This window comes from Osmerus eperlanus, chromosome 20 (assembly GCF_963692335.1).
Source record: "Osmerus eperlanus chromosome 20, fOsmEpe2.1, whole genome shotgun sequence".
NCBI classification, from domain to species: domain Eukaryota; kingdom Metazoa; phylum Chordata; class Actinopteri; order Osmeriformes; family Osmeridae; genus Osmerus; species Osmerus eperlanus.
This window is the reverse complement of record NC_085037.1, coordinates 933,634-1,047,223: the sequence shown is the minus strand read 5'-3', so window position 1 is coordinate 1,047,223 and position 113,590 is coordinate 933,634. Positions and strand designations below refer to the sequence as shown.

The window sequence follows — 113,590 nt, the reverse complement described above, 5'->3', positions numbered from 1 at the left end:
AACACAGGAATTCCATTATCCTGGATCTTTCAAAAAAGGGAATGGGTTATGAAAAAGAGAGAGCGAGAGAGCAAGCCCGAGAAAGCAAGAAACAGAGAGAAAGAGAGAAAGAGAGAAGGAAATAATGAAATACAGGGAGAGAGAGAGGTGAACAGTTGGTAGAGGCTTCAGTAAACACTTGAAGGTTTCTGTGAATCAATATTCTATTTGTTCTCCTACACTGCATGTAGGTAGCATTTGCACAACATTTGATGAAAACCGCCAAGCAATATTTACAGCATCGCAATACACTGATTAAATTAGGACCATGAGTTACAGGACATGTTCTGTACTGATGTTTAAAATAGTGTGTGTGTCTGTACTGATGTTTACATTGTTGTGTGTGTTGTAGCATCCTAGGACACACATGTAGAAACAAGGATACCTTACCTCTGCTGCAGTAGTTTCAATACTTATTATTATACCTATCAGGCCCAGCCTCAATGTTAGACACATGCATGCATACACCCTCACAAGTATGCACACACACTCACAAGCATGCACACACACACTTACACACACACACACGCCCATACTGTTCACACAGACACACACACACACACATTTCTGTACCGTTATCACAATTTTAGAGATCTCAAGCCTTCTCTCATCACCATCAGTCTGTCTAAATGACTCTCATCTCTCTCTCCAGCTCTGCTCTCACTCCCCCATTTGATCTCTCCCTCCTCCCTCTCTCCTCTCTCCACCACACAGCACTGCTTGTCATTCATTTCTGCTCACGCCATCCCTTCCTCTCTCCCTCCATCTCATTCATTCCTATTCTGCCTCTCATTCTCTCCTCTCTTTCTATCTCTCCTTCAACCCCTCCTGCTCCCCCTAATCTCTTACCTCCTTTCTCCTCCACCATCATATTTCTGTCTTTCCTTCTCTCTCATCCTCCCCCATACCTCCCCTCTCCCATATCTCTCTTTCTCCCTCCCTCCTTCTCTCACCCCCCATCCCTCTCTCCTTGATGTGTGAGCGATGCTTGTGTGACGGATGGTCTAATGGGAGAGGATGGAACATTAAAACCATCATTCACAGGAACGTAATGTTCCAAAGCTTTCACTGGAGCTAGCTCCAGATACTCCATACGTGTGTGTGTGTGTGTGTGCATGTGTGTTTTTGTGCATGTGTTTGTGTCTGTGTGTGTATGAAAAAGTAGGTATGTACAAGAGTGAATAGATTTTTGTATGAATGTGCACATGTGTGTATGTGTTTGTGTATGTAGGTGTGTGTGTGTGTCCAGTGTGTGTATGTAGGTATGTTTGTAAAAGTGTGTGAAGTTGATCTTAGTGTTATACTCAGGCCTAGCTGAGAGTCATAGTGGTTACAAATTAGAAGCAAAATATATAATTACAGGAAGGACCTTAATGCACCTATGGGTGTCCTGTGAATGTGCCTGCTTCAAACAGCCAGTGTAAAACCTACTATCCATCACCTCAGGCTGGTATATGGAAGGCCTCTCTCCAGAATATCCTGATTGATAAAACATGGAGGTATGAAAGCAGTTTTCCTGTACCATTTTCACACGCACAGACACACACGCACACACACACACACACACACACACACACACACACTGCTTCTCAACACCTGAAACCTGTGAAGACTTGTGAAAGGTAAGACACTAATGAGGACCAATCACATGATGGTGTCAAAACCAGATTTCAGGGGCCTCAGTACACACACACGTACACACAGGATACCCTCTGGCTGGTGAAAAAAGGATAACTACACCCAGGTGCTTCATCCAGGAAGAGGAAATTGACAACTGAGTGTTTGTGAGGTCAAAGGTCACCTTATACTTGACAGGAAACAACATTAAGAATGACATACATGTAGAATCACAAGCATGTGGAACTACAGATACCTACAGGGTTTGTGTGGACACACTGTAAGCAGAGACATACACACATACATGGTTTTATAAAATACCCTAAATGCACACTATAGAGCGGAAAAACACACAAGCCACCTAGATCTGGTGAACAGGCTTGCTGATGTGTCATTGATGTTTTGTAGGTGGTGAGGGTGGTTTTGTTGGGGTGGGGGGAGTGGGGATAATTTCCTGCCCTTACACACTCACACACACACACACAAAAAAAAAAATCGAATATGTGAGCTGGAAACAGCTGGTTCCAATATGTGGTCCAACCATAAAATACTTTGTATTCCCCAACCTTACAATGCAACACCAGAGGTGCCCCACCTCACACACACAGACACACACACACACAGACACACACACACACACTCACACAGCCCCCACATATGATTTACATTACACACATGTGCACAGTCACTGGAGACGGTATGACTGCAGGTAACAGGACTAGAAGGAGAGTGACCTGCACAGTGATTACATGACACAGACCTTCTGGGTACAGGGCTGGTACACCTTCATCATCACCCCATCATCACCAGGATATACGGGAAAGGGTTGTATTCTTTTTCCAAACTAGCTACCAGTGGTGTGAAATTGCCACTATTAGTCTCCTAAAGTGCTTATTGCACTGATTGTTTTTAAACATCTAAGAATGTTTGAATGGTGTATAATGCGAGGCAGCTTGCTGGGGGAACAACCTGTGACTGGTGCAGGGAGAGATCACACACCAGCACTGACATGAGTCCCACTCTGATAGGAGTGGTTGGTGGTCAGGATGGAGAGAAGACTGCCAGAGAGAGGGGGGAGAGAGAGAGAAAGTGAGAAAGAGAGATTGAAGGTGAGAGAGACAGCAAGAGAGGGAGAAAGAGAGGGTGATTGAAGGAGAGAGAGAGATGGAAGAAAGATTGAAGAGATGGAAATGACTGAATTAAGGGAGAGATTGAGGATCTGGATCTGTTTTGCTTAATGTCCCGGGTTTATGAGGGCTGTTAAATCGTCTTTTTACAATGCTTGGCTGATCCACACACACACGCTTACATGTATTAAATGATTTATGATGTAGTCCATGTGTGGGTCGCCATGGTGGCTCACTGGGTAGAGTGTGTATCAGATGAGCTGAGGCCTTCCTGCATCAGGCCAGGTCCCTCACCTGCATCAACACACTCTCTCACTCTCTCAGTCTTCACCTATATCAACACACTCTCACTCTCTCTCTCTCTCTCTCTCTCTCTCTCTCTCTCTCTCTCTCTCTCTCTCTCTCTCTCTCTCTCTCTCTCTCTCTCTCTCTCTCTCTCTCAGTCTTCACCTATATCAACACTCTCTCTCTCTCTCTCTCTCTCTCTCTCTCTCTCTCTCTCTCTCTCTCTCAGTCTTCACCTATATCAACACACTCTCTCACTCTCTCAGTCTCACTCTCATGGTTGTAGCCCACTGCTTCTCATCCAAGTTCATCAGGTCAAATTAATTGAACTAATCCCAGTTTTTTCCACTAAGCGGCTCTCGACAGTTGGTTGCTTGTCTTCAGGAACAGTCAGGTACAGAGAGACAGACAGGTGCTCTAACACAGACAGACACAGGCAGGTGCAGAGAGACAGGCAGGTGCTCTAACACAGACAGACACAGGCAGTCCTGTGCTTGGCACATCGCTCATCTGTCTCATTTGGCCCCGGCTGACAAGAAGGAGGATAACAAAGCAGCTGATGAACAGATCTTAAACAGATGCTGCCTCTGAACGCTCTCTGGAAGGCATGCCCCTGTTCAGAGTGTGGAGTGGGCGTTCAGGGAGGTCTGGGTTGTCGCTCGCTGCTCTCTCTCTCCTTTCTCACTCCAAGTCTCCTTGCCCCTCTTTCTCAATATTCTCTCATTCTCTCCTTCTTTCTCACTCTCAGTCCGTGTCCCTATCTCTCTCTGCTCTCTCTCTTTGTCTGCTCTCTCACTCTCTCATTCTCTCTCTTTATCTCTCTCCTTCTCACTCTCTTGCTCCCTGCTATCTCTCTCTGCTCTCTCTCTTTTTCTGCTCTCACTCTCTCATTCTCCCTCTTTATCTCTCTCCTTCTCACTCTCTTGCTCCCTGCTATCTCTCTCTGCTCTCTCCTGAATCCTGACAGGAGATTACTGTGAAGAGTGATGGACAATCAAAGTAGGTTTTAACTCCCTCCAGGCCACAAAGGTGTGGTGCCTGGGTGCATTCACAAGCACTTAACGTTTTCATGTTCACATGGCAACAGCACAAGACACTCTACGGTAGATAGATCCCCATATCCAGGCCAGGGAGAAGGGTGGCTGGGAGTCACTTTCAAATTCACCAGCTGGTCTCATTCTGGGCCTACTGGGAGTAAAGGGAAATACCTAACTCTGACTAACGTAAACAAACCACACACCTCTTGGGAAGCTTGTAACTACAGCCCAGTGAAAATGATGGAACTAATCCTAATTTAACAAAGCAGATGTATCTAGACTACAGCTCTGAGGTCAGTTATGCCCCAGCGAGATCTTTTCAGTTTTGAATTGCATTCAATTTCAAAAAAAATTCCCAAGCGATTAATGACATGATGCCATGAGCTATGACCTGAGTAGAACTATAAACATTTAATATGTGTTTAAGATGTCAATAAAGCACAACTCATGTATTATGCAATTCACTTTTGATGTGGGAAGAATTCAACAGGGTCATGTGGTTTTCTCTTCTGGCTCCTGGCGTCCCCCTCTGAAAAGTAGATGAAATGTAACAACGTTTCAGTGGGTCTTCTCCTCTGTGTGTGTCTGAGGTCTGTGAGACTTCCTCTTCTCACTCTTTTGATCAGTTCTGAACAGTTCCTGGTGGTGCAGTATCATCATGGGTTTGTTTTTCCTGTCTTCACTCATCTCCCAGTCCGCTGACAGAGTTTATGAGACACGACTGTCTCCAACAACCAACCGTACTCACACTGTGAGGGGGAGGCATGTAGAGAAAGAGTGTGTGCGTAAGAGTGTGTGCGTACGTGCATGCGTTAAAGAGATATACACTGTGAGAGTGGGAGAGAGAGAGAGAGAGAGAGAGAGAGAGAGAGAGAGAGAGAGAGAGAGAGAGAGAGAGAGAGAGAGAGAGAGAGAGAGAGAGAGAGAGAGAGAGAGAGAGAGAGAGAGAGAGAGAGAGAGAGCAGGGAAGGGAAGGGCAAAGTTTGGAGAAGAGAGAGAAGAGATAGAATGTTCATGACTGTAGAAAAAGAGTTTTACTTGAGGAAGTCTGGACTGAAATCAAATTCCTGTCAGCACCTCCAACAATGTGTACATTTGCTGCTGTTCTTTTATCAGCTCTTGAGTAACCACACTTGGATGACTGAGTTGTGTGTGTGTGTGTATGAAGTTGTGTGTGTGTATGAGGTTGTGTGTGTGTGTGGGAGGGTTAGGAAAGGTGGTGCTTTTAGATTCAAACCTGATATGTGTGACTATGAGCTGAATCAAGAAGTGAAATACAAACTACACAACTTCATACACACACAAAACTACAGCAAGTTATACAGTATATTTCATCATTTTCTATGGATAGTTAATCTATGAGTTTAGCTGTTGGTCTTGCCCATATGGTGATGCCATGCTAGGGCACACCTAGTTACTTGATGCATCTTATGTCAGTAAGTAGCTTACTAGAGTAACTTACTTAAGATTTTTTTTTATTCCACTGTGTGCTTCAACAGTTTTTTTTCCTCAAGATGAAAATTGCCTCAAAATAAATCAAATACTATAAAGTGTGAAAAATATGTGTAGCCTACATTTACTGTAATACAAGCCATGCGGGAGGGCGAGATTCTGAAACTTTCAACAGAATGTTACGTTGTCAGTGAGTTCCAAAAAACAATAATTATTCTACAAAGAGGACAACCCTTCCTCCTCCAACCACTATACAATGTTGTCATGTTCAATCCATCTAGAAGCAGCATCTGAATCGCAACATTTTTCTTAGTTTACAAACATAGAATTCTGTAATGGCAATTTTGCATTAAGAGTTTGGGGAAATATGAATATTGCTTTTCAACCAACTCAGTGTTATCAAGAGATGCGATATGGAACATGGCTTTTCTTGGAAAAGTGTAGACTATGGTCTTGGAAGTGATTCAGCAAATCACTCAGTCTGGAGAGTATCTCTAGGCCGTTTAATATCGAGACCCAATGTGAAAGTTGCCACAGTGTTGTTAGAACGTTGGCAAATGGGTTGAAAAGTGATTCAACAGTGTTTCTGGGGAGTCTGGGGAGAAAAATCACGTTTCATCATAACTTATTCACTACCTCCTAGAACAACGTTATCATCCCAGAGCATCATGCACGCAAATCAATTGTCTGTCTCTGTAATAAAAAAAACTAAGATTGGGTCCAGGTCTATTTCAGCGCGTTGTGAACGCGCTGTTCACAACGCACAGTGGATATCTCCCGTTGACGAAATAACCGGCGCGTCTACGTGTGTAATCAGTATAACCGTGTCTGACGTCTGAATAATTCCGTGCACAAGTGCCACCCAACCTCGGGGTCGACTCGACGGTTATTATTGAACGAGTTTCTGTGCTGCAGATCAGCGTCATTAGCACGCAGAATGAGGTGAACACACAAGGGGTTCAGAGAGAAGCGCCGGTAAGACGTGATCTGAACGGTGCCACGGTAGGCCTATTCGGTTGTCTCATCACGCAACGGGAAGATTTGGGTAAACCAGGAGATATAGAAGGAGAGACTAAATAGACATGAAAAGAGAGGTGGGGGGAAAAGAAAAGCAGAGAGACTGAGAAAGAGAAATACCTATAGAAAGTGAGTAAGACAGGAAGAAGAAAAAGAAAGAAAGAAAGAAATGGAGAAGAGCGAGGGACAGATGCCTCTACTGTAGATGGATAGAAAGACAAAAAAGAGAGAACGGTAATGAAGGAGTAGCAGGACTGGAGGCCGTGAATCCATGGTGGTGTTGGCAACTTGATCCTAAGTAGACCCAGAGGATTAGGTCTACATGCACTCCTCTCCTCCAGCAATAACAACTCCTGATGTATAGTTCTGCTTCACTGGGAACAACAAGGCCAAGGTCTCTTTGAGATTTAAGAGTTAAACTTATTAGCAAATAAACATAAAAACAAAATCTTAATCTGGATATGGTTAAACTTTTTTAAATTAGATTTCATTTATTAATTTAACATATTTTTACTTCCCCACATTGAAGTTCATAAAACAAATATGTACATCTGGTTTTAAATATTAAAGTCAAAGTTGAAGTAAAAGTCAGTATTATATTACAACAAAAAGGTTACAAACAAAGTGTAATATAAAATTTAAATTGTCCATCTATTGTGTGGATACGTTTTATTGTTCAGAAGGAGGATTTGTGGAGTTTGGGGAGTTGTCCTCCCTGCTGGGTTCATAATGGTTCAGTCCACACAAACATGTCTCTGACCAGACCAGCACTCTCCTACAGGTGGGGACCAAACCAATCCACAGGAGGGGGTTGTGACAGCAGACAGAGAGAGAGAGAGAGAGAGGGTGAGAGATAGAGGGAAAGAAAGCAAGAAAAACAGAGAGAGAACGAGAAAGTGAGGGGGAGAAATAACGAGCAGAGAATGTTCCCAGTTGTTTCTATTGTGGTGGTTGCAGTGTGCATATCTGTGGCTTCCTCTTCTAACCCCTCTGTTACGAAGGAGGGAGGGAGAGTTGGGACGGTGGAGGGATGTAGAACAGAGGGAGGGAGGCAGGGAGGGAGGGAGAACAGAGGGAGGGAGGGGGGAGGGAGAACAGAGGGAGCGAGGAAGGGAAAGGGGCTGTTGAGTGATTATGTGCTGAAGTAAGGAGGGGGTGTGTAGAGAGTCATACACTCTCCAGTAACTTTAAGAGCCCTGCCATTTCAGCCAACATCCCCAAACCAGCCACTCTTCTCCTCCTCCTCCTGTCCTCCTCCTGTTCTCCTCCTCCTCCACTCCTCCTCTCAGCTCTCCATCCAGGCAGAACGGACACCACAGCTGGAGTAAAAAGAGAGGGAGACGGAAAGAAACAACCAGAAGAAAAGAGGAGACCAGAGGCTAAATAAAGTACTTCTCAGCCTGTTTCCTGCAGCGAAGCTCTGCTGGGGGCAAACAGGAAGACATCCCGTCTCCCTGCAGCCGTCCAGCCCCGGCAACCGTCTGTCTGTCTTCCTTGCTCCCTGTCTTTCTGCCTGTCTGTCTGTCTTTCTGCCTGTCTGTCTTCCTCGCTCTCTGCCTGCCTGTCTGTCTTTCTGTCTGTCTTTCCTGACAGCACACAGCGGGGATGATGGAGCACTGTTGAGTTTTGGGGAAGACCGCTGGATGCATCTGCCACAGAAGAGATACAGGACTACACTGGAGGATACACAGCAGCCAGACAGAAGCCTGGTGTGTTTTTAACAAATCGAGAAAGAGAACGAGAAAGAGAGAGATAGAGAGAGAGAACAACTGAGTCAACAGAGACTAAGACAGTAGGTGCACACTCACCGGACACACCTTCCCCACCCCTCAACCCTCACCTCTCCCCCTCCTCCCCCCTGCCCGACATGGGCCTCCCCCTCGCCCTGTCCCTCACCTACCTGGTCTACCTGTCGGCTGTGGTGATTGGTTCAGAGCGGCGCCCACATCGTGTGCAGCACGGCCCCTGCAGCTACACCTTCCTGCTGCCCGAGGTCGACCACTGTTCGCCCCTCAAGGACTTCCGGGTCACCAACTCCCTCCAGAAGGACTCTCCCCCAGCCCCAGCCCCAGGCCCAGGCCAACCTGAGGGGGGTGGTGGCCAGCCACGGCCCTCCTGGCACCAGAGAAAGCTGGAGGTCCTGGAGAGCGCCACAGAGAATAACACACTGTGGCTGCAGAAGGTAAGGTACCTCAGGGGCTGGCTGGGGGAAGGGGAGGTGTGTATTTGTGTTTGTGTGTTTAGTGTCTTTGTGTATATGTTGGTGCGTGTGTTTGGTTTATGTGTTTGGTGTGTTTGTGTGTGTGTTGGCTAACAATAACTGGTATAGTCTTCTCAAGGGTCCTCTCTTCTCCTCTCTTCTCCTCTCCTCTCCTCGCCTGTCCTCTCTTCTCCTCTCTTCTCCTCTCTTCTCACTCTCCTTATTCTCTCTCTCTTTCTATCTCTCTCCATCCTATCCATTTTCAGTTTTTTTCTCCTTACCCCAACTCCTACCTTCACTCTCTCAATCTCTCCATCCTCTATCTCCCTCCCTCCTTTTCCTCTCTCTCTGATCCTCCTCTCCCTAGCTCTCTCCTCTCGCTATCTTTTCTCCTCCCTAGTCTCTCTCCCTCCTCTCTGTCTCACCCTCTCCTCCTCCAGCAGTCTGTATGATGTAGTGAAAGCCATCATCATACAGATGATGACTTGATAATGATGACACAGACTTCTTAGTAGAGTTGACAAGGCCTCATCAGTAACATTTCTTAGTGATCATTTATAATAAACTGGATACTCAGTGTTCTTTTGGCCTTCTGACAATGTGTGTGTGTGTGTGTGTATGTGTGTGATAGAAAGAGAGAGAGAGTCTCTATTTAAGACCGCTGGGTAGCCAGGAGTCCCTGTAGCATGAGAGGAAAGACAAGACGTTCAGCATATCAGCCAAATATGCATCAGACCATTAAACCAGTAGTCTTCCTCCGCCACACATACACACACACACACACACACACACACACACACACACACACAGACAGACAGACACGCAAACAAGCCTCAAAATACTGTTTCAGTTCATTTAAACAAAAACTGGTAATTGATAGCTTTCACAAGCACAAACTTGCCAATGAACCATCTATTTATATTTTTTAACACTTCTGAACAATTCTAGTTCACGGGTCATCTACCTAGTGTTATATCTGTTACTGTAATGAGGGTGTGTGTGTGTTCGATTGTGTGTATGTGTGTTTCTAAAATAGGGAATCGGAAGATAATCTTGGAAATAGTCTTGCTGTACAAATGCAGACACACACACCCAAGACTGCCCCCCCCCACACGCACACACCAACACACACACACCCCAGACACCCACCCACACACCCACGCACACTCACACACAATCCAGCATGTTACTACAGTGAGTTCTTAAATCAGGGCTGCAATATTCAGTTTTAAGAGTTCCAGATTATTTTAGTAGTGTTCCAAGAACACAGCATTGTGGGATTGTTCCATCCTCCCCCACACCCCCCATGTGGTGTGCTTTGCTCCCCCCAGCAGCTGTGTGTGTGTGTGTGTGTGTGTGTGTGTGTGTGTGTGGGTGTGTGTGTGTGTGTGTGCAGTCTCTGATGTGCTAAATGTTGGTAGAGTTAATTGTATCCTGCATTAGAGTCTGGAGATTAAGGAGATTTAAGTGGCCTGCTTTGTTCACATAATAATTAAGTTAATTTCATTAAGACAATATTTCTTTTAAACTAGCTAAATGCACTAAAAGCTTTTAACTCTCTCTTTCTGTCTTTGCTCAACTCTCTCTCTCTCTATCTCTCTTACACACACACACACACACACACACACACACACACACACACGCGCGCGCACACACACACACACACACACACACACACACACACACACACACACAGTTGCAAACTCCCATGTCTGTGTAACTCTTACAGATAGAGAACAATGATCCTATTGACTCAGCAAATGAAAACATCAAGTGGTGGATATCCTCTAAACTGATTTACACCTCTGCTATCCATTTATATTCCTGCTCAGACAGAATTCTTTGTGGGCCTAATGCTAGAGATTTACATACACACACACAAACACACACACAGAGACAGACACACACATAGGATCTACTAGCTGGCTGTGTTTCTGACAGCAGGGGAGGGAGTTTGTATTGACCTCAGGGACTGAACTACATCATGTACTGTGATGGAGACACGCTGGGCTGTGTTCTGATATCTGTGGAAGAGGAAGAGGGAGGGAGGAAGGAGAGCGAGATAAAGATAGAGAGGGAGAGAAAGATAGAGAAAGGGAGCGAAAGAGTGAGGGAGACAAAGAGACGGAGAATGAGAGAAAGATTGAGAGTGACAGAAAGATGAATAGAGGAAGAGAGGGATAGAAAGACAGATATATTCCTCCCTTTTGAGGTTTGAAGGCAGAGGGTAATCCACTACTAATCTCTTCTCCCAGCTCTGCTCATAATGTATTTCTTTCCTGTTCAGATGTCTCTATACATCACAGTAGCAAGGATATATTTAGGTTTACAGAGAGTGAGACACAAAAAAGTGAGAGACAGAGAGAAAAAGAACAAATTATAGAGCCAGAAATGACTCCAAAGTCAACAATTTTATGCTGATTTATCTTTACTTTTTCTTGTCTTAATACGGATTGATTGAAAACAGAAGGCGCTATTGTGGCCGGTGTCTATTGTGCTTATAATTACACTTCTCAGAATAATACAGTTTTATTGTGAAAACCAATAATCATAGCCTTGTTTGATTGAATACACTCACCCCTCATTGCTGTGGCTAGCCACCTATTAGCAGAATTATTCTGAAGAATATTCTCCTTTTAGACTAAATTTGTACATCTTCTCTTCAGAGACATAAATATGAATGTGTACCTTACAATACCCAGCCCTGATTTATCGCTAGGTTCCAAGCAGCTCCTGCTAGAGTGAATTCCATAACTCAGCAATGGAAACGTTTGAACAAAAACACCAGAGTGACGTGTGGATGAGTCTAGCATGTTCTGTTCTCACAAAGTAGCCACATCAATAAAGAAATCTGTTTATGGCCCTGAGACGGATGGGCCTCTATTTTTACTACTCCTATAAAGTACAACAAGTTTCGGATTGATTGAGGTATGTATGTGTGTGTTTTCTGGATTAGGAGTGTGTGTATATGCGTGTTATTGTATTGTGTGTGTGTCCATTGTGTCATGTTCCAAGCCACTCCAGTATAAAGCAATCAAGCGCAAAATGAAAGGTAATTAATGAACTCCAACTGCCACGTGCCCTTGCACCAGCAGGACACACGTGTGGAATGCTGTGCTTCCTTACTGTGTTATCAGGAGAGGGATGATGAATACAGTTAGATAGAGCAGGGATGAATTACAGTTCAGATGATATTTTGACAAGCCAACTGAACCTCCACAGGCAAAATGTGACTAACTCAGCAGGAGCTTAGTAGCTCCTCTGCAACAAGGACCAAGCAGGGATGACAAGGATGTGTATGTGGGGCTCCTGGGTGGGTTACGAATCCTGCTCATCTCAACGAGGTCATGTTCCATCCTGCAGTGTTGTGCAGTGTACAGTGTGTTGTGGGTTCGAGTTCCACACCCCACTGCTGGTTCCACGCCTACATTACTGTGTTTCCTCATGGGTTCGAGTCCCACACCCATAAGTCAATAGGCTAGTGTAAATGGAATGTATAGGTTTAGATAAGTTATTGAATGCAAATGTTAAAATAATGGTAATGGAATGTAAAGGTTTGGATAGAAGTCTAAATTCATAAATATAAATGGAATGAAATGGGTTTCCTGTGTCCCTTGTGAGCAGCTAGAGAACTACATCCAGGAAAACGTGCGTTCCAGGATGGAGGAGATGAAGAGGAACGCCGCCCACACCCAGACGGCGGCCATGTTGGAAATGGGAACCAACCTCTTGAGCCAATCAGCTGAGCAGACCCGCAAACTGACGGATGTGGAGACCCAGGTCAGCCAATAACAAGCAGCCAAGTGGAAAACAGTTTGGTCTTGTAACAGTATTAACATATTGTTACTGACCTCTAAGTAGCTAATGGTTAGGTAACGTTAGCAACTGTAGCTTAAGTGTAAGAAACAACTCTAAAAAGCTTACAGCTTGCTAATTATACATCAACTGATTCTAGTGTGGAAAGAAGAGTTAAAATTAACAACAAAGTGTTAATTTTAGTGGCTAACAATTGCTAAAATTATAGCAACTTCAATACTCAAACTGCCTACGAGGAAGTTATCATATGTTAGCAAGACTTTAAAGTCACAAGTTCAATTGAATCTGATGGGTTATGTATTTTGGGAAAAGGCCAGACACAAGTTAAGGTCAACAGTTTGTGACCGTCTCTTTGTAACAGGTGATATTTGGGCTGAGTAAACTCTGATTGACGTTCTAGGTCAAGCTAGGTGACTGACAACTAGCCAGTTCAAACACAAGTCCCCACAGTACCACAACACAGATGTGGCTGTAGATATGCCATGGCTGTTATTACAGATTGTTTTAATCCCTCACAATTCTCATTCTATGTAGCTTTAGCATCCTTCTCTCTCACTCTCCTTTTGTTAGCTGTCCCTGTAGTGATGCATGATGAGGCAACCAGAGCAAATATTTGTCTTTTAGCTGTTTATTTCAAAACACAGGTGGATTGACATGTCAGCCTTCTCTTTTCACTGTCGATAAAATCCAGCTCCCTATCCACCTGTTCAACTTTTCATCTATCTATCCCTCCTGTTTTTTCTCATTCCCTCCCTTCGTCCTCTTTCATCCATCCATCCATCCATCCATACATCCATACATACATACATCCATCTTCTCAACCTCCACCCTTCCCTGTTTTTTTTTCTCTCTATCCATCTCTTACCCCCTCCATTTATACCTCCCTCCCATAATATATTCATCTCTCTATCCCTCTCTTCCTTCTTCCATACCTCCATACCTCTCTCCACCCATCCCCCTCTTGTAGGTGTTGAACCAAACCAGCAGGCTGGAGATCCAGCTGTTGGAGAACTCTCTGTTCACCAGCCGCCTGGAGAACCACATCCTGCTGCAGACCCAGGAGATCTCACGACTCAACCACAAAAACAGGTAAACGTTTGTGTGTGTGTGTGTCTACATGTGTGTGTGTGTGTCTGCATAGGTGTGTGACTGTGTGTGTCTGCGTATGTGTGTGTATCTGCACAGTGTGTAGAGAGTATGTGAACTGTGTGTTTGGATGTATGTATTTTTGTGTTGTACTCTTGCACACTCTTTATTGGTGTGCAAATTCCTGTGTGTGTATGTACTTTACGTGTATATTCTCACCTGTGTGTCCTCGCCTGTGTGTGTGTACATTGTTGCCTGTGCTTGTGTGTGTGTATTCTCAGTTGTGTTTTTGTGTGTTCTTACTTGTGTGTGTGCGTTATATATTCGTGTGTGTCTACATTCTCAACTGTGTGTGTGTCTGTATTCTCACATGTGCATGTGTGTGTATACTTGCCTGTGTATGGGCGTGTGTTTGTGTGTGTAGAGAGTGCATATACTATGTCTGTCTATCTGCTTGTTTATCATCTTAGCCTCCTGAACAAGTTCTGGATAATTGACTTATCTGGCCCGGCCAACAGTTGCCCATCTGGGTCTGTTTGACCCTTCGCCCCCACCGTACATGCTTACACCAGGTTCATGATGCGTCAGTAGATGAAACAAGTCAATCTTGGCACTGGGTGGTGACAGTACAGATGCATTCAGGGAAGATCTGGACAAAGAGAAAGGAGAATACTTGCAAGAGAAAGAAGAAGAGAGGGAGAGGAGGGAAGAGGAAGGAAAAGAGAAAGAAGAGGAGGAATGAAGAAGAGGAATGAATCTCTGGTTGCTTTTCAGAGGGGCTACTGTTGTAGCCTCGGGGTCTGTGAGTGAGCTTTGATCCACCGCCCACTCAACAAGAAGAAAGAGTTCGTTTTTTCAACAAATGACATGCTAATCTGTGAGAAATGTTCTGGTAGTGTACTACTACTGGTAGTGTACTACCAGAACATGTGGACCTATCCCTTCCCCAGGCTGAGAGAGAGAGACAGAAGACAGAGATAAAGAGAGAGAGAAGGAGTAAGAGGGTGAGAGAGAAGGAGAGAGAGAGAGAGAGAGAGAGAGAGAGAGAGAGAGAGAGAGAGAGAGAGAGAGAGAGAGAGAGAGAGAGAGAGAGAGAGAGATGTCATGTTAAAAGTCTGTAACGTTCTAATGAGCAAAATGCTTTCCCAGCTTCAAGCGTCTTGAGAAAAAGTCACAGACATGCTTCACTCAGAATCTGAAAAAAACGTAAAAAACTCGATCCTCTTTAAACAATTGAAACCTTCCTGGATCATGACATCATCTCCCCCTCACCCTCGTCCAATCACAAGTCAGCACATGCCGTGCTTCACGGTGGATTGGCTCGCCAAGTGTTCTTACACAAAGACAATGTGAAATAAAAGTGCCATTGAGATCGATATTCACAGAGACAAGTGTCCTCGGAGGGTGCGAGCAGATATGTGTGTGTGTGTGTGTGTGTGTAGCGGTGAGAGATGGAGGGAACGTGTTGGAGAGCGGGGCGAGGGAGCGGAATGCTGGGAAGTAGCTTGTCCAATCAGGGCGGCTGGATTGTTTCAATAAATAATGGCCGCAGTGTCGTTAGTCACAGCTATAAAGATCAGGACGGGGATTTATGATGTTCATTTGCAGCTAGCAATAACATGCACACACACACAAACAGCCACACACGTGCAAAGACACAAACACACACACATACACGTGCACAAAAACACACACACACACACACAGACACACACACACACACACACACACACACACTGTATAAACCCAATCTCTCTTCGTCTCCATTCACAATGTAATTCTCTCTCTCACTCTCTCTCTCACACACACACACACAAGATGGTGGCTTGTCATATCCCTGCCTCTGGGTGGTGATTGAGAGGCCTGCTCTGCAAGTCCATCTGCAGACACTACTGCTGTACAGGTGTTTCTGTGGTGTTGAACCAATGAGACTCTCCCCTCCCTCCATCACTCAGCCTTCTTCTCCATCCAGGCTGGCTGCTCATTCTGTTGTGTGCCCTGTGCTGCAAAAAGGAAATGGATAAACAACAAGGTTTAATTTAGCCTTCATCTCCTCTCCTCTTTTCACTCCATCACTTCTCTTGTTTCCTTTACTGTGTCCTCTCCTCTCTTCTGTTCTCCTAATTATCTTTCCCTCCTCATTCCCACTCCTCTCCAATCCTCCCTCTTCTCCTCAATCCCCACTCCTCTAATTCTCTCTCTTCTCCTCAATCCCCACTCCTCTAATTCTCTCTCCTCCCCTCAATCCCCACTCCTCTAATTCTCTCTCCTTCCCTCAATCCCCACTCCTCTAATTCTCTCTCCTCCCCTAAATCCCCACTCCTCTCCAATTCTCTTTACTCTCCACTCCTCTCTCCTCTCTCCACCACCTTCTCCTCTCCTTTACTGCTTCTTCCTCTTTTTGCCTCTTCTGACCTCACACCTCTCCAATTCCCTCTCCTCTTCACTCCTCAATCCCCACTCCTCTCCAATTCTCACCCCTCCCCCGCACCTCCACCCCCCATGTGTCCCCCAGTCTCCTGGGGCAGAGGGTCTCCTCCCTGGAGGCCAGGCACCAGAGGGAGCAGCAGGACCTGATGGAGCTGGTGGAGAGGCAGAGCTGGCTGGTGGGGCAGCTGCAGGCAGGGCTGGGGGCGTCCAGCCACAACAGCAGCCTGCTGCAGAGACAGCAGGCCTCCCTCACAGACACCGTGCAGCAGCTCCTGGCTCTGGTCACACACTGCAACGGTGAGACTCTGGGCTGGGGATGTGTGGAGGTCGAGGAATCAAGCTGTTCTAACTTCATACATGCTGCTTATGCATATGTTAAATCTTGTTAGATCTAAACATGATTAAAAGAGTTCAGTTGCTCAAATTACTTTAAATTGATGTGAACATTACATTGTTTACAGTATATTAACATTACTGTTTAATAAAAGTCATTTGTCATTTCTGAAGTTACTAAGGTTGATTCTTGCTGATGTCTTGATCAGAATGTGAATCTTGTTGTTCTAGAAATCTCCAGCCCTCCTATAGAGGAGGGGTCCAGTCTGAGGGACTGTGCTGAGCTCTTCAGGTCAGAGGTCACAGAGAGCGGCGTCTACAGCATACGGCTCCCCAACTCCACACGCACCGTCAAGGTCAGAGGTCAATCGTGGACCCAAACTTTTAGTCTTTGACATAAATACACTGTATTTGTATATACTGTATATATCGATATATCTATCAATATATTGCTAAATCGATATATCGATCAATATATTGATCGATAAATAGATGGAATAGATGGATGGATGACACACATCCGACAATGTCATGGTGGAGGTGATTGTAGTGAGGTCCACAAGACCACACGGAGCCAACATCTTGCCACACCTGAAGAGTGATTCAATCACATCAGAATCAGCCCTTGTGACACCCTCAGTATGCTGATTACCCACCAAACGCCGATGCAAAGGAACCATAGAATGGGGGGGGGGGCCTCCCCAATCTACCTAATCAGCCCTCCTGCTAGCTTGCAAGCTTCAAAGGGCCTGATTTAGACAACACGTCTCCAGCGACCATTTGCTATCCGTTTCGGCGGCGATTTGAACAAAGAACATACCTTGATCAGAACTTTTGAGGAAAGTCTTGAGACTTCACCTTTACCACAAGAGTACAAGGTGGAGAATTATGAGAGGGATATTTGTGTTATGTTTGTTACTTTGTTTTAATGTTGTGTTCACTGAAATCTTGATTCTAGTAACAACTCCTTCTTCCTGAAAGATAACCACGTCATTCTTGGTATCTACACGAAGCTATCATAATAAAACAATCATTCAACTATATTTTGTAACTGTACCAAGATGTCCAGAACAATATTTGAACCATCGAATGAACCAGCCAGAGATCAGATCACACCTTTGGTAGGTGTGAAGGAAGGAGGGGGGAGTTGAGAACCCAGCTTCCCCCAATCCACATCTGACCCCAGACGGGTCCTCCCTCGAACTGTATAAAGCCCTAAGATGACCATCAATCTCTGACTCCAGCGAAACCGACCATGGCATGAACGCCATCAGGATTGGCGTTCCAAAGGACGTCGCCAAGCTTCTCCTGAGATTCAACTTCATAGTGAACGCGTCACTATCGGGACGTTTCAACAGGAGAACCAAAAACGCAATTCCAAATGCGACTTCACTGAGATCCCGCAGACTCAGTCACATGACCCAGCGCAGCCGCGCTGTGACTTCAGATTCTTCAAATGGACCTTTGGCGCAAACCGCCCTCAACATCATTGATCAACCCCTGATCAAACGTAACTATGGCTAACGCTCTTTCCTCCTCGACATGGCATTGGCGTGAGCTCTGTTTATGATTTGTAAGGATGTAATCACTGACTGTACAATTTCTGCCTTTCTTTAAGCTAGACCATTTCATTCTGTTCATTGAAACCAATCTCTCATATCAAACCCATAATCCAACTTTTCATAAGATCTGTTTACCTTACTTGAATAAATTCATTGTAAAGATATTTTGACGTGCGTGTTCACTGATGTTACGATTGGCTCTACTCTTAGAACGAATTCATTCCTTAAGATTAGACTGATTATTACGAAGGCTATTATTTAAATATTATTCAATAAGGTTTCCTCTATCCCTTTAACAATAAGAGGTGGTGCCCCCAAGAACTACATACTTTATTATAAATTAAGTATTGCTAATCTTAAACGAGCAAACCCCGCTACATGATAGAGGTCATACCTTATTCAAATAAACTATTTGTGATTCCTATTTAAATCTTCAGGAGACTGCTGAGTCACAGCAACTTTATTGAACTCCTGACAAAGGGAATCATGTTGTTAACATACTGTGCAACCAAATGTCGTTCCTTCTTTGATATCAGTTTGTCCACATTTGTCTTTCTTTTACCTGAAAACAATTCAGGTAAAATTTGACTTTTTGATAACCTTTTATTACAACATGAGCTTCCAAAACAGTCTATTCTAGGTGTTTTGATAATGCACACATACGAAAACACACACACAATCTTTAGCTGGTGTATTGTTTGTGAGGCAGAGCAGAGCAGAGCTGTCTGGCATCGAGGTGAGGTGGAAATGCCATGTCGAGGTTCAGGAATCTCTCATAATCAGCATCAGGAGCCTCAGGGCCCCACAGTGAGGGATTGTGCATCTGAATGCTAAGTCCCATTAGCTTAGGAGGCCCTTTTACTGACCTGGAGCAGCCTTGGCTCGCTCACACAGAACTTGCATCACCAGCTACCCACCAGTGGATGACCCTTCCCCCCCACCCCCACCCCACCAACCCTCACATTTCTGTCTGGAACCACTTCCTTATTAGAGTGAAACACAATGTCTTTCTCACAAAAGCCTTCTCTCTCTGTTTTCCCTGTATCGCTTGCCTATCTATCTATCTATCTATCTATCTATCTATCTATCTCTCTCTCTCTCTCTCTCTCTCTCTCTCTCTCTCTCTCTCTCTCTCTCTCTCTCTCTCTCTCTCTCTCTCTCTCTCTCTCTCTCTCTCTCTCTCTCTCTGTGTCTCCCTCCCTCCCCCCTTCCTCTTCTGTTTCCTGTGGTCACAGCAGCCAGTGTTTGGCAGTACTACTGTGTGTTTGCTGCCAGCTGTGGAGCCTAGCAGGTTTACATAGATGCAAGCTGGTACACACTCGGGCCCTTGGCGCGGCCAAACTGGGTGGTTATATTAAAGTGGGGCAGGTTAAATTGCCCTATTTTTCTATTCAGGGAGAGAAAAAGAGAGAGAGAGAGAGAGTCTCTGTGTGTGTGTCATTAAGTGTATGTGTGGTTTGCAAAAGGAGCCAGAGACTAAATCACATATTTGTGTGGGCTGTAAATGTGGCCTGATTGATTTAAACATTCTTTGGAGGAATCTTCTAGATTTCTAATAGAAGCTCTGGTCCATTGGACTCATGAGTTTCATAAGTTCTACTATAGGGGTTCTGTGATTTTTCCTTGTTTTCCAGTCGCAGAGCTTATTTTTGATAGAATAAAAATCTGTCAGTCTGTTCCACCAGTGAGTATTATTGTCCAAACAATAAGACCATATTTGAAAAAGGAGTAATAACCCCTGGTGTCCCCAGTGAACCTACAGTAGCTGCAGACAGTTACCAGGGGGAAAACATTGAATGGCAACACAGGACTTTCTGTCAGCATTTAAATTGTGTTTCTTTTAAAATATGGAATACTCTGTATTAGTCTGTTCAAAATCAGTCTCATAACCTTCTTAGGGAATTGACTCTCAGAAACATCTATTTGAGTCCTTGGTTCCTGAACAGAGCGTGTTAGTTTGGTGGCCAGAGCACTGGGTGAAAATACAAATGGAGCCAAAGAATGATCACAGAATATTACTTATGTTTTCTCTTTAGCTTTCTGTGAAAAACAACAATAACCCTGGTTTGACCTTGTCTGAAGGATCTATTTTGTAGAAAAGAGCTAGAAAGCTTTCAGATTTTTGCCGTGTTGGAAATTCCCAGCGGAGGGCGTCCACTCAGCAGTACCTGTGTGTCAGAGTTTTGTCACCAAAGGAGGACTTGGGCCCTGCATGGACGTGGGGAGGTTCATTCTTAGCAACCCTAAAAATAAAACGTTTTTATTTCTGGGAGAGGGTCAGTCTTTTTACGTTCTAGATTCTTGTCAACCAAGTATGTTCCTCTCAGTTTGAAAGACCCGCTCTAATATTTAAACCTTTACTTTTTTGTTGAAGTGAAAGCTTTACATTTACATTTATAAATAAATGTAAATGGACTTTTTCCCAATCCTATTTTAATCCTTGTATTAACAACTTCTGTTCAACTCCAAGTTGTTTTTCCACTTTGCACATGCAGTACTACAACTCTCAATATCTCAATCATTTCATTGTCCAGAAGACACTGTCACTCTGTATATTTGATGAATACAATAGTTTGCGATTACTTTGAAATGCGTAGGAAAAGCAATACCTCAAAACAAACACTTTCAAGCCATCAAGAACACACTCGGAACAGAGTTTTTCCACTAACAGGCAGGGCTGGACTGGGACAACAAATCGAAGCACAAGTCGAACGCACCTATTATGATTCAGGGGAAGGGGGTTCCTGGATTTGATTGGGTCAGGCCAGTGCCAATAAAGAAAATTAACCAATGGGCTGCTCTCAGTTCTCTATAGGCCGGCCCGACCAAAATGTTTTTACCAATGGGCCGCTGTCGGTTATTTTTGGGCCGGCCCGACCAAGAAAAACAACAACAAAAAACATATAAATTATATCGGCGATTCGGCCCAAAAATGCGTCGGCCCACCGGGCAAATGAACAGTGATTCATACACTGTTGCATGTGAGTCCTGAGAGAGACTGAGATGTAGCTCTATTTTCCCCACTGGGCAACATTTCTCTGTCTGCCTGAGAGATGAAGAGCTGTGATTCATTAGTGTTCGTCCTTCCAAACACATCTACATAGGATGAATGTGTAATCAGGTTGAACAGAAAACATACAGTGATCGATTGGGTGACTGAAGCCAGGATTTCTCTCTCTCTCCCACTCTTTCTATCTCTCCTTCCCCCTCTTTCTTTCTTTCTTTCGTTCTTTCTCTCTCTGTGTTCTCACCTCTGCAGGTGTTTACAGGTCTAACCAGAAGTGTGTTCTCACCTCTGCAGGTGTTTACAGGTCTAACCAGGAGTGTGTTCTCACCTCTGCAGGTGTTTACAGGTCTAACCAGGAGTGTGTTCTCACCTCTGCAGGTGTTTACAGGTCTAACCAGGAGTGTGTTCACCTCTACAGGTGTTTACAGGTCTTAACAGAAGTGTGTTCTCACCTCTGCAGGTGTTTTGTGACATGAAGACGAGAGGAGGAGGCTGGACGGTTCTACAGCATCGCAAAGACGGATCAGTGGACTTCCATCGTGGCTGGAAGGACTACAAAACTGTACGTTTACAAGGACTACAAAACACATTATGATATATGGTATATTTTAAAATATCTAATATTAAGTATTATAAAACTCTGTTTCTAATCACAAAACAACACTGCACAAGACATGTAAAACAGTACATTTGAAAATAATCTCAGGTGTGTCATTCAGAAGGATTCACAATAGTGTACATCAGAGATGAGTTGCCATGGAAATACAGAGACAACCATTACGACATGCATTTTCCACCCAACAACCAGGGGCATCAAGAATGTTTCCACAGGCTTCAAACACTTAAGATTGAATCACAAGAGCATCATTAGAGCACAGCAGAGTATCAGAGACTGAACACAGCAGAGTATCAGTATCAGTGTGTCTGTCTGTGTGTGTGTGTGTGTGTGTGTGTGTATGTGTGTGTGTGTGTGTGTATGTGTGTGTGTGGGCGTGGGATACTGACAGGCCCACGATCCCCAGTGACCTGTGGTTGTTTTGATTGGCCGCCCGTGTGTGTTCCTCCCTCCACACTCCCTGTTTATACACCTGCTCTGTCCTCCCTGTCTGTCCTGCCCCTCCCCTCCTCACACACACACACTCACACACACATACAGTACATACACACACACGGTACATAGGCACACACACACACACACACATACAGTACATACACACACACGGTACATACGCACACACACACACACACACACACACACACTCACACACACACACATACAGTACATACACACACACGGTACATACGCACACACACACACACACACACACACTCATGCATTCTCTGACACAAGGCACTTACTCATCAAATACTCCCATCACTCACATAGCAAGAGCAACTGATTTTCAAAGACAGATTAAGTGGCTGTTAGTTATACTTATGTTATTAAAATACGTTAAGTATATAGCAACCTCTTAGAGTATTTACCATGGACTATATCTAAGGAAATATGAAAAAATGTTGACTAAGTGATTTTCTCTACCACAACAAAAACAACATACCTCCACATTTCATTTGGATTTAAGTGATTAATAACAAAAACAAGATGGTTTTACCACTGCTGTCCCTCCTGAAAGAGAGTGGTTAGTATTCCTCCGACGTAGCAGAAATAAGCAGGAATGTTTGTGTGTTGATATCCACTTCTCTGTGCCTGACTGAAATAACAGCCTGTGTGTACAGGAGACCACTCTGCCTTGTGATTGAACGACCAGACGCAATTTGTCTCTCGTCTTTTGTAGCAGATAAATGAACACAGCCTGCTAGAGAATGAAACACAGTGTGAACAGAGATCTCCAAACTGCTTTTCCCCATGTTATTTTTCATTTGTTTCGTAATTTTTTCTTATTCAAGAACAATATTTTCTGAAGTGAATGATATATATTTGGCCGTGGCAGTGCAGTGGGAGGGCAGGGGCTCTGGTGATGCAAGATAACGGTTGGTTGATGCTGCGTGTCGACGTTCAGCTAACGTTTAGCCAAGGTTTTTCTCTGCTGTGTGTGTGTGCGTCTGTTGTAATGGACAATTCTGAAGACACTGTGCACTCAATATATATAGATTAATACAAATTCTTTATTCAATACCGTGAAATACTTATCAGAGTACTCTGAGACCGATCTGCTGAAGGACACGTAACGCAAATGTCTTTCAGCCGAGTGATAAAGACCCCCAAGATGAGCCTTTAAATTCAAACAAAACTTTATACCAACGTAACCATCATCAACACACAAACATAAGACAATAACACAAAACCACCTGTCCATGTGATGGGATCACAATTAGCGTATGCCCAAACAACGTCTCACAAGTTCTGATGCCCAACCTTCAGATTTGATATTTAAAGGACTACCCTGGAATTTGTCAAGCATCTGGTCTCCCTAGGCAACAGCCAATCAATCAATATAGACATTGGATAACTTTTTCTCCACAATGAATGTCTTATCAGGTTACAGGTAAAGGTAATCCAGCATCTTCTCATCAACATATTCTCAAAAACTTGTTAACTCTTAAATCACCTAGACTTCATGTCTTCGGATTTCACCCACTGTTCAAACTACCCGATTGTATCAAGAATCTTAGATAGAAGGCCGTAAAAGATTCCCACCCATCCCCAAGGGTCAACTGTCCCACAGGGTGGTCAGCACCTTAGGTCAAACAAACATTCCTCTTAATCTTTCACCCCCTCTTGACTTAACTCCGTGTCTGCAAATTGTAAACTATTCCCAGAATATTCCTTAACAATCAACAAAGGAGCTTACAGTTCAACCACAATTAAAACACATCCATTTCAGATTTAACATTTTGTGTTACATCTTGGCATCTGTCATGTTTGTCTGAGCTCTCTATCTGTCTTTGTGTATGATCTGTCTTTTTCTTCATTCCATCTATGCTATCTATCTCTCTCTCTTTCTTTCCCTTTCTCTCTCTGTCTCTCTACCTCTCTCTCCCTGTCTCACACACACACAAACACAGATCCTGTGTGACACTAGATGTCTCCCGTATGTCTTTATGCAGGCTCAGTTTGTCCCTCCTCTCTCCCTGTCCCTGTCCCCAGGGTTTTGGGGACCCCTCTGGAGAGTACTGGCTGGGGAATGATGTCATCCACCATGTGACCATCTCCCAGGAGTACAGTCTGCATGTCCTGCTGCAGGATGGAGAGGGGAACCAAGCCTACTCACACTACGACCACTTCTACATAAATGGAGAGGACAAGAACTACAGGTACCAGAATGTAACTGGGCTTTGCAATCTGTTACTGGAGAGTGGGGAAATGGTTGAGTCTATGGGCTTACGTGTTGGAGGGACTGTGGCAGGTAATGACATAATGCATTCACATCTCAATGTGGGAAAGTCGCGCTGTAATCTTCAAAGTAGTTTAAGCTAACATAAAAAATTATCATCTTCAAACTATCAAAACCACATCTTTGTGTCAAGTGTCTGATTGTACGAATTACGTGTAAAAAAATCACATTTATTAAAAATCTTGAGCAATACTGCAGTATTTTGAGTTTAACACAGTCACTATGCCATAATTTTATGTACATGGAACCACAAAAGGGGCAACTGTAATTGTGAAGAGCTTTAAGAGCCCTTCACTTTCCAAAAGGCATAATTCCAAAGTAATATACTTCACAGTTGGCAGGAATCTCTCACAATTAGGGACCATTATCCAGAGTTTTTCATTGCCTGTCGGGAGAGGAAGAGACAGAAAGAAAGATAGACAGAGATAGACAGAGAGAGGAAGAGAAAGTGACATAGAGCAAGAGAGAGAGAGAGAGAGAGAGAGAGACAGAGAGAGGGAGGAGGGAGAACATGAACATGTATACATGAAGTTACATTCAACAGCTACTGCCAACTTTTGAACAGATGACTAAGTTTTGAACAGTTGGAGGACCTACTCTCGGCCTAGCTCCTCTGTTAGCTTAGCACAAACGTCTTTGTGGAGTTAAACGTATTAAAGTGGGATGACTAGCCCAACTAATGTACTTTTACATGGACCAGCTAGCTTACTTGTAATGTTACCCACTCTCTCCACCCTTCCCTCCTCACTCCTCCCTCCTCCTACCTTCTCTTAATCCCCCTCCCTCCCTCCCTCCCTCCCTCCCTCCCTCCCTCCCTCCCTCCCTCTCTCTCTCTCTCTCTCTCTCTCTCTCTCTCTCTTTCCCTCCCTCTCTCTCTGCTCTACCAGCCTCCATACCCAGGGCTTCAGTGGCACAGCAGGCAAGACCAGCAGTCTGACCCACCCTGGTACCCCGTTCAGCACCAAGGACAGGGACAACGACTGCTGCAGCTGTAAGTGTGCCCAGATGGCATCAGGAGGTAAGGACTGTTGTTTGATTTTAAACCCACTAATCTCCTCATCCCTCCTCCCCACTATTCAGTAAGACCTCTATCTCACTCACTTTCTATCCATCCATCCCTTTTGATCTATTCCTCTATCGCTCAATCTCTCTATCCTTCCATCTCTATCCCAACCATCCTTCTGTCTCTCTAAGTCTCTATTCCTCTATCTCTCTATTCTCCTATTTTTATAATCTATCTCTCGATCTCCCTATACCTCTATGCATCTTTCTCTCCATCCCTCTATCCCATATCTTTCCATCCTCAATTCATGCTTCTCTTTATTATCAACCATTCTTTTTCTCTCTCATTATCTGCTAACCTTCCATTCAACACATCATGTTATATATGATTAGAGTGATCAAGGCTATATATTATGCTGGAGTTATCTAATGTCCGTCTGATTGTCTTTGAGCAGCGTTTTGACCCCTGACCCCTGACTCGTCAGGTTGGTGGTTCGAAGCCTGCGGGCCGTCCAACCTCAACGGGATCTTCTACCCCGGAGTCTCCAACATGGTTCGCTACAACGGCATCAAGTGGTACTACTGGAAGGGCCCGGGTCTGATGGCTACCATGACGACCATGATGGTCCGCCCTACAGACTTCTGATGGCGCCGGCTGATGATGTCATATCATGCAGCGGTGTCTGACATTGAACATTTTCTGGAAGAGAGAGTTGATGAGAAGCTGAGAGTTGATGTAAGAGTGAATGAGGACTGGGGATGCACAGGAGACTGTAAGAACACACTGTTGTGTTTCTGGTTATTAGTGAAAGTACAGTCTCTTTTATGTATTCTTCTTTGGTTCTTCATACACAACATGAATGTTACAAACAAGTCTCTGAATGTTGCCAGCTAAACCGCAGAGATTCTCTCATTCTTATGAACCTTTTTATTTCAAAGAGATTTACCTCCTTATGCTAAATTAAAGGTGGTGTATTTTTAGTAAGTTTATTCAATTTCCAAAGCAGAATTATTTTAATAAAAAAGTAATAAAATCCATATTTTCTGGGTTTGGCGTGGTCCACTGTTGTGTGTACTGTGTCACTGTTTCTCCGTTGTTGAAGTTACATAGAACACGTGTAGCACAAGTAGCAACCCCAGGTTGTAGGTCTTATTATAAACACTCTTATATATCATACAACCACCATCCCTGAAGGGAACTTCAGAATGTCTACAGTACATTTGTAGCAATAGAAACCTCAACATAGAATTTTGTCTAAGGCCTTGAAGAACCATTTAGGGTTCTAAATAGCCCCCACAGAGCTGAAAGGGGTTCCAAATGGAACTTCAGTTTTCCAGTTTTGTTCCAAAATGTTCCATATTCCCCCAATTTAGCGGTAGGCTACATTGTGCCTAATCTCTCACAGATTCCTTGACCTGGTGATCCGCTACTCAATCAAGTCCCAAAAATATTAACCTCTGATTGGTTTACATAAGAATAATTCATTTGATTGCTATGCATTGTAAAAACATCACCTTTCCACATACAGTAAAGAGTAAAGACACTGATATACTGCACATCACACCAAGCTGTACATTGGCCAAGCTGGCCCTCCCTGTTCCTCTGGGTTGATGTAGCACTCCTTTAGGGTAGGGAGATGAACGTGACAATAAAACTATTAAAGATACAGTTGTAGTTACTGAATCTCCCCATATCTCACACCTTCATTTAATGTACAGCATGTATAAATATACGACGCAATCACAGTGGAATTTGCAAAGGAACTGCATAGATCATCACAACAGCCTCGTTTGCTAGGGGGATATGAGTGAGCAGGACAGTAAGTAAAGGCGCCGATTTATGTTTTCCTCCGTGGGTGCTCACGGGCACACGCCCTTTACAAAAAAAAAAGTTGTAAAAATGTTTTCGCATTTCAGAACCTTAGGAAATGGACAGCGGCCACCACGAACACACGCCTATTAACTCGATAATAATCTTTCAACTCAGGACAGTCACTTCTCACTAATACAGATAGGTTTGGAGATGAAAAGTTGAACTGACACGTAACCGCAATCAGCTTTGTGGGAAATTAAGAATCATGTTTCATTTTAAATGAACGTAGCCTCCTGGCAGTCTGGCACACGTGGTGATCGAGCTCCGGAGCACCCACAGTATCGGTGCCTGTGAGTCTTAGTACCCAAAGGCAAATGAAGACATAGTGTGTGGACACACACACGCACACACACACACATACACATCTATATGCACGGTTCACCACACTAAACAGGTTTATTATGCCCTCCCCAGATTGGTATCCTCATGGACACATGCTGCATCGATGGCCAGGCCCCGTGGTCTCTGGGTCAGATCCAGCCAGGTCAGGGTGACGACCCTGCTGGAGGTGAAAACAGCGTGAGTGTCTCGTCCATCGACCAGGACTGGCAGGTGTGGGGCTGACGGCGGTTCGTGGGTCAGCAGGTTGATGTGGTGATGGACCACTAATGCAGCGGTCCATCACAATACGGTCAAGCACAGTGGGGCCTTCTCCAGTGGTCAGCCCACTCTTGGTGAGCTGATCTAACTGGATGTCTTGGCTGTGGAGCGGCCCCTCTGGGGTCGTACTCCCAGGTGTGGAAGCGCTGGGCTCTGCCCGGCAGGCTCTGCCCACTGGGCTAGGGGAGTGGTTGTGTTCTGGTCCAGTGGAGCGGTCGAGGTTGGACCCCCTGCTCATGCCTCGCTCCTCTCCTGCTCCGCTCTGTTTATTATTGGGGTTATTTATAGGGCTGATGTGTGTGAGTGGGATACTTTGAGTATGTGAGCGTCTTTGTGTGTGTGTGGGTGTGTGAGCAGCATCAGTCCACTTGGTTCTGTTACAAGAGAACCTAGAACCACGTCTGACAATGTATCTTCTCGACCAAGACAGATGAAGAGGAGGAGAACAGGAACAAGGGGGAGAATGAGGAGGAACGCATGCAGAAAAAGGAGGGAAGAGAAACCAATGGAGGGAAGAGGAGGAGGAAGAAGAGAGGAGCCAAGGGGAGGAGGAGAGGAATGAGGTGGAGGAAGAAGAGGAGGAGGATGAGGGAGCGAGGGGCAGGAAGTGGAGGAGGAGCTATATCCTTAGTGTGAACATGACAACGTCTACATTCTGCCCTTCTTCAAAAGATGGTTAACTAAAGGCAATGGAGGATGAGAGAGAAAGACAGACACAGAGAGGCTGAAACAAAGAGAGACAGAGAGGTAAATACCTCTGGGAACAACACATTTATGCAGCTTATAGTGAAACATACTTGAAAACGACCACTGACTTGATGCGTGTGTGTGTCTTGGACAGTGTGTTGTGACAACTACACTGAGACAGAGAAGATTCAGTCAGCAGGGTATCGTCTCTGGTAGTGGCTGGGTCAACCTGAGGTCTCTCCGATGCTGTGAGCGTCTCCTCTGTGGGTCGTGCACTCTGCAGACATGACGGGGCTTCTTCTACCTCCGAGGAGGGAAAGGAGGAAGAGGAGGCCCTGGGGGAGGGGGCAGCAGAGGCGTCTTGGTCTCCCCTTGGCTGCTGTCCTTGGACAGTGGACTCCCCTGGCCAGAACCGGTGAGAGACGGAACAATCCTGGCCAATTAGCACTGAGCCAGGGAGACCCCGCTCCCTGCAGGTGTAGCACCTCCAGACACGGCCTTCAGACGGCCTCGGGGCTGAGCAGGTGTTGCCTGGGTGGTGAAGGTGGTGATGCCGTTGGTGGTCTGGACAAACCAAAGCCCGCTGTGTCTTCCTGGACTCTGCTCGACCATCATTTCCTCTGTTACCTGGAAGTTCTCCAGCGTCTGGATGAAGTGATCAATGGAGTTCTGCTGCTTCTGCTTCTCCAGGTAGGTGATATCGTCTTCCAGAGTCAGCGTGGCGAGGACAGTCACCGGGGAGGCCCTCAGGGTTGATGGGGTGATTTGTGTCACCAGTTGAGAGAGGAGGTCCTGCATGGGCCCCAGGTCCTGGTCTGGCTGGGTGTGGGCTTGAAGCAGGCGTGCTAGGGAGCTGTCCATATTCCTCTTCTGGCCTGAGCTCACTCCGATCCTTCTGGGCTGGGTAGCGGTCTCAGGTGCCCTCGTGCTCCACCATGTGAGGTAATCACACTGAGACCTGTATGTGTAGCACAGCCAGATCAGAGGAGTCAGACACAGGATGTCAGGTTTGCACGGCTGGGCATTTAATGAACAGTGAAAAACCAAAAGGAAAACTCAAAGGTCAGCGGTCTTTAGTAGGATTGTGGTCGTTGGAGGTTCTTCTGCCTCTGGAAGCTTCTCTGGGATGTCTCTGCCTATTCCTGCACTGTGGACATAGAAAGAACAGGTGAGTGCATGTTTACATTGTGTGGTGCTGCACACCAGCTCTCACTCCTCTGCCCTCAGGTAGTGTTCTCTCCCTCTGAGCTGCTGTGGATCTGCTTTTGTAGGCAGTGACTGATGAGGGAATGAGGTGCAGCTGTGCTGTCCCCCAATTATGAGGAGTGGGGAACTTGAGGGGTGTTGAACTTGGAGAGCTTGGGTGCTGGGTGGGGGCGCTGTCCCTGGTGCTGAAGGTGCCATTGGTCCATGGGTTGCCACAGTGTGTGAGAGGTTGAGAGACACCAGAATGGAGTGGGGCAGGAACATCATTTGTTAACTCTTCATGAAGCTCTAAGAAAAAGCTTGAATTCCAGCAGAACACAAACTCTTGTCTTACTAAAAATATAAAACCGATTAAAATTAGCTAAATGTTTTAAATCATCATCTAAATGTCAAAAAAGTGTTTTGGTATTGATCAACCTTGACATATTTCCATTCTGTATCCTAAACTGAGAGCTTTTCTGTTGTCATACCAACGTTCGGATTCTCATCTCTCCATGTCTTCTTCAATATCTCTCCTGGATGGTGTCCTGGGGGGATCTCCTCCCAGACCTGGATCAGGGCATCAGTGACCTCCTGGACAGTCTGTGGTGCTGCTTAGTGGCATCAGATGCACCCATACATAACGTCCCAGAAGTGCTCAGTTAGATTCAGGTCTGGGGAACATGAGGGTCAGTCAATTGCATCAATACGTTCGTCATCCAGGAACTGCCTTCACGCTCTGGACACATGAGGAGGGTTATTGTCCTGCACCAGGAGGAACCCAGGGCCCACTGCACCAGTGTGAGGTCTGAGGATCATCCTGGTACCTAACAGCAGTCAGGGTACCGCTGGCTAGCAGTGGAGGTCTGTGAGACCCTCCAAGGTTATGTCTCCCCTGACCATCACTGACCCACCGCCAAAGCAGTCATGCTGGATGATGTTGCAGGCAGCACAACGTTCACCAGGGCGTCTCCAGAGTGTTTCACGTCTGTCACGTGCTCAGTGTTAAGCTGCTCTCATCTGTGAAGAGAACGGGGCACCACTGAAGTGTTCCCTTAATGTTTTGAGTAGTGTACATCACTCTAAAGTGAGGGCAGGGCAAGGAGATGGTGCAAGGCAGGCAGGGAAGGTCGGCTGTGTGGGCAGATTGGTCAGGGAGGATGGCAGGGGGGAAGACAGGCAGTTGACAGGAGTTGTGTAGCGTTTAACAACAATCTGGCGATGAGTGGCTGGCAAACTGATGTTGACAACTGCAAGCTGATGAGGAGATGAAAAGAGAGAGAGAGAGATAGAGAGATCTATGTCACCCCTGTCACTAGGTACATTATACCTTTGTCACCCAGGTCCTGCTTCATTATCCAGCCAGCCTCTCAGCATGGTGCATGTCCCCTAAGATCTCAGAGGTCACACAGCCATGTCTGAGGTACATCTGAGGTCATTTCTGGTGACACAACAGCCCTGGACTGTAGAACTGTGTAGAACTCCCAGAACTGTGTAGAATCTGTGGAACGTTGTGCCTGTGTGTTCAGGGAGAGCCTGCCTGCCAGTGCCACAGACCTCAGTGAACTGGTTCACCCGGGGTCTGATGAATAACACCCTTCCCTGCCCCTCACTGGGTTAGATCCTAGGAGTGTGGACTTGACCTTTCATGATGTATTTCAGATATGATGATGTTGTTGTTGCATTGTGTCCTGTTGAAATACTGTTTATTGGCACTAACCACTGTAATACAGTCAGAACTGTGCACTTCTAGATCTTGACTATGTGCTATACTTACTATATTGTTTGTGCTTTTCGTTGGATAAAAGTGTCTGCTACATGAATGCATGTAAATGTCCCCTAACACTTGTCACCACCTCCCATAACCACAAGTGTGGATGTGTTCAGTAGGCTTCACATAAGTAACAAAGTGGGTAGACTGAAGTTCATTTACTGTATGTCGGTTATGGAGCCCCACTCCCACACAAAACAGGGTGTCATTTATAGTAGCAGTTTCACTGTCTGGAACCCAGACCTTGATGTTCTGTAGGCCTGCTGCCCTGCATGGTTGAGTTCCTCCCTTCTCTGTGGTCAAAAGCCCCTGCCTGCCTGCATGGTCAACAACAGCAGGTGTAGTGAAGCTCCCACAGTGAGTCATGGAGTCACATCGCCCCCTAGAGGGGAACATGTGTTGCACTTGTAGGTTGCTTTGCTTTGACCCTTTTTCCTTGTTCCTCCAAAACCAACTCAATGGAATTTAAGTCTGGAGACTGCACTGGCCAGTCCATGACTTGAACCCTACTGTCATGTTTCTTCTAGGGTAGTTCTGACAGAGCCTGGAGGTATGTTTACGTCATTATCTTGGTGTAGGGTGAACCCCTGATCAACTAGGAGTATACCAGAATACAGAAGAGTATTACATGGTGCTGCAATATGCTGTGGGAGCTGTTTTGGTTTAGTGTGCCACTCCCTCCAGTGTCTGGATCTAGCAAAAGAGCCCCAGATCATCAGACTTCCTTGCATACAACAACCATTAAGGGTTATTATGGTCTGTCTGTCTTTCTTTTTCACCTTTTTCTTGCCATTATGCAGATGGATATTAGCAATATACTACTTCCTGCAGTACAATCCTGTCCAAATTAATGCTTAAGAGAATGTAGTAACTTATCATGTTCCAATACAAAGTTTGTAATTAACAAATGCTGGGACACCTGCCTGTTGGAATGTAACATTCAAGGCAAAATTGACTTCCATTGTTGCAGAACAGATATAGCCCCCAAAAAACATTCATTATAAGTTGTTCACTCAATGGGGCCTTGTTGTGGAAAAAACCATCATACTGTTGTAATTATGAAGATGGGTAATGATTATGGATTTATATGATTTAAACTCTTAATCACTTTTTTAGCATATTCTATATTCCTGAAAACCACATGCAAAGCTGTTGACTGATTATTATTGCCACTAAAACGTAGAAGATATTAAGCCCAAAATGTAAAGATCTGGATTAGTGGCTGAGTGCGAGAGAAGACTCTGTGTATATGCTTCTTCCATAGAAAACTACAAGGCCCAGATATCATGTGGCTCATTTATGGCCCTATGCCCAGAACCTAGCAGCTGGCCTTCAAGCCAGAGCAGGCCTGAAAATGGGAGTTTTCTATGCAAAAAGCACCTGATCTGAATCTCCTAGGACAAGGAAACCAGCAGGGTAAGAATGCATAATGCATTCGGTGACCAACAAGTATTGTACCAATTGCAGAACATCATAAAATAATTGGGAAAATATATAAGAGAAATTCCAGTCTGACCCCGGGATCTTGCTCACGTTTGTTGGAGTCTCTGTCATTCTGAATTCTAATAAACACTTTGCTTCAAACTTTGCTGAGTTCCAGTGCTGTTTCAAACTTTGAGAATTGGTTGAAAACATAGAATATTATTCTACGACAGCCTACAGGCCATAAACAGCAAATAAAAGTTAAATCTACAGTGATTTGTTGTTTCACCTGCAAACCCTCAATCCATACATACCATGTAGTTGCATATTATCTACATATTTATTATACTTAGATGATAGTGATCACATCCATAACCAGTCTCACACAACTACAGTGAATGTAGTTCTGATCACTGACTAGCTTACTGACTGAAGCTCTCCAAGCAGGACACACAAAGAACACATGTGAACCCCTTTTATTTCCGTTTAAACCACATATACATAAACCAAGCCCAAAGATCACAATTGTGACAAAAGAAGCATTTTCACTGAAGCTTCTGAAATAGAAAATGTATCACACAAGAGATAAATATCTCTCATCTTGCCCTAAACATAAGAGATCAAGAGATGAACAATAACATTTCACGCAAAAAAACACTATAAGGGATTTGTCTACCAGAAGAAACATATCCGACACTTGGATCAAAACAAACCCTCTCCCCACGTTAATGTTATGAAGCTGTCTAAGAGTGAAAGTAGTTTGTAAACCATCCTGAAGGCTTAACGGCTATACAAGGACATAGGGGGGGGGGGGAGGGGTGATGTTATATACTGTTATCTGTGGAGCTCCCATCAGAGATGGATAATGAAACAGGAGGAAACCACTGTCGAGGCCTCCAGCAGCAACAACATCACAGTACAAACAGTGGCAGCTGGTCTCTGAGGAATCACTGAGATCTCTCTATGCTGGTTACTCTAAGATGGTCTCTCCAGTTAGTTATAGAAGAGTGTAGCTGACTTCTAACATGTTTAGGAGACTAATGGGGAGCGTCTCCCCTCGTCTTGATGTTATAAAGCTGGGTTAAGGTTGTTCCTTTAGTGTAATAGAGTAAACAGTTATACACTAACAGAGCCTTCCTGCAGACTGGTGCTAAAGAGAGGAGAAGTCTGCTGTTGATCTGAACATCAGAAGCACTGAGCCCTCTCTGTCTCCAGGCTGTCAGCATGATCATACATACAGTATCTGATCTCAACCCAGTTAGAAACCTCTCTATAGTCTATGACTATATTCATGGAATGTTTTTATCTCTGTGAACAAACTCAGTGTTCTAAACATTACGTCATTACTCCCTAGGAACCCAATACTGGACAGTTCTGACAGATAATGTCACCTGGCAGAACATGCCCCATTAATTATAATATTTACAGTAATAGAGTATTCAGCTGAGCAGAAATACAGAGAAACAAAATATGTTTTGGTGAAGCATGAAAACAAGAATTACTGTATGTCATGGTACAAAGTAGTTTGTATGGAACATAAAATCCTGACATTTTTTCAGGATCAAAATATTATTAATTGCTCATTTTTAAGACCAGATCAGTAATCAGAGACTGTGTAAAATTGCCGTTGTTCCTTTCTGCACTTCATGATTGGTGAGTTTTGTTTCTCTCTGTCCTCCACTCGTCTCTGCCTCTCTCCTGTTAGGACACATTAAAACCACAGTACAGTAAACACTAACTTTTATGGTATAAAACTACCATTCCACATTCACACTAAATTAACCAAGACTCTTCATGACAGTCAGGGATTTGATGAATCAGGTCTCTAAAATACCAGTTTAACATGTTACTGTGATAAACACAAACTTCCTGAGACACTCACCTGTGTGATTGGTTAAACAGAAAGGCCTCATGCTTTTGGTGGCGTGTTATTGGAGGAGTTAGATCCATCATCAGAAGCTGCATGGAGAAACAACCAGAGCAGTTCAACTGAGATGACCAGGAACACACAACTGACATGAAAGTAGTCACACATCATGGATACACACACACACAATGTTGAACTACCAGAAACTTTCTTTTTTAAGTTTAAGAAGGATTGTCTATGTGATGCACATATAGGTATCTGTGTGAAAATAGATATACTGTGAACATAGTACACTGTCTGGATACTTCAGTTTAATACTCACTGTTAGCTTGAGCAAAGCCTGAAACAGAGATGACACAGCATTATTAATATCACTAGAAGAATTATGATCACTGATCATCCCCATTATGAGCACTAGAGAGTTCCTTACACACCCACACCCACACACACACACACACACCCACACACACACACACACACACACACACACACACACACACACACACACACACACACACACACACACACACACACACACACACACACACACACACACACACACACACACACACACTGATGAGATTTAATAAAGTGTTCTTCCTCTCACCTTTCTTGGCATCCTTCTTCTTCTTCCAGATGACGACTCCACAGACGATGGCGACCAGCAGAAGAACACCAACCACAGCTCCAATGATGAAACCAGAGGAACCAGAACCTTCTGGACCATCTGCACCTGTAACAACCAACACAGAACATTCAGACTGCAGCTTGGAGCCTCACATGCTGGTGATGTCACATTCTATGGAGTCATGAGGAAGAGATCAGATGGTCACTCTGAGAAAGAGAGAGCCTTAATATTAAGAACATTCTAGAACTGTGTATGTTGTCACCAGTAGCAGAGCCCTCCAGGTAGAACACTTCTTAAACAAGGCATGGTAACAACAAGGTTCAGGGTCAACTATGTACTGTATGTAAGAAAGTGTTTATAAGTATGAATAAGAAAACGGTAGTGTATATTAGATTTAACGGAACATAGAGATACAACACTAAATAAATCCTCCTAGTCATCCCTCCATCATTCTATCCTCATGTGAGGAAGTACAGTAGCAAATGTATATTTGTATTTGTCTTCTCAGCCCTGCTGGTCTTACCTGGGTTGGTCCTTCTAGTGTTTCCATGGTTGGTCTTCACCACAGAGCGCTCCAGTTTGGTGACAAAGTCCTCCTGAACCCCCGAGAGCTGAACCACACACTCATACCTCCCGCTGTCCAGGTCCTCAGGCTTCACTGTCAGGTGAACACTGTTCTGGAAGGTTCCATCCTCGTTGTGGAGAACCTCTCCATGCTCCACATCCTCGTACACCTGTTCTCCATCTCTCCTCCAGAACACCATGTTACTTCTGGGGTAGAAGCCTGTAGCGTGGCAGGTGACTGGAGAGGAGGGGCTCTTCTGGAGCAGAGACACGGAGGGGGGGACTGGAGGAAGAGAGAGATCAGGAGAGAGGGAGAAAATACTTTTTTTTAAACCATCACTGTCATTCTAACAATTTTACAATCAAAATCATATTCACTGAAGTACACATTCCAGAAAGCATTATGGTTTACTGCTGTCTTCATCATATCAATAGTATGTGTGTACATAGTTATTAGGGGTGTAACGATTCACTCAGCTCACAATTCGATACGTATCACGATACTGGGTTCACAATACAATACGTATCACAATATTTTGAACTACATATTAAATTAAACATTTCAATAACATTCTTTGTTGTACATACAACTTAGTTAACTCAGTTCAAGCGATTCCTGTGAATGCAGTGAATGCACGCGTGACGCAGATCGCGTGCTGGTAGCTCAACCAAAAGGATTAAATAGATACATATTGTAATATTTTTGCATTGCTATATATTGTGCCATGATATATTGTTACACCCTTAATAGTTCTGTGTCATTGTGGGGTCATGTGACTCTACCTGTCCTCTTCAGAGTGCTCTTCCCATAGTCCACATACTTCTTCAGCCAGTCAATACAGATCTGGGTGTAGTAGTGCTTCTGGTTCTCAAGCAGAGCTCTGTTCTGGTCCCACTTGTGTTTGGTGATGAAGGCCTGCTGCACTGGAGCGATGTATCTCAGGTTCTTCAGATCCAGAGATATAAAGTCTTCTCCATCATAACCAAACTGATCATACCCATCTGTAGCTCCAGTCTCCTCATCCCACTCACAACCATACATCCTCTGGTATGTGTGCACACCTGAGAGAGAGAGCGAGAGAGAGAGAGAGAGAGAGAGAGAGAGAGAGAGAGAGAGAGAGAGAGAGAGAGAGAGAGAGAGCACCACCATCAGTACCGTCCTGTCTGCTGAGTGTGAGAAGACACGGCACAAACACACAACATCCTGTACAGTTTAACTATCAATACATGTTGTACAATAAAAGCTAATACTGTAGCAGTAACAGGTTAAAACAGAGAGGACGGGTCTGTACCACCCACAGTATTCCATAGTAGGAGAACACACACACACACACGCCACATACATTACATCACAGTAAATGCAGCTACATTACATACTACATATATCTGTACTACACCTGTGGTTCTGTACATACAGATACACACCCAGCTGACGTACACATGCAGATACACACTAAGATCCCCACTGAGTAAGACAGTCTTGTTGAGAGACCAGAATGTTCCATAGGACAGGACCCTATCTCCTGTTCCTGTAGAGAGAGGCAGCATGATGGACAGTAACCCCCCTGGACACACTGGTCTATCATGGGGGGGGCAGACCCAGTGTGACTGTATCCAGAGAGACATGGAGTCCTGTTTTCGAGTGTGTGCTCTACCTCAGCTGGTCCCACCTCATGTCAGGGAGGCCACTCTACCACACAGGACCACAGAGGTGCTCACTCAGGATGAGGTCACACATCATGATGTCATCATCATCCAGCAGAGGTTCAAGCAGCCAGTCCTGAAGCTGACACCCCAGCACACACACTCTCTGTCACCGCTACAGGGAGTCAACACGACCTACAGCCTGCACAGTGTGTGTGTGTGTGTGTGTGTCGTCCCTCTCTTCTACTGATGTCACTCCTTCACCACTCAGACTGACTGACGGACTGGCAGCGTTACCATGGAGACATGGAGAGAGAGAGAGGGTGTATCTACACGGGCTGATGTTGCCGTGGTGACATCTACAGCACCGGGTTGGAGGTAGCCACTGTGTTCAGTGCAGTGGTGTTCCTGTAACGTGTGTGTGTGTGTGTGTGAGAGAGAGAGACGGTGTGTGGGAGGTAGGGGTGTGTGTGACCAGACCTCCAGGGAGATACCAGGGGTTCAGTATGGGTCTCTCCCTGTAGACTGTAACACAGAGGAGCGTCTCTCTGCTCTCTCCCTCCCTCTGCTGGGATGGTTTCTTACTTCCATCACCTCAGTCACATCTCAGGTGAGGACGGTGACATGTTCCTCTGTCGCTGTCACCAGACGACTGCAGGGCGGCTCTCATGGTCCTGCAGAGCTGACGCCAGCTGGCTGAGGAACAGCTGTTCCTGCCCATCAGCTGACATGCAGGGGCGCACCACGACGCGTCTTACAAAGACCCTGCAGGAGTTTGATACCAGTGACGACTGATGTCATCGTCGACGTCACACGTTTAGAAGAAGTGTCCTGAAACCCTAAACTATGGACCACAGCGACTGGAGGAAGACACCAAAGAGACGCTCCTTCCTGTTGAAGTCAGTCAGACGGACCACAGTGTTACCCCCAGCCAGTGGGCCTGGGCTCTGGGTGAGTCATACACTGTTACATCAGCTCCTGCCACGCCCTCTTCCTCTCCTCCTGGGTCTCCCTAACCTGCTGCCCCTCCCCCAGCTCTCTCTCTCTCCCCCTCCCTGTGTGTGTGTGTGTGACAGAGAGAGAGGAGACAGTGTGCTGAGGCAGAGCACATCCCACCAGCTGCTCTGTGTTCTACATCCAGACCTCTAGAAACCCTCAGCCCTGCCTCTCCCAGACTGCAGCTCCTAGCCTCTCCCAGACTGCAGCTCCTAGCCTCTCCCAGACTGCAGCTCCTAGCCTCTCCCAGACTGCAGCTCCTAGCCTCTCCCAGACTGCAGCTCCTAGCCTCTCCCAGACTGCAGCTCCTAGCCTCTCCCAGACTGCAGCTCCTAGCCTCTCCCAGACTGCAGCTCCTAGCCTCTCCCAGACTGCAGCTCCTAGCCTCTCCCAGACTGCAGCTCCTAGCCTCTCCCAGACTGCAGCTCCTAGCCTCTCCCAGACTGCAGCTCCTAGCCTCTCCCAGACTGCAGCTCCTAGCCTCTCCCAGACTGCAGCTCCTAGCCTCTCCCAGACTGCAGCTCCTAGCCTCTCCCAGACTGCAGCTCCTAGCCTCTCCCAGACTGCAGCTCCTAGCCTCTCCCAGACTGCAGCTCCTAGCCTCTCCCAGACTGCAGCTCCTAGCCTCTCCCAGACTGCAGCTCCTAGCCTCTCCCAGGCTGCAGCTCCTGGCCTCTCCCAGACTGCAGCTCCTAGCCTCTCCCAGACTGCAGCTCCTAGCCTCTCCCAGACTGCAGCTCCTAGCCTCTGCTCAGTCAGGCTGTGCTTCAGGACGTCAGCTCCTGTGTTGATCTAGTCCTCCTGCTGTGCCTGCTTGTCCCTGGCCTGATGCTGCTTCTCTCTCTGCTCCAGTTCCCTCTGCTCTGACTCTGGTCCCCGTCTCCAGTCCCCTGTCTCAGCCCTGCTCCCCTACCTGGAGCCCCGCTCTGCTGCCTGCTGGGACCCCACTCCACACCTGCTCCCCCTGCCCCTTCTGACCCTGCCCCAGCTTCAGTCCTGCCTCCATGGCCCTACTCCGCCTGGCCCAGCCTCAGTCCTGCCTCCCTGCCCCAGCCTCAGTCCTGCCATCCCCGCCCCTGCCCCACCCTCAGTTCTGCTCCCCCTACCTCTACTCCCCCTGCCCCACCCTCAGTTCTGCTCCCCCTGCCTCCCTGCCCCAGCCTCAGTCCTGCCACAGCCTCCATCCTGCCCCCCTACCTCAGCCTCAGTCCTGCCTTCCTGCCCCAGCCTCACTCCTGACTCCTTGCCCCTACTCCCCCTGCCCCAGCCTCAGTCCTGCCACCCTGCCCCTATACCCCATGCCCCAGCCTCACTCCTTCCTCCCTGCCCCTACTCCTGTTGCCCCAGCCTCACTCCTGCCTCCACACCCCCTGCCCCAGCCTCAGTCCTGCCCTTGCCCCAGCCTCACTCCTGCCTCCCTGCCCATACTCCCCCTGCCCCAGCATCACTCCTGCCTCCCTGCCCCTACTCCCCCTGCCCCAGTCCTGCCCCTACTCCCCCTGCCCCAGCCTCAGTCCTGCCTCCCTACCCCTGCCCCAGTCTCAGTCCTGCCGTCCTGGCCCTACTCCGCCTGGCCCAGCCTCAGTTCTGCCTCCCTGCCCCAGCCTCAGTCCTGCCTCCCTACCTCTGCCCCAGTCTCAGTCCTGCCTCCCTGGCCCTACTCCGCCTGGCCCAGCCTCAGTTCTGCCTCCCTGCCCCAGCCTCAGTCCTGCCTCCCTGCCCCTACTCACCCTGCCCAAGCCTCAGTCCTGTCTCCCTGCCCTTATTCCCCCTGCCCCAGCCTCAGTCCTACCGCCCTGCCCCTACTCCCCCTGCCCCAGCCTCACTCCTGACTCCCTCCCCCTTCTCCCCCTGCCCCAGCCTCGGTCCTGCCTCCCTGCCCCTACTCCCCCTGCCCCAATCCTAGTCCTGACTCCCTGCCCCTACTCCCCCTGCCCCAGCCTCGGTCCTGCCTCCCTGCCCCTACTCCCCCTACCCCAATCCTAGTCCTGACTCCCTGCCCCTACTCCCCCTGACCCAGCCTCAGTCCTGCCTTTCTGCCCCTGAGAGGCCTGTTTCATAAAGCGAGTGAACCAAGTAACCCATGCTTATGTCAGTCATACTAATTTCCAGTTAATTCAGTTCCATAAAGTCAGTTCAACTTAGTTCAAGCTCAGTTAACATGGCAGCTTATGCTGTGAAACTAGCCTGGTCTGGGGCAGGCAACCTGCCAGGCTTTACCTGTGTTGTCAGAAATTTCTGTAACAGTGACCTAATAGGAAAACGATGGTTCACCACGGACTTTCTGGCGTGATGCCTATTTGACTTTTTTATCCTAAATTCAAAATGTACGTTTATAGAAAATCTACTTAAATAAATGAAACATTTATACAATGACTTTGGAATTATACAAACCTACATAGTCTATGTTTTACTAATGGTAACAGGGCCCAGTTCTTCTTAAATCTTGCTTAAACTCACCTTCAGTTTGATTGAAGCGGGATTTTAAAATGCCAAGGCTTGCTTTGAAACTGGGTTCATTACCAGCATAGATCTGAGTGTTTGTGTTCCAATAGTCAGCATCAACTGCCCCACTGATCCACTGGGCTTTCTGGACTGCCCTCTTGATGTTGCTGTCGTAGTAGTCAATCTGCTGGTCATTCACGACACCTACTGTTACAAATTCTGGAAAGTTTGGAGTACCAGATGTTGCAGTGTAGAAATATTGCAGTTTGTGTGTTCCTGAAAGACAAATACATTTGCGAAATATTAATTTTAAACAAATGAAACTAGAGAGGGTACAATTTCTGGGGAAATTCGGAGGTGTGCTTGCGGCCGCTGCAGTTGGGGCAGTTTCTTTACAACTAATATCAAAATATTTGAAATTGTCTGTCGTTTTGTAGGCCTACTGCCACCCTCACTGCTTTGGAAAACAAATACAGGAGAACAGCAAGTCTAACCCACTTACTAGCAGTCATAATGTACTAGATTAACGTCAAAAATTCAGTGGGATTGAAAACAATGCAATGGCAAAAAAAGATGAAAGGATGCTCTGTGTGATCAACGGCTGGATAGCCACTGCACTCAGTTCAGTCAAGACACTCACGTTATTGATTTCACCATTTATTCATATACATGAAAATTAGGTTTAACATTGGTGGAATGGATGTACATGGGGAAGCACTCCCTGCCTTCACTGCAGCATGCATGACATGAGGCAGGGAGCAACAAGTTAAATCCCCCACGGGGAGCACAGACAGACAACACGGGGGAGAAGGGGATGGTGGTGGGTGGCAGCAGCGCAGAACACAAAGGTAATCGAGGACGCGTGTGCGTGCATGTGTGCGACTTTATAGCGCCGCCTATCGAGCTAAGCCTATGGGCTGAAAACACGCCGATGGGTGATATGACGTGCCATGCCTGAACTAGCTTCGCTCATTACTGTAGAGTAGGCTGCCTGACATTACTAGTAATGGATTTCCGCCGGGCAACCTAGGCTACAATAGAAGCATGCCACTAAATGAGTGAAAATGGCATACAGTGGCATACAGTGAGGATACTACAAACATAGACTATCTTCTATGTTCCTTCCATCAGCCAGAGTATGAATGTCAAAGTATTATCTCTGTATGTATACAGTATGTGAACTAGTATATAAAAAATGTCGAAGTGTTAATCAGAACTGAAGCGCCATCTTCAGGATGATCACAGCAAAGAACAAAACACACACTAACCAGTGACACAGTTAATTAAACTCATTGACATATCTTTTTCAAACAAACTTGTTAAAATAGCATATGCCTAGTCATGTCCATTCTTCCATTTTTTGAAGAATACCTTGTTGCAGTTTTTTTTAGTTTGTTTCATGTTTTGAACAGTACATACAGACATTGTGGATTACTGCAAAAATTGTTTTTTGAGATAAATTATAAGGTTTCGGAAGGGGTCGTGACTTAATGACCAAGGACAAATGTGGATCCTGAGGTACCACTGGCATACTATGAAAAACAGCATTTGCCATCTAATTGTCAGACAGCTTTCCAGCAATTGGTTAACCTTCATCTTTATCTTATCTGTACCATCCTCATCCATTATAGGCCTAGGCAATATCTACGTTGATAGATTGGATCAGTTTGTATAGCCTATTATTGTTCTATTCTTAAGGCATTTAGTCTTGTAATTGTAATTTGTTTTAGAAATAACTTTGAAAATGCACAAACTATCATTGAGATCAAATAATATAAATTAACATTTCTGTTGGCCAACCAAATAAGTCCCTTCCGTCTGATTGGATAGGCGCGTCTGCTCTTACGCAGGTGTAACTAGTTACTAGGTAGAACTGGGTGAATCATGTTACAAAGTTTTTAAAAGACGATCACACATCGGGCATCAATATGATTCTAAATTCGTCTTGTATGATAAAATCATAACCTATGAAAATAAATTCATTTATTGGGCGTACGAACTACTTTCTACGTTCTCAAAACATTTCTAGTATCAGAAGTAGATATAGTATAGGTCGACAGGTCGACAGAAAATACAAAACTTACAAACATCTCGAGGAAGCGCTTATTCGATGTAACTACCTGACTTGTACTATATTACTGACACCTAATGAACGTAAATAGATAGAAAATATGATACTACAATATAACCTTTGTTAATACATATACATAATATTTACTAACCAGCGTACGCTCCACAAATTTCCAGTAGGAGAAGGACAATCCACTTCATGTTGGAGATTGATGTTGCCTCTTTGATGCTAATTTAAAACAGTTGTCAGACCAACACTACCCTCAACTGCAGAGTTGCAGGACTTAAATGAGGAGACCCGAGCGCTCTCACCAGTTAATATTCGCATTGTGGGATGTTTGAGCCAATGGGAATAAAGCTAGCGGCTGAGCGTCAGTAAAATCCAAGGTGGACATAGCAACAGAGGTTTGCTTTCGAAACTGAAAGAAGAGCTGTAATTACATTAGTTAACAATCTGTCTGGGAACATTATTTTTATCGTCTGTTTATGTTGCTGTTTGAAAGTCTGAAAACTGTGTCCAGAAGCTTCAGGAAAACTGTAATTTTATGTTAGATAGAATTGTCAGAATTTTTTTTTAGATGGGATAGAACTTTGTATGAAAGAGAGCAAGGATGGGAGAGAGGGAAGAAATTAATTAATTTTATTAAATCCGTTTTGGCTCATTACAACAGTAGTCCAACTATCCTGCCCTCATCTAATTAAACCTGTGGTGCTCCGCCAAACAGTTTATGGCAGGGGTAACATATAGTTTTGGTTAACCCATCCCTGTAATAATCCTCTGGGACTCATAGTATTGGCTTAAACTCTCTACCTGTCTGGCAGATCCTAAATCCTACCTATGGCTTTACTTTACAGAATTGGTATTTGCATGTTGTGCTGAAGCCAGGGTGTTCTGGTACCTCTGTGTCTAAGGACCAGAGGATAGCTTTTTCTGACTGACTTACAAAGAGTGTGTGCCCATTACAGGCTGTTCACAACAAATACTGTCATGTTTGCCACTATGTTCTAAAAACATAAGAAAGTTTAACATTGATAATGTAATTGAAGTGCAGTGACAGGTATGAATGTTGTGTTTGAATGTTTGTCACTAATCTAGAAATAGTGAAATGCACATTAGTGACTTCATGGTTGAACTAGTATGAATAGGAAGGCAGTGTCTTAAAAAACACAGTTGGTCTATGACACAAAACCTGAGGTATAATTGACCACACTCTTGAAAAGATCAATCACGATGTAGGCCTATCTGTTCAAACCATTGTGGTGTTGTGTGGGTTAGGTAAGAAACAAAACTAGTAGTCTCAAATTATATCAAATAAAACTTGCAGTGAACCAAAATAAAGAAGAGAACAATCTGTATGATATTGATATGGTTTAGTTGAACAGCATCAAGCTGTAAAATGCAACCATAAAACAACATAACGCAGCAAAGGTTTGGAAAGTACCTGTCTGCACAACATGCAGACACACCCACACACGATACAGATGGAGAAGATGGTGGATAAGGGTCACACCCTGTTCCTTCCTCCATTTTGAGTGTCATCTCTTCTCTAGTCCTGAGATGAACAACACTGTGCAGGACTGTATACTTTCTTATGACTTTCCACATCCTTATACACATAGCTGAGGGAATATTAAAACATCTCTATTGCCACATTGTCAGAATAACGATGTTTTGTTCAGATCTGACACAGACACTGAGAGGAATGGTGGAGTGGAGGAGTGAGAGGAATGGTGCAGTTGATTTTGGTTGCTTGTTTGATATTCTTGAGTTGTTCTTACTTTTCTTTGTGAGGAAGTTGTATCAAGATGCAACGTTGATTGTGAGGATGATCGGTATACTGCTGTCAACATGTCCTGTCTGACATTAAAATCTTTCAGCCTTCTCAGAAGAAACATGCACTTCACCATGGTCATGCAAACATGAAGCCAAGCATGTATTAAAGTATGTTACCCTCTTTTCAAATGTTCTGGCATCATTCTATTGAGATGTTATGTTTATTCTGGAATACTGAGAATTTGGAAAATATAATTTTGTTCTGGAACTAGTAAACACTCCTTGAGAACATTTTGCCATGGACCCCAGTGAGGCATTGAAACCAGTCAATGAATACAGACCGTTTATGACTGGAAAGTCCCTTCTTATGAGCTGGGTAACAGCGCCCTAATAGGTAGAAACACTAAACTGCATCTGATGTTTCTGAGAAATCAGCTGCCTGGTCACTTGACTGGCTGGTCGATCCACTTTGAGTGTTTCTGTGCCAACTGGCAACAACAGACTGACAACCAGGAAGTTGGTTTGAGGTTCATGTCTGCCTGTCTTTCAACCCAGAGCCCTACTTTTATTTACATGGCTCTCTTCCATGACATGCTTTTTGCCACCCTGTTAGTCTGGATTCTTGAGACCAGGTTCATTCTGGCATATTTCTTGTCAGTTAAGGTTTAATTACAAGCGAGCTTAACACCAGCAAGTTGAGATCGGAATCTGTAAAAGGGATTCTTGCAATAAAACATGTAGGCCTTGATAGTTTTAAAATGATTTTAGATGCATAGAGAAATCATGAGGGCATGCAGAATGTTCTATTCTGTTTCAAGATGCAATATTCACAATGTTTAAAATATTTGGCTTTCCAGGATCTGATCATGTCCTGAAATAACCCCATATTAACAGTTCTATTCACTCACGTACTCTGACCAAAAATGGTGTTAGATCGCCACCGTGTGGATGATAATGCGTGCAAAGTGAAACAAAAAGTGGAATTTCAGGGGAAATCCAACGACCAAAACACTTCTTCGTGAAGAAACGGCCTTCGTGAAAACTTAAAACTGCAGACAGATTGGTACAACTGTCCATCGACAACAATCATGGCAAATATTTCGACAATTTACAAGCTTTCTTTGTTCGCACTAACTTACTTCATGCACGGTAAGCCAAAGCAATTTGCAGCTCTGGCGTACGTCATATATGCTTTAATGTAAAGAAAACCTTTACAGTTATTTTTCATATATGTTTAAGATATGTGAACAGTTTGTCTTAAAAGTTGATTTCCATAGCTATCTTAAATGCGCAAAACAAGCTACATCGCTGTCTCCTCCTCCAGTCGGTGCGTCGACTTGTCCGGTTCTGGAGTGCTGGTTCGTGCAAGAGAAGCCAGGCAGAGGGTTCCCTGCGGCTATGACCCAGGAGAAATCTCTGTTGGTCATCGGAACCGACCCAGAAATCCAGGGAACCGGGTCACGACTGAACCCGTCGTCAGACATAAACCCAGAGAGGGTCTACTACATAAAAGGTAGGTTTAAACAGTCACTATGACTGGATGTGTTTGGCATTTTGGCCGTGACACACTGAGATGCCCTTTAGTTGGAAAACTAGCAATGACTTCTAACCTCAGTAAATTTAGTTTCATGGATTCTGTTAAGCTGGTTGATATGTCACATCTCACTGATAAAAGAATCCCTCTTGTGATTCCTGTGTGTTCCAGACCCTGCTGCCACCTTCTGCCATTCATCCCTCCACCCACCAGGGGGTGCTGTGGAGAAACCCCAGTGTGAGCTCAACCCCTTCCTGCCTCAGCCCTCCACCGTCCAATGGGCCGCCCCCTAACAGACTCTGCCCTCAGCCCTGTCTACCTGCAAGCTGATTGGTACTCTGCTGCCTTGCAGGGCCTTGACAGACAGCTGACCCTGTCCAGTGTCATGCGTGCTCCCACGGCAACTACAGAACCCCAAGGTGCAGACATCTACATTAGATACAGACCAGCTGAGATTGGGAGAGGTTAACATCAATGCAAGATCAGTCTGATGTTCTCATTCTCCTCCTTTCTACTTTTTCTTTGCCTCCTCCCTCCTTCCTTTTCTCTCCCTCTGTCCATACCTCCCTCCTTCCTTCCTCTTCTCCCTGCCTGCCTGCCTGCCTCCGTTCCCCCCCCAGTGATCCTCAGTGTGTCCAGCAGAACCGTGAGGGTCCAGTCCAGACTGGGAGAACCGGTTCTCCTGGACTGTGGGTTCTGGGTGGACCCCTCCTCTCCCCTCTCCGGGTCGGGCTTTGCCGTGGAGTGGCGGTACCAGTTCAGGGGCGACGGACGATTGGTCCTGGCCTACGACGGCAAGGGCGACCGATTGGCTGATACCTGGGAGGCAGGGGCGGGGCTGGACATCGACGCCCTCCACAAGACAGGAAACGCATCACTGATCCTGCAGGAAGCCCAGGTGCGCCACTCTGGAACTTACATCTGCACGGTATATCTGCCCTATCTGCTGGCTCAGGTGGCGGTGGACCTGGAGATAGTGGGTGAGACTCAGCTACAATACACTTATATGCACTGTAAATATACTATTAAAATAGGACATTCATATTATAAACATATCTGGAGATGGAGAGTGAGGCTGCAGCATGAAGATTCATTTAAGAGTTATTCATGCACTAATTGTTATTGACAGTAACAACCTCCTACATTATGGACAATACCAGAGCATGAAAGTGGTGATCCTACTTTAAAACCCCACTCCTTTCTTCTGGTTGTCCCTCCCTCTCTCTATTTCCCTCCCTCTCCTCTCTGTATATCTCTCATCCTCCCTCTCTCCTCCCTGTAATCTCTCCTCCTTCCTGTATCTCACCTCCTCCCTCTCTCTCCTCTCTCTCTCTCTCCTCCTTCATGCATCTCTCCTCCTCTCTCTCCTCTGTGTATATCTCTCCTCCTCTCTCCTCCCTGTAATCTCTCCTCCTCGTTGTCTCTCTCCTCCTCCCTCTCTCTCCCTCCTCTCTCTCTCTCCTCCTTCATGCATCTCTCCTCCTCCCTCTCCTCTGTGTATATCTCTCCTCCTCTGTCTCTCCCAGAGCCCCCCTCCCTCTCCATCTTCCCCTCCCCGCTCCCCCTCTCCGCCCCGGGCCAGCTGGTGGTGGTGCAGTGTGAGGCGTCAGGCTTCGCCCCCCTGTCCCTGGAGCTGGGCTGGGAGCTGAGCGGGGCAGGGGGGGTCCAGGACCTGGGCCGGGGCAGCGTGACGGGCCACAGGCAGGCCTCTGACGGCACCTACAGCCAGAGCTCCCGTCTGGAGCTGGACCCAGCCAGGGTGGGGGGTAAGCGGGGGGGGCAGGTCAGCTGTGTGGCCGTCCACCAGGGGGGCACCCGACGAGTCAGCGTCTCCCTCAACGTGATTGGTGAGAGGAGCGGCACCGCTGGCCTATCATAGCCTTTAACCATCTTATGAGATTCATAACACATCGTTTATGATACTATGTAAAGTACTGTGTAAGTGTATTTACAATGGCTTATGTATTGTGATTGAGATACTGCACAGTATAGTCTTACAGTGATACGCAGATCACATTGATAATGAAAGATAAAAGTAAAATGTGATATGTTGATGATTTAATAGAAGAGTATGATTCATATGGTCTCATTTCTCTTTCTTTTTCTCTTTTTCTCTCTGTCGCTCCCAGGAGTCAGCACTCCCTCTATTGAGGACTCCATGGCGATGGTTGCCGTGGCGCTGGGACTCTATGGTTTGATCAAGGTTTTCTCCTGGACAATCAGCAGCTCTGGTAAATAAACCATCATCCATCTGTCTACATTGATCTATTTATACATACATGCATCCATCCACCCACTAATCTACTAACCAAATAAAAACCAAAACAACCAACCAATCAGTATCAGCGTGGTGGAAGATGTGTCTAACTCTTACTTGTATTTCCTCAGACTCCACTGCTGCTAACACACAGGAGAAGGTAACACACATGCTCCTCTGACTCTCTTCCTCATGTCTGACTCTTCCTCATGTCTGACTCACTTCCTCATGTCTGACTCTCTTCCTCCATGTCTGACTCTCTTCCTCATGTCTGACCCTTCCTCATGTCTGACTCTTCCTCATGTCTGAATCTCTTCCTAATGTCTGACTCTCTTCCTCATGTCTGATTCTTCCTCATGTCTGACTCTTCCTCATGTCTGACTCTCTTCCTCATGTCTGACTCTCTTCCTCCATGTCTGACTCTCTTCCTCCATGTCTGACTCTCTTCCTCATGTCTGACTCTCTTCCTCCTTGTCTGACTCTCTTCCCCATGTCTGACTCTTCCTCATGTCTGACTCTCTTCCTCATGTCTGACTCTCTTCCTACCTGCTGGGTTTACTTCAGGCTGGCTTGGTGTTAAGTTAACCATCCTTCTAACGTGTCTCTGTTGCAGAAGGAGAATTAAACAATAGGAGCTGCATGGGTAAGTAGGATGGATTTATCTATCTGTCTAATAGGCCCTTTTATTCTAAGGGTACAGGGGGAATTGAACCTGGTACCTCTTCATCTGCAGTCAAATGAAATGCTTAATCACAGAGCTATACAAGCCCCAATGTTCAGTAGTTCTCACTATACACTATAGTCTAACTATAGATATACTGTATAGTTATACACATGTGTGTATATACAGTGCTTACTGCATATATGTATGGTCAATACCTATATTAAATTGTATAGTATAAAATATAATTACAGTTATAGTTACATATAGTCTAGGTAGACTACAATATTTACTGAATGTTCAATAGTCAACCCAAATATTAATTTTTCTTTCCAGTGGTGCCTGAGAACTGAAGAGACCAGGACTGTTTGTAAATGTGCACGTTTATACTTTTCTCTAAAGAAGTAAAGTGGCTGATTGGTTGTTAATATTCTTCTTTCTATCTGATGATATTGCAGTAGAGACAGTAATTTACTGTTAGTTTACTTTTTTATAACAAATCTATGCTGTGTTATGAATCTAAAAACAGAATAGAATGGTACACCGGATTCAAGATGAACGCTGAATGATGAATCTCAGCAGAAGCCTGATTAATTTGAATCAGGTGTGTTGGAGCAGGGAAACATCTAAAACATGCAGGGCAGGAGGTCCTGATGACCAGGGTTGGGAAACACTGATCTAGATCTCATACAGATAAATGTGTCTCCACTAGATGGTGGCGAAATACCATGTGTTGCCCACCACCATAGAGAAAGAGCGTCATCTAGTGGTTATGAAGGGTGATTGCAAGTCTCCCTCTTTCTCTCTTTTACTCTGTATTGCTCTCCTTCTCATCTCTTTCTCTCTCCTCAGTGGTCAAAGATTGAGGAGAGTAGAGTTAAAAACACAATGTTTGGTTAGTACTGTTTGGTTTCTATGTAAGATACTTTCTCCTGTTTGGACTAGATTGAATAAAACAACCATGGTTGTAATGGTTTTGTGTTTCATGTGATCATGGCTCTTGATTTGAAGAAGAGTCGATGGTAATAACACAGACAGTGGCAGCTAACACAAAAGCACTCACTTCTTGGCACAGTTGTTGTGATGTCATACCAGACTGATTTACTAAATGGTCAGTTTATGTTCGAAAGTATAAAAGCAAATAACAGACCAGTAATGTCAGCTTTTACAATAGCTGTCATTGTCCATAACAAATCTGGCCTTCATAGGTATTCAACACAGGAATTCCATTATCCTGGATCTTTCAAAAAAGGGAATGGGTTATGAAAAAGAGAGAGCGAGAGAGCAAGCCCGAGAAAGCAAGAAACGGAGAGAAAGAGAGAAGGAAATAATGAAATAGAGGGAGAGAGAGAGGTGAACAGTTGGTAGAGGCTTCAGTAAACACTTGAAGGTTTCTGTGAATCAATATTCTATTTGTTCTCCTACACTGCATGTAGGTAGCATTTGCACATTTGATGAAAACCGCCAAGCAATATTTACAGCATCGCAATACACTGATTAAATTAGGACCATGAGTTACAGGACATGTTCTGTACTGATGTTTAAAATAGTGTGTGTGTCTGTACTGATGTTTACATTGTTGTGTGTGTTGTAGCATCCTAGGACACACATGTAGAAACAAGGATACCTTACCTCTGCTGCAGTAGTTTCAATACTTATTATTATACCTATCAGGCCCAGCCTCAATGTTAGACACATGCATGCATACACCCTCACAAGTATGCACACACACTCACAAGCATGCACACACACACTTACACACACACACACGCCCATACTGTTCACACAGACACACACACATTTCTGTACCGTTATCACAATTTGAGAGATCTCAAGCCTTCTCTCATCACCATCAGTCTGTCTAAATGACTCTCATCTCTCTCTCCAGCTCTGCTCTCACTCCCCCATTTGATCTCTCCCTCCTCCCTCTCCTCTCTCCACCACACAGCACTGCTTGTCTCATTCATTTCTGCTCACGCCATCCCTTCCTCTCTCCCTCCATCTCATTCATTCCTATTCTGCCTCTCATTCTCTCCTCTCTTTCTATCTCTCCTTCAACCCCTCCTGCTCCCCCTAATCTCTTACCTCCTTTCTCCTCCACCATCATATTTCTGTCTTTCCTTCTCTCTCATCCTCCCCCATACCTCCCCTCTCCCATATCTCTCTTTCTCCCTCCCTCCTTCTCTCACCCCCCATCCCTCTCTCCTTGATGTGTGAGCGATGCTTGTGTGACGGATGGTCTAATGGGAGAGGATGGAACATTAAAACCATCATTCACAGGAACGTAATGTTCCAAAGCTTTCACTGGAGCTAGCTCCAGATACTCCATACGTGTGTGTGTGTGTGCATGTGTGTTTTTGTGCATGTGTTTGTGTCTGTGTGTGTATGAAAAAGTAGGTATGTACAAGAGTGAATAGATTTTTGTATGAATGTGCACATGTGTGTATGTGTTTGTGTATGTAGGTGTGTGTGTGTGTCCAGTGTGTGTATGTAGGTATGTTTGTAAAAGTGTGTGAAGTTGATCTTAGTGTTATACTCAGGCCTAGCTGAGAGTCATAGTGGTTACAAATTAGAAGCAAAATATATAATTACAGGAAGGACCTTAATGCACCTATGGGTGTCCTGTGAATGTGCCTGCTTCAAACAGCCAGTGTAAAACCTACTATCCATCACCTCAGGCTGGTATATGGAAGGCCTCTCTCCAGAATATCCTGATTGATAAAACATGGAGGTATGAAAGCAGTTTTCCTGTACCATTTTCACACGCACACACACAGACACACACACACACACACACACACACACACACACACACACACTGCTTCTCAACACCTGAAACCTGTGAAGACTTGTGAAAGGTAAGACACTAATGAGGACCAATCACATGATGGTGTCAAAACCAGATTTCAGGGGCCTCAGTACACACACACGTACACACAGGATACCCTCTGGCTGGTGAAAAAAGGATAACTACACCCAGGTGCTTCATCCAGGAAGAGGAAATTGACAACTGAGTGTTTGTGAGGTCAAAGGTCACCTTATACTTGACAGGAAACAACATTAAGAATGACATACATGTAGAATCACAAGCATGTGGAACTACAGATACCTACAGGGTTTGTGTGGACACACTGTAAGCAGAGACATACACACATACATGGTTTTATAAAATACCCTAAATGCACACTATAGAGCGGAAAAACACACAAGCCACCTAGATCTGGTGAACAGGCTTGCTGATGTGTCATTGATGTTTTGTAGGTGGTGAGGGTGGTTTTGTTGGGGTGGGGGGAGTGGGGATAATTTCCTGCCCTTACACACTCACACACACACACACAAAAAAAAAATCGAATATGTGAGCTGGAAACAGCTGGTTCCAATATGTGGTCCAACCATAAAATACTTTGTATTCCCCAACCTTACAATGCAACACCAGAGGTGCCCCACCTCACACACACAGACACACACACACAGACACACACACTCACACAGCCCCCACATATGATTTACATTACACACATGTGCACAGTCACTGGAGACGGTATGACTGCAGGTAACAGGACTAGAAGGAGAGTGACCTGCACAGTGATTACATGACACAGACCTTCTGGGTACAGGGCTGGTACACCTTCATCATCACCCCATCATCACCAGGATATACGGGAAAGGGTTGTATTCTTTTTCCAAACTAGCTACCAGTGGTGTGAAATTGCCACTATTAGTCTCCTAAAGTGCTTATTGCACTGATTGTTTTTAAACATCTAAGAATGTTTGAATGGTGTATAATGCGAGGCAGCTTGCTGGGGGAACAACCTGTGACTGGTGCAGGGAGAGATCACACACCAGCACTGACATGAGTCCCACTCTGATAGGAGTGGTTGGTGGTCAGGATGGAGAAAAGACTGCCAGAGAGAGGGGGGAGAGAGAGAGAAAGTGAGAAAGAGAGATTGAAGGTGAGAGAGACAGCAAGAGAGGGAGAAAGAGAGGGTGATTGAAGGAGAGAGAGAGAGATGGAAGAAAGATTGAAGAGATGGAAATGACTGAATTAAGGGAGAGATTGAGGATCTGTTTTGCTTAATGTCCCGGGTTTATGAGGGCTGTTAAATCGTCTTTTTACAATGCTTGGCTGATCCACACACACACGCTTACATGTATTAAATGATTTATGATGTAGTCCATGTGTGGGTCGCCATGGTGGCTCACTGGGTAGAGTGTGTATCAGATGAGCTGAGGCCTTCCTGCATCAGGCCAGGTCCCTCACCTGCATCAACACACTCTCTCACTCTCTCAGTCTTCACCTATATCAACACACTCTCACTCTCTCTCTCTCTCTCTCTCTCTCTCTCTCTCTCTCTCTCTCTCTCTCTCTCTCTCTCTCTCTCTCTCTCTCTCAGTCTTCACCTATATCAACACACTCTCTCTCGCTCTCTCTCTCTCTCTCTCTCTCTCTCTCTCTCTCTCTCTCTCTCTCTCTCTCTCTCTCTCTCAGTCTTCACCTATATCAACACACTCTCTCACTCTCTCAGTCTCACTCTCATGGTTGTAGCCCACTGCTTCTCATCCAAGTTCATCAGGTCAAATTAATTGAACTAATCCCAGTTTTTTCCACTAAGCGGCTCTCGACAGTTGGTTGCTTGTCTTCAGGAACAGTCAGGTACAGAGAGACAGACAGGTGCTCTAACACAGACAGACACAGGCAGGTGCAGAGAGACAGGCAGGTGCTCTAACACAGACAGACACAGGCAGTCCTGTGCTTGGCACATCGCTCATCTGTCTCATTTGGCCCCGGCTGACAAGAAGGAGGATAACAAAGCAGCTGATGAACAGATCTTAAACAGATGCTGCCTCTGAACGCTCTCTGGAAGGCATGCCCCTGTTCAGAGTGTGGAGTGGGCGTTCAGGGAGGTCTGGGTTGTCGCTCGCTGCTCTCTCTCTCCTTTCTCACTCCAAGTCTCCTTGCCCCTCTTTCTCAATATTCTCTCATTCTCTCCTTCTTTATCACTCTCAGTCTGTGTCCCTATCTCTCTCTGCTCTCTCTCTTTGTCTGCTCTCTCACTCTCTCATTCTCTCTCTTTATCTCTCTCCTTCTCACTCTCTTGCTCCCTGCTATCTCTCTCTGCTCTCTCTTTTTTTCTGCTCTCACTCTCTCATTCTCCCTCTTTATCTCTCTCCTTCTCACTCTCTTGCTCCCTGCTATCTCTCTCTGCTCTCTCCTGAATCCTGACAGGAGATTACTGTGAAGAGTGATGGACAATCAAAGTAGGTTTTAACTCCCTCCAGGCCACAAAGGTGTGGTGCCTGGGTGCATTCACAAGCACTTAACGTTTTCATGTTCACATGGCAACAGCACAAGACACTCTACGGTAGATAGATCCCCATATCCAGGCCAGGGAGAAGGGTGGCTGGGAGTCACTTTCAAATTCACCAGCTGGTCTCATTCTGGGCTTACTGGGAGTAAAGGGAAATACCTAACTCTGACTAACGTAAACAAACCACACACCTCTTGGGAAGCTTGTAACTACAGCCCAGTGAAAATGATGGAACTAATCCTAATTTAACAAAGCAGATGTATCTAGACTACAGCTCTGAGGTCAGTTATGCCCCAGCGAGATCTTTTCAGTTTTGATTTGCATTCAATTTGAAAAACATTTCCCAAGCGATTAATGACATGATGCCATGAGCTATGACCTGAGTAGAACTATAAACATTTAATATGTGTTTAAGATGTCAATAAAGCACAACTCATGTATTATGCAATTCACTTTCGATGTGGGAAGAATTCAACAGGGTCATGTGGTTTTCTCTTCTGGCTCCTGGCGTCCCCCTATGAAAAGTAGATGAAATGTAACAACGTTTCAGTGGGTCTTCTCCTCTGTGTGTGTCTGAGGTCTGTGAGACTTCCTCTTCTCACTCTTTTGATCAGTTCTGAACAGTTCCTGGTGGTGCAGTATCATCGTGGGTTTGTTTTTCCTGTCTTCACTCATCTCCCAGTCCGCTGACAGAGTTTATGAGGACTGTCTCCAACAACCAACCGTACTCACTGTGAGGGGGAGGCATGTAGAGAAAGAGTGTGTGCGTAAGAGTGTGTGCGTACGTGCATGCATTAAAGAGATATACACTGTGAGAGTGGGAGAGAGAGAGAGAGAGAGAGAGAGTGAGAGAGAGAGAGAGAGAGAGAGAGAGAGAGAGAGAGAGAGAGAGAGAGAGAGAGAGAGAGAGAGAGAGAGAGAGAGAGAGAGAGAGAGAGAGCAGGGAAGGGCAAAGTTTGGAGAAGAGAGAGAAGAGATAGAATGTTCATGACTGTAGAGAAGGAGTTTTACTTGAGGAAGTCTGGACTGAAATCAAATTCCTGTCAGCACCTCCAACAATGTGTACATTTGCTGCTGTTCTTTTATCAGCTCTTGAGTAACCACACTTGGATGACTGAGTTGTGTGTGTGTGTATGAAGTTGTGTGTGTGTATGAGGTTGTGTGTGTGTGTGGGAGGGTTAGGAAAGGTGGTGCTTTTAGATTCAAACCTGATATGTGTGACTATGAGCTGAATCAAGAAGTGAAATACAAACTACACAACTTCATACACACTCAAAACTACAGCAAGTTATACAGTATATTTCATCATTTTCTATGGATAGTTAATCTATGAGTTTAGCTGTTGGTCTTGCCCATATGGTGATGCCATGCTAGGGCACACCTAGAGTTACTTGATGCATCTTATGTCAGTAAGTAGCTTACTAGAGTAACTTACTTAAGATTTTTTTTTATTCCACTGTGTGCTTCAACAGTTTTTTTTCCTCAAGATGAAAATTGCATCAAAATAAATCAAATACTATAAAGTGTGAAAAATATGTGTAGCCTACATTTACTGTAATACAAGCCATGCGGGAGGGCGAGATTCTGAAACTTTCAACAGAATGTTACATTGTCAGTGAGTTCCAAAAAACAATAATTATTCTACAAAGAGGACAACCCTTCCTCCTCCAACCACTATACAATGTTGTCATGTTCAATCCATCTAGAAGCAGCATCTGAATCGCAAACATTGTTCTTAGTTTACAAACATAGAATTCTGTAATGGCAATTTTGCATTAAGAGTTTGGGGAAATATGAATATTGCTTTTCAACCAACTCAGTGTTATCAAGAGATGCGATATGGAACATGGCTTTTCTGGGAAAAGTGTGGACTATGGTCTAGGAAGTGATTCAGCAAATCACTCAGTCTGGAGAGTATCTCTAGGCCGTTTAATATCGAGACCCAATGTGAAAGTTGCCACAGTGTTGTTAGAACGTTGGCAAATGGGTTGAAAAGTGATTCAACAGTGTTTCTGGGGAGTCTGGGGAGAAAAATCACGTTTCATCATAACTTATTCACTACCTCCTAGAACAACGTTATCATCCCAGAGCATCATGCACGCAAATCAATTGTCTGTCTCTGTAATAAAAAAAACTACGATTGGGTCCAGGTCTATTTCGTTGTGAACAGCGCAGTGGATATCTCCCGTTGACGAAATAACCGGCGCGTCTACGTGTGTAATCAGTATAACCGTGTCTGACGTCTGAATAATTCCGTGCACAAGTGCCACCCAACCTCGCGGTCGACTCGACGGTTATTATTGAACGAGTTTCTGTGCTGCCGATCAGCGTCATTAGCACGCAGAATGAGGTGAACACACAAGGGGTTCAGAGAGAAGCGCCGGTAAGACGTGATCTGAACGGTGCCACGGTAGGCCTATTCGGTTGTCTCATCACGCAACGGGAAGATTTGGGTAAACCAGGAGATATAGAAGGAGAGACTAAATAGACATGAAAAGAGAGGTGGGGGGAAAAGAAAAGCAGAGAGACTGAGAAAGAGAAATACCTATAGAAAGTGAGTAAGACAGGAAGAAGAAAAAGAAAGAAAGAAAGAAATGGAGAAGAGCGAGAGACAGATGCCTCTCCTGTAGATGGATAGAAAGACAAAAAAGAGAGAACGGTAATGAAGGAGTAGCAGGACTGGAGGCCGTGAATCCATGGTGGTGTTGGCAACTTGATCCTAAGTAGACCCAGAGGATTAGGTCTACATGCACTCCTCTCCTCCAGCAATAACAACTCCTGATGTATAGTTCTGCTTCACTGGGAACAACAAGGCCAAGGTCTCTTTGAGATTTAAGAGTTAAACTTATTAGCAAATAAACATAAAAACAAATCTTAATCTGGATATGGTTAAACTTTTTTAATTTTTATTTTATTTATTAATTTACCATATTTTTACTTCCCCACATTGAAGTTCATAAAACAAATATGTACATCTGGTTTTAAATATTAAAGTCAAAGTTGAAGTAAAAGTCAGTATTATATTACAACAAAAAGGTTACAAACAAAGTGTAATATAAAATTTAAATTGTCCATCTATTGTGTGGATACGTTTTATTGTTCAGAAGGAGGATTTGTGGAGTTTGGGGAGTTGTCCTCCCTGCTGGGTTCATAATGGTTCAGTCCACACAAAAATGTCTCTGACCAGACCAGCACTCTCCTACAGGTGGGGACCAAACCAATCCACAGGAGGGGGTTGTGACAGCAGACAGAGAGAGAGAGAGAGGGTGAGAGATAGAGGGAAAGAAAGCAAGAAAAACAGAGAGAGAACGAGAAAGTGAGGGGGAGAAATAACGAGCAGAGAATGTTCCCAGTTGTTTCTATTGTGGTGGTTGCAGTGTGCATATCTGTGGCTTCCTCTTCTAACCCCTCTGTTACGAAGGAGGGAGGGAGAGTTGGGACGGTGGAGGGATGTAGAACAGAGGGAGGGAGGCAGGGAGGGAGGGAGAACAGAGGGAGGGAGGGGGGAGGGAGAACAGAGGGAGCGAGGAAGGGAAAGGGGCTGTTGAGTGATTATGTGCTGAAGTAAGGAGGGGGTGTGTAGAGAGTCATACACTCTCCAGTAACTTTAAGAGCCCTGCCATTTCAGCCAACATCCCCAAACCAGCCACTCTTCTCCTCCTCTTCCTGTTCTCCTCCTGTTCTCCTCCTCCTCCACTCCTCCTCTCAGCTCTCCATCCAGGCAGAACGGACACCACAGCTGGAGTAAAAAGAGAGGGAGACAGAAAGAAACAACCAGAAGAAAAGAGGAGACCAGAGGCTAGATAAAGTACTTCTCAGCCTGTTTCCTGCAGCGAAGCTCTGCTGGGGGCAAACAGGAAGACATCCCGTCTCCCTGCAGCCGTCCAGCCCCGGCAACCGTCTGTCTGTCTGTCTTCCTCGCTCCCTGTCTTTCTGCCTGTCTGTCTGTCTTTCTGCCTGTCTGTCTTCCTCGCTCCCTGCCTGCCTGCCTGTCTGTCTTTCTGTCTGTCTTTCCTGACAGCACACAGCGGGGATGATGGAGCACTGCTGAGTTTTGGGGAAGACCGCTGGATGCATCTGCCACAGAAGAGATACAGGACTACACTGGAGGATACACAGCAGCCAGACAGAAGCCTGGTGTGTTTTTAACAAATCGAGAAAGAGAACGAGAAAGAGAAAGAGAGAGATAGAGAGAGAGAACAACTGAGTCAACAGAGACTAAGACAGTAGGTGCACACTCACCGGACACACCTTCGCCACCCCTCAACCCTCACCTCTCCCCCTCCTCCCCCCTGCCCGACATGGGCCTCCCCCTCGCCCTGTCCCTCACCTACCTGGTCTACCTGTCGGCTGTGGTGATTGGTTCAGAGCGGCGCCCACATCGTGTGCAGCACGGCCCCTGCAGCTACACCTTCCTGCTGCCCGAGGTCGACCACTGTTCGCCCCTCAAGGACTTCCGGGTCACCAACTCCCTCCAGAAGGACTCTCCCCCAGCCCCAGGCCCAGGCCAACCTGAGGGGGGTGGTGGCCAGCCACGGCCCTCCTGGCACCAGAGAAAGCTGGAGGTCCTGGAGAGCGCCACAGAGAATAACACACTGTGGCTGCAGAAGGTAAGGTACCTCAGGGGCTGGCTGGGGGAAGGGGAGGTGTGTATTTGTGTTTGTGTGTTTAGTGTCTTTGTGTATATGTTGGTGCGTGTGTTTGGTTTATGTGTTTGGTGTGTTTGTGTGTGTGTTGGCTAACAATAACTGGTATAGTCTTCTCAAGGGTCTTCTCCTCTCCTCTCCTCTCTTCTCCTCTCTTCTCCTCTCCTCTCCTCTCCTCGCCTGTCCTCTCTTCTCCTCTCTTCTCCTCTCTTCTCACTCTCCTTATTCTCTCTCTCTTTCTATCTCTCTCCATCCTATCCATTTTCAGTTTTTTTCTCCTTACCCCAACTCCTACCTTCACTCTCTCAATCTCTCCATCCTCTATCTCCCTCCCTCCTTTTCCTCTCTCTCTGATCCTCCTCTCCCTAGCTCTCTCCTCTCGCTATCTTTTCTCCTCCCTAGTCTCTCTCCCTCCTCTCTGTCTCACCCTCTCCTCCTCCAGCAGTCTGTATGATGTAGTGAAAGCCATCATCATACAGATGATGACTTGATAATGATGACACAGACTTCTTAGTAGAGTTGACAAGGCCTCATCAGTAACATTTCTTAGTGATCATTTATAATAAACTGGATACTCAGTGTTCTTTTGGCCTTCTGACAATGTGTGTGTGTGTGTGTGTATGTGTGTGATAGAAAGAGAGAGAGAGTCTCTATTTAAGACCGCTGGGTAGCCAGGAGTCCCTGTAGCATGAGAGGAAAGACAAGACGTTCAGCATATCAGCCAAATATGCATCAGACCATTAAACCAGTAGTCTTCCTCCGCCACACATACACACACACACACACACACACAGACACACACACAGACAGACACGCAAACAAGCCTCAAAATACTGTTTCAGTTCATTTAAACAAAAACTGGTAATTGATAGCTTTCACAAGCACAAACTTGCCAATGAACCATCTATTTATATTTTTTAACACTTCTGAACAATTGTAGTTCACGGGTCATCTACCTAGTGTTATATCTGTTACTGTAATGAGGGTGTGTGTGTGTTCGATTGTGTGTATGTGTGTTTCTAAAATAGGGAATCGTAAGATAATCTTGGAAATAGTCTTGCTGTACAAATGCAGACACACACACCCAAGACTGCCCCCCCCCACACGCACACACCAACACACACACACCCCAGACACCCACACACCCACGCACACTCACACACAATCCAGCATGTTACTACAGTGAGTTCTTAAATCAGGGCTGCAATATTCAGTTTTAAGAGTTCCAGATTATTTTAGTAGTGTTCCAAGAACACAGCATTGTGGGATTGTTCCATCCTCCCCCACACCCCCCATGTGGTGTGCTTTGCTCCCCCCAGCAGCTGTGTGTGTGTGTGTGTGTGTGTGTGTGTGTGTGTGTGTGTGTGTGTGTGTGTGCAGTCTCTGATGTGCTAAATGTTGGTAGAGTTAATTGTATCCTGCATTAGAGTCTGGAGATTAAGGAGATTTAAGTGGCCTGCTTTGTTCACATAATAATTAAGTTAATTTCATTAAGACAATATTTCTTTTAAACTAGCTAAATGCACTAAAAGCTTTTAACTCTCTCTTTCTGTCTTTGCTTAACTCTCTCTCTCTCTATCTCTCTTACACACACACACACACACACACACACACACACACACACGCGCGCGCACACACACACACACACACACACACACACACACACACACACACACACACACACACACACAGTTGCAAACTCCCATGTCTGTGTAACTCTTACAGATAGAGAACAATGATCCTATTGACTCAGCAAATGAAAACATCAAGTGGTGGATATCCTCTAAACTGATTTACACCTCTGCTATCCATTTATATTCCTGCTCAGACAGAATTCTTTGTGGGCCTAATGCTAGAGATTTACATACACACACACAAACACACACACAGAGACAGACACACACATAGGATCTACTAGCTGGCTGTGTTTCTGACAGCAGGGGAGGGAGTTTGTATTGACCTCAGGGACTGAACTACATCATGTACTGTGATGGAGACACGCTGGGCTGTGTTCTGATATCTGTGGAAGAGGAAGAGGGAGGGAGGAAGGAGAGCGAGATAAAAATAGAGAGGGAGAGAAAGATAGAGAAAGGGAGCGAAAGAGTGAGGGAGACAAAGAGATGGAGAATGAGAGAAAGATTGAGAGTGACAGAAAGATGAATAGAGGAAGAGAGGGATAGAAAGACAGATATATTCCTCCCTCTTGAGGTTTGAAGGCAGAGGGTAATCCACTACTAATCTCTTCTCCCAGCTCTGCTCATAATGTATTTCTTTCCTGTTCAGATGTCTCTATACATCACAGTAGCAAGGATATATTTAGGTTTACAGAGAGTGAGACACAAAAAAGTGAGAGACAGAGAGAAAAAGAACAAATTATAGAGCCAGAAATGACTCCAAAGTCAACAATTTTATGCTGATTTATCTTTACTTTTTCTTGTCTTAATACGGATTGATTGAAAACAGAAGGCGCTATTGTGGCCGGTGTCTATTGTGCTTATAATTACACTTCTCAGAATAATACAGTTTTATTGTGAAAACCAATAATCATAGCCTTGTTTGATTGAATACACTCACCCCTCATTGCTGTGGCTAGCCACATATTAGCAGAATTATTCTGAAGAATATTCTCCTTTTAGACTAAATTTGTACATCTTCTCTTCAGAGACATAAATATGAATGTGTACCTTACAATACCCAGCCCTGATTTATTGCTAGGTTCCAAGCAGCTCCTGCTAGAGTGAATTCCATAACTCAGCAATGGAAACGTTTGAACAAAAACACCAGAGAGTGACGTGTGGATGAGTCTAGCATGTTCTGTTCTCACAAAGTAGCCACATCAATAAAGAAATCTGTTTATGGCCCTGAGACGGATGGGCCTCTATTTTTACTACTCCTATAAAGTACAACAAGTTTCGGATTGATTGAGGTATGTATGTGTGTGTTTTCAGGATTAGGAGTGTGTGTATATGTGTGTTATTGTATTGTGTGTGTGTCCATTGTGTCATGTTCCAAGCCACTCCAGTATAAAGCAATCAAGCGCAATATGAAAGGTAATTAATGAACTCCAACTGCCACGTGCCCTTGCACCAGCAGGACACACGTGTGGAATGCTGTGCTTCCTTACTGTGTTATCAGGAGAGGGATGATGAATACAGTTAGATAGAGCAGGGATGAATTACAGTTCAGATGATATTTTGACAAGCCAACTGAACCTCCACAGGCAAAATGTGACAACTCAGCAGGAGCTTAGTAGCTCCTCTGCAACAAGGACCAAGCAGGGATGACAAGGATGTGTATGTGGGGCTCCTGGGTGGGTTACGAATCCTGCTCATCTCAACGAGGTCATGTTCCATCCTGCAGTGTTGTTGCAGTGTACAGTGTGTTGTGGGTTCGAGTTCCACACCCCACTGCTGGTTCCACGCCTACATTACTGTGTACATTTCCTCATGGGTTCGAGTCCCACACCCATAAGTCAATAGGCTAGTGTAAATGGAATGTATAGGTTTAGATAAGTTATTGAATGCAAATGTTAAGATAATGGTAATGGAATGTAAAGGTTTGGATAGAAGTCTAAATTCATAAATATAAATGGAATGAAATGGGTTTCCTGTGTCCCTTGTGAGCAGCTAGAGAACTACATCCAGGAAAACGTGCGTTCCAGGATGGAGGAGATGAAGAGGAACGCCGCCCACACCCAGACGGCGGCCATGTTGGAAATGGGAACCAACCTCTTGAGCCAATCAGCTGAGCAGACCCGCAAACTGACGGATGTGGAGACCCAGGTCAGCCAATAACAAGAAGCCAAGTGGAAAACAGTTTGGTCTTGTAACAGTATTAATATATTGTTACTGACCTCTAAGTAGCTAATGGTTAGGTAACGTTAGCAACTGTAGCTTAAGTGTAAGAAACAACTCTAAAAAGCTTACAGCTTGCTAATTATACATCAACTGATTCTAGTGTGGAAAGAAGAGTTAAAATTAACAACAAAGTGTTAATTTTAGTGGCTAACAATTGCTAAAATTATAGCAACTTCAATACTCAAACTGCCTACGAGGAAGTTATCATATGTTAGCAAGACTTTAAAGTCACAAGTTCAATTGAATCTGATGGGTTATGTACTTTGGGAAAAGGCCAGACACAAGTTCAGGTCAACAGTTTGTGACCGTCTCTTTGTAACAGGTGATATTTGGGCTGAGTAAACTCTGATTGACGTTCTAGGTCAAGCTAGGTGACTGACAACTAGCCAGTTCAAACACAAGTCCCCACAGTACCACAACACAGATGTGGCTGTAGATATGCCATGGCTGTTATTACAGATTGTTTTAATCCCTCACAATTCTCATTCTATGTAGCTTTAGCATCCTTCTCTCTCACTCTCCTTTTGTTAGCTGTCCCTGTAGTGATGCATGATGAGGCAACCAGAGCAAATATTTGTCTTTTAGCTGTTTATTTCAAAACACAGGTGGATTGACATGTCAGCCTTCTCTTTTCACTGTCGATAAAATCCAGCTCCCTATCCACCTGTTCAACTTTTCATCTATCTATCCCTCCTGTTTTTTCTCATTCCCTCTCTTCGTCCTCTTTCATCCATCCATCCATCCATCCATCCATCCATACATACATCCATCCATACATACATCCATCTTCTCAACCTCCACCCTTCCCTGTTTTTTTCTCTCTCTATCCATCTCTTACCCCCTCCATTTATACCTCCCTCCCATAATATATTCATCTCTCTATCCCTCTCTTCCTTCTTCCATACCTCCATACCTCTCTCCATCCATCCCCCTCTTGTAGGTGTTGAACCAAACCAGCAGGCTGCAGATCCAGCTGTTGGAGAACTCTCTGTTCACCAGCCGCCTGGAGAACCACATCCTGCTGCAGACCCAGGAGATCTCACGACTCAACCACAAAAACAGGTAAACGTTTGTGTGTGTGTGTGTCTACATGTGTGTGTGTGTGTCTGCATAGGTGTGTGACTGTGTGTGTCTGCGTATGTGTGTGTATCTGCACAGTGTGTAGAGAGTATGTGAACTGTGTGTTTGGATGTATGTATTTTTGTGTTGTACTCTTGCACACTCTTTATTGGTGTGCAAATTCCTGTGTGTGTATGTACTTTACGTGTATATTCTCACCTGTGTGTCCTCGCCTGTGTGTGTGTACATTGTTGCTTGTACTTGTGTGTGTGTATTCTCAGTTGTGTTTTTGTGTGTTCTTACTTGTGTGTGTGCGTTATATATTCGTGTGTGTCTACATTCTCAACTGTGTGTGTGTCTGTATTCTCACATGTGCATGTGTGTGTATACTTGCATGTATGGGCGTGTGTTTGTGTGTGTAGAGAGTGCATATACTATGTCTGTCTATCTGCTTGTTTATCATCCTAGCCTCCTGAACAAGTTCTGGATAATTGACTTATCTGGCCCGGCCAACATTTACCCATCTGGGTCTGTTTGACCCTTCGCCCCCACCGTACATGCTTACACCAGGTTCATGATGCGTCAGTAGATGAAACAAGTAAATCTTGGCACTGGGTGGTGACAGTACAAAGGAGAATACTTGCAAGAGAAAGAAGAAGAGAGGGGGAGGAGAGGGAAGAGGAAGGAAAAGAGAAAGAAGAGGAGGAATGAAGAAGAGGAATGAATCTCTGGTTGCTTTTCAGAGGGGCTACTGTTGTAGCCTCGGGGTCTGTGAGTGAGCTTTGATCCACCGCCCACTCAACAAGAAGAAAGAGTTCGTTTTTTCAACAAATGACATGCTAATCTGTGAGAACTGTTCTGGTAGTGTACTACTACTGGTAGTGTACTACCAGAACATGTGGAGCTATCCCTTCCCAAGGCTGAGAGAGAGAGACAGAAGACAGAGATAAAGAGAGAGAGAAGGAGAAAGAGGGTGAGAGAGAGAGAGAGAGAGAGAGAGAGAGAGAGAGAGAGAGAGAGAGAGAGAGAGAAGGAGAGAGAGAGAGAAGGAGTAAGAGGGAGAGAGAGAGAGAGAGAGAGAGAGAGAGAGAGAGAGAGAGAGAGAGAGAGAGAGAGAGAGAGAGAGAGAGAGAGAGAGAGAGAGAGAGAGAGAAAGAAAGATGTCATGTTAAAAGTCTGTAACGTTCTAATGAGCAAAATGCTTTCCCAGCTTCAAGCTTCTTTAGAAAAAGTCACAGACATGCTTCACTCAGAATCTGAAAAAAAAGTAAAAAACTCGATCCTCTTTAAACAATTGAAACCTTCCTGTATCATGACATCATCTCCCCCTCACCCTCGTCCAATCACAAGTCAGCACATGCCGTGCTTCACGGTGGATTGGCTCGCCAAGTGTTCTTACACAAAGACAATGTGAAATAAAAGTGCCATTGAGATCGATATTCACAGAGACAAGTGTCCTCGGAGGGTGTGAGCAGAAATGTGTGTGTGTGTGTAGCGGTGAGAGATGGAGGGAACGTGTTGGAGAGCGGGGCGAGGGAGCGGAATGCTGGGAAGTAGCTTGTCCAATCAGGGCGGCTGGATTGTTTCAATAAATAATGGCCGCAGTGTCGTTAGTCACAGCTATAAAGATCAGGACGGGGATTTATGATGTTCATTTGCAGCTAGCAATAACATGCACACACACACACACAGCCACACACACACACGTGCACGGACACACACACATACACATACACGTGCACAGAAACACGCACACACACACACACACACTGTATAAACCCAATCTCTCTTCGACTCCATTCACAATATAATTCTCTCTCTCACTCTCTCACACACACAAGATGGTGGCTTGTCATATCCCTGCCTCTGGGTGGTGATTGAGAGGCCTGCTCTGCAAGTCCATCTGCAGACACTACTGCTGTACAGGTGTTTCTGTGGTGTTGAATCAATGAGACTCTCTCCTCCCTCCATCACTCAGCCTTCTTCTCCATCCAGACTGGCTGCTCATTCTGTTGTGTGCCCTGTGCTGCAAAAAGGAAATGGATAAACAACAAGGTTTCCTTTAGCTTTCATCTCCTCTCCTCTTTTCACTCCATCACTTCTCTTGTTGGGTGTGCTCAAGCCTTCGGCGAGAGCACAACCTTTGTTCTCTCACGTATATATTTATTATTTATTTTTGCCCCCCTAAATCTTTGTCAATATTTGGCCTACATAGACAACCTAGGTGTCAAAAGTGTCGTCTTGGTAGCGATTGAGTTGCTTGTATTTTTATTTACGTTCCGTTGCATGGTTTAAGTGGAAATTAAGTTTTTGTGGCGAAAAGTGAAGCTAACGGTGGCTAATTTGCTAGCCACAGTCACTGACGTTACTAACGTCACTACGTCACTAACGTCACGAAAACACGCGTGACTACCTGTAGCAGAACATTCGTTTCGCATCTGTTAACTTGGGGGATAGCTAGGATAACTATAGCTTTACTGCAAGGCAGCTGCAGAAACGCCACAAGCAAAGAGGCCAGGGTGATAACTATTTACTCATTTTACTTTGTGATGTGAAACACAATTGTGAAATGTAATGTACAATATTAGCTGATATTATTAAGGAAGTAGGCCCACATCTACTTTCGGAAACGGTAGTCTACTATTTCACTGAAGCATTAGCATGACATTAGCCTCTGTGGCCCGGCCAACACATAGCTACTACAGTGGTCTATGATGCATCTGTTTTCAATCGTTAAAATAAACATTCCTCACAAATACATTTTCGTTGTAGGATTTATTATGACATTACATTACAACTAAACGATTTGTTGGTGAAATTATCATTACCTGTGGTTTCAAACCAGTGTTGCTCACTGCAACGCTGTAGCTTACGCGAGACACACTACAAAAACATCTACAGTACACAGCTGTTTAGGAAGTCAAACGGCGACAGAACATGTTCCGCTCTCCCCTTACTTAAATCAAAAGTCTTTCAATAGGTGAAACTATCTGACTACTAACCTGAACTTCATTGCCACAGCCTAAACGTTGTCAATCTGTTCATGAAAATAATTAATTTCAGCCTAAACCATACAACGGAACGTTAAATCCAATTCAACCAACGCAATCGCTACCAAGACGAACACAGCAGTAGTCTACTACTAGTAGTACTAGTACTTTACCGTAGTAGTACAATTTACCGGGGCAGCTTCTCCACACAAGGCTATATCGCATTTTGCGTTGTTACTGACAATGGTCGCTACCAGTGAGCTTTTTATGAATGAGCGATTTTCCACTAAATAAATGTCAAGCTTATTTACGTTTTGGGGGGCATATTTTCAGTTAGCAGATGGTACTGTTTGGAATCGCGATTCCATCTTCTACTGCCGGGTAACGTCGTAGAATAATCTTCAAAGGGGGTTCTTTATTAATGAATGAATGCAATGAGTAGGCTACATGCCTGAAAATATCACGAGAAGGGAAAAACTTAAAATGACGTTTAAGTCATAGAGATTAGGTCAATTTTTACACCGGTCTGCCAAATGTATTCGTTTTGATTCAACGATGAGGCTGCCTCTTGCAGGGGAAATGAGAAGACATCTATTTCATTCTACACTTCACTCGTAATTTCAGTTGTAAATGAGCAGCATTTTTGTCTGTTTTTTTTAAAATCTATTTAATCTTTATAAATAATAACTATGCATTTTCATATAAAATATACAGAAATCAGTTGTAAAAATGTCATTCAAAAACGGACCCCTGTGCAACCGACGCAAGCAAGCACACCCTACAATTTCCCCAGAAATTGTACCCTCTCTAGTTTCCTTTACTGTGTCCTCTCCTCTCTTCTGTTCTCCTAATTATCTTTCCCTCCTCATTCCCACTCCTCTCCAATCCTCCCTCTTCTCCTCAATCCCCACTCCTCTAATTCGCTCTCCTCCCCTCAATCCCCACTCCTCTCCAATTCTCTTTACTATCCACTCTGTGGAAGAAATTGGGATTTCCTGTGTGCTTACATTATTCACTAATCAATATAACTAGTCATTGGATACTAGTTAGTATGTTCTCATGTAAGCTTGCTATTAATAAGAGTAGATGGTGTCTATGTGTCAGGGTTAATAGATGTTCGTGATCAGGAGAAAGTACTGGGTAAACGTCCTTGGTCATGACTACAAGGAGAGCGCCATGTGTTGGGAGCTGTGAATCTCTTCCTCTGAGACTGTTGTAACGTCATTACTGCCTGACTGTCACTATCTATGTTTACATTCCTGTGCCCTATAAAAGATGGTCCTCCGGCTTTCAGAGCTGAGAGAGACATGATTGAGACCTAAGCCTGGTGTTGTGTGGTCATTTATTGTCAGAGGTCTGGTTTTCTCTCCCAATCTGCAGATTGATAATACTTATTAAAATCCAGAACTCAACTGAACTTAGTCACTCCGTTTATGAAGAGACGGACAAAACACTTTCTTCATCAATTGGCGTTGTCGAGCAGCAGGATTGCAGAACCAGATCCAGGAGAGACCCACGGCAGCACCAGTATAAAGCAGAACCCGTGGTGCACAAAACTAAATGGTAAGGGGATCCTTTTCCAAAACCCCATTCACGGACTGCTTTATGCTTGGTGCGCCTGCTGTCCCTCTGCGATGCTGGTAACGTAAACAATTTAAGAACCTTTTATTGTGACGTTCAGTTGGGAGCCTGGTCTTAGCAGACCAGAGTCTGCTAGGCCTCAACAGGAGGAAGATAATATTAGAGTTTTGGTTTAGTAAATTTGGGTCATTAATTGACTTGCTATTTTTACTTTGTCTTGGTCAGAGTTGGCAAACTCTGATAGCGTACAAGAACTCTGGTCGTGTGAAGTATTGAAAAAGTATGTAAAACAATCTGTGTTCTTGATCTGAGGCAAAGGATCTGTTAAGAGAATACGTCCCATACTCTTAATCTGGGGAAAAGGATCTGATAACAGAGAGTATGGTTTTACAGATGCAGACCAGGGGTGAACCAAACAAGGAAAGGTATGTGTTTCTTTTAAAAAGCTGAAAACTTTAGTTGAACAGACATCTTATGTTGGTTTGAATTGTATTAAGTTGAATTGTAACTGTATTAAGTTTTGTGTTGGGCTTTTCTCTTTTGAACAGAGATCTTAGTGGGACTTTTATTTTGGTTTGAATTGTAACTGTATTAAGTTTTGTTTTGGGCTTTTCTTAAGACCAAGCACAGTAGGTGGGCAGTCATAATGTATCAGGGTCACAGGCTTTATGCGAGAGACCAACTTTTAAGGGTAAAGTGGTTTTAAACAAGTTAGGGATACTTTGACAATGTAAAGGGGCAGTTAGGCTTTTAACTGACAAGCTTGGCATTTAATTATCAGCGAGGGACACAATCAAATACTGAGGGAAAGATAGACTGGCAGTTTATTGATCAGCTCGTCTCTCTTAAGCACGAATTGTGGTTATTTTGTTACTCATGACGTAACGGAGTTGTGGAAATTATTGTAGGCGCGTTCCCAAGTTGAGGTTTTTTTGTATGCGCGTCCCATGATTGAGCGCCCGGAAGGCGAGGATAGTTTGGCTTGAAAAGGCCATATTTGTAGTTCACTAGCGAGTTATATTGTAGTTCTTTTATTCTTCTATGTGCTATGTGACCGTTTTACATTGCCATGTGATTTTGTGACTATATTCTAAAGTGCTGTGTGATTCTTGCTGCAGTAAATCATAAGAGCCTACCGTTATGAGATTTGTTACAGATACTTTGTAATTCAGTATGGGTAATCTAGCTTCCAGTACAGGAGCGATAGAGACGTTGTTAGTCCAGCCCGATATATGATTTGATTTACATGGAATTCAAGCAGTGTCAAGCATTGAGAGATGGCATGCGTGGATTAATCATGACCGAGACATTGTTTTCCGCTGGAGTGAACGTTTGATGTAAAAAAAAATATATATATATATAGGAGAGTTTAAAAGCGGTTTTGAAAGACAAGGAAACAAGTCGGACGTGTAAACAATTTGTCAGCTGGCCAATGTTAATGATATGGTTAACTGAAGCTACGAGACGACGTGGCATTGTCTATCTTGAGAAAATACAATCAGATCAAGCTAAAACGGATTCTGATAGAGAAGCAAGAAATGACCCGGAGCGTCTTGAGACAGAGAAAAGATGATCAGACTGAACAAAGTCATAAAGTGAGGGAACTCAAGACATTGCTCGAACATGTTAACATGAAGTTGCTTGAACAGACTAACAGTGCCAAAACTAATTGTGAGAAGTCAGTAGTTGTGAAACAGGCTGAAGGTAGCGCTAATTCTCAAGGGAAACAAGAGAGTCTACCAAAGATTTGTAGCCTATTTACCTACAATGAAGATGATGTTGTTGCTATAGCTGTGGCTATGCAGAGGAGAGCCAGAGACAGGGAAAATGCATTATTAGGGGAAGCAGCGGGTCAGGTGCAGCCAGAACAGAACCTACAAGAGAAGCTTTATATCACAGCAAAACATGATGGGTGAGGTTAACCAGGAAGGCCTGTCAGTTGAACCCCCAGGTATCAATGAACCCTATGTGTGCATATCCAGGTCCTGATGTATGACAGCCTATGTACCTTTATCGCCCATGGTCAGTGACTGAGCTGAGGGAGCTAGGAAAGGGATTTCCTGACATGAGAGGACTCAGCAACATTTCTAAGAGATTTGCAAATATAGCTATCAATGCCAACATACCTACTTTTATTGATTTGAATCAAGGCTTAGAGGGTGAACTCCAGACCGGTATGTTGAGAAAACTTAAAGCATAGGTTTCTGATGGTGTTTAATGGCAGTAATACTGGAGGGGTGTTGCTTGACTGGAGCAAAGTGTATGATTGCAAACAGAGAAAAGATGAGGATCCTACAGATTATCTGGAAAGATTTACTAGGATTTTTGATGCAGCTGCTGGTTTCACAGCAGCTGCATCCCCATTCCATGTTGTCACGTGTTCATATGTGGATTGCTTCCTGAACTCCAGGTAGAAGTTAAGAAACAGGTTCTACATTGGGAAAACAAAACTGTTGATATGATTATGGATTATGTCAAACATAATTGTACATTGATGCAGGAGAATGCAGAAAAGAAAGTTGAGAAATTAATGACATTGCAAATGAATGTCTTACAGAAGGAAAATAATATGTTTAAAGGAAAAAGGAGAGCCAGGGGCAAGCAGCAAGGGGAGTTAGAGATAGACAGGGATATGTGCATACTCTGTAGACAGATACGCCACAGGGCAGGTTATGGTCCAGGCACAGTATACAGAAAATAGTCAGTACCCTTCAGTCATATACTCCATACTACTGCACTCAACCCCTCCCGTTTTCTTCAGAACGAAGAGCTTGCTGTGGCCTGCTCAAGGACACTCAGACAGTAAACAGCCACCATCAAAAATAATAATAATCAAGAATAAGGGAGGCAGAGAGCTCCTCTTTTTCAAGTAAGTCACAGAGCTACTAGGTCAGCCAGTGCAACTGTAGACAGTACCCGAAATCAATGAGATGGTAGTGGTAGTTTCTGGGGTTCCTGTGGACACAACTGTCAGTTAGCTGTTATGGGTGGATAGATGGATCTTTGAATGAAGATGTATTTCTTTCAACTATGGGGTGTCAAGTAAATCTGTTGGAAAGGAATTTGTTGTGCAAACTGAACCGAAATGAAATGCACTACTGACTTTTTCTTATCTATTCCTTAGGATAAAGAACACTTGGCCTAGCAATCCCATACACATCCCCCAGCAGTGGAATGCAGAGATTTTAGCGACCGCAGATGTGGCCTTGCTAGAAGCTGGGCCTGAGCTACTGTGGTCCACACACGCTTATCATATTGGGCGCATTAAGAATGCTACCCCAGTTGTTATTATTGTTTGTAGTACGACTCTTGAGAACCGTACCTCAGTATGCTAGTAATAGAGAAGTAGGGAAAGGTATTGTCCCAGTTATTAATGCTTTGTTGAAACAAGGAGTCATAGGTAGACTTTAGGTCAATTTGATCCTTTAATGCTAATACAATACTTGGAAGTTTATTATGGGTTTATAAGCAGGTAATGCCTGTGTTATACATCCTGTTGTGCCTAACCCTGTTACGATACTTAGCAAGTAACCCTGTTACTTTCTAGCTCTGTGAATGACTATTGTTTGCTTTCTTTTCTGTTACCATTGCAGAAGAGAGCCAGTATCTGTTTGCATTCACGTTTCGCCAGGTCCACTATACATTTCAGTTCTACCACAGGGGTACACCGAATCACCTACGTTGTTTAGTCAAGCATTACGAGAGGACCTCCAGGATGTCACCTTAGCAGCCGGCTCTACTCTGGTGCAGTATATTGATGACCTTTTTGATATGTTCTAAGAATCTTGCCTCCTGCCAACAGGACACTATTGCTGTGCTACAGGCACTGGCTGAGAAGGGCCACAGGGCCTCAAAGGCAAAACTGCAGTTATGTTCTTAGGAGGTCAAGTATCTGGGCCATACACTCAAAGGTAAAGAGCATCTATTGACGCCTGATAGAGTGGAGGCCATCCGATGGATACCGAAGCCTAGAACACCAAAACAACTCAAGTCTTTTTCTAGGTTCAGCCGGGTATTGTCGTTAGTAGATCCTTGATTATGCTGTGTTGGCTAGACCTATCCTTGACTTAAGGAAGGAGACTGATACTCATTTGTTGTGGAAAACTGAAGCTGATAAATCATTTGTATCTCTCAAGCAGGCCTGGGCCCAGGCGCCAGCTCTCGGTCTGCCAGACTACACCAGGGTGTACTGACCCAGCAGTATGGTAATCTTAAGAGGCCTATTGCCTATGTGAGTTCTTCTTTAGATACTGTGGCAGCAGGTTTCCCCCCGTGCTTACGAGCAGTCTGTGCTGCGGCAACATGTGTGTAAGCAACTTCAGATATAGTGCTGGGGTCGCCCTTGGCAGTGATGGTTCCTCATGCAGTAAGTGCTTTTCTGTTACGCACCAAAACTCAACACCTGTCAGCCACTAGAGCTACAAAGTATGAACTGTAATTGTTGACTAAAAGTAACATTACAATCCATAGATGCTCCCCATTGAATCCAGCTTCATTGTTGCCCACCCTTGATGATGGTGAACCACATGACTGTGAGATGGTTGTCGATAAAGTGCTAACACCCAGACCTGATATGTTTGACAAACCTATGGATAATGCTGAACTTGTGTTGTACGTAGATGGATCTTTGTCCCGAGAATGGGATGGCTCTCTAAACTCCGGATATGCGGTCTGCACGGACAGTGAGACATTCAAATCTGGTAAACTGTCTCCACAATGCACTGCACAGCAGGCAGAGTTTTGCTTTGACAAGGGCATGTTGTTTGTCAGAAGGCAAGGTCGTAAATATTCACACTGACTCGAGGTATGGATTTGGAGTTACTCACGATTTTGGTGCCATATGGCGAGAAAGAGGTTTCATTAACTCCTCAGGTGGAGCAATCAAGAATGGAAAGATGATTGATAATTTGTTGTCTGCAATACTACTACAGAGAAAGCTAGCTATTGTTACTAAGTGTGAGGCTCATACTAACAATACAGATGATGTTTCAAGAGGAAATGCTAGAGCTGATTTAGCAGCAAAGGCTGCGGCCAACTCCTCTGATGTGTCCCAGGTCTCTATTTGTTTGTGTCTCAGCAACCGGAAACACGCACTCCCTCTCTTCATGTTGTGGCGGACCTTTGAGCCGCTGCTGATAACACTGAGAGGGATGGTTGGTTATCCATGGCCGTGTGAAAGATCCAACTTCGGCAGTGTGGAGCCACCCCGACGGCCGCGTGGTGGCGCCACGTGCATTGTTCCCTTGGTTAGCTCGCATGGCGCACGACTGTGCCCATACGAGCAAGGGGGGTATGGTCTCAATAGTAAATACTGATTGGTTTGCACCTGGTTTTTCCACAAAGGCTGAGCAACATTGTGCTCAGTGTCATACCTGCCAGCAGCATAATCCCGGAAAGGGACCAAAGAGAAGAGACGCAGCCCACCCGCCACCAAGTGGTCCTTTTATGCATTTACAAATTGATTTTATTCAGATGAACAAGTGTTGTAATTTTGAGTATGTACTTGTAATTGTTGACATGTTCTCGAAATGGGTAGAAGCCTACCCATGTCGGAAAGCTGATGCTACCACGGTAGCCAAGATTCTCATTAGAGATGTGATCTGTAGATATGGGATCCTCACAAGACTGTCCAGTGATAGAGGTTCACATTTTACGGATCAAATTGTTCAGGAACTTTGTAAAGCGCTCCAGATCAACCAGCATTTTCACTGTCCCTACCACCCACAGTCTGCAGGGGCAGTGGAGAGGCAAAATGGAACTTTGAAAAACAAACTAGCCAAGATATGTGAAGAGACTGGCCTAAAATGGCCTGATGCACTCCCACTAGCTCATATGGCCATGAGCCCAGAGGAGGAATGGACTTTCCCCACACAAGATAGTTTTAGGGAAACCAATGAAATTGCCTGTCTCTCCCCCACTATCATTGAAACAGATGGATATCCACCAGATGGATGATACAATGTTAAACTTTTGTTTTGCCCTAACTAGAGCAACCAGGGTTGTGCATTCACAGGTGAAAGCTGCCTGCTGGGGAGCCATGTCATCCCTATCAACCGGGAGACTATGTGAAAGTGCACAAACGGAGGACTGCCCTCTCACCAAGATGGACCGGTCCATACCTGGTTTTCTCTTGGTGACTCACACAGCTGTAAAAGTGGAAGGTCGTCCGACATGGATTCATGCAACGGAGTGCAAAATGGCCCCTCCACCGAACAACACGGTGGAGGGTCCCAACGGAGAGCCAGGGGCCGGTGGAGGAGCAGGTGCACCTCCAAATGGTGCCTGCTCCAACTTGTCATTTGTCTCATCCCCACTGGGTTACTCCTCCAGGAGTACACCAAGGGGGGTGGAGACCCATTTGCAGCGGCTGATCCGGGAGCAGGCTCCAGTCCAGCGGACTGATTTGAGTCAGAACCAGGATCCCGCCATCCAGCACTCCAATCCAGGGGCGCTGAGAAGGAGGTCCCAAAGAGCACCCACCCGGAGGTGTTGAAGACGTCGAAAGGTGAGTCACATGAGGAGAAAGCCAGAGAGGGGCTGCTGTTGCTACCATGCCTCTCTCCCCCATGTGTGATTCATGAAGCAGATGACAGCACCCAGACGGGAAACCAGAGAGAGGAGCCTGGAGAGGGGAAGACACTTTCAGTCTTCCTCCGGCCTCTACATGAAGCAGATGACAGCACCCAGAATGGGGACGAGAGGATACTGTGGCGGAGGCCCTCGGTTGTTTCAAGGAAACCGAGGCCGCTGCCGGAGCTACGATGAGAGATGAGATCCAGACATACTGACGCACACACCTGACAGACATTTACTGATACTGGACGCACGAGTCCACAGACATCGCATACATGAGCCACACCGAGAGTCACTATTGCACGCTCCCAATTATACTGATGAACTGAACTGAACATTGAGATTCATCATAAAGCACACATGAAGAACAATCTGTGCAACAACACCTTTCCGTGGACGAAAAAAAAAAAAAAAAAAAAAATGACTGGACGCAGCATTAGAGGGGACAGACCTTGCAGGGTTTGTGGTTAGAGTCCCAAGCATTCTGGAGGTTATCCAGGGATATCTGTCCCTCTGTCAATGGCTGATATGTGTAAGGTCAAGAAGTGGCCTTGTGTAGGGTTGGATATAACAAATGTGACTGTTCTGTCGAACAAGTCAGTCATCTCTTGAATATGCCCCACCTGCATTGTTTTGTGTATGGCATAGTGGTACAGTGAGAGTGAAAAAAAATACATGCAAGGATACGGTTTCTATGTATGCTCACACTCTACTGGATGATTTGTAAGTTCAATTGTATCTGAGTTCAATGTTACTTGTCCTGTATACCATTTGGGCGGGTGACATAAATTCCTGATGTTGCTGACTATGCTATTCCTACACTTTTAGCATACTACAGAAGATGTAGTATATGGTTGATTAAATGTTTAAATAATTATGGGAAGGTATTTGGTAAAAATACATGTAACCACACTGTGGTATGTATGCTAACAGCCTGTTGCATGATTTGCCTGTTGCAGATGGACCTGTAAGTATAAGGGCATCACCATTTTGGTCTCGTCGTGCAGCTAACAATGGCACCATGTGGGTATGTGTTAAGAGTGCTTATTATTTCCTGCCGGCCGTCTGGTCAGGAACGTGTTACCTTGGGTTTATTGTAGGAGCCCTCAGACCTGTAGATGGGTTGCCCCTGCACCCCTTTCCCAAACATTGGTGGCACCGCCACAAGAGAAGTATTATTAATGCAGATGCTAAGAAGCTGGGATCACATCACGTGGATTCAATAGTACTCAGTCACTTTTCACGTTTTCAGTTGCCATTCTCCCTGTGTATGGTGTTATCACTGCCTTTAGAGATATTAGGAGCTTAGCAGTAGGGTTGGAGTCCATTGGTAATGAGACAGCCGACGCCTTAACTGCAGTTGCGTCTGAGATGAAGGCCATGAGGCAGGTAGTGCTCCAGAACCGTATGGCACTGGATTATCTGTTGTCAGCTCAGGGAGGTAGCTGTGCTGTGATAGGTCATGACTGTTGTACTTTTATCCACGATGAATCTGCTAATATCACAAGTATGGCTGCAGTCAGCTTTGGGGGAACCTGAAGCTAGGAATTGTGCTGACTGACCTCCTCTGTTCGGGGTTTCTTTTTCGACTATCATTCAAATAGGAATCACTGGATTGGGCATGTTAATCGTTGTTGTGCTGATTGTGGTTTGCGCTTGGAAGATGTGTACTGCCTGCTGTGTGCTGTGCAGTAGGTTTTCGTAAGGCTGCCAGTAAGATTATGGTAGCCCAAATCAAGCCACAGACAAAAGCAAGCAAGACTGATGATAACTTTATTGCCCTGGGAATGACTGAAATGTCTGATATGTAATCTCAAGTACCAAGTGACTATTTTGCCAATGTAATAAAGATGGCCATTTGCCTCCTTCTATTTTCCAACTGATATACAATGCTGTATGCAATGTGAATAGATCTGTCCTTGACCACAGATCAGTTAACAATAATTAAAGATGGTTACTTTATTACTTTTTATACTGTTTGAAATACTCTGAATTTAATGAACAGTGTTTGACCTATACCCTGATGTGTTGAGCTCACGAGAGCATGACCAGTGGGTATGTCCAGCAGAGAAATATGCCTATGTTTCTAGAACTATTGATAAACTAAGCAAAAAGCTATTCACTTCAATGACTTTGTACCTTTTCACCTGTGATTGGGTACTACCTAATATTTCTTCAAATCCTATAATCATGTATGCTGTGCTGAGTAGTTACAGATACTGTATTGTTTGATTGTTAAGGTTTTTAAATGGTATGAAACTTGTGAAATGTAAGGCACTACAGCAGGCCCCAGATAAACAGTTGATGAATGGTTGTTGTGTTGACGTTAAGCGTCAAAAGGGGGGACTGTGGAAGAAATTGGGATTTCCTGTGTGCTTACATTATTCACTAATCAATATAACTAGTCATTGGATACTAGTTAGTATGTTCTCATGTAAGCTTGCTATTAATAAGAGTAGATGGTGTCTATGTGTCAGGGTTAATAGATGTTCGTGATCAGGAGAAAGTACTGGGTAAACGTCCTTGGTCATGACTACAAGGAGAGCGCCATGTGTTGGGAGCTGTGAATCTCTTCCTCTGAGACTGTTGTAACGTCATTACTGCCTGACTGTCACTATCTATGTTTACATTCCTGTGCCCTATAAAAGATGGTCCTCCGGCTTTCAGAGCTGAGAGAGACATGATTGAGACCTAAGCCTGGTGTTGTGTGGTCATTTATTGTCAGAGGTCTGGTTTTCTCTCCCAATCTGCAGATTGATAATACTTATTAAAATCCAGAACTCAACTGAACTTAGTCACTCCGTTTATGAAGAGACGGACAAAACACTTTCTTCATCAACTCCTCTCTCCTCTCTCCACCACCTTCTCCTCTCCTTTACTGCTTCTTCCTCTTTTTGCCTCTTTTGACCTCACACCTCTCCAATTCCCTCTCCTCTTCACTCCTCAATCCCCACTCCTCTCCAATTCTCACCCCTCCCCCTGCCCTGCACCTCCACCCCCCATGTGTCCCCCAGTCTCCTGGGGCAGAGGGTCTCCTCCCTGGAGGCCAGGCACCAGAGGGAGCAGCAGGACCTGATGGAGCTGGTGGAGAGGCAGAGCTGGCTGGTGGGGCAGCTGCAGGCAGGGCTGGGGGCGTCCAGCCACAACAGCAGCCTGCTGCAGAGACAGCAGGCCTCCCTCACAGACACCGTGCAGCAGCTCCTGGCTCTGGTCACACACTGCAACGGTGAGACTCTGGGCTGGGGATGTGTGGAGGTCGAGGAATCAAGCAGTCATTTGTCATTTCTGAAGTTACTAAGGTTGATTCTTGCTGATGTCTTGATCAGAATGTGAATCTTGTTGTTCTAGAAATCTCCAGCCCTCCTATAGAGGAGGGGTCCAGTCTGAGGGACTGTGCTGAGCTCTTCAGGTCAGGGGTCACAGAGAGCGGCGTCTACAGCATACGGCTCCCCAACTCCACACGCACAGTCAAGGTCAGAGGTCAATCGTGGGCCCAAACTTTTAGTCTTTGACATAAATACACTGTATTTGTATATACTGTATATATCGATATATCTATCAATATATTGCTAGATAAATAGATGGAATAGATGGATGGATGACTCACACATCCGACAATGTCATGGTGGAGGTGATAGAGGTCATACCTTATTCAAATAAACTATTTGTGCTTCCTATTTAAATCTTCAGGAGACTGCTGAGTCACAGCAACTTTATTGAACTCCTGACAAAGGGAATCATGTTGTTAACATACTGTGCAACCAAATGTCGTTCCTTCTTTGATATCAGTTTGTCCACATTTGTCTTTCTTTTACCTGAAAACATTTCAGGTAAAAATTGACTTTTTGATAACCTTTTATTACAACATGAGCTTCCAAAACAGTCTATTCTAGGCGTTTTGATAATGCACACATACAAAAACACACACACAATCTTTAGCTGGTGTATTGTTTGTGAGGCGGCCACGTGGAATGCTGGAAGGTCAGTGTATGTTTAGTGTAATGCAGCGCTAGCAGAGCTGTCTGGCATCGAGGTGAGGTGGAAATGCCATGTCGAGGTTCAGGAAGCTCTCATAATCAGCATCAGGAGCCTCAGGGCCCCACAGTGAGGGATTGTGCATCTGAATGCTAAGTCCCATTAGCTTAGGAGGCCCTTTTACTGACCTGGAGCAGCCTTGGCTCGCTCACACAGAACTTGCATCACCAGCTACCCACCAGTGGATGACCCTTCCCCCCCACCCCCACCCCACCAACCCTCACATTTCTGGCTGGAACCACTTCCTTATTAGAGTGAAACACAATGTCTTTCTCACAAAAGCCTTCTCTCTCTGTTTTCCCTGTATCGTTTGCCCCCCCACCTCTCTCTCTCTCTCTCTCTCTCTCTCTCTCTCTCTCTCTCTCTCTCTCTGTGTGTCTCCCTCCCTCCCCCCTTCCTCTTCTGTTTCCTGTGGTCACAGCAGCCAGTGTTTGGCAGTACTACTGTGTGTTTGCTGCCAGCTGTGGAGCCTAGCAGGTTTACATAGATGCAAGCTGGTACACACTCGGGCCCTTGGCGCGGCCAAACTGGGTGGTTATATTAAAGTGGGGCAGGTTAAATTGCCCTATTTTTCTATTCAGGGAGAGAAAAAGAGAGAGAGAAGAGAGAGAGTCTCTGTGTGTGTGTGTGTGTGTGTGTGTGTGTGTGTGTGTGTGTGTGTCATTATGTGTGGTTTGCAAAAGGAGCCAGAGACTAAATCACATATTTGTGTGGGCTGTAAATTTGGCCTGATGTTTCCACAGTTTGCCTATCCTGTGATCAAGTCATTGATTTAAACATTCTTTGGAGGAATCTTCTAGATTTCTAATAGAAGCTCTGGTCCATTGGACTCATGAGTTTCATAAGTTCTACTATAGGGGTTCTGTGATTTTTCCTTGTTTTCCAGTAGCAGAGCTTATTTTTGATAGAATAAAAATCTGACAGTCTGTTCCACCAGTGAGTATTATTGTCCAAACAATAAGACCATATTTGAAAAAGGAGTAATAACCCCTGGTGTCCCCAGTGAACCTACAGTAGCTGCAGACAGTTACCAGGGGGAAAACATTGAATGGCAACACAGGACTTTCTGTCAGCATTTAAATTGTGTTTCTTTTAAAATATGGAATACTCTGTATTAGTCTGTTCAAAATCAGTCTCATAACCTTCTTAGGGAATTGACTCTCAGAAACATCTATTTGAGTCCTTGGTTCCTGAACAGAGCGTGTTAGTTTGGTGGCCAGAGCACTGGGTGAAAATACAAATGGAGCCAAAGAATGATCACAGAATATTACTTATTTTTTCTCTTTAGCTTTCTGTGAAAAACAACAATAACCCTGGTTTGACCTTGTCTGAAGGATCTATTTTGTAGAAAAGAGCTAGAAAGCTTTCAGATTTTTGCCGTGTTGGAAATTCCCAGCGGAGGGCGTCCACTCAGCAGTACCTGTGTGTCAGAGTTTTGTCACCAAAGGAGGACTTGGGCCCTGCATGGACGTGGGGAGGTTCATTAGCAACCCTAAAAATAAAACGTTTTTATTTCTGGGAGAGGGTCAGTCTTTTTACGTTCTAGATTCTTGTCAACCAAGTATGTTCCTCTCAGTTTGAAAGACCCGCTCTAATATTTAAACCTTTACTTTTTTGTTGAAGTGAAAGCATTTACATTTATAAATACATGTAAATGGACTTTTTCCCAATCCTATTTTAATCCTTGTATTAACAACTTCTGCTCAACTCCAAGTAGTTTTTCCACTTTACACATGCAGTACTACAACTCTCAATATCTCAATCATTTCATTGTCCAGAAGATACTGTCACTCTGTATATTTGATGAATACAATAGTTTGCGATTACTTTGAAATGCGTAGGAAAAGCAATACCTCAAAACAAACACTTTCAAGCCATCAAGAACACACTCGGAACAGAGTTTTTCCACTAACAGGCAGGGCTGGACTGGGACAACAAATCGAAGCACAAGTCGAACGCACCTATTATGATTCAGGGGAAGGGGGTTCCTGGATTTGATTGGGTCAGGCCAGTGCCAATAAAGAAAATTAACCAATGGGCTGCTCTCAGTTCTCTATAGGCCGGCCCGACCAAAATGTTTTTACCAATGGGCCGCTGTCGGTTATTTTTGGGCCGGCCCGACCAAAAAAAACAACAAAAAAAACATATAAATTATATCGGAGATTCGGCCCAAAAATGCGTCGGCCCACCGGGCAAATGAACAGTGATTCATACACTGTTGCATGTGAGTCCTGAGAGAGACTGAGATGTAGCTCTATTTTCCCCACTGGGCAACATTTCTCTGTCTGCCTGAGAGATGAATAGCTGTGATTCATTAGTGTTCGTCATTCCAAACACATCTACATAGGATGAATGTGTAATCAGGTTGAACAGAAAACATACAGTGATCGATTGGGTGACTGAAGCCAGGATTTCTCTCTCTCTCCCACTCTTTCTATCTCTCCTTCCCCCTCTTTCTTTCTTTCGTTCTTTCTCTCTCTGTGTTCTCACCTCTGCAGGTGTTTACAGGTCTAACCAGAAGTGTGTTCTCACCTCTGCAGGTGTTTACAGGTCTAACCAGGAGTGTGTTCTCACCTCTGCAGGTGTTTACAGGTCTAACCAGGAGTGTGTTCTCACCTCTGCAGGTGTTTACAGGTCTAACCAGGAGTGTGTTCACCTCTACAGGTGTTTACAGGTCTTAACAGAAGTGTGTTCTCACCTCTGCAGGTGTTTTGTGACATGAAGACGAGAGGAGGAGGCTGGACGGTTCTACAGCATCGCAAAGACGGATCAGTGGACTTCCATCGTGGCTGGAAGGACTACAAAACTGTACGTTTACAAGGACTACAAAACACATTATGATATATGGTATATTTTAAAATATCTAATATTAAGTATTATAAAACTCTGTTTCTAATCACAAAACAACACTGCACAAGACATGTAAAACAGTACATTTGAAAATAATCTCAGGGGTGTCATTCAGAAGGATTCACAATAGTGTACATCAGAGATGAGTTGCCATGGAAATACAGAGACAACCATTACGACATGCATTTTCCACCCAACAACCAGGGGCATCAAGAATGTTTCCACAGGCTTCAAACACTTAAGATTGAATCACAAGAGCATCATTAGAGCACAGCTGAGTATCAGAGACTGAACACAGCAGAGTATCAGTATCAGTGTGTCTGTCTGTGTGTGTGTGTGTGTGTGCGTGTGTGTGTGTGTGTGTGTATGTGTGTGTGTGGGCGTGGGATACTGACAGGCCCACGATCCCCAGTGACCTGTGGTTGTTTTGATTGGCCGCCCGTGTGTGTTCCTCCCTCCACACTCCCTGTTTATACACCTGCTCTGTCCTCCCTGTCTGTCCTGCCCCTCCCCTCCTCACACACACACACACTCACACACACATACAGTACATACACACACACGGTACATAGGCACACACACACATACAGTACATACACACACACGGTACATACGCACACACACACACACACTCACACACACACACATACAGTACATACACACACACGGTACATACGCACACACACACACACACACACACACACACACACACACACACACACACTCATGCATTCTCTGACACAAGGCACTTACTCATCAAATACTCCCATCACTCACATAGCAAGAGCAACTGATTTTCAAAGACAGATTAAGTGGCTGTTAGTTATACTTATGTTATTCAAATACGTTAAGTATATAGCAACCTCTTAGAGTATTTACCATGGACTATATCTAAGGAAATATGAAAAAATGTTGACTAAGTGATTTTCTCTACCACAACAAAAACAACATACCTCCACATTTCATTTGGATTTAAGTGATTAATAACAAAAACAAGATGGTTTTACCACTGCTGTCCCTCCTGAAAGAGAGTGGTTAGTATTCCTCCGACGTAGCAGAAATAAGCAGGAATGTTTGTGTGTTGATATCCACTTCTCTGTGCCTGACTGAAATAACAGCCTGTGTGTACAGGAGACCACTCTGCCTTGTGATTGAACGACCAGACGCAATTTGTCTCTCGTCTTTTGTAGCAGATAAATGAACACAGCCTGCTAGAGAATGAAACACAGTGTGAACAGAGATCTCCAAACTGCTTTTCCCCATGTTATTATTCATTTTTTTCGTAATTTTTTCTTATTCAAGAACAATATTTTCTGAAGTGAATGATATATATTTGGCCGTGGCAGTGCAGTGGGAGGGCAGGGGCTCTGGTGATGCTAGATAACGGTTGGTTGATGCTGCGTGTCGACGTTCAGCTAACGTTTAGCCAAGGTTTTTCTCTGCTGTGTGTGTGTGCGTCTGTTGTAATGGACAATTCTGAAGACACTGTGCACTCAAATATACAAAATGCCGGATTAATACAAATTCTTTATTCAATACCGTGAAATACTTATCAGAGTACTCTGAGACCGATCTGCTGAAGGACACGTAACGCAAATGTCTTTCAGCCGAGTGATAAAGACCCCCAAGATGAGCCTTTAAATTCAAACAAAACTTTATACCAACGTAACCATCATCAACACACAAACATAAGACAATAACACAAAACCACCTGTCCATGTGATGGGATCACAATTAGCGTATGCCCAAACAACGTCTCACAAGTTCTGATGCCCAACCTTCAGATTTGATATTTAAAGGACTACCCTGGAATTTGTCAAGCATCTGGTCTCCCTAGGCAACAGCCAATCAATCAATATAGACATTGGATAACTTTTTCTCCACAATGAATGTCTTATCAGGTTACAGGTAAAGGTAATCCAGCATCTTCTCATCAACATATTCCCAAAAACTTGTTAACTCTTAAATCACCTAGACTTCATGTCTTCGGATTTCACCCACTGTTCAAACTACCCGATTGTATCAAGAATCTTGGATAGAAGGCCGTAAAAGATTCCCACCCATCCCCAAGGGTCAACTGTCCCACAGGGTGGTCAGCACCTTAGGTCAAACAAACATTCCTCTTAATCTTTCACCCCCTCTTGACTTAACTCCGTGTCTGCAAATTGTAAACTATTCCCAGAATATTCCTTAACAATCAACAAAGGAGCTTACAGTTCAACCACAATTAAAACACATCCATTTCAGATTTTACATTTTGTGTTACATCTTGGCATCTGTCATGTTTGTCTGAGCTCTCTATCTGTCTTTGTGTATGATCTGTCTTTTTCTTCATTCCATCTATGCTATCTATCTCTCTCTCTTTCTTTCCCTTTCTCTCTCTGTCTCTCTACCTCTCTCTCCCTGTCTCACACACACACAAACACAGATCCTGTGTGACACTAGATGTCTCCCGTATGTCTTTATGCAGGCTCAGTTTGTCCCTCCTCTCTCCCTGTCCCTGTCCCCAGGGTTTTGGGGACCCCTCTGGAGAGTACTGGCTGGGGAATGATGTCATCCACCATGTGACCATCTCCCAGGAGTACAGTCTGCATGTCCTGCTGCAGGATGGAGAGGGGAACCAAGCCTACTCACACTACGACCACTTCTACATAAATGGAGAGGACAAGAACTACAGGTACCAGAATGTAACTGGGCTTTGCAATCTGTTACTGGAGAGTGGGGAAATGGTTGAGTCTATGGGCTTACGTGTTGGAGGGACTGTGGCAGGTAATGTCTTTACGTGATAAAGAGAGAGAGAATTCTCCTCAGCAAACATAATGCATTCACATCTCAATGTGGGAAAGTCGCGCTGTAATCTTCAAAGTAGTTCAAGCTAACATAAAAAATTATCATCTTCAAACTATCAAAACCACTTCTTTGTGTCAAGTGTCTGATTGTACGAATTACGTGTAAAAAAAATCACATTTATTAAAAATCTTGAGCAATACTGCAGTATTTTGAGTTTAACACAGTCACTATGCCATAATTTTATGTACATGGAACCACAAAAGGGGCAACTGTAATTGTGAAGAGCTTTAAGAGCCCTTCACTTTCCAAAAGGCATAATTCCAAAGTAATATACTTCACAGTTGGCAGGAATCTCTCACAATTAGGGACCATTATCCAGAGTTTTTCATTGCCTGTCGGGAGAGGAAGAGACAGAAAGAAAGATAGACAGAGATAGACAGAGAGAGGAAGAGAAAGTGACATAGAGCAAGAGAGAGAGAGAGAGAGAGAGAGAGAGAGAGAGAGAGAGAGAGAGAGAGAGAGAGAGAGAGAGAGAGAGAGAGAGAGAGAGACAGAGAGAGGGAGGGAGGAGGGAGAACATGAACATGTATACATGAAGTTACATTCAACAGCTACTGCCAACTTTTGAACAGATGACTAAGTTTTGAACAGTTGGAGGACCTACTCTCGGCCTAGCTCCTCTGTTAGCTTAGCACAAACGTCTTTGTGGAGTTAAACGTATTACGGTGGGATGACTAGCCCAACGAATGTACTTTTACATGGACCAGCTAGCTTACTTGTAATGTTACCCACTCTCTCCACCCTTCCCTCCTCACTCCTCCCTCCTCCTACCTTCTCTTAATCCCCCTCCCTCCCTCCCTCCCTCCCTCCCTCCCTCCCTCCCTCCCTCTCTCTCTCTCTCTCTCTCTCTCTCTCTTTCCCTCCCTCTCTCTCTGCTCTACCAGCCTCCATACCCAGGGCTTCAGTGGCACAGCAGGCAAGACCAGCAGTCTGACCCACCCTGGTACCCCGTTCAGCACCAAGGACAGGGACAACGACTGCTGCAGCTGTAAGTGTGCCCAGATGGCATCAGGAGGTAAGGACTGTTGTTTGATTTTAAACCCACTAATCTCTTCATCCCTCCTCCCCACTATTCAGTAAGACCTCTATCTCACTCACTTTCTATCCATCCATCCCTTTTGATCTATTCCTCTATCGCTCAATCTCTCTATCCTTCCATCTCTATCCCAACCATCCTTCTGTCTCTCTAAGTCTCTATTCCTCTATCTCTCTATTCTCCTATTTTTATAATCTATCTCTCGATCTCCCTATACCTCTATGCATCTTTCTCTCCATCCCTCTATCCCATATCTTTCCATCCTCAATTCATGCTTCTCTTTATTATCAACCATTCTTTTTCTCTCTCATTATCTGCTAACCTTCCATTCAACACATCATGTTATATATGATTAGAGTGATCAAGGCTATATATTATGCTGGAGTTATCTAATGTCCGTCTGATTGTCTTTGAGCAGCGTTTTGACCCCTGACCCCTGACTCGTCAGGTTGGTGGTTCGAAGCCTGCGGGCCGTCCAACCTCAACGGGATCTTCTACCCCGGAGTCTCCAACATGGTTCGCTACAACGGCATCAAGTGGTACTACTGGAAGGGCCCGGGTCTGATGGCTACCATGACGACCATGATGGTCCGCCCTACAGACTTCTGATGGCGCCGGCTGATGATGTCATATCATGCAGCGGTGTCTGACATTGAACATTTTCTGGAAGAGAGAGTTGATGAGAAGCTGAGAGTTGATGTAAGAGTGAATGAGGACTGGGGATGCACAGTAGACTGTAAGAACACACTGTTGTGTTTCTGGTTATTAGTGAAAGTACAGTCTCTTTTATGTATTCTTCTTTGGTTCTTCATACACAACATGAATGTTACAAACAAGTCTCTGAATGTTGCCAGCTAAACCGCAGAGATTCTCTCATTCTTATGAACCTTTTTATTTCAAAGAGATTTACCTCCTTATGCTAAATTAAAGGTGGTGTATTTTTAGTAAGTTTATTCAATTTCCAAAGCAGAATTATTTTAATAAAAAAGTAATAAAATCCATATTTTCTGGGTTTGGCGTGGTCCACTGTTGTGTGTACTGTGTCACTGTTTCTCCGTTGTTGAAGTTACATAGAACACGTGTAGCACAAGTAGCAACCCCAGGTTGTAGGTCTTATTATAAACACTCTTATATATCATACAACCACCATCCCTGAAGGGAACTTCAGAATGTCTACAGTACATTTGTAGCAATAGAAACCTCAACATAGAATTTTGTCTAAGGCCTTGAAGAACCATTTAGGGTTCTAAATAGCCCCCACAGAGCTGAAAGGGGTTCCAAATGGAACTTCAGTTTTCCAGTTTTGTTCCAAAATGTTCCATATTCCCCCAATTTAGCGGTAGGCTACATTGTGCCTAATCTCTCACAGATTCCATGACCTGGTGATCCGCTACTCAATCAAGTCCCAAAAATATTAACCTCTGATTGGTTTACATAAGAATAATTCATTTGATTGCTATGCATTGTAAAAACATCACCTTTCCACATACAGTAAAGAGTAAAGACACTGATATACTGCACATCACACCAAGCTGTACATTGGCCAAGCTGGCCCTCCCTGTTCCTCTGGGTTGATGTAGCACTCCTTCAGGGCAGGGAGATGAACGTGACAATAAAACTATTAAAGATACAGTTGTAGTTACTGAATCTCCCCATATCTCACACCTTCATTTAATGTTCAGCATGTATAAATATACGACGCAATCACAGTGGAATTTGCAAAGGAACTGCATAGATCATCACAACAGCCTCGTTTGCTAGGGGGATATGAGTGAGCAGGACAGTAAGTAAAGGCGCCGATTTATGTTTTCCTCCGTGGGTGCTCACGGGCACACGCCCTTTACAAAAAAAAAAGTTGTAAAAATGTTTTCGCATTTCAGAACCTTAGGAAATGGACAGCGGCCACCACGAACACACGCCTATTAACTCGATAATAAAGCCTTAAAGTAGGCTATCTTTCAACTCAGGACAGTCACTTCTCACTAATACAGATCAGGGTCAGATCCAGCCAGGTCAGGGTGACGACCCTGCTGGAGGTGAAAACAGCGTGAGTGTCTCGTCCATCGACCAGGACTGGCAGGTGTGGGGCTGACGGCGGTTCGTGGGTCAGCAGGTTGATGTGGTGATGGACCACTAATGCAGCGGTCCATCACAATACGGTCAAGCACAGTGGGGCCTTCTCCAGTGGTCAGCCCACTCTTGGTGAGCTGATCTAACTGGATGTCTTGGCTGTGGAGCGGCCCCTCTGGGGTCATAGTCCCAGGTGTGGAAGCGCTGGGCTCTGCCCGGCAGGCTCTGCCCACTGGGCTAGGGGAGTGGTTGTGTTCTGGTCCAGTGGAGCGGTCGAGGTTGGACCCCCTGCTCATGCCTCGCTCCTCTCCTGCTCCGCTCTGTTTATTATTGGGGTTATTTATAGGGCTGATGTGTGTGAGTGGGATACTTTGAGTATGTGAGCGTCTTTGTGTGTGTGTGGGTGTGTGAGCAGCATCAGTCCACTTGGTTCTGTTACAAGAGAACCTAGAACCACGTCTGACAATGTATCTTCTCGACCAAGACAGATGAAGAGGAGGAGAACAGGAACAAGGGGGAGAATGAGGAGGAACGCATGCAGAAAAAGGAGGGAAGAGAAACCAATGGAGGGAAGAGGAGGAGGAAGAAGAGAGGAGCCAAGGGGAGGAGGAGAGGAATGAGGTGGAGGAAGAAGAGGAGGAGGATGAGGGAGCGAGGGGCAGGAAGTGTAGGAGGAGGAGCTATATCCTTAGTGTGAACATGACAACGTCTACATTCTGCCCTTCTTCAAAAGATGGTTAACTAAAGGCAATGGAGGATGAGAGAGAAAGACAGACACAGGCAATGGAGGATGAGAGAGAAAGACAGACACAGAGAGGCTGAAACAAAGAGAGACAGAGAGGTAAATACCTCTGGGAACAACACATTTATGCAGCTTATAGTGAAACATACTTGAAAACGACCACTGACTTGATGCGTGTGTGTGTCTTGGACAGTGTGTTGTGACAACTACACTGAGACAGAGAAGATTCAGTCAGCAGGGTACCGTCTCTGGTAGTGGCTGGGTCAACCTGAGGTCTCTCCGATGCTGTGAGCGTCTCCTCTGTGGGTCGTGCACTCTGCAGACATGACGGGGCTTCTTCTACCTCCGAGGAGGGAAAGGAGGAAGAGGAGGCCCTGGGGGAGGGGGCAGCAGAGGCGTCTTGGTCTCCCCTTGGCTGCTGTCCTTGGACAGTGGACTCCCCTGGCCAGAACCGGTGAGAGACGGAACAATCCTGGCCAATTAGCACTGAGCCAGGGAGACCCCGCTCCCTGCAGGTGTAGCACCTCCAGACACGGCCTTCAGACGGCCTCGGGGCTGAGCAGGTGTTGCCTGGGTGGTGAAGGTGGTGATGCCGTTGGTGGTCTGGACAAACCAAAGCCCGCTGTGTCTTCCTGGACTCTGCTCGACCATCATTTCCTCTGTTACCTGGAAGTTCTCCAGCGTCTGGATGAAGTGATCAATGGAGTTCTGCTGCTTCTGCTTCTCCAGGTAGGTGATATCGTCTTCCAGAGTCAGCGTGGCGAGGACAGTCACCGGGGAGGCCCTCAGGGTTGATGGGGTGATTTGTGTCACCAGTTGAGAGAGGAGGTCCTGCATGGGCCCCAGGTCCTGGTCTGGCTGGGTGTGGGCTTGAAGCAGGCGTGCTAGGGAGCTGTCCATCTTCCTCTTCTGGCCTGAGCTCACTCCGATCCTTCTGGGCTGGGTAGCGGTCTCAGGTGCCCTCGTGCTCCTCCATGTGAGGTAATCACACTGAGACCTGTATGTGTAGCACAGCCAGATCAGAGGAGTCGGACACAGGAAGTCAGGTTTGCACGGCTGGGCATTTAATGAACAGTGAAAAACCAAAAGGAAAACTCAGGTCAGCGGTCTTTAGTAGGATTGTGGTCGTTGGAGGTTCTTCTGCCTCTGGAAGCTTCTCTGGGATGTCTCTGCCTATTCCTGCACTGTGGACATAGAAAGAACAGGTGAGTGCATGTTTACATTGTGTGGTGCTGCACACCAGCTCTCACTCCTCTGCCCTCAGGTAGTGTTCTCTCCCTCTGAGCTGCTGTGGATCTGCTTTTGTAGGCAGTGACTGATGAGGGAATGAGGTGCAGCTGTGCTGTCCCCCAATTATGAGGAGTGGGGAACTTGAGGGGTGTTGAACTTGGAGAGCTTGGGTGCTGGGTGGGGGCGCTGTCCCTGGTGCTGAAGGTGCCATAGGTCCATGGGTTGCCACAGTGTGTGAGAGGTTGAGAGACACCAGAATGGAGTGGGGGAGGAACATCATTTGTTAACTCTTCATGAAGCTCTAAGAAAAAGCTTGAATTCCAGCAGAACACAAACTCTTGTCTTATTACTAAAAATATAAAACCGATTAAAATTAGCTAAATGTTTTAAATCATCATCTAAATGTCAAAAAAGTGTTTTGGTATTGATCAACCTTGACATCTTTCCATTCTGTATCCTAAACTGAGAGCTTTTCTGTTGTCATACCAACGTTCGGATTCTCATCTCTCCATGTCTTCTTCAATATCTCTCCTGGATGGTGTCCTGGGGGGGATCTCCTCCCAGACCTGGATCAGGGCATCAGTGACCTCCTGGACAGTCTGTGGTGCTGCTTAGTGGCATCAGATGCACCCATACATAACGTCCCAGAAGTGCTCAGTTAGATTCAGGTCTGGGGAACATGAGGGTCAGTCAATGGCATCAATACCTTCGTCATCCAGGAACTGCCTTCACGCTCTGGACACATGAGGAGGGTTATTGTCCTGCACCAGGAGGAACCCAGGACCCACTGCACCAGTGTAAGGTCTGAGGATCATCCTGGTACCTAACAGCAGTCAGGGTACCGTGGGCTAGCATGTGGAGGTCTGTGAGACCCTCCAAGGTTATGTCTCCCCTGACCATCACTGACCCACCGCCAAAGCAGTCATGCTGGATGATGTTGCAGGCAGCACAACGTTCACCAGGGCGTCTCCAGACTGTGTCACGTCTGTCACGTGCTCAGTGTGAAGCTGCTCTCATCTGTGAAGAGAACAGGGCACCACTGAAGGACCTGATGATTCTTTCTATTTCATTTGCACCAAAACCCTGATTCACAATCTCTTAGGATTCCTAACAGGGTAGATTGATATCCCTAAAGTTGAATTGACTTGGTGTTGATACTGTTCATAGTGTCTGTGAGGATTACGGGTTCCCTTAATGTTTTGAGTACTGTACATCACTTTAAAGTGCTTTTACTTTAAAGCGATTTAAATCAGTGGACATTTATTCAGTTTGATTGATTGGACTAATTGCAGAGATTGACTTATAATAATGTATTTATTAGACTGAGTCATTTTCTCTCTCACAACTAACAGTGAGTAGTGGTCCAGTCCAGAGATGACAGCCATCAAGAGCTGATCAAGAGATATCTGTCTCTGTGTTTAATTGTTTTTCTTTTGCTGGTCTGGTCAGTACAATACAACGTGATGGTCTACAAGTCTGTCAGCTCTTGAATCTAGACTCTTTAATTCCATTACCTTCTGCAAACAGCCTCCACTGTCTATCCCTAGGAGGCAGAAAGTTAGCGTAGAATGATTTGTTAAGCATAATTGATGGCTTGATGTGTGCTTGTCTGGGATCCAGAATGATGACTAAGGAAAGCACAGACACACACACACACACACACACACAAATACACACACTGTCAGAGATACACACACAAATGTTGAGTGAGCACCAACATCTGTGACTGTAGCTCCTAAAAGGACATTCATTCATTCCATCTCTTTTTTTCTTTCTTTCTTATCTTCTTTTTTTCTTTCTCTCATGCATGTACACAAACAAACTCAAACACACTTTTGTCAGGAATAGACAGTTGGATCTAAACACACGACACAGCACAGGAAAAGGGAATGGAGTAAGGGGTGTTTTAATGAAGGGTTGGGGGGGTAGGAGAATGAGGGCAGGGCAAGGAGATGGTGCAAGGCAGGCAGGGAAGGTCGGCTGTGTGGGCAGATTGGTCAGGGAGGATGGCAGGGGGGAAGACAGGCAGTTGACAGGAGTTGTGCAACAACAGCAGGTGTAGTGAAGCTCCCACAGTGAGTGATGGAGTCACATCGCCCCCTAGAGGGGAACATGTGTTGCACTTGTAGGTTGCTTTGCTTTGACCCTTTTTCCTCCAAAACCAACTCAATGGAATTTAAGTCTGGAGACTGCACTGGCCAGTCCGTGACTTGAACCCTACTGTCATGTTTCTTCTAGGGTAGTTCTGACATAGCCTGGAGGTATGTTTACATCATTATCTTGGTGTAGGGTGAACCCCTGATCAACTAGGAGTATACCAGAATACAGAAGAGTATTACATGGTGCTGCAATATGCTGTGGGAGCTGTTTTGGTTTAGTGTGCCACTCCCTCCAGTGTCTGGATCTAGCAAAAGAGCCCCAGATCATCAGACTTCCTTGCATACAACAACCATGAAGGGTTATTATGGTGTGTCTGTCTTTCTTTTTCACCTTTTTCTTGCCATTATGCAGATGGATATTAGCAATATACTACTTCCTGCAGTACAATCCTGTCCAAATAATGCTTAAGAGAAGCATTAGTAACTAGTATCATGTTCCAATACAAAGTTTGTAATGAACAAATGCTGGGACACCTGCCTGTTGGAATGTAACATTCAAGGCAAAATGTACTTCCATTGTTGCAGAACAGATATAGCCCAAAAAAACATTCATTATAAGTTGTTCACTCAATGGGGCCTTGTTGTGGAAAAAAACATCATACTGTTGTAATTATGAAGATGGGTAATGATTATGGATTTATATGATTTAAACTCTTAATCACCTTTTTAGCATATTCTATATTCCTTAAAACCAGATGCAAAGCTGTTGACTGATTATTATTGCCACTAAAACGTAGAAGATATTAAGCCCAAAATGTAAAGATCTGGATTAGTGGCTGAGTGTGAGAGAAGACTCTGTGTATATGCTTCTTCCATAGAAAACTACAAGGCCCAGATATCATGTGGCTCATTTATGGCCCTATGCCCAGAACCTAGCAGCTGGCCTTCAAGGCCAGAGCAGGCCTGAAAATGGGAGTTTTCTATGCAAAAAGCACCTGATCTGAATCTCCTAGGACAAGGAAACCAGCAGGGTAAGAATGCATAATGCATTCGGTGACCAACAAGTATTGTACCAATTGCAGAACATCATAAAATAATTGGGAAAATATATGAGAGAAATGTCCGGAGAGAAATTCCAGTCTGATCCCGGGATCTTGCTCACGTTTGTTGGAGTCTCTGTCATTCTGAATTCTAATAAACACTTTGCTTCAAACTTTGCTGAGTTCCAGTACTGTTTCAAACTTTGAGAATTGGTGGAAAACATAGAATATTATTCTACGACAGCCTACAGGCCATAAACAGCAAATAAAAGTTACATCTACAGTGCATTGGTGTTTCACATGCAAACCCTCAATACATACATACCCTGTAGTTGCATATCTACATATTTATTATACTTAGATGATAGTGATCACATCCATAACCAGTCTCACACAACTACAGTGAATGTAGTTCTGATCACTGACTAGCTTACTGACTGAAGCTCTCCAAGCAGGACACACAAAGAACACATGTGAACCCCTTTTATTTCCATTTAAACCACATATACATAAACCAAGCCCAAAGATCACAATTGTGACAAAAGAAGCATCTTCACTGAAGCTTCTGAAATAGAAAATGTATCACACAAGAGATAAATATCTCTCATCTTGCCCTAAACATAAGAGATCGAGAGATGAACAATAACATTTAATGCTAAAAAACACTATAAGGGATTTGTCTACCAGAAGAAACATATCCGACACTTGGATCAAAACAAACCCTCTCCCCACGTTAATGTTATGAAGCTGTCTAAGAGTGAAAGTAGTTTGTACACCATCCTGAAGGCTTAACGGCTATACAAGGACATAGCAGAGCACTGCTGCACAAAACAATGTCATATTTGAACTAAATCAACATATGGGGGGGGGGGGGGGGGGTGTTATAGACTGTTATCTATGGAGCCCCTATCAGAGATGGATAATGAAACAGGAGGAAACCACTGTCCAGGCCTCCAGCAGCAACAACATGACAGTACAAGCAGTGACAGCTGGTCTCTGAGGAATCACTGAGATCTCTCTATGCTGGTTACTCTAAGATGGTCTCTCCAGTTAGTTATAGAAGAGTGTAGCTGACTTCTAACATGTTTAGGAGACTAATGGGGAGCGTCTCCCCTCGTCTTAATGTTATAAAGCTGGGTTAAGGTTGTTCCTTTAGTGTAAGAGAGTAAACAGTTATACACTAACATAGCCTTCCTGCAGACTGGTGCTAAAGAGAGGAGAAGTCTGCTGTTGATCTGAACATCAGAAGCACTGAGCCCTCTCTGTCTCCAGGCTGTCAGCATGATCATACATACAGTATCTGATCTCAACCCAGTTAGAAACCTCTCTATAGTCTATGACTATATTCATGGAATGTTTTTATCTCTGTAAACAAACTCAGTGTTCTAAACATTACGTCATTACTCCCTAGGAACCCAATACTGGACAGTTCTGACAGATAATGTCATCTGGCAGAACATGCCCCATTAATTATAATATTTACAGTAATAGAGTATTCAGCTGAGCAGAAATACAGAGAAACAAAATATGTTTTGGTGAAGCATGAAAACAAGAATTACTGTATGTCATGGTACAAAGTAGTTTGTATGGAACATAAAATCCTGAAATTTTTTCAGGATCAAAATATTATTAATTGCTCATTATTAAGACCAGATCAGTAATCAGAGACACTGTGTAAAATTGCCGTTGTTCCTTTCTGCACTTCATGATTGGTGAGTTTTGTTTCTCTCTGTCCTCCACTCGTCTCTGCCTCTCTCCTGTTAGGACACATTAAAACCACAGTACAGTAAACACTAACTTTTATGGTATAAAACTACCATTCCACATTCACACTGAATTAACCAAGACTCTTCATGACAGTCAGGGATTTGATGAATCAGGTCTCTAAAATACCAGTTTAACATGTTACTGTGATAAACACAAACTTCCTGAGACACTCACCTGTGATTGGTTAAACAGAAAGGCCTCATGCTTTTGGTGCCGTGTTATTGGAGGAGTTAGATCCATCATCAGAAGCTGCATGGAGAAACAACCAGAGCAGTTCAACTGAGCTGACCAGAAACACACAACTGACATGAAAGTAGTCACACATCATGGATACACACACACAATGTTGAACTATCAGAAACTTTCTTTTTCAAGTTTAAAAAGGATTATCTATGTGATGCACATATACTAGGTATCTGTGTAAAAATGGATATGCTGTGAACATAGTACACTGTCTGGATACTTCAGTTTAATACTCACTGTTAGCTGGAGCAAAGCCTGAAACACAGAGATGACACAGCATTAGTAATATCACTAGAAGAATTATGATCACTGATCATCCCCACTATGAGCACTAGAGAGATCCACACACACACGCACGCACGCACGCACGCACGCACGCACGCACGCACGCACGCACGCACGCACGCACACACACACACACACACACACACACACACACACACACACACACACACACACACACACACACACACACACACACACACACACACACACAGACAGATGAAGAGTTCTTCCTCTCTTCTCACCTTTCTTAGCATCCTTCTTCTTCTTCCAGATGACGACTCCACAGACGATGGCGACCAGCAGAAGAACAGCAACCACCGCTCCAATGATGAGACCAGAGGAACCAGAACCTTCTGCACCTGTAACAACCAACACAGAACATTCAGACTGCAGCTTGGAGCCTCACATGCTGGTGATGTCACATTCTATGGAGTCATTAGGAAGAGATCAGGTCACTCTGAGAAAGAGAGAGCCTTAACATTAAGAACATTCTAGAACTCTGTGTGTTGTCACCAGTAGCAGAGCCCTCTAGGTAGAACACTTCTTAAACATGGCATGGTACCAACAAGGTTCAGGGAAAAAGATGATGTACTGTATGTAAGAAAGTGTTTATAAGTATGAATAAGGACCAGTAGCGTATAGGAATAAGGACCAGTAGTGTATATTAGATTTAACAGAACATAGAGATACAACACTAAATAAATCCTCCTAGTCATCCCTCCATAATTATATCCTCATGTGAAGAAGTACATGAACACATGCATATTTGTATTTGTCTTCTCAGAGCTGCTGGTCTCACCTCGCTTGGTGTTCTCCAGTCTGGTGACAAAGTCCTCCTGAACCCCCGAGAGCTGAACCACACACTCATACCTCCCGCTGTCCAGGTCCTCAGGCTTCACTGTCAGGTGAACACTGTTCTGGAAGGTTCCATCCTCGTTAGGTAGAACCTCTCCATGCTCCACATCCTCGTACACCTGGTCTCCATCTCTCCTCCAGAACACCATGACACTTCTGGGGTAGAAGCCTGTAGCGTGGCAGGTGACTGGAGAGGAGGGGCTCTTCTGGAGCAGAGACACAGAGGGGTGGACTGGAGAGAAGGCATGTAAATATAGCAGTTTCATTAGATGATTAGAAATGAAATGACACTGATAACATGTTTGGCCTTTGGTAGTGAAGCCGTCTCATCCTGTACCTTTCCGTTCCAGGGTGTCTTTGCCGTAGTTCACGTATTTCTGTAGCCACTCAATGCATGTATTCTCTAGATAGATGTTTAGAATATTAGCTTCAGCTCCGGTTGCATCCCATTTGAGCTTGGTGATGACAGCTTTCTGGTTGGCAGCAGTCCAGGTGAGAGTCCTCTGGTCCAGGCTGACAAAGTCTTCACCATCGTATCCATACTGGAAGTAGCCTCGTCTGGTGCCATCATCATCCAGCTCACAGCCACACATCATTTGATATGTGTGAACTCCTGTGTGGAACAGACAGACAGGTATGAGCCAGTCAGATCTCCCTCTCATACATCAGATCTGTTTGCTGTAGTTAAGAGCTTTGTCTAAAAGATTGGTCGATTCTCATTCCCATGTCAGCATATCGTATTCTACACAATCCTAAACTGGGGTAGCCAACTAACGTGATGAGAAATTAGTCAACATGAATACAATTGGTTTTCAAGCCACATTAAAGACACAGCAAATTGTGATTACACTCAGGATTATCATAAATAGCGATAGTCGTTAGGACTATGCTTTAAGTATTTTATTATTAGGCTGTTCCTTCTGGCCTCCTTTTTGAGTTACATATTGATTAAGCATTCATGTTAAAATACCAATACTGTCTCTGTGTGCTGCTGTATGCTACATCTGACAGGTAGCCTTGTTGAGCCCCTGTTCCTGTAGAGAGAGGCAGCATGATGGACAGTAACCCCCCTGGACACACTGGTCTATCATGGGGGGGCAGACCCAGTGTGACTGTATCCAGAGAGACATGGAGTCCTGTTTTCGAGTGTGTGCTCTACCTCAGCTGGTCCCACCTCATGTCAGGGAGGACACTCTACCACACAGGACCACAGAGGTGCTCACTCAGGATGAGGTCACACATCATGATGTCATCATCATCCAGCAGAGGTTCAAGCAGCCAGTCCTGAAGCTGACACCCCAGCACACACACTCTCTGTCACCGCTACAGGGAGTCAACACGACCTACAGCCTGCACAGTGTGTGTGTGTGTCGTCCCTCTCTTCTACTGATGTCACTCCTTCACCACTCAGACTGACTGACGGACTGGCAGCGTTACCATGGAGACATGGAGAGAGAGAGAGGGTGTATCTACCCTGGCTGATGTTGCCGTGGTGACATCTACAGCACTGGGTTGGAGGTAGCCACTGTGTTCAGTGCAGTGGTGTTCCTGTAACGTGTGTGTGTGTGTGTGTGTGTGAGAGAGAGAGACGGTGTGTGGGAGGTAGGGGTGTGTGTGACCAGACCTCCAGGGAGATACCAGGGGTTCAGTATGGGTCTCTCCCTGTAGACTGTAACACAGAGGAGCGTCTCTCTGCTCTCTCCCTCCCTCTGCTGGGATGGTTTCTTACTTCCATCACCTCAGTCACATCTCAGGTGAGGACGGTGACATGTTCCTCTGTCGCTGTCACCAGACGACTGCAGGGCGGCTCTCATGGTCCTGCAGAGCTGACGCCAGCTGGCTGAGGAACAGCTGTTCCTGCCCATCAGCTGACATGCAGGGGCGCACCACGACGCCTCTTACAAAGACCCTGCAGGAGTTTGATACCAGTGACGGCTGATGTCATCGTCGACGTCACACGTTTAGAAGAAGTGTCCTGAAACCCTAAACTATGGACCACAGCGACTGGAGGAAGACACCAAAGAGACGCTCCTTCCTGTTGAAGTCAGTCAGACGGACCACAGTGTTACCCCCAGCTAGTGGGCCTGGGCTCTGGGTGAGTCATACACTGTTACATCAGCTCCTGCCACGCCCTCTTCCTCTCCTCCTGGGTCTCCCTAACCTGCTGCCCCTCCCCCAGCTCTCTCTCTCTCCCCCTCCCTGTGTGTGTGTGTGTGACAGAGAGAGAGGAGACAGTGTGCTGAGGCAGAGCACATCCCACCAGCTGCTCTGTGTTCTCCATCCAGACCTCTAGAAACCCTCAGCCCTGCCTCTCCCAGACTGCAGCTCCTAGCCTCTCCCAGACTGCAGCTCCTAGCCTCTCCCAGACTGCAGCTCCTAGCCTCTCCCAGACTGCAGCTCCTAGCCTCTCCCAGACTGCAGCTCCTAGCCTCTCCCAGACTGCAGCTCCTAGCCTCTCCCAGACTGCAGCTCCTAGCCTCTCCCAGACTGCAGCTCCTAGCCTCTGCTCAGTCAGGCTGTGCTTCAGGACGTCGGCTCCTGTGTTGATCTAGTCCTCCTGCTGTGCCTGCTTGTCCCTGGCCTGATGCTGCTTCTCTCTCTGCTCCAGTTCCCTCTGCTCTGACTCTGGTCCCCGTCTCCAGTCCCCTGTCTCAGCCCTGCTCCCCTACCTGGAGCCCCGCTCTGCTGCCTGCTGGGACCCCACTCCACACCTGCTGCCCCTGCCCCTTCTGACCCTGCCCCAGCCTCAGTCCTGCCTCCATGGCCCTACTCCGCCTGGCCCAGCCTCAGTCCTGCCTCCCTGCCCCAGCCTCAGTCCTGCCTCCCCGCCCCTGCCCCACCCTCAGTTCTGCTCCCCCTGCCTCACTCCTGCCTCCCTGCCCCTACTCCCCCTGCCCCAGCCTCAACCCTATAGACTGTACCGATATCAGACCCCCACCTAGACAACTCTATAGAGTCTAACTACTGTAGCTGTGGGACGACAGTCTGGCTCTGTGTGAGAAGCAGACATCTGAATTCAGACCTGGATGTGTTCTAACTTTACTGATGGTGCAGATGAACAGTGGAATGTTGGAGCCCAGGGTGTGTTCTGTGTTCTCTATGACTACAGTCTGTTACTACATCTGATACAAGACTGATACAGTACTGGAGCTTCACATCCAACACCTCTGGACAGTGTGTGTGTGCTACAGAGTGATACGTCCATACATGTGCATCTGTGTGTCTGACTGTAGTCCTGTGTGTACGTGTACTCTGGTCCTGATGTGTATAAGTGTGTGTATGTGTGTAGTGTGTACTGTGTCCTGTGTGTGTGTATGTGTGTAGTGTGTACTGTGTGTGTGTGAGTGTGTAGTGTGTACTGTGTGTGTGAGTGTGTAGTGTGTCCTGAGTGTGTGTATGTGTGTAGTGTGTCCTGAGTGTGTGTAGTGTGTAGTGTGTCCGAGTGTGTACTGTGTCCTGAGTGTGTGTAGTGTGTAGTGTGTAGTGTGTCCGAGTGTGTACTGTGTCCTGAGTGTGTGTAGTGTGTACTGTGTCCTGAGTGTGTGTGAGTGTGTAGTGTGTCCTGAGTGTGTGTAGTGTGTCCTGAGTGTGTGTAGTGTGTCCTGAGTGTGTGTAGTGTGTCCTGAGTGTGTGTAGTGTGTACTGTGTCCTGAGTGTGTGTATGTGTTTAGTGTGTCCTGAGTGTGTGTAGTGTGTACTGTGTCCTGAGTGTGTGTAGTGTGTCCTGAGTGTGTGTAGTGTGTACTGTGTGTATGTGTGTAGTGTGTACTGTGTCCTGAGTGTGTGTATGAGTGTAGTGTGTACTGTGTGTGTGTGAGTGTGTAGTGTGTCCTGAGTGTGTGTAGTGTGTAGTGTGTCCTGAGTGTGTGTAGTGTGTAGTGTGTCCTGAGTGTGTATGAGTGTGTTCATAGTGAGCTCCACTGTATGATGTTGAGTGTCAGTAGATCATGATGGTTCTGACAGCATCATAACCCAGACTCCTTTACTGTCAGACTGTGTGTGTTTGTGTGTATATGTGTGTGTGTGTGTGTGTGTGCATGTTCAAGTGACTTGGATGTGAGTGTGTCTGTAGGGAATAAAACGTTGTGTGATATTTAGTCTCTGTATGTGATGTTGTAATGTTGTGATGTGCGTATGAGTGTGTGTGAGTGTGTGTGTGTGTGTGAGTGTGTGTGAGTGTGTGTGTGTGTGTGAGTGTGTGAGTGTGTGTGTGATCTCAGTCAGACGTGCTGCTGCTCTGCTGCCCTCTGCTGTTCCCTCAGAGACGGGCAGGGAGTCTACAGCTCAGGGGCCGGATGTACCAAGGTGCGTACGCATGAAAATAGGCATAGAAACATGTAAGGGTGTTTCTACACAGAGTTTCAGATTCATGAAAAAGCACGTGAGAATCTGCGTACCTTCTGCACACGTTAGAACCCGTGCGTACGCCAGGTTTAGAGATGTGATGCGGCGACACAGAGTGACCGAGAGGCAGACAGGAAGTGCATGCATACCCCCCTCCACACCTGCTCCCCCTGCCCCTACCCCAGCCTCAGTCCTGCCCCCCTCCCTCCCCTAGCCTCAATCCTTCATCCATGCCCCTACTCCCCCTGCCCCAGTCCTGCCCCAGCCTCAGTCCTGCCTCCCTGCCCCTGCCTCAGTCCTACTCCCCCTGCCCCTGCCTCCCTTCCCCTACCCCAGCCTCAGTCCTGCCTCCCTGCCCTTTCTGCCCATGTCCCAGCCTCACTCCTGCCTCCCTGCCCCTACTCCCCCTGTCCCAGCCTCACTCCTGACTCCCTGCCCCTACTCCCCCTGCCCCAGCCTCACTCCTGACTCCCTGCCCCTACTCCCCCTGCCCCAGCCTCACTCCTGACTCCATGCCCCTGCCCCAGCCTCAGTCCTGTCTCCCTGCCCTTATTCCCCCGGCCCCAGCCTCAATCCTGACTCTCTGCCCCTATTTCCCCTGTCCCTGTAAATCCTGCCTCAGCCTCAATCCTACCTCCATGTCCAGACTCCCCCTGGCCCAGCCTCAGTCCTGCCTCCCTGCCCCATACTCCTCCTACCCCAGCTTCAGTCCTGCCTTCCTGCCCCTGCCCTAGCCTCACTCCTGCCTCCTTGCCCCTACCCCAGCCTCAGTCCTGCCCCAGCCTCAGTCCTGCCTCCCTGCCCTTATTCCCTCTGCCCCAGCCTCACTCCTGACTCCCTGCCCCTTCTCCCCCTGCTCCAGCCTCAGTCCTAACTCCCTGCCCCTACTTCCCTTGCCCCAGCCTCAATCCTGCCTCAGCCTCAATCCTACCTCCATGCCCAGACTCCTCCTACCCCAGCTTCAGTCCTGCCTTCCTGCCCCTGCCCTAGCCTCACTCCTGCCTCTTTGCCCCTACCCCAGCCTCAGTCCTGCCTGTCAGTCCAGATGAACAGTGGAATGTTGGAGCCCAGGGTGTGTTCTGTGTTCTATATGACTACAGTCTGTTACTACATCTCTGTAGACTGATACAGTACTGGAGCTTCACATCAAACACCTCTGGACAGTGTGTGTGTGCGTGTGTGTGTGTGGATGTGTGTGTGTGTGGATGTGGACTGAAGAGTGAATGTCAACACGTGTGTTTAGTGCATGTAGTGCTGGAGCTTCACATCCTACACCTCTGGACAGTGTGTGTGTGCTACAGAGTGATACGTCCATACATGTGCATCTGTGTGTCTGACTGTAGTCCTGTGTGTATGTGTACTCTGGTCCCGATGTGTGTGTAAGTGTGTGTATGTGTGTAGTGTGTACTGTGTCCTGTGTGTGTGTATGTGTGTAGTGTGTACTGTGTGTGTGTGAGTGTGTAGTGTGTCCTGAGTGTGTGTATGAGTGTGTTCATAGTGAGCTCCACTGTGTGATGTTGAGTGTCAGTAGATCATGATGGTTCTGACAGCATCATATCCCAGACTCCTTTACTGTCAGACTGTGTGTGTTTGTGTGTATATGAGTGTGGATGTGTGTGTGTGCATGTTCAAGTTCAAGTGACTTGCATGTGAGTATGTATGTAGGGAATAAATGTTGTGTGATATTGAGTCTCTGTATGTGATGTTGTAATGTTGTGACGTGCATATGAGTGTGTGTGCATATGCGTGTGTGTGAGTGTGTGTGCATGTGTGTATGATCTCAGTCAGACATGTGCTGCTGCTCTGCTGCCCTCTACTGTTCCCTCAGAGACAGTCAGGGAGGAGTCTACAGTCCTGCTGGGGAGCATACACATACATACACACATATATATAGACACACACACCTACAGTATGTACCTACACACCTATGTACCTATACACATACACACAGTCATACACTTATGTACACATATACACACACACCTACACAGTATAAAATAGATTTCATGACATTATGGATTATCAAATACCTTAAGACTACATCAAAACAATATTTAGATCAGCTTGATTTTTACATGGATTTGATTGATTTGATGATATCGACATCCATTCTTAGCTTAAAATAATACAAAAACTTAAGAGAGCTTTGTTCTGTACCTGTGGACCTGGACTGGTTGAAGCGATCCTTTACAATCTGAATGCTGGCTTTGAAGGTCTGATGGGCACCAATGAGGCCCTGAGTCTGACTATCCCAGTACTCAGCTCCTTCTCTCTTCATCCACTCTGTCTTGGGGACGGCAGTCTTGGTGTTGCTGTCAAAGTACATGAACTGACCCTCATCCACCAGACCCACAGTAGTGAACTCTGGGAAGTTGATGTCCCCTGAGACTCCAGTGTAGAAGTACTTCAGAGAGTGGGTGACTGAGGAGAGAACACAGACCCGTCAAAGGTACATTGTAAAGTATCAGATGATTTTATGGGACAGTTAATCAGACTGGGTAGATATGATGCTAATGACTGGGCAGTTACACTAGGTCAGGCCTGGCCAACCCGCGGCTCCCGAGCCGCATGCGGCTCTTTGCCTGGTTTCATGCGGCTCTTACATTCATCGAATTTTGTGTTTGTGTTTTTTTTTATTTTTTTTATGCGTGTTCGCTTGAGTTCAATATTTTCATCTCACGCAAATGCGCGAATTTTCGCGTGATCGCGTCTGTACATTCACTTTGTATGTAAAATAGACGCGCGAAACGCGTTTGGTGTGGACCAACATAATACTCAAAGCTCAACTTGGAGGAAGGGAAAAGCTTATTGTTGAGTAAACAATTGGTGTCAAGTTCACTCTGAAAATGGCAGGGACGATGGCAACGAAAATATGAAGATGAACACAGGACGGTTTTTAACAGAGTGGGAGAGTTTATATTTTTTTGTCAGCACAATCACTTTGAAAAGTCAGGCAGAAACGCAGATAGGCTACAGTTGTTGCAAAAATGTACGAAGCACTCAGAGACCGTAATGCTTGCATCGTATCAACTGGCTTGGAACATTGCACGAGCTAAACGGCCATACAATGAAGTTATCTCTCTCTCTGTCTGTGCGTGTATGTGTGTGTGTGAGAGACAGTGATGAAGGGATGGGGCATGTTCATGTGTGCCCATGTGTATGATGTGGCTCTTACACAGTAAAAAAGAAATGGCTCTTAGTCTCTGACTGGTTGGCCACCCCGGCACTAGGTATTACAGCACCACCCACTGTGTAACTAATGTGTTCATCAAGCTACCTGTACTTTGCATCTATCCATTTTTAGGCAGCCATTTTGATTTCTAGCCTATATTATTGTGTAGGAACTCACCTCAGCTTTGTAATGGTAAGTCATGTTATGTTATTAACTTGTCCAGTGCTAGTTAACACATTGGCAAACTCGTATAACCCCACTCCAGTTTTGTAAATGCAGAACAGCAGAGCAACATAGTAGCTGATACCAAGAGTTTGCTTCACCTATTCAAGTCCCACTGTCCTACTGCACCTACTGAGAAGATTAGATCTTTTATCAGAACCAGAGAGAGCAGATCACATGAATTTATGTTTAGTTTTTTTAAACCTACCAAAAACTGACGTCAGACTATGAAACTTTTTGTCTATGTAGTCTTTCATGGTACATTAGAGGCGTTGATGGAAATTGGAATATGATTTAAGATAGCCATGCCACTACAGTAGGAAATTCATCCAAAGATCAACAGGTTATTAAAACCATCTTGCTATTTCATAACAATCAAATGCCTCATAAGTCTGACCAACTATGTTCAAAGAAACATTCAAGAAACCACCCTGACCCTATCTGCAATAAAGTAAGATGACCAAATTATGCATAAATGATGCATACCTGATATTACACATGCATGGCTTGTAACAGTGACATTACATTCTCAAAGTCCAGAGACTGAAGTATCTTCTACATAATGATTCTCATGTGAAAGCCTTATGAACAGGGACTGAACCTAAACTTAACTATTAAACACAAAAAGATGAGTATAGTCGAGTCAAGTCTGATGTGAAGCAGATGTAGTGTATCCTCTAAAGATGTCCCACTGGCCACATTAACAACATATACATCAATTTTATGAATGAGATTGTATATGGGTCTCAAAATGTGACAGATTCTGTCCTGACCTATTTGATTTATGGAATTTAATTGTTTAATTGTAAAATGCAGAACATCCACGTGTAACCTGATGTAGAGCCGTCAGTGAGGAAAAAGACTTGCATGGGCAGAGAGACCACTAAAACATCAACACAAATAGAAGTCCTTATTTGAAGCACCACATTAACTGTTTCACTTTTACAATGTGTAAACATCAGAAGAACATCAAGTTATTAAATCCATCTTGTTATTTACAGATCAGCCCTGATCAGGGTCCTTCACCCTACTTGCCTCGGGGAGAATGTCCATGTACTTACTGTAAGTCGCCCTGGATAAGAGCGTCTGCTAAATGACTAAATGTAAATCTTCCTACCTGTAGGTGTAACTAGTTACCAGGCAGAACGGACACAGCCATGTTACAAAGTGGTTACTCAAAGAGCAGAATAGAGCCATATAGGCCGTTGGTAACTATAAAGGTTTTTGTTAGCAATAAACACCGTACTGCACATATTACGGCTTGTACCAAGCAGATGTAGCTATAACCCACAAATAATCCTCTGTAATATGCTTAGCCTATAAGATAGTTCGATTGATAGGCCTAAGTAACACATGGGGCTTTCATCTACGTTGTAGGCTACTTGTTACAGATCTAATTGCATTTCAATACGCTGTTAAAGGAAAACACCTACATTTAGGCTATAGGCTATAGCCTACTGATGAAAATAAACGCCAGCATTCAGTCAATTAACTAGTCTAATATCTCTAACGCTAGATAGCAAACAGATTAGGCAAACTAAATAATCGCATATTCGATTAACTTTTAACATTTTTACTTTACATATATTAGCTACATAAGAACATTCACGCCATGTAAATATAGTTTTGTAATTTATAATTTGCTTACCCGCGTGAGCTCCGTATATCCCGAGAAAGAGAAGAAAAGGGAGCTTCATTTTGATGTTAGCCGGTGGTGAATGTTACTAAACAAGAACTTAACTCTACACTTTTTGCTGAATCAGAACGGACAAAAACTGACCTACACTATGTAGAAGTACAGCGACAATGAAGAGAGTTCAGAGCCTCTCACCGGTAAATATTAGTATTCTGGGGGTTTGAGCCAATGGAAATTAAGATAGCTGCTGCGCGTCATTAAAATCCAAGGCAAATTTAGCAGCAGAGGTTTGTTATGGAAACCAAAAGTAAGAGCTACTGTGCAAATCTCTTCTATGGCCTGTTTATGCTACAGTTTGCAAGTCAGAGGATATTGTCCAAAAGCCTCAGGATAGGGCTATTATTCAAATATGATTGTATGTTGGATAGAATCGTCAGAAGAAAATATGCAAGATCATTGCTCAGTTGTTTTGTTAAATTATTTTTTTTCTCCAGAGGTTTATGTCAGTCTTAAATTGGTCAGGTGTTATTATGACCTTTGGTTGTTTTGCAGCCTGAGTGTTGAAGGAAGATCAAGTTTCTGAAAACAACTGCATCCCAAACAGCTTCATTCTGTAATGAAAAGTATGAGACTACGTAACCTGTGGTGGTTTGGTCAACCCATCCTGTAACCATCGTCAATGTTTTGGCTATAGTTCTCTTCCTTTCAGCTATGTCTTAAATCCTACCTATAGACTTTACTTTACAGAATGAGTCTTTGTCATGTTGTGCTGGAGCCAGGGTGTAATGAGGCCTCTGTGTCTGAACACCAGAGGATATTTTTGTCTGCTTGACTTACAGAGTGTGTGTGTGTGTGTGTCCTGTAAGGGTTGGTCACAACCAAACTACATTTAGAAATCATTTAAAGTACTAGAATGTATTGTACTATAAAAACATACAGTTTAACATTAGTTAAAATTTGTGAAAGTAGCACAAAATGACACTGACAGTATGAATGTTGTATATGTATGTTTGGGACCATAAACAGTGGAGCCGACAATAATGCCTTTATGAGTGAACTATAGGAGGTCTTGCTTTAAGAAATGCAGTTGGTCTATGACACAAAACCTGAGAAATAATTTACTAGTTTTTAAAAGATCCATCCTGATGTATGTATTCAAATGGTTTTGATGGGTGTATGTGGGATACGAAACAAAACTAAGTAGTCTCCAATTATATCAAATAAAACATGCAGTAAACCGAAAGAAAGAAGAGAACAATCTGGATATCGATATGGTTTAGTTGAACAGCGTCAAGCTGTAAAATGCAGCAATAAAACCACATAACGCAGCAAAGGTTTGGAAAGTACCTGTCTGCACAACATGCAGACACACCCACACACGATACGGATGGAGAAGATGGTGGATAAGGGTCACACCCTGTTCCTTCCTCCATTTTGAGTGTCATCTCTTCTCTAGTCCTGAGATGGTCAACACTGTGCAGGACTGTATACTTTCTTATGACTTTCCACATCCTTATACACATAGCTGAGGGAATATTAAAACATCTCTATTGCAACATTGTCAGAATAACGATGTTTTGTTCAGCTCTAACACAGACACTGAGAGGAATGGTGGAGTGGAGGAGTGAGAGGAATGGTGCAGGTGATTTTGGTTGCTTGTTTGATATTCTTGAGTTGTTCTTACTTTTCTTTGTGAGGAAGTTGTATCAAGATGCAACGTTGATTGTGAGGATGATCGGTATATTACTGTTAACACCTCCTGTCTGACATTAAAACCTTTCAGCCTTCTCAGAAGAAACATGCACTTCACCATTCACCATGGTAATGCAAACATAAACAAAAGAGCCAACCATGTATTAAAGTAGTTTACCCTATTTTCAAATGTTCTGGCATCATTGTATTTAGATGTTATGTTTATTCTTGAGAGCATTTAGCCATGGATCCCGGTGAGGCATTGAAACCAGTCAATGAATACAGACCGTTTATGACTGGAAAGTCCCTTCTTATGAACTGGGTAACAGCGCCCTAATAGGTAGAAACTCTAAACTGCATCTGATGTTTCTGAGAAATCAGCTGCCAGGTCACTTGACTGGCTGGTCGATCCACTTTGAGTGTTTCTGTGCCAACTGGCAACAACAGAATGACAACCAGGAAGTTGGTTTGAGGTTCATGTCTGCCTGTCTTTCAACCCAGAGCCACACTTTTATTTACATGGCTCTCTTTCAACTATGACATGCTTTTTGCCACCCTGTTAGTCTGGATTCTTGAGACCAGGTTCATTCTGGCATATTTCTTGTCAATTAAGGTTTAATTACAAGCGAGCTTAACAACAGCAAGTTGAGATCAGAATCTGTAAAAGGCAATAAAACATGTTGGCCTTGATTGTTTTAAAATGATTTTAGATGCATAGAGAAATCATGAGGGCATGCAGAATGTTCTATTCTGTTTCAAGATGCAATATTCACAATGTTTAAAATATTTGGCTTTCCAGGATCGGATCATGTCCTGAAATAACCCCACATTAACTGTTCTATTCACTCACGTACTCTGACCAAAAATTGTGTTAGATCGCTACCGTGTGGATGATAATGCGTGCAAAGTGAAAGTGAAACAAAAAGTGGAATTTCAGGGGAAATCCAACGACCAAAACACTTCTTCGTGAAGAAAAGGCCTTCGTGAAAACTTAAAACTGCAGACAGATTGGTACAACTGTCCATCGACAACAATCATGGCAAATATTTCGACAATTTACAAGCTTTCTTTGCTTGCACTAACTTACTTCATGCACGGTAAGCCAAAGCAATTTGCAGCTCTGGCGGACGTCATATATGCTTTCATGTAAAGAAAACCTTTACAGTTATTTTTCATATATGTTTAAGATATGTGAACAGTTTGTCTTAAAAGTTGATTTGCATAGCTATCTTAAATGCGCAAAACAAGCTATCGCTGTCTCCTCCTCCAGTCGGTGCGTCGACTTGCCCGGTTCTGGAGTGCTGGTTCGTGCAAGAGAAGCCAGGCAGAGGGTTCCCTGCGGCTATGACCCAGGAGAAATCTCTGTTGGTCATCGGAACCGACCCAGAAATCCAGGGAACCGGGTCACTGAAACCATCGTCAGACATAAACCCAGAGAGGGTCTACTACATCACAGGTCGGTTTTAACAGTCACTGGATGTGTTGAAATGATATGAGTGTGAGAAGATAGAGGAGGTGGTTCAGATCATGTTTGACACACTGAGATGCCCTTTAGTTGGAAAACCAGCAGTGACTTCTAACCTCAGTCAGTTTAGTTTAAAGATACGGTAAAGCTGGTTGATATGTCACATCTCACTGATAAAAGAATCCCTCTTGTGATTCCTGTGTGTTCCAGACCCTGCTGCCACCTTCTGCCACTCCTCTCTCCACCCACCAGGGGGTGCTGTGGAGAAACCCCAGTGTGAGCTCAACCCCTTCCTGCCTCAGCCCTCCACCGTCCAATGGGCCACTCCGCTAACAGACTCTGCCCTCAGCCCCGTCTACCTGCAAGCTGATTGGTACTCTGCTGCCTTGCAGGGCCTTGACAGACAGCTGACCCTGTCCAGTGTCATGCGTGCTCCCACGGCAACTACAGAACCCCAAGGTACATACATCTACATTAGATACAGACCAGCTGAGACTGGGAGAGGTTAACATCAATGCAAGATCAGTCTGATGTTCTCATTCTCCTCCTTTCCACTTTTTTCTTTGCCCCCTCCCTCCTTCCTTCCTCTTCTCCCTGCCTGCCTGCCTGCCTCCGTCCCCCCCCAGTGATCCTCAGTGTGTCCAGCAGAACCGTGAGGGTCCAGTCCAGACTGGGAGAACCGGTTCTCCTGGACTGTGGGTTCTGGGTGGACCCCTCCTCTCCCCTCTCCGGGTCGGGCTTTGCTGTGGAGTGGCGGTACCAGTTCAGGGGCGACGGACGATTGGTCCTGGCCTACGACGGCAAGGGCGACCGATTGGCTGATACCTGGGAGGCAGGGGCGGGGCTGGACATCGACGCCCTCCACAAGACAGGAAACGCATCACTGATCCTGCAGGAAGCCCAGGTGCGCCACTCTGGAACGTACATCTGCACGGTGTATCTGCCCTATCTGCTGGCTCAGGTGGCGGTGGACCTGGAGATAGTGGGTGAGACTCAGCTACATTACACTTATATGCACTGTAAATATACTATTAAAATAGGACATTCATATTATAAACATATCTGGAGATGGAGAGTGAGGCTGCAGCATGAAGATTCATTTAAGAGTTATTCATGCACTAATTGTTATTGACAGTAACAACCTCCTACATTATGGACAATACCAGAGCATGAAAGTGGTGATCCTACTTTAAAACCCCACTCCTTTCTTCTGGTTGTCCCTCCCTCTCTCTATTTCCCTCCCTCTCCTCTCTGTATATCTCTCCTCCTCTCTCTCTCCTCCTTCCTGTATCTCTCCTCCTCTCTCTCTCTCCTCCTCTTTGTCTCTCTCCTCCTCCCTCTCCTCTGTGTATATCTCTCCTCCTCTCTCTCTCCTCCCTGTAATCTCTCCTCCTCTTTCTCTCTCTCCTCCTCCCTCTCTCTCCTCTCTGTCTCTCTCCTCCTTCATGCATCTCTCCTCTCCCTCTCCTCTGTGTATATCTCTCCTCCTCTGTCTCTCCCAGAGCCCCCCTCCCTCTCCATCTTCCCCTCCCCGCTCCCCCTCTCCGCCCCGGGCCAGCTGGTGGTGGTGCAGTGTGAGGCGTCAGGCTTCGCCCCCCTGTCCCTGGAGCTGGGCTGGGAGCTGAGCGGGGCAGGGGGGGTCCAGGACCTGGGCCGGGGCAGCGTGACGGGCCACAGGCAGGCCTCTGACGGCACCTACAGCCAGCGCTCCCGTCTGGAGCTGGACCCAGCCAGGGTGGGGGGTGAGCGGGGGGGGCAGGTCAGCTGTGTGGCCGTCCACCAGGGGGGCACCCGACGAGTCAGCGTCTCCCTCAACGTGATTGGTGAGAGGAGCGGAACCGCTGGCCTATCACAGCCTTTAACCATTTTATGAGATTCATAACACATCGTTTATGATACTATGTAAAGTACTGTGTAAGTGTATTTACAATGGCCTATGTAATGTGACTGAGATACTGCAGAGTATAGTCTTACAGTGACTGACTGAGTCTGACACTGACTGACAGATCACATTGATAATGAAAGAAAAAAGTAAAATGTGATATGTTGATGATTTAATAGAAGAGTATGATTCATATGGTCTCATTTCTCTTTCTTTTTCTCTTTTTCTCTCTGTCGCTCCCAGGAATCAGCACTCCCTCTATTGAGGATTCCATGGCGATGGTTGCCGTGGCGCTGGGACTCTATGGTTTGATGAAGGTCTTCTCCTGGACAATCAGCAGCTCTGGTAAATAAACCATCATCCATCTATCTACTGTATACATTTATCTATTTATACATACATGCATCCATCCACCAACTAATCTACTAACCAAATAAAAACCGAAACAACCAACCAATCAGTATCAGCGTGGTGGAAGATGTGTCTAACTCTTACTTGTATTTCCTCAGACTCCACTGCTGCTGACACACAGGAGAAGGTAACACACATGCTCCTCTGACTCTCTTCCTCATGTCTGACTCTTTCTCATGTCTGACTCTCTTCCTCATGTCTGACTCTCTTCCTCATGTCTGACTCCCTTCCTCCATGTCTGAATCTCTTCCTCATGTCTGACTCTCTTCCTCATGTCAGACTCTTCCTCATGTCTGACTCTCTTCCTCCATGTCTGACTCTCTTCCTCCATGTCTGACTCTCTTCCTCATGTCTGACTCTCTTCCTCCTTGTCTGACTCTCTTCCACATGTTTGACTCTTCCTCATGTCTGACTCTCTTCCTCATGTCTGACTCTCTTCCTACCTGCTGGGTTTACTTCAGGCTGGCTTGGTGTTTAGTTAACCATCCTTCTAACGTGTCTCTGTTGCAGAAGGAGAATTAAACAATAGGAGCTGCATAGGGGCCAGGGGTAAGTAGGATGGATTTATCTATCTGTCTAATAGGCCCTTTTATTCTAAGGGTACAGGGGGGATTTGAACCTGGTACCTCTTCATCTGCAGTCAAATGAAATGCTGAATCACAGAGCTATACAAGCCCCAATGTTCAGTAGTTCTCACTATACACTATAGTCTAACTATAGATATACTGTATAGTTATACACATGTGTGTATATACAGTGCTTACTGCATATATGTATTGTCAATACCTATATTAAATTGTATAGTATAAAATATAATTACAGTTATAGTTACATATAGTCTAGGTAGACTACAATATTTACTGAATGTTCAAATAGTCAACCCAAATATGTATTTTTCTTTCCAGTGGTGCCTGAGAACTGAAGAGACCAGGACTGTTTGTAAATGTGCACATGTATACTTTTCTCTAAAGAAGTAAAGTGGCTGATTGGTTGTTAATATTCTTCTTTCTCTCTGATGATATTGCAGTAGAGACAGTAATTTACTGTAGACGTTTTGTACAGAATGAGGGAGTTGAGTTTTGAGAGTTGAGTAGTGTTGTTGTTTTCTCTCATGTCATATTTAGGCAGGATGGTTGACCTTTTTCTTTCACTGATTGTAGCTGCAAATTTGTATAAATTGAATAAAACGTGATTGTTTTTTATAACAAATCTATGCTGTGTTATGAATCTAAAAACAGAATAGAATGGTACACCGGATTCAATATGAACGCTGAATGATGAATCTCAGCAGAAGCCTGATTAATTTGAATCAGGTGTGTTGGAGCAAGGAAACATCTAAAACATGCAGGGCAGGAGGTCCTGATGACCAGGGTTAGGAAACACTGATCTAGATCTCATACAGACAAATGTGTCTCCACTAGATGGTGGCGAAATATCATGTGTTGCCCACCACCATAGAGAAAGAGCGTCATCTAGTGGTTAGGAAGGGTGATTGCAAGTCTCCCTCTTTCTCTCTTTTACTCTGTATTGCTCTCCCTCTCATCTCTTTCTCCTCATTGGTCAGAGATTGAGGAGAGTAGAGTTACAAACACAATGTTTGGTTAGTACTGTTTGGTTTCTAGGTAAGATACTTTCTCCTGTTTGGACTAGATTGAATAAAACAACAAGATTATAATGGTTTCGGATTTTATGTGATGGCTCTTGATTTGAAGAAGAGTCGATGGTAATAACACAGACAGTGGCAGCTAACAAAAAAGCACTCACTTCTTGGCACAGTTGTTGTGATGTCATACCAGACTGCGATTTACTAAATGGTCAGTTTATGTTCGCAAGTTTAAAAGCAAATAACAGGCCAGTAATGTCAGCTTTTACAATAGCTGTCATTGTCCATAACAAATCTGGCCTTCATAGGTATTCAACACAGGAATTCCATTATCCTGGATCTTTCAAAAAAGGGAATGGGTTATGAAAAAGAGAGAGCGAGAGAGCAAGCCCGAGAAAGCAAGAAACAGGGAGAAAGAGAGAAGGAAGTAATGAAATAGAGGGAGAGAGAGAGGTGAACAGTTGGTAGAGGCTTCAGTAAACACTTGAAGGTTTCTGTGAATCAATATTCTATTTGTTCTCCTACACTGCATGTAGGTAGCATTTGCACAAATGATGAAAACCGACAAGCAATATTTACAGCATGGCAATACACTGATTAAATTAGGACCATGAGTTATAGGACATGTTCTGTACTGATGTTTAAAATAGTGTGTGTGTCTGTACTGATGTTTACATTGGTGTGTGTGTTGTAGCATCCTAG

General features: G+C 45.0%; 5 protein-coding genes and 1 pseudogene across 6 annotated transcripts; 4 read left to right on the top strand and 2 right to left on the bottom strand.

Moving 5' to 3' along the window:
• Positions 1 to 8,117: 8,117 nt before the first annotated feature.
• LOC134007014 (angiopoietin-2-like) lies at positions 8,118 to 26,367 on the top strand. Its single transcript, XM_062446135.1, has 9 exons — positions 8,118 to 8,756; positions 12,399 to 12,554; positions 13,558 to 13,679; positions 16,192 to 16,403; positions 16,671 to 16,795; positions 21,469 to 21,570; positions 24,118 to 24,284; positions 25,252 to 25,382; positions 25,852 to 26,367. The coding sequence occupies exons 1-9, from the start codon at positions 8,442 to 8,444 to the stop codon at positions 26,010 to 26,012; spliced, it is 1,491 nt and encodes a 496-aa protein (XP_062302119.1). The 5' UTR covers positions 8,118 to 8,441; the 3' UTR covers positions 26,013 to 26,367.
• Positions 26,368 to 33,364: 6,997 nt separating this feature from the next.
• On the bottom strand, positions 33,365 to 43,413 carry LOC134040651 (major histocompatibility complex class I-related gene protein-like). Its single transcript, XM_062486664.1, has 8 exons — positions 43,271 to 43,413; positions 41,064 to 41,324; positions 36,747 to 37,025; positions 35,923 to 36,246; positions 35,379 to 35,504; positions 35,094 to 35,111; positions 34,787 to 34,863; positions 33,365 to 34,602 (listed from the first exon to the last, which is right to left on the bottom strand). The coding sequence occupies exons 1-7, from the start codon at positions 43,317 to 43,319 to the stop codon at positions 34,814 to 34,816; spliced, it is 1,107 nt and encodes a 368-aa protein (XP_062342648.1). The 5' UTR covers positions 43,320 to 43,413; the 3' UTR covers positions 33,365 to 34,602; positions 34,787 to 34,813.
• Positions 43,414 to 45,860: 2,447 nt separating this feature from the next.
• On the top strand, positions 45,861 to 50,247 carry LOC134006978 (tapasin-like; annotated as a pseudogene).
• Positions 50,248 to 58,409: 8,162 nt separating this feature from the next.
• On the top strand, positions 58,410 to 87,142 carry LOC134006749 (angiopoietin-2-like). Its single transcript, XM_062445748.1, has 9 exons — positions 58,410 to 59,263; positions 62,926 to 63,081; positions 64,097 to 64,218; positions 78,374 to 78,585; positions 78,708 to 78,832; positions 82,101 to 82,202; positions 84,755 to 84,921; positions 85,979 to 86,109; positions 86,579 to 87,142. Exons 1-9 carry the CDS (start codon positions 58,955 to 58,957, stop codon positions 86,737 to 86,739), a joined length of 1,485 nt encoding a protein of 494 aa, XP_062301732.1. The 5' UTR covers positions 58,410 to 58,954; the 3' UTR covers positions 86,740 to 87,142.
• Positions 87,143 to 93,779: 6,637 nt separating this feature from the next.
• Positions 93,780 to 106,018, bottom strand: LOC134040655 (H-2 class I histocompatibility antigen, Q9 alpha chain-like). Its single transcript, XM_062486670.1, has 8 exons — positions 105,848 to 106,018; positions 102,963 to 103,226; positions 96,799 to 97,074; positions 96,406 to 96,693; positions 95,849 to 95,965; positions 95,559 to 95,576; positions 95,253 to 95,327; positions 93,780 to 95,068 (listed from the first exon to the last, which is right to left on the bottom strand). Exons 1-7 carry the CDS (start codon positions 105,894 to 105,896, stop codon positions 95,278 to 95,280), a joined length of 1,062 nt encoding a protein of 353 aa, XP_062342654.1. The 5' UTR covers positions 105,897 to 106,018; the 3' UTR covers positions 93,780 to 95,068; positions 95,253 to 95,277.
• A 2,235-nt stretch (positions 106,019 to 108,253) lies between these two features.
• LOC134006899 (tapasin-like) lies at positions 108,254 to 112,494 on the top strand. Of its 2 annotated transcripts, none has more exons than XR_009927981.1 (9): positions 108,254 to 108,624; positions 108,798 to 108,983; positions 109,203 to 109,451; positions 109,619 to 109,978; positions 110,495 to 110,815; positions 111,118 to 111,219; positions 111,384 to 111,412; positions 111,747 to 111,834; positions 112,191 to 112,494. XR_009927981.1 is itself a non-coding variant. In XM_062446015.1 (9 exons), the coding sequence occupies exons 1-8, from the start codon at positions 108,564 to 108,566 to the stop codon at positions 111,805 to 111,807; spliced, it is 1,320 nt and encodes a 439-aa protein (XP_062301999.1). In that variant the 5' UTR covers positions 108,255 to 108,563; the 3' UTR covers positions 111,808 to 111,834; positions 112,191 to 112,494. The 2 variants fall into 2 exon arrangements, 1 of the variants encoding a protein (XP_062301999.1); XM_062446015.1 differs by having other exon boundaries at positions 108,255 to 108,624; positions 111,796 to 111,834.
• The last annotated feature ends 1,096 nt before the right edge of the window (positions 112,495 to 113,590 follow it).

Excerpts from the sequence above, each read along its gene's own strand:
- LOC134007014 (XM_062446135.1), top strand. The coding sequence starts at position 8,442 with ATGGGCCTCCCCCTCGCCCTGTCCCTCACCTACCTGGTCTACCTGTCG. Across the intron at positions 12,555-13,557 it reads TGACGGATGTGGAGACCCAG|GTGTTGAACCAAACCAGCAG; the intron begins GTCAGCCAATAA and ends CCCCTCTTGTAG. Across the intron at positions 24,285-25,251 it reads GGAGAGGACAAGAACTACAG|CCTCCATACCCAGGGCTTCA; the intron begins GTACCAGAATGT and ends CTGCTCTACCAG.
- LOC134040651 (XM_062486664.1), bottom strand. The coding sequence starts at position 43,319 with ATGAAGTGGATTGTCCTTCTCCTACTGGAAATTTGTGGAGCGTACGCT. Across the intron at positions 41,325-43,270 it reads AATTTGTGGAGCGTACGCTG|GAACACACAAACTGCAATAT; the intron begins GTTAGTAAATAT and ends TTTGTCTTTCAG. Across the intron at positions 36,247-36,746 it reads GAGCACTCTGAAGAGGACAG|TCCCCCCCTCCGTGTCTCTG; the intron begins GTAGAGTCACAT and ends CTCTTCCTCCAG.
- LOC134006749 (XM_062445748.1), top strand. The coding sequence starts at position 58,955 with ATGGGCCTCCCCCTCGCCCTGTCCCTCACCTACCTGGTCTACCTGTCG. Across the intron at positions 59,264-62,925 it reads ACACACTGTGGCTGCAGAAG|CTAGAGAACTACATCCAGGA; the intron begins GTAAGGTACCTC and ends CCTTGTGAGCAG. Across the intron at positions 78,833-82,100 it reads ACTCCACACGCACAGTCAAG|GTGTTTTGTGACATGAAGAC; the intron begins GTCAGAGGTCAA and ends TCACCTCTGCAG.
- LOC134040655 (XM_062486670.1), bottom strand. The coding sequence starts at position 105,896 with ATGAAGCTCCCTTTTCTTCTCTTTCTCGGGATATACGGAGCTCACGCG. Across the intron at positions 96,694-96,798 it reads AGACACCCTGGAACGGAAAG|TCCACCCCTCTGTGTCTCTG; the intron begins GTACAGGATGAG and ends CCTTCTCTCCAG. Across the intron at positions 95,966-96,405 it reads ACTGGAGAACACCAAGCGAG|GTGCAGAAGGTTCTGGTTCC; the intron begins GTGAGACCAGCA and ends TGGTTGTTACAG.
- LOC134006899 (XM_062446015.1), top strand. The coding sequence starts at position 108,564 with ATGGCAAATATTTCGACAATTTACAAGCTTTCTTTGCTTGCACTAACT. Across the intron at positions 108,625-108,797 it reads ACTAACTTACTTCATGCACG|TCGGTGCGTCGACTTGCCCG; the intron begins GTAAGCCAAAGC and ends CTCCTCCTCCAG. Across the intron at positions 109,452-109,618 it reads GGCAACTACAGAACCCCAAG|TGATCCTCAGTGTGTCCAGC; the intron begins GTACATACATCT and ends GTCCCCCCCCAG.